Consider the following 126,534-nt stretch of genomic DNA (forward strand, 5'->3'; position numbering starts at 1 on the left):
GGATATAGAGAAACGGCATCACAGTACATACTGATACTTAGGACACATACTACAGGTGGGTGCACCGTGGTGGTTGTATTTATACTTTCAGCTGGCTTTTCTAACTGCAAATTTGCAGATGACTGTTGTTTTCAGGAGTATAGGGATTCAGAGAGTCTGTTTCACAAAGCAGTCTTTCTCCATGTCTCTAAGATCCGTTACAGATTCGCCAATGCAGGGCCCAAAATGATATATGCAACCGCATGCAGATCAAAAATATGTAAGATGAATAATAAAGTGACACAGATTCTTCTGTGACAAGAGAGCAGCAGTACTATCGTAGACCCGTAGCAGCCTTAAAGAGTGTATTAAGTCTATTTCACATAAAGCAATATACAGATTCTCCTTCACTACATTCTGGACCACAAACCCCCATCAATAAAACTCAAAGGTCACGCTGACTGACGTGTGATATGTGCTGTGTGTGTGTGTCTTCTGCCCATTCAGACCAGTCAGTCCTGTAGTTCGTTTGCCACCGTGGCACAGATCCAGTATCCCAGTTTAGACTGTCATTGTATCCTTCAGCCCTCCCCCCACTCCAACACACCCATACAAGCTCCCCCCGCCGCCCCAGAACCCTGCAGCTGCCCCGGGGAAACAGGCACCAAGGACAGTTATGTAACACGGAACACTGTGAATCATTTATAATGATTCAATCTCAATCTCATGAGCAGGCTGCAAACAGAAAAACATCAGATAGCTGAATACTTTTATGGGCTTAGTGCACGCAAAATGACACGATATTGAACGGAGGGCATTTTTAGTGTTTGTTATCTGATGTATGTCTTATGTGTGGAAATGCTTAAAATGTAGTTCTGATCCATATGAGGCAGCAGGTTTGAGGTAGGAAATGATTTGCACAGACCAATCTGTGTTATAGGCGCACACGAGATTGTGGAGTTGGTGAAGTTTGTGTGTGTGTGCAAACACTAGGCAAGGGACGATTTGCAAATGTAATGACGCAATGATGAATTTAATGAATATTGTGGCCAAAAATAATTGCGTGTCACAATTTTATCTGGATAATCATAAAAATATGGTTCAAACTGAAAGTGTCACTTAAACATACTGGAATTGTCTTGTTAAGAAACAAATATTGTTATTGCATCACAGATAGGACACATTTGTGTGAAGCTTGACATAAGACCTAAGGAATCTGCCGTCAGACTGCACTCCAGCTCAAACAAGCTTCATATATATCAAGCTTCTTTGAGCTGGAGTGCAGTCTGATGGCAGATTCCTATTCACAGCAAAGTCCGTAGGGAGCAGTTGAGGGTTACATGCATTCACAAATTCACACATGGCTGTTGCCAGGAACAACTGGCAGTCGGATCACTGTTGGCTTCCAGTGATGCACATTTGGGACGATCCCATCAACATTATACAACTTCTTATAGCGCAGCAATTTGTCTTTGTGGTCCTTGCGCTGAGTGTGAGGAGACTGAAACTTTAGGATATAACAAGAAATTGCTGAACTCAAGGTGTGGGCATTTTCCTGAATTTTAGTTGTGTTTCAAAAGCTTTCCATTTGTGATTTATTCTTAAACTGATCACGTCTTAACAACACATATAAAGACGTAGCTCAAAGGGAAGTGATTCTCTTATGAAAGAATCTCTGGATGCAGCAGCAGCCCTCATGCCTTCTCTGGATTCCTCGTGACCTGGACTAACTGGTTCCGACAGTCCTGAGCCAGAAAAAAATCATGTTAACAGCTTGAGGAGCACCACAAATAGACCCAGGCATTTGTAAGGGGACTCTGTCACTGTGTGCATGTTAAGTCTGCCACACGGTGAAAAGTGCTGAACTGGAATGAGCGGTATTAAAGGAGAGGGAGTGACGGTGCTTCGGCCAATGAGGTGTGAGGCTTTGTTGTAGACGACACTGAATAAGTCCAAGGTGAAGGAAATGTTTCCCTGCTTGCTTTGTTTCATTCCAACTTGATCTCTGACAAAATATGTTACGTAATATTGATTGACTTTACCAAATATGTTATGGAGGAAACATCATTTCTGCTTGGGACATCGGGGGCCTACACTGCTCACATCTTGTATCCTGTATGGAGTGGAGTGTAGGTCACTAAAACCTCCTCTCTACCTCCTTCTGCTGACATGGATCGTGGTTGTCTGGATCGTGGTTCATGTCTACTACTCATTAAATTAAATCATATTCATTGAATGTGCTATAACTCTGTTACATCGTTCATTCTGGGGAGAGGGATCCTCCTCTGTTGCTCTCCTGAAGGTTTCTTCCCTTTTTTCCCTGTGAAAGGGGTTTTTACTATCTTTATTTGGGGAGTTTTCCCTGATCCAATGTGAGGTTACGTGTACAGATTGTAAAGCCCTCTGAGGCAAATTTGTATTTGTGATTTTGGGCGATACAAAATAAACTGAATTGAATTGAACTAAAACACTTGACATCAAAGTCTGGTTACAGATGTTGGGGAGTTTGAGTGCATGTGTAAAAGTAGCATGAAGTGTTTCCAAAGGGAGCTGGGTCAAATCAACCCAGTCGGCAGAATGAAATGGTCGCATTGTTTGTTTTCCTTAAACCACAGAGACGCTGAATCACAACGCTTTTTGAACCAAAAATACATTTCGTAACAGCGGCCTCCCGGGTGAATAGTCCGGTGTTTGTGCCATCCATCCACCCGGTCCCTGTGTGGATTTATACGCAGACTTTGAATTTTTGTGACGCATTAAGTTTAAAACTTCTTTTTTTTTAAGTTTGAAAATGTTCAACCTCACTCTCAAAAAGAAGATAAAGAAAAAGTAGTGTTCTATTTGAATATCTGCCAATGTATTCATTTATCACTCTTCACTGTATTGAATGTAGAGTGTGTGTGCTGGAAGGCCTGAGGGAGTCACTCTATTGATCATTCACCCAACCACAGTGAGCAACATTACACTGTTGGTTACATAAGTCATTTATCTTATTTTTGGTCAATAGTCTGTGATTTTCTTTTGGTGTATTCTGTGAAGGTGACAGTGATGAGCTTGCAATGAAACATGAGCTACCTGGGTAACTCGTGAGGAGGCGGCGTGATGACGGGGGTGGACCGTGGATTTCTATCTTTAGCGCCGCTTCACCAGGTCCTCCCATCTCTGATACCAGTACACCCGATTAAATTGCGTCGACTCAGCTGTCATAATGTCTGTCCCTCCCTCTGTCCCTCTGTCCCTCCGTCCATTCATCTGTCCGTCCACCTTCTCTTGACCAGACTGACACAATTTAGATTTCTTTGCCAAAGCAGCAGGATGAATGAGAAGAGGACAGAGGGATGGACACAGAACAGTCAACAGTTGGGATTTAATCCGGGATTTAAGTGGATTGTATACACATTATACCTGGGATTAACTATATATGTATGCATTTATGTCTCATGCCTTCTGTCACAAGTGAAATGGTCCACAGAGAGATGCACTGGTCAATTTAGAGAATGTTGGGCTACTTTGCTTCTGCAACATGTCTTCTTTGAGACTAAAAAAACATCCAAAATACACATTTAGATTACTACTTTGTAAACTCTCTAGATTGCTAAATTCACCAAAAATTATCATAATTTGCATATTTGAACATAGCATTTCAGAAAACCTGTTATACACAAAAACAATTGCCTTAATGTCAGTGATCAACTGGGGAAGTTATGATCTTCAACATGTATGTAATTTAAAATATAAAACATATCTTGAGTCAAAACTCTCCACTAAAGTAGCACTTACATTCATTAGACTTTCTTTATACCTCTCTATATTCTGAAGGTTTTTACACAGGGGTTTGTTCACACATCAGTCATAACCTGATTAATTTCTTCCTAAAAACATGGTGAAATATGTTTGTTTTTTTTACAGATGTTGACAGTATTTTAAAAATGTATGTGATATCTTAAATATATCCCTCTGTAAAAAACTCAAATGTATCAACAAAATGAAACTATAATTTTGAATGTTCAGATTTTTGTTCTGGAAATGTATCCAAATTAGCTTAAGATAATGCGTCAGAAAACTTGTAATACAAAATTATTATTTTCTTGATGTATCAAATCAACTCTGAAGGTTTATGACATAATTTATTTACCCTGTACACTGTTATTCACTTGGCACAGGTTACTTAAATCAAGTCATCTTTTGTGTGTGTGTGTGTGTGTGTGTGTGTGTGTGTGTGTGTGTGTGTGTGTGTGTGTGTGTGTGTGTGTGTGCGTGTGTGTGCGTGTGCGTGGATGTATTTGTGTGTGTGTGTGTGTGTGTGTGTGTGTGTGTGTGTGTGTGTGTATGTCATTGTTCCCATTCATTTAACTCATTCACTTCTAATTTTACATCAGTGGGAGACATCTGTGACATTTTACAGCTGCCGGTCTCTGATGTGTCTGTGTGTGTCGCATGATTATTTTTTGGGGGATGTGTGTCCGGTTATGTCCCGGTTATGTATATAGATTTACACACACACACACACACACACACACACACACACACACACACACACACACACACACACACACACACACACACACACACACACACATAACTGAAGGCAGAGCGTACCATCATTTCTTCCTGCCGCCGGCTCGTCTGTTGCAGGTCAACAGCGGTGTTGTATTGCCAGTGAGAAGTCCCCCCGCCTGTCTTTCTCAGCATTGATCTCATTTTCTATGCAGACACTCCCTCACGCTCACACACACACACACACGCTCTCCCTCTCTCTCTCTCTCTCTCTCTCTCTCTCTCTCTCTCTCACACACACACACACATACACACACACACACACACACACACAACCTTCTGCCCAGAATCAGTGCGTTGGTGTATTATGTATGAAATAAATGATTGAGGGTGCACAGTTGAGATGCTGTAATATTATTTTTAGTGTTGACATTGAAATGATAGGTGGTGCTGCTAATGTGTCCTCAGAGCAGAGGTGTCAAAAGTATTCACATTCATTACTCAAGTAGAAGTATAGATACTAGGGTTTAAAAATACTTCTGTAAAAGTTGAAGTATCAACTCAAGCTTTTTACTTAAGTAAAAGAGTAAAAGTACTGGTTTAAAAACTACTTAAAAGTATACAAGTAAAAGTAATGTAAGGGGAATGTTTTTTTTCCATTAAGGACAAACTCTTAAGCTCAGGGGCCTATAGTGCACTACCCTACCTCCCCCCAAAACAATCATTTTTATAAAGGCCATAATGACTATAATGTTTTACAATGTTATGTTGAAAAAAGTGGAATGCACTAGGCTACCCGTTTCAGCTGCATATATGCCCATTTAAAATGATCACATTTTATTACAATGCAAATACATTAAAGTACCATATGTGTACTACTGAGCATTAACATGCGTTTCATGGAGCGAAAGACATGATAACTAGTTGCCTATAAGTATTGTAATAGTGCAAAATAGGCGGCGGCGGCGACTCCGACACAAACACTTAAAGCTGTGGTTCTCAAACTTTTTCTGTAAATAACATAATTATGTGACTCATCTGTGCTTTTATAATTAACAGAATAAAGAAAATTGCAATCACGTTCAAGTAAATCAGATTGCCCCATTAGACAATGTTTTGTGCAAGTTCTATCTATGCAAAAAAATACTCATATTTAGTTACTACTAAATAGCTCATTGTGGAAAACAATAAGCTTTTAATTTTTTTTGCCAAACAAAACAGAATGAGTGCAGATATGTGAGCCATCACGTTGTATCAGTATTAGTGGCTGCAGTGACCTGCTTTCCTCTACACATATGTTATAAACGGGGTTGTAGATTTGATACGGCCTCTCTCAATTCATGCTCAATATTGAGCTTAGATCTGTTTTTTTATTTTGAGAAACGCAACAGCAAGAAAAGACGAGCTCACGGAGCTGTCAAATCGCGCATGCGCAAGCGTAACCTGTTAACGGCGTACCGTAACCATTTACCCGAAAGTACAGGCATTTGTCCATGTATTTATTAATGACTTAGTTTTATATCCATGTACTTTGTACTTTTGTAATATGTGAAGCCAGCAGCTCATTGTTGGTAGAAGACACGAGCATCGTGGCTCGTTTCACCTGGAGCAGGAGAGCTGCTCCGGGTTCAGAGAGCTGCTCCGGCGCGAGGAGAACTCCGGTGCTCCTCACATGAGAGCTGCTGTTGCCATCCTCACCCTGGGAACGCTTTAAACGCAGATATAGCGGTCTACTTTTCACGACATATTTTTCTACGCTCCTGTCCGCTGGTGTGTGTGCTCAGCGCTCACCTGTGTGCGCGCGCACGTATCTGTGGGCAACGGGGCGGAGAGGTTTTTTGTGTGTTTTTGAACGATGACAAGCCGGAGTGAAAACAAACCAAAATGAAATAGTAACGAGGCTATTTTTAAAATGTAGGGAGTAGAAAGTACAGATATTTGCGTAAAAATATCAGGAGTAGAAGTAAAAAGTCGTCTGAAAAATAAATACTCCAGTAAAGTATAGATACCCAACATTTCTACTTAAGTAAGGTAACGAAGTATTTTTACTTTGTTACTTGACACCTCTGCCTCAGAGTGGAGCACTGCAGCAGCGAGGTGACAACAAAATGAAATATATATATACGATAACGATTTATTCAGTCGTGATAGTCAGCTGTCTCATTAGTCTGGCGTGTGTGTGTGTGTGTGTGTGTGTGTGTGTGTGTGTGTGTGTGTGTGTGTGTGTGTGTTCTTTCCCCCCTTGGGTGAGATGGATAGCAGGACTCTGGTCTGTCTGTGAAAACGCACACAAACACAGGCGCGTACACACATTCATCGCATCGGGCAACTGTGAAGTTATGTCCCTGTGAAAGTCTTGTAACTTCACCACAACATAGAAAATTCAGATTCTTCTTTTTAAATAAGTTTGATAAACAAGTGAAGCAGAAAGGCGTTTTGTGTGTGTGTGTGTGTGTGTGTGTGTGTGTGTGTGTGTGTGTGTGTGTGTGTGTGTGTGTGTGTGTGTGTGTGTGTGTGTATGTCTATTATAAGAACTTTACAAATAACTTTACAAATACTGTATTTTACAAACATAAATGGAAGAAAAGGAATCAAAACACAACTTTGAATTGAAGTCAGTAGCTAATGAGTCAATAATAGTGGACTTAAGTGGACTTAACGACAGAGACTTAACAATTATTATGAAGGTCAGTGAGGTTTGTGAAGAGATTTAAAAGGCTGAAGTGGTTTATAAAAGGCTGAGCTTTTCACTCAGCTTTTGTCCCCTCTGGTTTTCAGTCTGGACAAACTAAAAAAACACACAATTATTCTAGTATTGTCACCAGTTATTTTCACAAAAGAAACAATAAAAAGCACCAGGACCTAATAAAGTAAGCAAAATAAAATATGTAATTGAGGAGCTAAATTGTTTAGATCAGAGCCTGGTTTCACATGAACACAGACGTTGTGCACTGAAGGGAATTCAAACATATCCACTGCGACAGATGAACAAATAAAGTGCTTTCTATTTTCTGCCCAGGGCTCAGAGGTTGAGCAACATAATCAACTGGGAAGCATGTGGTGACCCTGCATAGTTTAATGACTCTAAGTGAGGAACCCGGATCCCAGTGGAGAGAAAAGTTCACACTGGACTGTCTGCAAGTAGTTTCATTATACACGCGTATAAGTCTTCTAAGTAGCAAATGTGCACACAGTCACTTCCTTTATCTCTTCATATATCTTTGTATGTAGCTATTATGTGTTAATTTAATCTTAAATCTTTCCAAAATCCTATGTCATAAAAAATATGAAATGACGAAATATGAAGCTGCACAAGTAAACTTTGCCTGGAAAAGATTTTGCTGTGTCAGCTTAAATTGATAAACTCACACATGATCAAACGTTAACACCAACATGTGTCTATAGCACCAAGTACTAATAGGTCAAATTGATCATCTTTTGATCTGACAGTTCCTGGTTTAAATATAATATATATATACCAATTTAGAGCTGTATGTTATTACTACTTACTACTACGTTTTAGGCAAAGTGCTGTCACGAAACTTTAGGATTTATTAGAATACACGTTTATAATTCAAAAGTATTGGCATCAAAACTAGTATCATGGCAGTTGTATTTGTATACTCTCTATTCATTGTCATTTTGTACAACTTCCAAGATAAGTATGAGAAATGTGCAGGCACCTCACCTCACCGATATCACGGCGGCTAAATGGGTACCAATGGCATTCCGGTTTATTTCCATTATGGTCCTTGTTAGAAAGTGGAGCATACCGATCTTTAAGTCAGACAATTGGGTTTTTGGGGTATTTTTTCCAGCAGTTAGCACATTGCATACATGGATATGATCAGTATCGACTGTATTCAGTTGATCTATAACAGAGATAAGCAACCTCATGTAGATTAACCAGTGGCATACTAGCAATCATTGTGCAATAGTTTGCTCTTTTGGGGAATTTAAGTGCCCTCTCATCCACATATCAAATTAACTTTCACAGCAATTGGTAGTTGTGGCATATTATCAGTAGTTTGATTCTTCTTTTCTTTTCTTCCCCAACCCATTTGATTCGCTAGTCCTTGTTGCCTTCCTCACAAGATGTGTTAAGTTTATTGCTGATGAACAAGCTTGGTGAGAGCTTGGTAGGTTAATGATGTCAACTCAGATGTGGATGATTTAAAGATGGCAGCCTTCTTGTCAAGTGTAGTTATTATCTCATATATAACTACAATGTCCTGACATTTTGCTTTGCACGTATGGATGGATTAAAATAAGTCATTTGAAGTTTTAAATGTACATGTGGTGCCTTAATAAACTTAGTGTTACTTACATGTTTATGGCACACTGATTAACAAGAACATTTGGAAATGGTACTTCATATCAAAAAGGTTACTGACCCCTGATTGTATACGTTCGTAATCTGAAACAGCTCTCTTCTCAGCAGTTTGTCTGATGTTACGGAGAGAAGAAGCTTCAGAGGGCTCTCTCTTGCTTCCTGCTACCTACCTGATCCCAGTCCTGGTAATTACCAGTGGATATGTGAGCAGCATGTATTGGAGGGTGGTTTGTCGTAGGCGGAGGCCTGGAGGAGTTTCCCCTTGGGACCGGTGACCCTATATGGCCGGGCCCTGCCTAGCCGCCCGCCATAGTCAGTTGCTGGTGCTTCTCTGCCCACCTGACAGCTGAGCCGTTCATCAACCCGCTCGTATAACTGTCACACGCACGCACGTTCTTACGATGGTTCCTGTTTGTTGGGCTATCTCACCTATCTATAGCGCCATCTATAGAAACTCACATTTTTACCAACAGAAAGTCAAAAGCAAAAGAAGTCAAAGCCCAGATGGATAACTGAATGGGCCTACAGGTCGCCAAGGGGACCGGAGGTCTTGGGTCCAGTGGCCCCCTATTTTAAGTTCTTGTGGAAAGTCATAGGAAAGCTCAATTAGAAGTAGTTGATGACCTCAATGTTTATTTTTTTTTTTTAGTGGTTGATCCTGATCAGTCTTTTAATACTTAAAATCTTCCAACAAAAACCCAGTGGCGGAAGAAGTATTCAGATAATTTACTTAAGTAGTGATGCCTTACTGTAAAAAATACTCCATTACAAGTAAACGTTTAGCAAAATGTACAGCATAATGAATCACCTGGGGGCAAAGAATGTAAAATGATAAATTGAGATGTTTGTGGTAATTTCATTATATTTAGCTGACGCTTTTATCCAAAGCAACTTCATTTTTTGCTCTATACACCGTAGACACAGCAACAGGGAGTGAGTAGGGGTTTGAACCACGGATCCTCTGATTGAAATATGGGTATGCTAACCACTGAGCCACAGTTATATATAATTATACTTTCAATCTGGTTCCTATATTTGAGAGACTTTTACCAGCCAGGGGCCCATTGTCTAATAACCTGCCCTCGGGTCACAGCCCTCCTGACACTGTTAGACCCGGGGATCTTTAAGAAGTCATACAAATACTATAAAAATCAATAAATATACAAAATAAAAGCAGGACATTTAGTAAATATTCATCACCACCTTATCTGGGGAAAAATATAGTAATCTCTATTTTGCTAAATAAAAATAAAAAGGGTAATTGTTAATCCCTCCACACACACACACACACACACACACACACACACACACACACACACACACACACACACACACACACACACACACACACACACACACACACACACCTCTGCTTTTTCTTTAGATGCTATTTGTTTGCATTCACTTTAAGCTGCTGAGCTTTGGGTCCACTGACTCCCACTAAAAGCTACTGTAAAGAAGTAGATGTTGCTCAAGTTGGTTGTTCCTCCACAGGCTTAGTTAATGTGACATTAAGACTATTGCGGGTTCCACTCTGTAACCTCTGGGTCACACACAGACCACTCACTTAATCTGACTCAATGACAGCTAATCTGTGACATGGTGGCATCAATACAATATAAGAGCACAAGGTGAATAAGTATTTATATCAGTAATATCTTTTTTTTGTATTTATATTTAGTCTTTCTTTTAACCGAAGTAAAATATACCTGTATTTTAAATATTTTTTCAGTAGATGAACACTAAGTAATTCACTTGTTGAACTCGCCAGTCAGTGATTATACATAAAATTGATTCATGTTCCTCTCTTAATCCTTTAAGAGGGGAACAATAAAAGGGATGGATTATGGATAAATTCAAAATAACATGGAATGCCCAATCTCTTAGAGAGACAGGCAGTTTCATTTCATCAAGGCAACATAATTATCTATATTAGTGCCTTATTATTCTACTCAAGTCTACTTTTAAGGAAGACGGTGAGATTTAAAGAGCCAATAATAATAATACTAATGTGTTTTTCTTTTACATACATTTTTTGTTAAATGTGAAGAAAAACTTTCAATATAGGCCAATCCAATCAATATAGATAATATGTATTCATCACTGGTTGGGTAAAACGTATCAACGTAAATCCCAATAAATAAACCGTTAATTTAATTAATAATCTATTATAAATAATCTTGGCTGTCTCGGCTCACGCACGCAGTTCATCTCTCCGACAGATAGGTGGCCTTGTCAGGACACCATGGCCGGCCCCGGTGCCGCAGTGTATGGTGGGAAATATGGGATCAGGTAAGCTGCTCCTCTGCTGCATGGTCAATTCCCTCACACATATCTGGACAAATGCAGGAAGTCATGATACTTTGACTTCAAAATAAAGCGCTCTGCTTTTATTATAATATATAAAGGCATACACCAGTCGAACTTGACGTAAGTTAAACATATTTGTAAAGTCATTGCACACAACTTAAAACTACTGTCCATGAATTGTAATTATTTTGTTGATATCCGGTACCTTTCATAGTACATAAGTAATACGCAACGCTAAGACTCTTTTACTCTGAAGATGAGAACCGGAAGTTGGAGTGTTGTTATGCTATCTTAATGCTAACGTGTCTGTGATGACAGGAGGAGCTGAGATCAGAGGAGGCAGCAGGTGAATCATTTACAGTTTTTAGTTTCTTTCCGTCCCACCTGTTCAACAGTTAGTATACTGAAAGGTACTGTAAGCGGAAATGTTCCGCTGTGCATGACAAGTTTCACTTTACAATTAAAAACAATAACAACAGGTTAGAGGGGACAAAAAAGACCAAACCACGCCGCCGGAGCCTGGATTTAGCAGGTAGGCTATTAATAACTTTGTGTTCATGTGGATCCGCGATGACGCCTGCGTGTTTGTCTGTGTGTTGACATCGTGTTTCGGAGCATGAATACCATCCTTGTAGAGACGCATGTGTGTGGTCCAGTACAGCCGATGATGTGTTCACAAAATAATTAACCGAAATATCTCGTTATGTGACGCAGTCGTCATTATATCAGCGGGGAGGCTTGTGTTGGCTTTAAATGAGCCTAAAAATACATTATTCCACAGAACCTGAGGCCGGTGGCTCCGCCCACAGTAAACGCAACCTATGGAGACCGTGTGTATTTGTTTTCATATACTTCAACGCTTCATGTTATCTAGTTAAGAAAATAGCATGTTTGTTATTCGTTTTGTATTGTTGTACAGTCGTAAACCGCATGTACTTCTCCTCTCAGAAAAGAGGAAACTAAAACGCATCATAGGTTTGTGTTAAGTAAAGTTCTTCTTGTTATTGTCTACAGCCTGCTGATAATGAATATCAGAAACAAAAGTATTGAATTTAAAATTTGGGCAGAAGCCATGTCTTGATCATCTTTATCCATCTCCATACATTTATATTAATAATGAGCTGTTTCTTGACTGAAGTAAATCAACAATAAATTGCAAGCGTTAAAGCCACGTTCATATAAAAAAATCTGTATACTGACTTTGAAATACTTAAATTAAGTATCATTTGCTGGTATAAGTTAAAGTTGGTTTGCATGTAGAGAATGTGGCAAAAAATAAAATATTCATACTTTGAAAGAGTTTTTCAACATCTTCTGTTCGCTACTACATCTATGAGTACTTACTGCTGCTGCTTTCACTACTCTACTACTGCTGCTATGCCATGACTACCAATACTACAACTGCTTTTACCACTGGCTCCATTACTAATGTATATAAATACAGCTGTTGAATATACCTCTACATGTACTGACACTATTACTGCTACTACTACTGCTACCAATTCTATGAGTAGTACTTGCACTGCTGCGACTAATGCTATTGCTATGCCGCTTCTACTACTACTTCTACGACTACTGTGGTAGTACTTGTACTGCTTCTAATACTGACAGGATGTTGCTACTTCTATGCCACTACTATTGCTGTCCCACACTTTTACTATATTGTATTACTTCTACTACTATTGCTGCCACTGATCTATTTCTACAGATACCACAAGCTTTTACTGCTTACTACTGCTTCTTTGTCTACCATTACTTCAACTGCCACCATAATAACTTCCTCTACTATTAATGTGTCTCTTTGTGCTGTTCCCAGGTCAGTTGCTGTGAGAGGAGGAACCTCAGAACTAGAGCCATGTTGTCGGCAGAGGAGATTCTGTGCAACACTCAGCAGGTGATCGCCGGGCTGGAGGCGCTCAGAGGAGAGAACCGCAGTCTGCTGGAGAACCTGCAGAATGTGATGGAGAGCCGGGCAGCGCCAGAGAACGGCAGCGTGGAGCAGGAGAAGAGCGGCATCGTCCGCCAATCACTGGAGAGGATAGAGCTGGGGCTGAGCGAGGCACAGGTACGGTGTTAGAAAGGTGATCTCTGTGGTCATTAGAATCTGCTATGAGCTCTGTGGCCTCGTTTAGCTCATTCTTTTGGTTTCATGGCCACAACGTAGCTGCTTTTGTTCAGCCCACTGTGCGCTAACCGCTGGGCATCAAATCCCAGACGGACCCAGTTAGTGGCTGGTGAACATAGTGAAGCCTTCAGCCGCTGAAGAGACAGATTTTTCTCAGGAGTTAGAGACCAAAACAGAGCTAAAAGGAGAATAATTACTGGACTTTTTCAGGTACACAAAAAACATAACTCCAGGTGAATGCTAATGTTGCTACATTTCATCTGAATGTGTCAACAGGCAACTTTTTGCTAACAAGTTTGACATATCGACTCTATACAGTGTTTAAACAGCTTGCATCCACTGCCCTAAAAGTTATTAATGTACTCATTATTGTAACTGGCAGGACAAATAGGCGGCTGTAGCTCATGGGGATGAGTGGTCGTCCTGCAACCATAAGGTAGCCGGTTCGATCCCCATTCACCCCATAGCTCGCATGTTGAAGCGTCCTTGAGCAAGACACTTAACCCCGCTTCTCAGCAGCCCACTGCTCCTAAATTGATATGGATGGGCGAATGCAGAGAGCAATTTTCATGTATGTATGTAATATGACAATGTAATAAAGTTTAAATGCGCTGATCAATGTTCAAAGGTGATTATCTAATTACTTTAAGAATGAAACACAATAACAAAATTAGATATAATGAAGGCTGACGTTAATGATACAACACTTCTTTGTCCTGAAGAAAGGTTTTGTCCTAAGGATTGCACAAGCAATTCCAAGTTGAGGGAGATACAAAGAAAACTGTTAAGAGTAAAAGTTGAATTTAGGATTTAAGAATCGTTTGAGAGAGCAGAAATGCCGTCTGGACATCATGTAATGTTTCAGTTGCCTATTGTCCCTCCAGGTGATGATGGCGTTGTCGACTCATCTGGGTTCACTGGAGGCGGAGAAACAGAAGCTGCGTGCTCAGGTGAGTCACTGCTGGACATGTTTGGCAAAAAAGAGAAGAATAACTGAAGAGGTAAAGGGTAGATGGGAGATTCTCTGTTGTCGGTAAATCCTTTTTTCTGACCCTGAAGAAACTGATGATCACTCAAATCCTCCTCCGTCATACTCCTCTCCTCATAACCAACGCCTCCTTATTTTCCTACCTCCATTCACCTTTGTCCTCTTTCCCTCTGCCTCTTCCTTCATATCCAACTCCTCATTTTTCTCTTCCCCTTCTGTGTCTTCGTCTTCTCTGTCCTCCCTTTTGTCATTTTATTATTTCACCATCTTTTTCCTCCCTGTTTCTTTTTTTCTTCCCACATCCATCCTCTTCGTCCTCCTTCATTTCCTTCTCCTCTCCAACCTCTCCTCTCCACCATCTGCTTTCCTTTCCTCGTTCCTTTTTTTTTCTTGCTTTCTCTCCACCACTCCCCTCTCTTATCTTTTCCTCCCCCTACTTTGCCACCTCCTCCTCCCCTTCCGTTGTGTCCTCCTCATCAGGTGCGTCGTCTCTGTCAGGAGAACCAGTGGTTGAGGGACGAGTTGGCAGGAGCTCAGCAGCGGCTGCAGGACCGGGAGCAGGAGGTGGTCACCCTCGAGGAGCAGAACCGACACCTGCAGTTCATGTCCTCCATACGCAAATACGACCTGGAGGAGCCGCAGCTGGTGAGGAAACAAAAAAATACAACTGCATGCAAACACAAATGTATGTTTAGGAAGAGTTGGCTATCCCTACTTCACCAGCCAACTATGGGTTCACAAAGGATCAGATGTGGGAGACAAAAAGGTGTGGACTTCATCTGGATGTCTCTGTATGCATTCAGGGAAACCAGGCGGAAATATGCAAACTACAAGTAGCCTACAGATCAGATCAAATAGGATGTAACTTTTTTTGACTTCCTGTTTATTCTTTGACGGCAGCTGAAAAGTTTTTTTTTCATCGCTCCCTGCTGCTGCCACCTGATCTCGTCCACTTTCCAGGCGAAGAGCAGCTCATCTCGAACGAGCCTCTTGTCTCTTCGGGCCTCGAGCGTCCAGAATAACTCCACAACAGCTGACAGGCACTGACACCTATCACCCCGAGATGATATGGCTGACGTGTACATTTTGAAAATAGTTCCTCATTAAAACAACCTTTGACTTCCTTTTAGCTCTGGTTTTGGTCTCCACCAACTCATGAAGGGAATATCTGTCTCTTTATCTACTAAATGCAGTGATGTTGTCCAGAAGATGAACCCTATTTATTCAAGATATTTAGAAGCAACGGATGGAGGTGTTTTAAAAAGAAAAGAAAAAGTTCTACATATTTTAACATTACAATCAAAGGGAGTCACTACATTGAAAACCAAAATTACTGTAAATCCTCCACTTTGTATACAAAGCTAGTGTCTGCCTGTATCAGTCTGCTGTTGGGTGTTGGTCAGGTATCTTACAGTCTATTTCTTGGTACTTGTTTCCCCAAAACACCTGAAATGGGCTTGATGAGAGCACTGAAACTCAACCATGTAGTCAATGTGTTGGTAAAATATAATCTAGTAGCTAAAAGGGGTAAAAAAAATAAAGCTTGGAGGTAATTTGTTAATGTGACACACCACTTTTAACTATTAGTCCATTAGTTTAAAATAATGATTAACATCCACTGTATATTTTGCTCATTGAGAATATGATGAGATAATTTATCTGCAGTTCCATCGTGGCTGAGTGTGTTTGTGTCTCACTTCAGGAGGACAAAGACACGTCTTCCACCAAAGAGTCTCTGGATGACCTCTTCCCCACCGAGGACGAAGAACAGTCGCAGAGTAAGACTTTAAGTCTCTCCCAGTAATAGGCAGCACGCTTTTCAATCATACCCAGCATAAATGGGACATTCTCATGCTTGTTTAATGAAAGGAAGGTCACATATTAGTGTGTTAGCATCATCCAAAAGAATCTCCGATCACCTTGATTTTGTCAGGATTGTTGAAGAATACTCAGAAGCTCAGAAAATGTGACGGCTAGAAATGTGGTTTTCCCTGTTTAGAATGTCATGAGCTCAACATCACACATATTACTTGTCTAGATTTATTGCAAATCTCTTTGTTAATTAACTTGCTTTTCTCATCCAGCTAAATTTGTTTTTATAAACAGAATAAATTAGTTAATTTTGTCTGAAATCGTCTTGTGTTACAGCAGCTCAGTGGAGAGTCACACCGTCACTAAAGAGATGACTTTTTATTGCAGCTACACAGCGAGAGTTGATTTAAAGCTGCGATGAAGTCAAACTCTGACAAAGCTTTAAAACAAAGATATTTCACAACAATCTCAGTTAAAGCCAGGGTTGTTCATCTTGAGAAACTAGCAAAGCCAAGCTCGATGTTGCCAACTCTTTGCCTATAAGTAGCTCGCAGAAGGCGGTCCAAAAGCTGCAGCTTATTACCATTTCTTCTATCAGATTTTCTTTCTTTTTTGTCAGAGCATTTTATTCATTGATTGCTGTCAGAATGTAAAGACAGTTTCGACAGCTATAACAAAGTGTTTCTGAAGATTACCAACCCGAGCTTCAATGTATCTGATTTAATTAATTTACTTACGTTGATGAAATGTGAAACTCAAACTTGCAATTGATTGTTTTCATCAAGTCCACGCTCGAGTCCAATTCTGTGTATCTGTCCGTTTATTGCTGCTCAGTGTCCCAGCCTCACCAAAGCAGTGCAGCCGCCGCGGCCCAGCAGGGCGGCTACGAGATTCCCGCACGCCTTCGAACGCTCCACAACCTGGTCATCCAGTACGCATCCCAGGGGCGATACGAGGTCGCTGTGCCTCTCTGTAAGCAGGTGAGAGGGTCGTTCACCGCCAACCGGTCGCCTGTAAAGTAGCAGAGAACCGTTTGCCCAACGATGGCATAGGAACGGGGAAATGCAGTCTATTAAGACATGTAAACCATCATGTACAGATCACATGCCAGGAAACACCTTATTTTAATGTCTCAACAGGCTTTGGAAGACCTGGAGAAGTCCTCCGGCCACACCCACCCGGACGTAGCCACCATGCTGAACATACTGGCGCTGGTATACAGGTGAGACCAGTCACCATGGCAACACGTAGGTGCTATTTGTGCCATGCTGGTATTACCAGGGGACCTCGTGGGCTTTAAAGCACCCCTCCCCCACGTCTGTTTCGTACGGCACATTCGCACAGGAAGTCTTTAACCCCAGAGTCCCGCGGCGCCTGTTATCGGCCAGGAAAAGAAAAAATTAGTTAAGTGACGTTTCCTAAAGGATATCCAGAACTACACCGTTGATTAACTTCATTTAAATTGCTTAAATACAGTAAAGCCTCGTGGGAAGAGTTCTATCCGAACAGAAAAAATGTAACTTACCGCTAAGTTCATGTAATTACATAAACCCTGTAACATCGCCGTCATTTTCGGCGTTGGCCGTAACGTTTTACAAAAGCGTTCATGAGTACACTTTACAAAGGATTTCAATAAACAACACTTTGTAACTCTATGAGCTTGTAGGAGACAAAAATGCAAAATATCCATTCATCTTTGTATATTAGTCCCTGAAAAATCTGAGTGCACCCGGACTGTTTTTTTTGTGTCCTACTTCCTTGTTGCTTTTTCGTCTCTGCCTGCTTCTGTGAAGGTGGGAGGTCAGAGCTTTATGCAAATTGTCTTACCCAGCATGCCTCAAACCTATGGTGAGAAGGCATAACGCTTATAACTTTTACACAACACAGTTTTTTGACTAAAACTCCATGGTCTAAAACTCCCCAATGCTTCGTTTTATTGTGATTTTCCTTGTGATTCTTTAGGTCAGGGGTCGGCAACCTGCGGCCCCGGAGCCGCATGCGGCTCTTTAGCCCGTCTGTTGCGGCTCCCTGAGGCTTTGACAAAAAAAAAAAAATGTTTTTATTGCCCATTGGAAAATCTTTCAAAGGGAACTCCTCTTATCTTGGCGTTTGAGGTGATATTGGGTCACTGAAAATAAAAATAAATGTTTAAATATTTCTTTAACTAAAATGTGCATCACATCCTGTCACGTCAAGCAGCTTCCCCTGCAGGTGCTAATATATTCACAGAGCTCCGCCCTCGCTAAACTATCAACAGAGAAAGGTAGTTTAATTCTGCGTGGACGTATTAATTAGCTTTCACTGCCAACGATGCTGCTGACCTGTATGCTTGATATGTGGCGAGGAGTTAGCAAACAACAACACATTTAATGTTGAAAGACTCTTCCAGAACAAGCACACAGCATCTGATGAAAAGTATCAAGCTGCAGAAGAGCGATTTATCAACTGCTGCAGCAAACTGAGCAAAGTAGATATATTTTCAGGAAGTGGATCAAGTCTCCAAACTCCACTCCTGCTGCTGGTTCTGCGTCAGCTCATGAGACAGTGAGGCGTCCGCTCGTAAAAACGGATCCATCCTCCTCCGTTTGCGGTGCTCTAAAAGTCCGTAGTGAGGACGCTCAGTGTAAACGTAGCAAAAGATATGCAATGTAAACCTCACGTGAGGATGACAGGTATTGAACCTGCTACCTTGTGGTTACAGGATGAACACTCTACCACATGAGACACATATATAGATAGGACTCGAGGTCTGCATAGTTGTGTATTTAATGGACCTTAATGTAGCCTACACATGACTATTTTTTCTCCTCTTCATAAGAGTTTGATAGTTATAAACAGGTAAAATAGCAATACAATGTCAACAATTGTCTTTATTGTTGTTCTATAATTTCATAAATACAACAAACTATAGTTTGTTGTACATATAATATAACTTTGATATCAAATAGCTTTTGTGGCTCCACACTTTTTTTTTTGGTGGAAAAAAGGGCAAAATGGCTCTTTGGATAGAAAAGGTTGCTGACCCCTGCTTTAGGTCATTATCTTTACAAAGAGGGGTCTTACAACTCTGCAGGTTGTTGTTTAGGCCTTGAACCATGGAGTTGGAACAACTCGGGGTGGCTCGACAAGGCATTTTTGGGGAATCTTGATAAAATGATGCTCAGATCATGCTGGATGTTCATAGTTATGATCAACAGATGGTATAAAAGTGAGTAATTTCAAAATATATTTTTTTTTCACAACTAAATTCTGAAAAAGGTGATACCCCAAGTATGGGGGATCGGGGGGGCAAGAGGTTAAAAGGATTATACTATATAATATGTATTATACTATGTAGGACTGTTTATGTCTATATGATACTTACTCGGCTACGGTTGTAAATGGGTTTCCGTGCTGTGTAGCAAGATGAGTGCCCCGAATTGGCAAAATACTGTCAAAACTGTCATTCATAATTGCCAACGCAGCCTCCATAACCCTCGGCCGGGAAAGAGGCAGAACCCCCAACCTTTTTTTTGACCCAAAATCACAGGGCTGGGCGAGACCCCTGTGTTTGGCAAAATGTAGTACTTTGTGGTGGAATATCTTTTGGAATGTTTGTGAAAGGCAGAGGTGACAGAAACAAATATATAGTTCTGGTATTGATCGATATTGAGCAAATTAATTCATAAACCTTGTTAGCTTAAGTTTGAGGTTAAATAGTAATTATAATGTATTGTAACTATTACCTTTTATAACCTTAAAGCTCGCCTACTGAATAAAATGAGTGGAAATGAAAAACACGATTCAACAAAGCAGGGATTTTTATATAAAACATTTGATTTGAGGTGACAAACGGTGTGACGTGTTTTTCTCTCCAGAGATCAAAACAAATACAAAGAGGCCGCCAACCTGCTGAATGACGCGTTGGCGATCAGAGAGAAAACTCTAGGAATCGACCATCCGGCTGTAAGTCAGTCTCCTCTGATGGACCTTGATCACCATGGACACACACTAAACTAAAGTCTAGATAATTGAGCCTCTGTTGATATTACCCCCCAAAAAATATAGTATATTTAAGGTTTTTAATGTAGTTTATCAGACTTGGTGTGTAATGTGCATTGTGTGTTTCTGTGTTTGTGCAGGTGGCAGCGACGCTCAACAACCTGGCAGTGCTTTATGGGAAAAGAGGGAAATACAAGGAAGCAGAGCCGCTGTGTAAAAGAGCTCTGGAGATCCGGGAGAAAGTGAGAGAATACACACATTTGTATCACTAAACCTATGAAAATGCTCTGCATTTCTTATGACTATAATATGAATATATCTTTTTATGACTGCCTTTTTATAAGGGCCTAAATCAATCACTTTTAATTATTTTGTTATTGATAGAATAATGTATTTTCCGTCCTCATCGTGTTTTTTGTTTCTGTATGCCCCGCCCCCTCAGGTTCTGGGTACAGACCACCCGGATGTGGCCAAGCAGCTGAACAACCTGGCTCTGCTGTGTCAGAACCAGGGAAAGTACCAGGAGGTGGAGCAGTACTACGAACGCGCGCTGCACATCTACCAGAGCAAACTGGGCCCGGACGACGCCAACGTGGCCAAGACCAAGAACAACTTGGTGAGCGTAAACCTCGATGTCGCGTCTGATTTCTGTCAAATGTGCGTCAATTATGTATTATGTTTAGATTTATTTAGTCGCCGCCTTCATTCAACCATGTGGGTACGACCCCAAAAGTGTAGGAATTATGGAACTACATCAAATACGCTGCACGGCCTCAAATGCTTCCTTTTTAGAGACATTTATTATTTTTAACATTTATTTGATATATGTTATAAATGTAAAGTTTGATATATGTTATAAATCAAATGCTTTGCACTTTCTGTCCTCACTCAAATCTTCTCTTTCATCTCCTTCCCTGTTTCTTGGTTGTTTCTCAGGCGTCATGCTATCTGAAGCAGGGGAAATACAGACAAGCTGAATCCCTCTACAAAGAGATTCTGACCAGAGCGCATGAAAAGGAGTTTGGATCTGTCGAAGGTGCAAAACTTATACAAAAGTATATTCTATGTCTGCCACCACACACACCACACATCCCACGCTGTATTTTACAGTGATTTCAATGAAACTTTTGGGAAATTACGTGCGATACGATCTTATTGAAATGTAATTTTTTTTGAGTATTTCAATAACGTATATATTGCAATTTTATTACCTTTTTTATTAATAGCAAACTACGCAGTTTGTCACAATCTATATCTAATAATATGAAGTCTTTACTGGGTTCATCAGACTTTAATAAATAATTGTATCTGCTAATCCTGCTGACTTTAGCACCATCTAGTGGACTTAAAAAGGAATAGTTACCAAAAGATGTAATTAGTATTTGCAATGTTGAGTGTTGCTATTCATATAATAAAAGATCGATACTCTTCATCCGTGTATTGATACAATATTGCAACGAGGAATATCGCGATACTACTACCACACCCCACCCCTAAAAAAAAAAAAACAGGCCGGTAGTTTGTCTGTAATCAGGCAGAAAATAAACAAATGAGGTAATGAGTACCTGCGGTATGTGCAACCATCCATCTTGACAGACAATAGACAGATCTGATAAAAGAAGTCAAGGCTCAATGGCTTAAAGTTTCACTATTTCACATTTTCCAACAGTGGCCCTCATAGTGATGTGTCCTTTCGTGTCGAGGCTTCGATGCGCGTGTCGAGTAATCCAGGTAGATTTTGGTGAAGCGCGTATCGAGGCTTGTGTCGATGACGTATGTGGAGACGTTCGAAGCCTCGCGAGCCGGCCGCACCACGTGACTGATTCAAGAATGGTTCGTGGGTTTGCCGTGCGATTTGAAATATAAGGGGCAGCGAAACTTAATGGATTTCATCCCTTCTTCTCTGTACCCAGTTTCATCTGTGCCTGTGAAAGGGTATTTTATAAAGCAGGCGAAATAGTCTCAAAAAGCCCAGCACTGTGGAAAAGTTCTTATTTTTACTTTAAAAAAATTGGACACATCAACTAGCGGAGCCGAGGCTCTAAACACCGATCCTCTGACTGAAAGTCGGATATTCTAACCACTGACCCACAGTCACATCACAACCCTCTCCCAATTTGTTTCGAGTTTTGATTTTGACCTCGCCATTATATCATAAAGATAGACACAATAGTAATAAGTTAATAATTGATGTATTGACGTCACAAACATAATTTATTCAATTTAAAGCTTCACACACCAAAGCCATGTTGTCGTTATGATCACTCTGCCTGTTTTACATGTATTGTCCACTAGGTGGCGCAGTAGAGCAAATGAAGCTCCATGAAGCTTCGGCCCATGAGCGAACCAATTGGATGGAAAGCTTCAAAGCTTCAGGAAGCTTCATCTCGCCATCACTAGGCCCTCATGATCAACAACAGGATAATGATGTATTCAGTCATATTATTGGAGCACGAGGAGAGTCCTCAAACTGATTCACAGCATTATCCATCTAAAGTTTAGTCTCAGTGAGCCGCTGCTCATACCAGACCAGCAACAACACCTCTGAACCAAGCAAGAGGAGCTTAATTACTCATGGAGTCAGCTTTTCATTTTTATTAAGAAAAATCTTTTCTCAAAAGGTAAATAAAGCATCAGTGATGGGCAAAAAGTTAGTTTATAATGTTAAAAAAGTGCACAATAATGTAGTGTGGTTCTGAAGGTGATAATCAAAGTTAAGTCTGATACCTGAGTGCTTCCCTAGTTCTGTTGTTGACTCTGCCTGAACCAGCTCTGTACTGGAGACTGTGGGCAGTTCAGATATGCCTTTATGAAAGGTATGATGGAAGAGACCAGCTTGTTTTTGCATTCCGTAGTTCACACCCTGGTTGGTTGCCGTCTGTCCTTCTGTCCGTCCGTACTACAGGCGATGGCCGTCCCAGCTGGTCCGGTGCGGAGGACAGTGGATCCGGACAGGATGGAGTCAGTAGCCTGAAGCGCAGCGGCTCTTTCACCAAACTCAGAGAGTCGATTCGCAGAAGCAGCGAGAAACTGGTCCGCAAGCTGAGAGGGGTTGGTATGGAGGAAACTACCCCGAGGAATGCTGGGTAATATACTCTGTTACAGGGGCGTTAATCCCCTTTGTGACAACTTTTAGTCAGTTGACATTAAACCGTGTTGGCAGCAGTGCCTTTTCCACAACAACCTTTTTTCCAAATCAGTAAAACTGAGATTGTAGAAGTTTTATCTATGATATTCTGTGCTGTTTTCAGAATGAAGAGGGCGAACTCTCTGAATATGTTGAACGTTGGAGCCAGAGAGAGTCAGGACCTAGCCGAGGTGAGCAGACTGTCGATCAGACCAGTTAACAGGGATGACGTGCACATAAATGGGCCTGATTCTTACGGCTTAATTCAGTGATTTATTTGGTGCTAAATGCTTATTGTAGTGATGTTTCTGCTCATCACAATGTAACTTTACTTCCTGTATATACTTTGTATTATCTAATACATCTGCCATTAATATTACCAGTGGTGCAGGAAGTATTCAGTATGTCAAAAAGTAATCGTATAGTGTATCAAAAAAGTAAAAAATCCATAGCATAGCATTTTTTATAGTATGTTTAAAAAAATTCTTAATACAAGATTTTGATACATTTTCCATGTAGAATAAAATTCCTGACACCTAGTAGTATGTCAAAACAAGTCAGTTTATGTTAATGTGTTATTACATTTGTTAACTACAAGAATTGGACTGCCACAACTAAGCCCACAGTAGTTGTATTACAGTTAACCCCAATGCCGCCCTGCACACCTCCTTGTTGTGCGTTAACTTCATCCAGTCAAAGGTCTGTCACTCGTTCACGTCCATTGTGTGTGTTTCTTTTCAGTCGAGCCGCCTGACGGATGTTCGAGGCCTGAGCTCCAGCACACAAAGCCTGACCAGGAGAGGTTCACTCGGTGGTTCCAGCTAACACACACTCACACACTCCTCACTACATTAACTGGAAAGATGTTCACAAATGTATCCCACACCAGTGGATGCCCCACTTTGAGTCCCCTCAAGAAAATGATCTGAGACGATTGCCACAAGGAGCGACATTATCAAAACTCTTAATTTATTTACTCTCCCTCATTTAAAAAAAGTAATAAGAGATGAATGTTTCCTTGGCCATTGAGGAAGTGGCTACACAAAAACAGTCGAACAGTGTGGTCACATCCTGACTCCACTTGGACTTGTCTTCATGCACTAAAACCTTTCCTTCCTGCTCACTTGAAATGTAATATCATTCCTTCCTGGATTTAGGTTACAAACAAGCTCACTTTCCTCAAAGGAAAGAAAAGAATTTTGTTCGATCGCTTTAAAATAACAAACATTCATACTGTTTTACAAACGGTTGTAGCGTGATGCGTCTGTCAATATGTAAATGTTACATTTGGTATAAGACGGAGACGTTAAACTAAACGATGAGTTTTGCCTTCACAATGTGCAGGTCACTCCGACTATGAGGCTGTCAAAGCGATTCATAAAACAAGTGTTTACTTGAGCCGTTACGTTATTCCACATTACGGGAATGGAAAGACCAACTTTAAAAAAAGATTTAAATATTCTTTAAAAACACCAGCTGTACAAAGTGAACGCACATACCCGAGTTGATGGTACGATTTCTAAAAGATGGATATTTTTGCACATATTTTGTTAAGTATCGATAAATAAAATGTATTAAGTTAATATATATTATGATCAATCAAACTAGTCGAATAACCTTTCTTAATTCATAAGAGGTTCTTTGTAGTTCTCTCATGCTGACAGACTTATTTCTAAATAATTTATGAGCCAATCTCTGATAAATACAACATTTAAAGTGCTTTTGTGGGATTATTTGAGGAGAAACTCTCTTTTACAGATCTGTTAATTAAATTGGCGGGTCGAGGTCAGCCCTAAATCAATACTTCAATATTAAAAGATACATTTCAATATTGAATTATGTATATGTTGCATTGTTAGTTAACAGTCGATTCAGAAAATAGTTCTAAGCTATCCGGATATCCCCGAGTTATTGTTGTGTGCCTGAGTCAATGTTGATGACTTTACGATGACATTGAATTCAAAGAGAAACGTTGCAGGTTTTCAATTGGCTTTGCACTGTTTCATTGTGGATGGGATGACGACGTTCAGCTACACATACTCTACAAAAGGTTCCTTAAATGACTCACGGCACAGAGTGGAGACAAGTAAAAAAATATATATATATTTCAGCAAACGAGCCAAAAGCCGACATTCAAAGTTAGTGTGACCTTGTGAAGGTCAAACGAAGAGTTGCAGTCCATCTGGCCTAGAGCGGTGAAAGTAGCAGTTTTGAGCAGAGGTAGTCAACATAACACTATTTGTATTTCATCCATGCTTGTTCACTGAAATGCACAACTCACTATTATACTTTAGTAAACCAGCATTTACTCTGAAATAGATTTTTGTGCTCTTTAATTTGTTCGAGCAAGAATTACTTGAAACTCCTGACGTGAACAGAAAGTCCCTTTAAGTCAATAAGCAGACAAAGCTTCAAATAACTATAATTTTAAAACACTCATCTAATCCTCGAATGTCAAAAGTAAGATACTAATGTAAGCGTGCTGCTAGGAAATCTTAGCTTCCTGAAAATGTTACAACCTGATCCTCGTGGATTTTTTCCCACAAAACTCAATCTTCCTTTTCATTCTGTACTGAAAACATTCTGTACTGATTGTACATTTGCTGTGGTAGAAAATATCACTGCCATTTCATGCAAGGGCTGGAACGCACTTAGTTTACTGCAGGAAGTACAGTGGGTTTACGATACACTTGTAAGAATGTTACATATAAAACTAGGGGGAAATATAGACACATCTCATGATGCTGTGTTTATTCTGATAAATATGAATGTTTCTATTTTATATTTGAAAACTTGAGCTGAAATAAAATACAAAAAGGTGTTAAACTACATTTCTGGTGTTTGCATGGAAATATTACTTTGTTGTTTGTCAAGTATATAGTGTTTTTTTCTTAAGTGCTGCTACTTTAACTTTCTTTTTGCATAGTTACTAAAAAGTAAAATAGTTTATGTATTTGCTTAAGATGTGACAGAATAGAAGAAAAGTCAACTGTTGAATACAAACATTTATATTCCAACTTCCTGGTTGAAAAACAGATACAAATATTCAAATTCAGTATAAAATGTGACTGTAAAGTTGCAGCGGCAAAAGAAAAATAGTCTTGTCTGTATGACAGACGCTACATGGAACAAAAACGGAATTCCCCTTTAATGGTTTTGTTTACGCAACAGTACTCTCACTATATCCTCTCAGTAAGTGATGGATAGTACAGTGGAAACTAATGTAAGACCCATCTCCATAAAACTGCAGCATCTGACATGAAATACACTTCAAGAGCTGAAACCTCTAGATTGTGTGAGATCTGAAACACAGGAAGTGGCTCACACGTTGGTGCCGTGTGATGACGACACACCGGTGGTTATCCAGTCATTACTGTAACCACCAGAGCTCGGCCAGCATGTGTTTTGAATACGTTTCATGGTTTGTTTCCCACAAAGAGAAGGAAGAGGTTATTATGTTGATAATAACCAACAAATCTACTTTAACTGCCCTGATGAACCCCGTACATCCATTTAAATGTGCCTGTTTGACACAGTTCTTCTGATGGCACTGTCACGGGTGTGTTTATCACACCCTCAGGTCTGGTGAGCGATCTGACTGATTTTCTTCAGCATCTCCTCCGACTCCAGCTGCTCGAGAGTCAACAGAGACAGGCCCAGCTGGTCCTCCTGGAGAGAGAGGTGAACATTAGGATACCGAGAAGGTGATCAAAGACTGCCTACGCAACAACTTCCTGGGTCTTGCTCCATCACACTAAAATAGGATACAGTTTGAAGCTCTCATTTGTTCAAAGCAGGCTTTTTACTTGCTCTATACTAGAATCACTGCTGTGCGGCTGCTTGCCTTGGCCAGCCAGTCAAGATGCAGTTGTCCAAAACGAGATCAGAGTGACCTTTGACTATCAAAGTCTAATCACTCGAGTCAATGTGAATGTTTGTGCCAAATTGGAAGAAATTCCCTCGTGGCATTTCTTAGATATCAAATTAAGAAGGAAGGAACGGACATGCGGTCAGTGACCTTGACCTTTGACCACCTAAATCGTATCGATAACAACCCACAATAGCTGCAAAACAATACTCATTTGAAGCCCAGAAGATGTACTTGGCGTTAGTCGTACCTGTCTGAACGGCTGAGCCATCTGTCGCAGGAAGTGCTTGGAGAGCTGGACGGTCTCGTCCACGGTGAGGTTCAGACTGCCGTCGCTGATGTGTTCCTGGATCCAGCGAGGGAGCTTCCCACGTTTGTCTGCTCGGGCGTAGCGCTGCGGATGGGAGAGGGAGTCATCTCACTCAATAAAATCTGCTCCAGTGAAACTACTTTCAAGCTCAAAGCTAAAGACTGTTTATAGGCAGGTTGTCCCGAGGCGCTGCCGTAGGACATCACGTACCTTGTCGGCGAAGATCATGATTCCGTAGTCCGTCTTTCCCCGGATGACTCGGCCCACACACTGGGCGGCGTGACGCATGGCGTCAAACGTTAGAAAGTCGTTCTCTCTGATCTGAAATTGATCGCGAAGGTACTCAAGACGAGCCTGAAACACGAGAGAAGAGGAAGAGAGAGCGTAAAGCTGCGGACAGAGTGACGGTAAAGACTGAGGGAAAACATTTAAATAGAGAATATTCCTGTTTGTCCTATTTTTTTGGGGCAATATTATATAGTGAAGTGAAGACATACTGTACATGTGAAATCATTAATTCAGTTCTCCCTTTCTAATAGACATTATGTTGTGATCAGCAAATTCTGATTTCCTACACAACATTGTGTTTCTCATCTATAAATATGATGTATTGCATTGTGGTGTTGTTGCCGAAAGTCCGTTGTGGACTCCCGTCACTGCAACTGGACTTGAGTCCACTTGTGATTCGACTTAAAGAAGTGGCTTTTGTAAAAAGAGTGAGTGAGCATTCTGACCTTGAGGATGCGGCTCTGCGTGTAAACATAAGGGACTCCAAACATGATGACTGCCCGGCCAAAATGGTGCACTGAACAGGAAACAGAACAACATTGAACGTTATGTTATCATGTAAACTGCCACGCGACTTCAGGTGAAACTTTTACTGAATCTGTATTTCGTCTGGAACCGTGAAGCGATGTGCCGCATACCAAAATCTATCCCTTCAGACACCTTCCCCCGGGCCACAGACAGCAGGATGGCACCTCGGCCGTTCTCACACGCCTGAAGAGCAGAGACAAAAGGTCTGATGAATAAGATGAAATATTACCGTGACTTTGCTTTTATTCCTTTTCTAGAGCTGCAACGATCAACTTTTTGGATAATCAATTAATCATTAAAGCCATTTTTCCACACATGTTTTCAGCCTCTGAAATGTGTAGAGTTTCATATATTGACAAAATAATTTGTTGCAGCCCTAATTCCTTTACTGCTACATTGTATCATCCATTTTCACCTACTTGATACTCATCACCTTGGCAGCTGTTTTTGGATGTTTGTGACACCTGTTTGTGACACCTTTAATAATAATAATATTATATATTTATTATATATATATATATATATATATATATATATATATATATATATATATATATATATACACACACACACACACACACACATACACACACATATATATATAAAGAGATAACGGGTCTCTGACCTCCTGGTATTTCTCCAGGGCCATGCTCGTCTCTGCAGCATCCGGAGTCTCTATGAAGATCAGCTTGTTCCTCTGGATGTTCTCCAGGATACCCTGCAAACACACACAAAGGTGAACACAATGTACACTAAATAGTATTCTGTATTAATGATGTAAACACTTAAATATTATTCATAGTGGTATTATGGTTATAAGTGAGGAGGTGAATCAGTCTTTAAAACACTGACCTGTTCATACCAGGACGCCACAATGTTCTCCATGTACATGTAGCTGGTGAAGAACGCCACGATGCCGTCGGGGACAATCGCTGACATCTCTAGGAGTAAGTTGCCATAGTTACGAATCACAGCTGGAATAAAAGAAAAGACAAATTGATGACGTTATATTTGAACAAAAGAACAAATTGTTTTATTTTTTATAGATTTTGTTCTGAAAAAGACAAAACATGTCACAGCTGCAACTCCCCCCAAATCAATATTTTGTTTCATCTTTCCGGTGATGATGTCATAAATAATGACATTTCTACTCACCAAAGTCTTCTCTGGTCTCAAACTTTGAGCTCAAGGCCACCTGATCGTTTCCCCTGCCGACAATCTATGTGGGACAAACAACTTCACTATTAGCAATTCACTATTAATATATATATATATATATATATATATATATATATATATATATATATATATATATATATATATATATATATATATATAAAAATAAAAGTGTCAAAAGGGTTTGAATGTCGTCAAGGTTTCTGTGTTTTTATGACACAATTAGTTCATTTCAGCCCTCGTCTCGTTCCACAATCCACCAGAGTGAGAGTGTGTCTGAATGTGTGTGTGTGTGTGTGTGTCTGAATGTGTGCGTCTGAGAGTAGTTACACACCAGAGGACAAAGGCAGGTCCGTGCCAGCGTCATGGTGAAGGATGCCATGGTAACAGGGCGGAAGTCGAGGATTCTGGGATAGATGTCCAGAGGAGAGAGAGTCTGAAGAGGCACACAGGAGATCACATGAGAGCAGGAATTCATACCTGAAGTCATTTATCTGAGGAACACGAGCTTCCTGACTGCATGTGAAAAACAAAAACAAATGCAGATAATTCGCTCCCCACTGTGATACTTGAACGTTGTAAAAAAAGCAATTCATCAAAGTACAGGCTGAAAGAAAGACTAATCAAGACCATCTTGATTGGTTCACACCTGCTGCAATGCCTCATTGGGTCGGGGTGTAAAGGGGGGTCAAATGAAACAATGTTAAATTAACCGTAAACAAACTAAAAGGTAGATATAGAGGTTTAAATAGATACTATTAGAAACTAACCAACTTACCCCAGAGGTGATGACGACTGACTGAAATCTTTGAAAAACAGGTTTGATGGCAATAGACGGGTCCATGCAGCTGAGAGAGGAACAGAGACAGAACAGTCACACGTTGACCAGCTTCAGTCCTTCATCAGAAGCCGCAAACATTATGAAAGGATTTTGCGCTCATGAGGCCCAACAAGAAACACTGTCAGTGGACAGCTGTCTCTCAGTGTGGCTGTAGACAAATTGTTGTTCATTGCACTAACATTTTTTTTCATTCATGTACTTTTTTTCTGTGAAATTTTTGTTTTTTTATTATCTGAAGACATTTATTTATTTGTATTTAAATTAAGAGCAGTGCAGAGTGCAGATATACTTAAGAAAAAAGACAATGTTGTAATTTATCAGATGCAAAAAGACATGATATTGCCACTCATTGCTCTCAAATATTGGCCACTGAAAACCCATCTGCTGACCACTAATTTTGAGCATTTACCCAACATTGATATAAGCCGGAGGCGGCGCCAATTCTCCAGTAAAAACCTGTTTACCACTGCAGCAGAAGAGAGCGCAACAAGATTATGTAATTAAAAAGAGCGGCCGTCGAAGCTCAACTGGTGAAAAACAACAAAGAGAACTGGATGTAAATATATGTGTTTCATGTATTAATGGAAGGATGTGACATCAGACCAGAGTGGAGCGATGGAGAAGCAGCATCATTGGACGTTGGAGTAAAATGTTTTCTCATTTAACCGCTTAGTCAGTTAACACTCTCTTTATGGTTATAATCCTACAAAATACTGTAATAATAATTGCTTTGCTTCCATAGCTTTCAAAATAAGACTTCTCAGTCACTGCAACTGAACTATTTGAAAACATTGGTCAGCTGCTCACAGCAAAGTTCACAGAAGTTGAGCAGCTGAACATTTTGACAGAAACCTCTCACACATGAGGCACTAATCTTCATCATAGTCAGTGGATTTGCTCGTGTTGAGGAGCGCCAAAGAGACAATAATCAATGACGCTTCTCAACTTTAAAAACTGTTTCTGTGTATTTGATCCCACCTGAAGTGCAGCACAGGGTTTGCGATGGTTGGAGTTCTGTCTTCAAAGGGCTCAATGATTATGGTAAAACCTTCAGACAGAGAAAAAATGTTTCATGACGTTAAACTATGAAATTAAAGCCAAGAAGATTTCCAAACAGAAACAAACAATGCTTTACTTTAAAAATAAAATTAAAAAAATCTTCTACCACACATCTTACTGCTACTACAGTGTCTGTTAACTAGAGCGGTACGCTCCATAGATTACAGATCTCTGCCAGGCACGTCTTCATGAGACCCTTGAGCATGCAGACATAACCTTACAATATTCTGCAGTTTCCCGCAGCAGAATGCGAGATTAGTCGCGGACAGGAAGAAGGTGCACAGTCACTCAAGGACACAAGCAAGGACGACAAATGGTTCTCCTGGTGGAGATGATGAATAATACTAATAATAAATATACAGAAGTGTTTTAATACCTTGGCTGTAGGTGCTGACCAGGGTAGCAAAGTTAGAGATGAGCGTAATAGCTGAGAAGTCTGCGATGTCGGCAATCTCCAGAGTTCGTAGCAACGACTGCAACCGCTCTGCACAAAACCTGGAGGGACACGGAGGGACGGAGAAAAGGTGAGGGAGAGGAAACATGCCTGCATGAGGACAATGCCCAGCCACTGAGGGACTAAGAGATGGAGAAGTGATTGAGACAATGAGGAAGAGAGTAACGGAGTAAAAAATAAAGCAAGTGTACATGATCACTTGAGGAATCACAAACTTCAGTGAATTCTGTTTAATGTGCGGCTGAAGTCGACACTGACCTGAGCGGCTTGCGGTCGATGCAGACTTTGTCGAAGATGTCTTTGAGGAACTGCGGGGTGCTCTCCTGTACAACATGATGGACTCTCAGACGGGACTTCAGATACTCCAGGAAACGTTTCAGGAAACCAACAAAGTGTTCTGCTGTGCGAATGGTACCAGGGACCGCCTCTGAGAGAGAGAGAGAGAGAGAGAGAGAGAAAGTGTCAGTTTTGTGTTGACTCTGAACCGTCACTCGAAACTCAATGACAGGATGGAAAATAAAAACAAATTCATTTGACGGTCGTACCTTGAAGAATTTCATCCGGTAACACAGGATTTGAGAGGTAGATGTCCGTTTCCCTGGCAACATTGGCTTCCTTCAGCCCCTCTACTAAACGCCTGTACTCCATCTTCAGCTTGTTGGCATCCGTCTCCTTTATCCTATCAGACAGCAGAGAGGACAACAGGAAGTTGATGCACTCCGTGTGGAAATAACGGATACATCCCAATTCCAACGCTTAATCATTCCTCACTTACAAAGGTTATTTGTGTTAGAATAGTTTTCCTTTTGGTGACCTGTCATTTCTCTTTTAACATGAATAGTATAAAGTACAGGATATAAAGCATATTTCATTTGTGGTGTGATTCAGTCCTATGTGATGTGATGCAAAAATGTTCTACAAAACATTTTACAAACTGGTGGGAGCCTGTACACAGTAAAGAGGTAAAGAGGTACAGAACGTTGTTAATAACTGAAGCATCGATAACCTCTTTGTGAGCCATTGTTGTTCAGAACGACCAGTCGCCTCTCTGCGTCGCTCACACACACCTCAACCGCCCTGTGGCTGCCGTAAACTCCTCACAGGACGCTGATTGGTCAGTTCACCGACTTACCGGACACAAACACAGTACTTGAAGCCTGACCAGATGGATTTTCTTGTTACTGGCTTCCCAAAAGTGTGCCAACGGATATGCAAGAACCACATCGTAAACTGGTATCTCAAGTGGGAGTACAAGCAAACAAACAATGCCCATGGGAATAATTTTACCGCTGTCAAATCTCTTTCAATGCAGTAAATGCCTTTTTCCCCTCAACGAAGGAAACCTTTTCAGGGACCCTCACCGAAAAAGAAATTAAACCGTAAGCGTCATTCTTGAGCAGAGACCTGCAGGCATTCTGTGCAGCCGGCCACAGGCTCTTACTTTTGAATGGTGCTCTGCAGAGTGTCCACGTTGGTCTGGCAGCGGTCGAGTGTTCGTCTGGTGATGTTCACGCTCATGGAGTCGATGCACACGTTGTCTGAGGAGACAACGGGGAGCGAGAGGAGAAGAGAAGGCGACACAGAGAGAAAGATTTAAGCTCCTCCCATGAGTCATCTGCACATCGAGTTTGCATAATGGAGTTTAAAAATAAATATTTACATTGTTTTCAATGTCTGTGACATTCTACATATGAAGACATGCTGGTATGACGTGCAAATAGATTAGCTGTCTGAGAAATGTGTGCGCTGTGTTCTACTGCTGTACAATACTAAATTACACTCTATTAATACATTGCACTTAACACCATTTCTTACATTACGTAGTATATTATTACGTGAATATATATCATACTACTTTCTGTAATATATATATATATATATTTTTTTTTATGTTAATACAGACAACACTAAGTGCCATTGCATAATCACATATAATTCTGCTATACGCTGTTCACATATAAAAGAGCAAAGGAGTCTGTTTATATTATTATTCAAACTACTTCTTTATTTATCTCTACCTATCTTTGTGCAGTTGCAACACCTGAATTTCCCTTCTGGGGATCAACAGAGATTTCTCATTTCATTTATTTCGTTGTTTACTTTATCACAATAATTATCTCTAAATTTCAGAATCAGGTTTTTCTTTCACATACAATGAATTTGCCTTGATGTTTTGGTGCAGGAGAACATATAAAATGAAAAAGCAATTAAAAACAAATACAGAAAAGATACATTTACAATTAGAATGTAAAAACAGTTACAATGTATTAAAAGGAAGAGCTGTACAATTTTGAGCAGGACTGTGCAACATATTGTCCAGTTATGTGCAAACCGTCGACAAGCGTCTCCATTCAAGTATTTGTCATGTTGCGTAATACATTTATTTGACTGCACTAAAGCTCATCTCCTCACCGATATTATGAGCCTCGTCAAACACCACCACGGACTTCTTGGACAGCTCTTTGGACACTAGGTCAGCTATCTTGGGGTCCAGCAGGTAGTGGTAACTGTACACCACAATGTTGGCATGCATGAGCTGAGAGGAAATGGAGACAGGGAGAGAAAACGGGACAAAGTGAGCGATACAACGCCAACCTTTGTGAAGCATCTTCAGCTATTAGAACATTATTTCAGTAAAGAGCGACTGCGTCCGAATATTTCCAGATTTGTGCCTGCTACCAAATGTTACTCATGATCATAAACATTGTTCTGAGCTTCACTGGCTGTACATCCATCAGGTAATGTCTTTCCCAAAATACTAAGAAAGCTTCTTCTTTTTTATTATAATAAACATGTTTGCGTTAGTGTGTAGTGCGACGTACTGAGTAGCGTGCCAGATAATACGGACACCAGCCTTTCCTCCTGCCGAAGTCCTTCAGGTCATCGAGGTTGTAGACGCCGGCGGGGAGGGGCACCTGTCGGCCGACTGCATCGAAATCCTGCGGACACGAACCAGAATGACGGGGGACGGAGTGGCAAGAGCGGCTGACGGACACGTGCACGTACAACAAAGCAAAAAGAATTCCAGGACTCTGGTAAGGCTGTAAGGCTAGAAGGTGAAGGTCCTGAACGCATCCAACATGGAACAGTAGAGCAGACTCTGCATCTGTTGGGAACGACTCGAAAAGATAAAGATTTAAGTCTATATGTCCGTTTGGTAACACTACCAAATAATAATAATAATAATAATAATAATACAGAACTGCCATGAGCAAAGGGTAAAAGCCTTTGTAGTCAATCCATAAGACTATAAACTAATTGGCTAAATTACCCATTTAGTGGATGAGTGTTTAACCGGTTAGGCCCACTATAGTAAGTTGTCCATAAATGACTAATAAGACTCCTCAATATTCCAATGTTTGAGCAGTAACAGAACATCCAGTAATGAATAGACTGCATGTGTTGGTCTCCTGGTGCTACAGAATGCTGCAGTGAGCCAATCAGGAGCAACTCCATCACAAACTTAACGCAAAAGAATGTTCAGAAAACACCTTTGTTCAGTAGGAATATTTTGTCAGGTGATGCAAATGCTGAAAACGTAGTGAAAATTAACAATTTTAAACAAAACAACAGTCACTCACATTGTTAGGCATCATCTATGAGGGATGTTATTGTGTCACTTATAATGCTTGTACACAAACCTTTCTTCTACCGGCCTTGACTACTTGCACTTCAGGTGCAAAATACTAGCTGGTCTGAACCGGAAGCATTCCGGTGACTTCTTACCTCATAAAAGCGACACATAGGCAGGTCGGGGTCGCTGTGCCGTTGTGCTCGGATGTACGATGCCGTCAGCGTGTGGCACTTCCCATCAACCTCTTTACCGAAGCGCAGGGCGCTCACCTTGATAGGAGCAGACCAACAAGACATGGAATCCTTTGAGCCAACTAAAGTACCAAGAGGTCCGGTTACTAAGGTTTCCTCCCAGCAGAGGTCTGAACAAAGAGCAACAGAGAGCTTGGTTGTGTGTCTGTAAAAAGACGCTGCAGTCAGCATGTTAGTGTGTTCCTGCCATATGCGATTTGTCCGGCGCGGCGCCTGCTCATACCTCTGGGTGGATGCAGAGGTTTTTTCTGGAGGAGAGGGCGAGAGCCAGGAAGTTGTTGCTCTCTCCAGTTTGCTTGGAATAATACTCCATCAACTTCCGCAGCTCCTCCACAACCTGATCAGACAGCGGATCAAATATATGACACGTCATCTCAAGCATTCTTTAAAATGTGTTTTCTAATGTTTGATTTTAAATTCCTCAGCAGTAGGGGAAAAAAATAATAATTTGTTGTTGGGATTAAATCTCTCTAATTTGTGTGGATTTCACTCACCTTCTCGATCTCTGGAACTGTTCTGGAACAATATATTAGCTTTGTCACTTCCAAAGGAAAGGCCTGTGTGTGAGAGAGAGAGAGAGAGAGAGAGAGAGAGAGAGAGAGAGAGATGTTCACTATCGGCTGTTGGGAAGCAACAAGAAGTGCCATGAATACGCAACTAAACTCACCTTTTGGTAGGCAACGATGAGAGACAGCAGAGAGATGGTCTTCCCGGTTCCCGATGGCATCTCCAGGACTCCATGACCCTGAACATAAACAGTGACACGCGTAAGTTAACGGTGTGTAGCTGTCAAAACAAAAACTGAAAATCATTTTAATTCCATCCTCGATTAATTTGTCCTCCGTTGCTAAGAGACAAACTAAAATGTGTCCCCATCTTTTTAGTAGAGAATCTGCTCTCTACATTTCTCCCAGTTTTGTGACACAGCAGAGGTGGAGGAAGTATTCAGGAGAAGAAGAAAAACACTCAAAGTGAAAGTCCTGCATTCAGAAGTATGCAAGTACCAGCAAAATGTATGTATGAGAAGTACAACTATTTATTGTGCAGTAAAATGTTCCCAGTCAGTTTTTACTATCATATATGATGTTTCTGGATTAATATAATTGCTGCATTAATGTGTATGTTGCATCTTCACGGCTGAAGAGGTTTTAAACTCACTTTTATACAGCTGGTTAGTTTAATCTACAGCAATGCATCATATTCTATAAATTCAGTATATGTTTGCATGTCTGAATATTTCTACACTGTGGTATTTCTACTTTTAATTCAAAGAAAAGTCGCCGGTCAGGCTACAAACCCTCTCTACTCCCACAGACTTGACATAAACACGACCCACCTTGGCATCCAAAGTCCTTTTCAGCTCGAGCATGTAGGAGTACTGCTCCGGGTAGATGTAGTCGTATGGGAAATACACCAGCAGGCCCTCGATGTTGAGCCTAGGATGAATACAAACAACGGACCTCTGACATACTGCAGACTGAGAACAGAGACGTGCTGCATCTTTGCAACTGTGTGTGTTTGCGTGTACGTGTGTTCGTGTAAAAGCACTGCAACGATGCTAGCTTCGTGCAGCAGCGTGAACAACAAAGTGAACACTTGTGTATGAAGCAAAGCTCACGTGGGATCAGGCTCAATCAGTGTCAGGTGTAATGTCCCCTGAGCTAAAGGACGTCAGCTAGTTTAACGAGGTGTGGTTATTATTGATGTAACCAAGCTAGCAACAATGCCTGTAGACTATCGATTGTTTATGCTAGCTTGATTACAGCAATATCAATCGTCTTTCTTCTTCACTGTCGCGATAGAAACACTAACTTCATATTTGCAAAACGTGTTGCAGACGCTCCTCCTCTTCTTCTTCAGTCACTTTCACTGTTTATACATCATCTTTAATAACTTTGGTGTAAGAAAACAACAAACACACTGCAGGTATGAACTGACTTCTTCTTCTGCGTCTATCTCTTCTTCTTCTTCTTCTTCGGTGTTTATTGGGGGTTGGCAAACCAGTTTAGATGCGCGTTACCGCCACCTACTGGACTGGCGCGGGACACCATAACATTCAGCGAAAAGGGAACACAAAGCTCTGGCTTGTTTCTTTAAGGCTCTTAACCCTGAGGAAGTTCGTGTTCTGTCTTTCAGGAGGACAATCCTTCCGTCTGAATGCAACCTCCCTCAGGCCCCGTCGCTCTTGTTCCTCTCTCTCATTGGTGGACCATTCTCCCTCCCTGGCTCACTTTCTCCTCTTGTTTGTCTCTCCTTCCCTTTGAGGAGTTTGGGCTAACTCCTCTCCACTGGGGAGGTACACGCGGATGTAAAACTACCGGTAACAGACTTCTGTTCAGATAAAGATTGTTACTGATTGTTTATTTCCAGGACTGGCTGGTCAATAAGTTTGCAAAGCCAGAACATGATATATTATGGGCTTCATAAAAACATTGAGAAGTCAATGTAAAACTGAAGTGCTCGTTTCCAATGGCACATGATTTGTACGTGTTTTTTTATAGTCCAGTACAACATGACCAGACAATCACTTGATCCAGTTGTTGCAAAGAAGCAAGTTTTTATTAAAACAAAGCACTTCACAGTCGCAGACTACTCCCTGTGTATTTGAGTGGTGTGTCTATGTTTAGAGTAGAAAAGAGGTCAGACTGATGGGAAGACTGATGCAGGTCTGTGAAGAACAAGAGAAAGAGACTGTACCAGTATTGTGTGTGACCAACTTTAAAGTGTCAAATAATTTCTTATTGTGTCTATTTATTGTGAATGCAATACATTTGAGAAGTCCCACAGTTTCACTTGCTATTTATTCAAGAAAATATTATTTTCAAAAAAACAGACAAAGTCAGAAACAGCTAAAAGAATAAATAATAAACATGAGTATAAAAGAGTCAGAGTCAATGTGTGAGTGTGCGTTAAGGCCTTCAGTTGTCCACGCTCATGAGAAGAGCAGTCCCTCTCTTGATCCAGTGGTCCGGGGTCACAGCGCCGGATTTGAGTTCTATACTGACCACAAAAGATGGCCGGTCAGCGTCCCCCGAACGCATCGGGAAGTAGTAGCACGGACACAGGTACATACCTACACACACACACACACACACACACACACACACACACACACACACACACACACACACACACACACACACATCCTATGATGAATCATTCCAAATAGAATAAAACAAAACAAGAGAGGAAGATGGAAAGACAGATGGTGCGATAGAGGAAAGAACAACTCACTCTTGGCTGCCTTCTTGCGGTTTTCCACAGGTTTGAAGTGGATTGTGGGGATGGGACAGACCATCTGCATGGGTTCAGCTTCCACCAGACAGGAGTTGCTCTTGTCCCAACCAGCCCCCTCCAGATACAGACCTCGGACAAATACTCCATCCTAAGGCAGGGAGGAAAGGGAATGAGCAGGGAAACAAGGAAGAAAAGGGAGGGGGCAATCAGGGAAGGGTAATGCGAGAGATATAAACAGGTGACATTTTTGTGATGCCATGCCATAAAGTCAATGAAACTTAGAAAGAAAGAGAGGGGTAGGGGTGAAAACAAGGGAAAGATTAAAAGAAAGAGGAAGGAGGGAGGGATGAGGCAAAGTGGAAGATAGCAAAGATAAGGTAGAAGGAGGGCAAGAAAAAAAGACAGATCAGTTTGGACAGAAGGAAGTGAGGGGAGGCAGAGAGGAGAGTTGATTCAGATAAGAGAGTGATAAAGATGAAGCGAGTGAGAATAAAGAGCTACAATGTCAGACAAAGTGGGAGCAACACAACAAATTAACACATTTCCACATATTTCAAAACTAGAAATGTAAGAGTGCTTTGTAAAAGAATAACAAAAGCAAGAGTAGATTTGAGGAATTCTTTTTTTTTCAGGAAAAAACTGAGTCGATGTAGAAAGTAGAAATAAAAAGATGTGATGTAAAGTGCACATAACAGGTGAAAGATAATGGCTCGAAAAAAAAGCGGTCTGATGTTACATTGATAGACATCTTTTTAAAAATAGAAATGTGTGTAGAGGGCGTCACCTGGGGTGGGTAAATGAGGTTGTTGTCATCTACAGTGGCGACTATGAACTCCCAAGACAGCGTGTCCACTGAAATCTGAAAGAACAGTTGGACACAATGTTAATTGTTGGATGGACAAGATGTTGAGATTAATCTATAGAGCGAAAGAAAAGTGTTCAGCAGGTTGAACTTCAATATTCTACACATTAGTAGCTGTGTTGTAATCTCGATTTAACATTTAACATGTGTTAAAGGCTCCTTTTAAACATTTGCCTGTCAGTTTACTTGTAACTGGAAAAATTGGAAAGGACAAATGAGTAGATTTATGTTTTTGTCACAACAAAAGTATTGCATACATGACACTATGCAAAATAATTTCCAAAACCAATGTGTTTTTATGTCTGTATTATGTGTGTTGATGTAAACATTCACAATAAAAGATTTAATAAAAAACATTTTAGCTGTTGGTATCCTAACAGCTTCTGATTATTTCTTTTCTGTTGAGTCTTCAGTTGTAGAATCAAATAGTTGGGAACCTTTTATGTTATATGGCCACTAAAGACAATACAAGCGGTATTCCCTGATGTAGTGAAACCGTCTTTCTGCCTGTGTGGGTGTGGCTGTGTGAACGCTCACGTTGTACTGTCGAGCAGAGGACTGCAGCACAGCAGTGAGGAACCCGTTGGGAAAGGTGAAGCTGGAGAGCCAGAACAGGATGGGGGGCTGGGCCGTCTCTGCCCAGAGTGCAAACTCATTGACCCGCAGGCAAAGATCCCTGGTCCACGCTGCCAGGGGCTTCAGTGAAGGGTACGCCTGGTGGACACAGAGAGAGTGAGACAGAAATCTGAAATCTACAGTAATTTCATGCTTCCAGCAGTTGGCAGCCATTCATAATGCAGGTGTGGAGGTATAACATTTTCAAGTGAGATGTGGGTCTGGTACCTTCTCCCACAGCGGTGGAACACGGACGTCATGGATGTAACGGAAAGTCTCCTCCAAGCTGGATGACATCACCACCAAGCCTTTGATCCCCTTCTCCAGCTCCACCAGCGAGCAACTAACACACAAAACACACACAGTTACAGCGACAAATCTCTCATTTTCACACCTTTATTGTAGATGTTGAGTCGTCACTGCTTCCTAGTCTGGATCTATTGGGATTACCCTGCATTCTGACATAGAGGTACAAATAAAGGCCAGGTGATTGGGCAATTGTTACTAATTTGCATCTTTGATGCTCGTGCCTCTTTGTGTAGCCGGTTTACATTGAATTTACATACACTTGTTTGATGGGTATAACCACCCAATAGACAATATGCCAATATGGCTAAACACAGTGTTGGTAAATTATTTTGGAAAAGGGGTTTACTCAACCTAATTCTGTAGGAATTGACAATTGCAATTTATTTATCTGGAAAACAGGTTAATGTATTTCCAAGTCACTATAGTTTGATCTCACTGAAGGTCGCCTCAACCCAGGACCGATACACACTCAGATTGCAAATAATATTTGGATTAATGTTTTTGGAATTAAGGGAGAAATTCAGGTTAAGAACCACGACCGATTAGTCTGCTGCCACGGCTGAATTTTAGCAGCACATCTCTATCCCTTTTGACACCGTTAGTTTCGGATGACAGTTCCACACGGAGAGGTACAGTACCCACGGCACACATGGCCAGCTGAGATTCTGACAGTCAAACCCAAAGAAACACGCGCACGCACACACACACACACACACACACACACACACACACACACACACACACACACACACACACACACACACACACACACACACATAGTTCGTACATGATGGTTTCCAGCAGAGAATTGTATCTCTGGATCTCTTGCAGCAGGACCACATTGATGGGGGAGAGGTTGTCCTGGAGGATGGACCTGGTGCCCTCGTAGTCAATCAATGGCGGGATCCTCCCACGGATGTCTGCCAACAGCTCTAATACCTAGAGGCACGTTGCAAACGTCGTACAAAAGCAGATAATTTACAAATGTACGGCACAAGTATTGGCAGTGAAAAAACAGTCAGATCGGATGCCTTGTAATAGTTCAGGCTTCGGCTCTTGATAATCCTTTCTAAAATACACACAAACTCCAACGTCAGTCATGCTCCAACAACCAAAAGAACCATACTTTTCAGCACTATTACTACTACCATAACATTTAAATCATGTTTAAAGCACATAGACAAACTACTTTATTATACAACACCCAGTTTCATCAATGGCAAAAAACAAAATTGGCGGATGGTTTCAGGGAGCCTTCAGAGATATATCTAAGTCTGAATACAAAACAGTCCATGTACAGGTCATTTCAAATGATTATGTTAATATGGCCCCTGAGTGAGAAAGTTCTATTGGAAACTATTTGAGTTTTGTAGTGTGTTGAGTGCTCTGAACTTTTTAAAAGGTCATTAAATTGTTGGTCTCATCTATTAAGTTGTGTATTTCTACTAAACTACGAATTTCTTCCCTGCACTTCTCCCACCTTATCTTCTCCAACGGGCCTGGCCCCCGCAGCAGTAGGACTGGTGACCTGGGGCTGCAGGGAGAGCAGGGTGTCAAACAGCGTCCTGGTCTCTGCGATCTGGCTCGCAATGTCCGCATTAGAGTGTTGGCCAAACACCTCAGGGTGCTCTGTCGACGGCAGCATGCTGATATATTCCGTGTAGGAGGACTGGGGGCCGTCACGGGGGATGTGATAGGATGTTATGGAGGACAGCCTGACAGATAAAAGGAGTTGACAGAATATAAAGTCAGTGATACATGGATATGATGGGATGTGTACAATTCCCAATTTCCTTTGAAAGATTTTTTTTCATCTCATCTGAAGTAAGTGATGTAAAAACATAGCTGAAAAACATAACCCTTTCAATATAAATGACAAAAACACAGAGTTAGTGTATTGAAAATACACAAATATTCTATAGCACAATCTGCCTGAATGTATGGAGTGCTAGAAAGCCTATTCTTTAAATATAGATGTATATGTATGTGTGTAATAATAAATGTCTGTGTGTTAAAGTGTCTTACTTAAAGAAGGGCTGGGTCACGGCTGCGTCACAGAAGTAGTCACTGATGTATGTGGTGAGAAGACGTCTGTCCCAGTCGTCCGTTACATGACCTCCATAGTTGACCTCAGCAATGAGGTACTTCAGCGCATCCCAGGGAATCTCCTCATACATGTCCAGGTACAGACTGAGCAGATTCTCACTCACCTGGGTTAGGGGGGCATCAAGAGATGGATTTTAACAGACTGACTTTGAAAAGCAAGATACAGACCAAGAAGTAAAGGAAGGCAGTCTAATACATTTTTTTAAAGATCTTTTTTTAGGGGCTTTATATGTCTTTGTGGGATAGAACAGCAGGGGTGGGCTGTCAGGGCCTTCTAAGCCTTCTCTGGTGGCCTAAACAGAATCACAAAATTTAGCTATTTTCTAATTTAATTATTATTTAATTATTTTAATCATTAAAAGTTATAGCTATTTTATAATGTGATTGTTTTTCACAAATACACTACATGTATTATAATTATTGTTCCTTATCCATCTGTTCCTCTGCTCCTTCAGGCCTCTGGTACAGCTTGCTTGGGAGCTAGTTAACAGCATCTTTATCAATCACATTTCACCTCTCTTTCTCTGTGAAAGAGTAGCCTCGTTAAACTATATGAAACAGTCTTCAAGAGTGTCTGGACGTCTGATTTGTCATAGGGCCAGCGTGACCAGTAACATGCGCTGTGATTGGTCAGTGTGCCAGCATGACTTCTGTCAACACAACAGAAAGCTATAGGCCCGCCACTGTAGAACAGTGACAGATAGGAAAAGAGAAGAGACATGCAGCAAAAGACCGCAAATCAGGTTCAATCAAGAGTCTCATGCATTTGAATTAGATTGTCATTATCCATTCGTCTAACAAACACTCTGACAGGGTGGCTTTTCTGCCTTCAGCTGTTTTCTTCAGTTTCAGAGAAAGCTCTGACCTCAAAGTCAGAATCGTTGAATCCATAGACAATGTTCCAGCCCAGCTGTAAAAACTTCTTCCTTTCCAGCAGGATGCTGTGAAAAAAGCAGAGGGAGAAAAGCATCTTCCTGTAGAATGCGGGTTTTGAGCAGCGGGTGAATTGAGACTCCGTCACCAGCTGGTACAGCCGCTTCATGTTGGCTTTCACGCCCTGAAAACAACAGGGGGCAGTTTAACACCACTATGAACAGCATGTATGTAAATCTCACTGTGAAATATGTGTAGGCAAATAAAACTGAAAGAACTTCCATGTAGCGTTGTTGACATGTATATCATGTATGATATATAGAAGATATGTAAAGTCTGGGAATCCGTGTGTTTGAGCACATGCACCTTTGGCGGTTCAGTGGTCATCTTGATGCCAGCCTGCAAGATGGTAATGGGAAAGCCGGGATGTGGCGAAGAGCTGAGCCAGAGTCGGAAGTTTGAGTGAGGCTCCTGCACTTGTAGCTGCTCCACCAGCTTGTCCAGCTCGGGCATCCATGAGAGAGAGAGGTGGCAGTTGGCAAGGAACACCCAGTGACCTGGTGCAGAGAACGAAGAGGGCTTCAGATAAGGTGATATAACCTGGATAGATTTTTCCTTATTTCCGGATCACAAGCGAAAGAAAACGCGTAATCTAAGTACTTCGTACACTTTGTCAAGCACAAGGGACTTTTGACACTCAAATAATCAGTTGTGGGAGAACAAAGTACACTTCTTAGCCACTGACTGAATCTGACACAAATGAGCAGGAAGAAAGACAGAGCAATGGCTGTTGTACCCTCCTTGACACCCTCCTCTATCATGCTCTTGGCGATGGGGGCCTGTCCCTGGCCCAGAGAGAGAGCCTGGAAGTGCTGGCTCATACCAGAGGCCTCAGCCAGATGCAGCAGGGCTCCTGTGGGGTCCACCCCGGGAGACAGAATGAAGATCAGAGGAGTCCTGCTGGTGGATTCCTCCACAACCTGGGCAGAGAACAGAGAGAGTAGCAAAGTGGGACAAAGAAAGAAATGAGAATTAGAGCTGAAATCAAACAGAACAACGCAAATGAGATGTTTGAAACATTTGTTTCATTCAAATTCAAAGCTTTACGTCTAATATTTAAGACGGAAGAAGTAACAGGTATTAAAAGCAGACACTCACAGCCTTCATGTCGAGAACAGGCGGCTCCACATATTGATGGCCGAGGCTGTTAACAATGAAGGAGGTGACGCACAGGGAGACACGGTCCGGACGCAGAGAGCGCACTATCAGCATCTTCTGGAACTCATTGCAGTTAATCTCCCAGTTATCTAGAAGGAAAATTAAAAACAGAGTGGAAGGGTAAAGTTGGGGACTTCAGGAGCGAGGGAGGGCAGTTTGGAAGTAATTAAGGAAGACGAATGATTAACATGAAATAAGAAAAGGGTCATGAGCAAAGTACGAAAGTACGCTTCAAAGTTCATAGTGGAGAAAAACCTCCCACAACACACACAGACCTGGTAGTACGATATTCTCTGGCTCAGCACTGCTGAACCAAAGCTTCCAGTCTCGGGGTTGTTCAAAGGAGGTCATGATGCCATGGAACTTGGGCAGCTTATCCAGCTCTGTGATGTTGTCCCAGCTGGAGTCTCCCAGCCAACTGGTACAGGGGTTGTCCATCTGAGCCTCCTTATCAAGTACCTAGAAGCACACCATCAATTAATCAGAAGTCAAACTACTCCTCCATCACTGTTTCAATAAATTGTCCAAACATCCATTAACACATCAATCATACAGCACCAGGCTACCAGGAATCTGCTAATGGCTATGGGAATTTTGGGAAAACATATTTTCGGCTGTCTTTGAGGGGAATAATACATTCTATATGGCTCAACATTTAAATACACAGAGGAAGGGGCACAGAGGCATTAAGTCTTCTGAGAATTTGAGAACAAAAAGTTGCTCCTGTTTGTTTATCCCAAATCAAATAAGCTCAAAACAAGATGTTTGAGTGTGTACTGTGTTTTCTTACAAGTCCTCCTCGGAGAAAGAAGCTGTACTCATCCAGGTTGAGTTTTCCAGCCACCACCAGGACTTTGGCACACATCTGGAAGCTGAAGAGAAGCTTATGGCACTCAAAGAGACCACGACACGTGTACCTGCAGATTATAAAATACGGAGTTAGCTAAAAAAAAAAGGCATAGTGTATGTTTCTGATTGATCATATCAGAAACATTTAAGTCTAATAAGTGAACTGATAAGAAATGAAATAAACATCTTTATCAAGGACACAATTAGTTGCTACAGTAGCATTAATAGCTATGTTGCTATAGTATGTCTCAGCTCACAGCTGTGGCTTAGGAGGTGAAGCACAAGACACTGAAATTGCTGGCTTGCCCATTGGGACATTGTAAAGCTTGGTTGTCAGCACAGTTATACAGCTTATTTCTACATCATGGTCTTTCTCTGTCCATACAAACATGTTCTGATTCACTTGACTCATCAGTACCTGCATGCACATTTATGAAAAGGGCAGACTCACTTGTATACTGCATATGTGTGGTACTCATTAAGGTTGGCGATCCTTTCCTCCAGCTTGTGGCTGCGCTTGCTCTTTTTTATGCTGAAGTCAAACAGGTCAATATAGGCATCCAGGGAGAACTGGTACATTGGGTCAATGCGGCCCATGTCGTTTAGAATGGAGAAGAGGATGGAGGCTCGTTTGGCACATGGGCGATAGGCCTGTTAAGAGAAAGCACTTTAAGTTATATACACATACTGTATTCAAGAACTGACATGCAAATGAGCTCTTTCAATAGTATTATTTTGATAAGCAGACTAAAATTACAACAAATGGTCACAGAAACTTTCCAGAAAATGGAAATGATTGCTTATGATTGCTTACTTTGTCTTCCTAATGCTCCAAAATCCTAAAGATAGTTGATCATAAAACCTAATTCCCCTCATCCCGACACCTGACCATAAACTGGATGTAAGAAGTGACTTATATTTGTAAACAGAAGATCGCCCCCTGATGGCCATTAGGAAGAATGCAAGTTGAAGGCACTTTCCAGACCCGGAGGTTGCTGCCTGCACCTCACCTCTCTAGCAGAGTCGATCTTGATCTCGGTCTGTTCACTGCTCTCAAGCTGCTCTAAAACCTCAGTAGCTGTCAGTTTAGATGTCTGCAGGGTTTTCACCAGCTGCTCATCGTCCAGAAGTGAGCCAGTTGCCTCATTCAGCAGCCTGGTAGAGCAGACACACAAGCATTAAAAAAACAACTAAATACAACAAAACAGTGCCAGAAACCAAGAAAAACACAACCACATTAGGGTTCACATACGTCAAAAATGTAAGTTTGACTTGGAAGGTAAGTCTAGCTGCTTTTATTGCTGCCGGACGTAATGTGCTCAACATTACCAGCACCACAACAAATGGAACTATTATTATTATTATCATTATATACTACTATTATTAATGTTACTAGATAAACAACCTGAGGATCTCATCCTCCAGCTTCTCCAGGCTTCTCTTGCCAGAAGCAATGCTGATCACCAAAGAGTCCTTCTGTTCTTCTAGCTCTGGACGCTCCTTACGCACCACTCTTCCCAGTAGTTGGGCTTCCAGACCCTGCACACACGCACACACACACACACACACACACACACACACACACACACACACACACACACACACACACACACACACACAGATCATTTAACGAAACAAATCACACGCTAAAAATGTATGTGTACACAACTGAGGATACGCATACATATAGAGAATCATACAATAGTGACCTGAAGCCCAAACAGACACACACACACACACACACTCAGACCTGCTCCATGACGGCAAAGTTGACTATGATGGTCTTTGTAGAAATCTCTGGTGTGTAGTTGGGGTTAGACAGCTTGGTGGTGATGTAGAAACGAAACTCTGGATTGTACTCCACCTCCTTATCACCCAGCTTCAACAGCAGCCTGCCGCCTGAGAAAGCAAAGAATTACACCCATACAAACATTGGATTCAGGCACATTCACAAGCATATTTAACTGAAAACTTACTAAAGAAAACGTTCACAATTGGATGTGTGTATGTGTGTGTTTGAGTCTGACCTATCCGTGTCATGGACTTGTTAAGAATTGGGTCGAGAGAAGGGTCCAAATCCTCCAGGACATTCTGCAGCAAAACAGGATTCCCGAACTGAAGGGCATTCTCCAGCACCCGCAGGTAGTCTGGCATTTGAAAGTCTATTACTTTCAAACCCTTCACATGTGGACACACATGTGCGCAGGAGAACAGAAAGAGACACAGAAGAGGAATAAAACATGGGGTTCCAGTTATGTTGTGCAAAGTATTGGGAGGTACAGCACAGTCTTCACAGGTTCAGCATATACTCATGGGCTATCAAGAATCCGCTATTCCGGAAATCTGGTCTGTTGAAATATATTTTTAATTTTAGAAGAGAATTTTAGAAGCGATTTTAGAAGAGACTTTTATGAACAAAAATGTTGATGGTTCTCTTCTTGTTGCAGTCTACTATTTCATAAAGTACAAAAGTGATGAGTGTGATATGTATCTCCTGAAATGCAGGGCACAGTGGCACAATTGCATACAGTTGTTTTAAGGTGGAATAAGCAGTTTGAGAGTACAGGTCAAGTAACACGTGTGGTAAATAATCATGAGAAGAAAAGAAAGCATTTATGCGTAACTCATTTATCGCATGTGTGGAATGTTGTACACAGTTTCTCAGAGTGTGTAACGTAGTGATCTACAACATTTGCATTGGTAGCCGTAAATAATTTGTCAAATTTGAGGGCATCTCTGGACATCTTCCTATGCACATTCATACACTCAATTATCCATGATTGTTCATGAAATGTAAGAGTTAAGACACAATAACAAAGAATATGAATCAGAATAACATTGGCTGAGTCAAGACTTACTCTCTTCATCTCCATATTCTTGACCCATTTCATAGATTGGCCTTGAGGGTCCACCATCAGTGGCCATCTTGAAAGAAGGGAAAGAAATAAAATAAGCCAACTTGTATTTCGCAGTATGAAACACACGTTTTGTACATTGAACACAACAAAATCCAAATCCAACAAAAAAATCATCCAAAAGCATTTTAATTGTGTATGCTTACTGGACAACAGCTAATCTTAGTTAATAAAACCTTTAATAACAGATTGTGTCTCCATGCACTGACCGGTTTCCGCGGGTGACGATAACTCCATTCTCAGTCGAGTATGCGTCAGAGGGCAGGCCCTGAATGTTCCAGTCCCTCACGACTGTCGGCTTGGATAGAAAGACTGCAAAACTGAACCCTGGCGTGCATGGGATCGCTAAGTGCCGTACCTGAGGAAAGGGCAAACAGAGTACAGTAGTAACTGTCGAGGGAGTTCAAGTCTATGTCAAGTTTTTCACTTAACTCCACATGAGGATATATGTTCAGATGAGGAGTGTGTCTGTGGGCCTCACCTCCTTTATCCAGATGGCAAGCAGCTCGTCTCTATAGTTGGAAAGGAAGGGTCCCATGTAGGACAGGAAAGACGCTGCTAGCAAACAGTCTCCCACCAGGTATCCCATGTTTTCCTCAAGACCCTATAGCACACACATAGGTCGGAGTGAGTACTGTATGGTACTGTGTGATCTGTTTGTTTCTACACTGCCCCAAACAACCCTGAAGAAAGAAAAGATGGATTTCCAGACCTGAGTAGGATAAGTGTTATTATTTGTGTGTGTGTGTGTGTGTGTGTGTGTGTGTGTGTGTGTGTGTGTGTGTGTGTGTGTGTGTGTGTGTGTGTGTGTGTGTGTGTGTGTGTGTGGCCTACAGCAACTCTCTCCTCCCAGCGAACCCTTTCTCCAGCCAGTCCAGTCATCAGTTTGTCAGCTAGGTCCAGTTTCATCTCCATCTCATCGGATTTCTTCCTCAAATTCGTCTTCATGATCCTCTTCTCACCAAGCTGCTTTTCCAGCTCGGCTTTCTTCTCCCCCACCTGCTCACAGACGAGCACAGCAATTATATGAATTCATCATAATTGGCCCTATCATTTGTACATTGGACTCACTATAATGCTACTGTTGCACTCATATGTATTTAGCTAAATGTTTAAATGCCTATCAGGCTGTTTGCTAGATGCACTGGGCTCCATACCTCTCGCAGTTTGTCCAGGGCAGCAGCCAGTGAAGCCTGTTTCTCTGCTAAACAGGACATGGCAGCATTCAGTTGAGCCCGCTTGGGCTCCACCACCCTGAAGGAAATCCCATAAACCTGGAGAAACAATGCACACATCCATGGATTTAGTTTTGCCACCTATTTTCTTTTTTATGTATTAATTTCACAAAAAGCTTGAATTGTTTTGTGATAGAACATTTTCAATGCTTACTATAGCAAATGTTTTTGGCTGCTATACGCAGTAATGCACTTAATGGGTACAGCTCATTGTTGAACTGCAAGTTTGTACAATATGCCACAATTAGTGCCATTGTCTGCATGCATTCAGTAACTAACTATTCAAACAATAATGATTATTAATTACAAGCTAGTATGTGTACTAGCAGACACTCTATTACCTCCATTGCTCTGACCCACATGCAGAGGGACTTGGCAGCCAGTGATACTTTGCCGATGATCTCTGCCTGGAAGTCTACCTGTCTGCAGTACTGGCCGATCTTCTTCAACACCCGGTCCGTTATATTGTCCCTGTCAAAGTTAACTAACGTTTTGATGAAATTGGAATCACCTGCCAGAAACAAAGTCACATAGGTCAGAAAACCATTACATTTTCGTACATGTGTCTCACAGTTTAATTAGTTTTCCTTCACCCATTTTGTTGTTATCTTTCATCATGACAACTTTTTCACCAAGAAGAGGGAAATGCAATGCAGTTTCTAAAGGTTGATTATCGTCTCTTGTGTTCCAGTGAAAATTGCAATGTAAATCAAATTTACAAAAATAGTCTTTTGGAAGTTGAATCTACCAAAAAATAGAATTAGAGTTTGCCTCCATCAATCATGTTGCAGTTAACATTCATGTCTGTCCAAAATGTCATCACTTTATCCTATATACACTTGTTTTGTGAGGTCACAGTGACCTTTAATCACCATATTCCAGTTAAACCCTGATACAAGTGGACGTTTGAAGAATTTGAAGAAATTCCTTCCAGTCATTCCTTCGATATTACATTCAAGAGAAAGTACCGGACGGATGGACAACATGAAAACATAATGCCTCTGGTCACGGCGGTTGCCTGTTGGAGGCATGAAACTATATGCAGAACGCTATTAAAATCCTTTGGAATATAATTGCTTTGTGATAGTCTGTTTGATAAATTGTATCTGAGACATGTTAATAAAGGTTGAGTGTGTTAAATCTGCCCTTAGCTCCTAACTTTCTGTGTTCTGTGTTCTTCTATTTGGGTTTTCTGTTTCAGTTTTTCCCAGTGAGCTGGAGACGATTGCACCGTATAAACTGACAGCTCAACAGCAAACTTAATTTTAATCAGTTGGTAGAGTTGCAAAATCCAGGATATCTCTCTCTCTCTCTTTCTCTCTCTTTCTCTCCTTTCTCTCTCTCTCTCTCACCTAGCTGTCTCTTGGCCTCTGCCCAGGTAGGCTCTTTGCCCAGAAGGGTCATGACAGCCTGCATCACTGTCTCCACCAGCGTTGGGGGACAACCATACGACTTTATCTCCGTCATGTCCTTCTTATTCAGAGACTCCAGAGCCTAGGTGGAAAAGGAGTAAGGACAAGTGAATGTGCAGGTATAAGAAGGCAGGGTGCACTGCTCGCTGAGTAATGTGTAATTGTAATTTAGACAGCCAGAAAGCCCACTCTCAAATGACAAGGTGCTTACGTTAGTGCTGAAGAGCAGAGCAGTCAAATATACTGAAAGGTCGAGGATTATTACTCATCAAATATCAAGGAAATAATTCAACCAGACACATTTATGAACAACATAACAACAAAGTGAGCACCTACAGTAAAGACACAGAGAGGGACTGGCAGGATTACAAAAGATAACAGGAAAGAGCTCTACCTTCATTGCCTCATTCAGTGCAGGCAGGGCCTCATCCAGATCTCTCTGTGCATTTTCAGCCATGGCTTTACATTGTATCTCTTCTGCCTCGATTTTCACACTGTTAGCACTCACCACCTCAACACAAACATACATCAATGTGTCACTGACTATTATACGCATGTATTACTATTTGCCAACAACCACAGAGCTTCCCAAACATAAACTCCTAATGGAAGCTTGTGTGTGTGTGTGTGTGTGTGTGTGTGAATCCCATAAATGCCTTAATCAATATTATTACTGAAATCTATTTAATGACTGTGTACGCATGAAATGTTGTGGTGCTTACAGTCTTCTGCTTGTTGGCCTCTTCCCTCTGCTTTACAATGACGGCCAGGTACTGGTCACACTGTATTTGGAACTCTGCCACTTGCTTCGTGGCCTCCTCAAGCTCTACAGACATGGCCTCCACCTTCACCCGTGTGTCATTGAGCTTGAACAGGCCATTCCGCAGCTTGCTCACCTGCTCCCCCAGTTCACTGCGTTTCTCTGCCAACAACCTAGATGTATGGGGAGACACACACACACGCATGCACAAACACATAATTGACATGGGGATTGTTTATAATTAGTCGCTCTATTTTGATGCCTGACCCGAGAGACCCACACCTAATGCATGCATACTCTATAAGCACTGACATTTAGAGCTTACAATGGGACCAGTTCAATGTTAACAATCCGTATGACCCTCAAGACACACATGAAGCATTTAAAGGTGGTGTGAAGAGTGGAGAAAAGAGAAGTAAGAATAAGTAAAGGAGAACGTTTAAAGGTGCCTACTTTCTGTATCCAGACACCAGCTCTAGGTAGTTGGTGGGTGTCACATAATTATGTCTCCTCAGCTCCAACTTCATCCTTTGGGAGACCTGTGCAACCGACTGGTGTGTGGTCATAAAGACACTGGCTACCTTTGTCTGGATCTACAACATCATAATTAGTTTTATTGGCCAAGTAGGAAAATCCATACCAAGGAATTCAGATAATATACAATATACATGAAGCTGAACGAGAGAGCAGATACACATGTAAGAACACATCACAATGTCAAATCGGAATCAGTTTAACAGTGTGAAATCAAGTGCTCACACATAAAAATGTGTATTTATGTGTGTGTGTGCCTCACCCTTTCCAAAGAGCCCAGCTCCAGTCCATCCAGGTACCTCTCAGCTACCTCCAGCAGAGCTTCTTTGGGCCACTCACAGAACCAGTCAATGGTGGTGCAGTTGACAAGCGCTGGGTAATGGAGGATACGGTTCCTGTTGGCAAACAGCAATTTATAAATTGTATTCCGATATCATTTGTTGATATAATGATCTCCATTACAACCTTGTGGAGACGGAGTCTGTATACTGGTGCAGGTACATTTGGCGGTTGGTAAAGTAAAAACTAATCAAGGCAATAATTAAGCCATTATGCACCCTGAATATGCTTCAAAGTCATTCAAACTAATGCTGTATTTTGCTGTAACTTATCATTATGAAGTAAATGTTGATTGTACAAAATAATGGCCATAGAATAATGACACTATCAGCATTTAGATTGGTTTGCCTATAAGTCTCCCTTTCAGTTCTGTCTCCCATTGGATAATCTCTCCAGAAAATGAAGGCTTTACGAGTTTTACGTCACAAGTGCATCAACCACTAGAGGATAGTGCTTTTGATAGCTAGAGCCCTGTTGACGAAAGAGGCAAAGAAGGCGAAGAGGGGGAGTGATAAAAACAGAGGTATAATCCTAATGTGTGGTATGGACAGTAATAGCAGCTTGTGGTCAGAAGGGCCAGGACAAGTTGTCCCCAGTGTACCTTTGTGGAACAGCTGAGGGCTCATGCAGGAAACAGTTTGAACCATTTATTCATTTACAAGTGCTTTGGATGTGTCAGCTTGCACGGATGTTGTCAGGATAAGAATGCATGTACAGCTGCAAGTGAGAAGGTACTGAAGTGCTGGGACTCTTCATGAAATGTGATTAATACTGTGTTCATTTCCATAAACATGTGTGTCGACAGCAGAGAGAGGTGAAAAAAGAGGATGGAGGAACATATTGAGAAACCAGGTGTATTATAGGGCAAGCAACACGATCAGAATCTACCTGAAGGACTCTCCCACTGGGCTCATACAGAGCACTATGTGCAGGTTGTTCCTGACTCGCTCTATCAGGTAGCTGAACAGGGAGTCCGGAGTCTCCGTTACATTGTTGTTCCTGGCAGACTCTGACAGAGCATTGCACACCTAGGTAGATGACAACAATTACAAGTTACGAGAATTGGAAGTGGGATTAAAAAGGTTAAAAATGTGAATGATATATAGATGCCACGATATGTGATTGTTGATTGTCTCGTCTAATGTCTAATGTTATGCACCTTTCGGCAAGAAAAATTCCTCGTTTGTGTAAACATACCTAGCGAATAACTGGTTCTGATTCTGATTCTGTGTCACGGATTCCCCATCATATTAAGTGTTTTCATCCTGTCTGTCAGTTCTAACCACTCTCCTGTCATTCCAGATCCTGCCACTCACACCTGATTACCCCTCATCACCGTCACCTGGCCCTCACGCCCATCTCACCTGCAGCCCGTTCCCTCATTAGCTCACTATTTAGGTCCCCTCACTTGCATGTGTCCTCTGCCAGATTGTCTTGTCCATTGTGCCAAACGCTCCAGCATATCGTTGTACTTTTTGCCTACCTGTTCTGACCCTGTTTTTGCCTGTCTTGCCGACCTTGGATTTTGCCTGCCCCTTATCGGATTTGTTGGCCTGTTTGTTTGATCTCCTGGTTTTGACCCCTGCCTGAATACACGACTGAAGAACTTTGTCTGCCACCTGCCTCTGAGTTGTCCTTGTGAACTCTATTACCCACTGTGCCTCACATTCTGATTAATACATATAGGAGGCTGTATGTTACTTAAGGACTGTTACTCGGCTACTACAGTCAGGTCAGCTTTGCATGACACACATTTTTGTATCTTAAGTTAACCATGTTTTATAGCAAGGATAATTTGTCAAATGTAAAATTAAAACTCAGCAGAGATCATTTTCTTCACTATCTTCTGTACAAATTGCAATGTAATCTGAATACAAACATATAAATGAAAAGTATATAGATGGAAAGACAGGAGGCCAAAAAGACTTGACGACAATACAGACCTCAATAAACTCGTCCTGCTTGTAGAGGTTAGGCACCTCGCCAGAGCTCAGGATATTATTGATGTCCTCTAGGAAGGAGTCGTCTACAATCTGGGTGTCATTGAACAAGAAGACTGTGGGCTTGTTGTCCACACCAGTTAACCGGTACAGCTTCTTGATGTCTGAAAGAAAGGACAGAAAAGAACTCTGATATATATTGTAGCTGACTAAAGATGGGATGAGAGAACAAGACTGTTTTCAAGAATATATGTGAGTACATTGTTTATATCATCTTTATTTTTTTAAATTTAATTTCCAAGCAATGGGCTATATAGTCATGCTTTCCCTGTCTCAAACATTTAGGAATGTACTAGTGTGTTTGATTCCACCTTCTCTGAATTCCTGTTTCCGGTACTGCTTGGTGACTTCCACCTGGAATACCGTGTATTCACAGATGAAGGCAGCCATCTTAGACATGCTCTGTCTTCCAGAGGCCCCAACACCGACCAGCAGCATGTTGCCCCTGAGCTGACTGATCACACGTACTACACGGGTTACTGTGGAGGGAAAACAAAAATATTACCACTACATGTACAATATTATTCTACCTGGCTTGTGTGTGGCGTGTACAAATGACAAAGGTTGTCGACTCATATCAGGTTATGTTGCCTGAACATTACCACTCTGATTTGACCAAAAAACAAATTATTCCAGTACCCATGCACTGTGTGTCCATCTGAATATGTTTATGTGTGTTTGTTTTGTTCTCAGACGCACTGTGATTGATGGCATCTCGGAAGAGCACCAAGCTCATGGGCACTACGCCGGGTGTCAGGTTGTAGTCCTCCAGCTGGGTCTCCATGAACTTCTTGAGACCCTTCATGTCCAGCAGGTCCTCATACACACCAGACTCACTCAGGAAATCACCTGACACACACACAGAAAAAAACACATGTTAACACATTCATATTCATGGTGTAATCAATAGGTTAACAGTTTCATAATGCTTAAAACACCAATCCATTGTGGAGATACAAATGTACCAAATATTGGGGGTTGTTTGTTGGGGCAGATGTTGTGGTAAGTGAGGTCAAAGAGTGAGCCTAGTTTCTCCCCCAGCAAAGCCACAAAGGCTTTCATGTCACTGCCATCTACCAGCCTGTCTGAAACGACCCTGAAATCAACAACAAAACACAGAGAACACATATTATCCAATACATACCCAACAAAAGGATCTGTGTGTTTTGGCCAATGTAAAATAAAGTAGAAAGCCATCCTCAGATAGATATGTCCTCCGCCTCAGCTGAGGGACAATGCCACTAATGACTGTCATAATGAAGCTTGAATGATAGTAAGTATGCTATATGACTGTGTCGAAGATTTGGTGAATTTTTTTTTTACTCGTTACCTGAAGCACTCATGGATCCACAGTCTAGCGATGTTGTTTTTGGTATCATGGAAATCTGGATGAGCTCTTAGCAGGCCTTGAAACACCTAGAATGAGTGGAACATGGAAAACAAATCAGTCATTGTGACATAAGTCACATTGCTAAACAGGTGAGTTATATAAGCTCTCGGTAACTTTCAAGAAAATATATTACCACCCATTCACACACTGATGGCAGGGGCCACCATGTAAGGAGCCACCTGCCCCATCAGGACTCAAACTAATCATTCATGCCCAATCATACACAGCAGGCGGAAGCAATTTGGAGTTAAGTGTCACATCGACCATCTCTATGAATCAATGCTTACCTTGGAGATATCCCTGAGGTTAAAGAGGTAGTGAGTCTTGGCTGGAGTGGGAAGAAAACGAGCTGTCACGGCATCATACAGTTCTAAGGTGGCCTGAGTCAAAACTTCTCCGATGGGCTTCACCTCCTCATTAAAGGCCTCCAGCTTTTGGTTGATCATAGTACTGTAGATCTGCCTGATCTGAGACTCCTGCATGCAGAGAAGACAGGTCTGTTCAAGTTTGGTACATCTTGTCAATGATACAGCTGTGTCAAAATGATTCATAGATTTCAAAGTGGTATTGGCTGAGGGAAGGAGAACAGAATAGGAATATTATAAGAAGTGTGATGATTCCATTTCATGTTGTCCAATTCACACATTCAAGTGTCAAAGAAAGTGTGTACAGGTGCAATATGGCTCCAGTCATTTTCAAAATCAAATGTATTTTGCCCTCTTATGGAAAAACAAGTTAAGGGAGGAACAACAAATATAGTGAAAATAAGATGGACTGGGAAAGAGTGAAAGGAGAACAACAACAACAAAGATTAGAGACATACATCAAATTGAAAAAGACTGTAAAGAGACTAGAGGTGAGGGAGTGAGCGATGAGTGGAGAGAGCAAGGAAAGGAAAACAACCACCATAATCAGGGTAATGAAAGATGATAAAAAAAATGTGGTGTATTATTACCAGGATCAACCTTGAAGAAAAAAATCTTTCTTCGTTAAGTGATAAAAGTCAAAACTACACAATCAAGAAATCCTGGGAATTATTATTTAATTGTTTATCAAATATATTTAAAAAGCCTTTTAATTCAAATTAAATTAGTTACTACAGTGTCCTCAGTGGTAAAGGAGAGGGGACGAGAAAGAGGTCAGCTAAATAGTCAGCGGGACTTACATGAGGGAAAGTCATATTGATGAGATTGAATCGACTCTGTAAGCGGCCAGATATGTGAGTCCTCCCTCCACCAGGGGGCCCCATGGACGCCAACAAGAACATGTCCTAATAAAGCAGACAAAGCAGAGTTTTATGGCCTCAGTAATACACCTGTGAAATAAACATTAGCCATGTAAAGGTCTTGATCCATTTTCTGAGAGAATGGAAAGAGGTGATTATGGGGCGGCACAAAGAAGGCAGAACAAATGATAAGATATTAATTCCACAATCATCTGAAAACTGACCTCACTCCCACTCCGTTCAAAAGGCCTTTCTCACCTTCACAAACTTTAAGGTTTGGTTCTGCCGGTCATACCAGAAGCCATAGTCGATCCAGAGACGCAGCAGTTCCAGCGGTGGCTGGGAGCCAAAGAGGTCATTGGCCGGCATGTTGAGGTCATCCAGGAAACACAGCAGGCGTTTCCCACCTGCTGGCACAAACACCCCCTTGGTTCTCTTCTCTATGCGGCTTTCCACAATGGCCTGGATGTTATTAGTGGTGGTCTGGACAGACACAGAGAGACAAAGATACAGAAAAGATCAAATGGTGTGTTTCATTGGGTACCTTAAATCATAACAATTTGACAATAACATGCAGCAATGAGAGCAATACTGAGAAAATACATCAGTGTAAAAAAATGTGTTTGTGTGGGAATGTGCATACAGTTATGGATGTGATTTCAGCTGATCAACCAAATTAGACAGTGCTGCGGCTTGATAGCTTGAAATGGCACCATCTGAGGAAAATCTGAGTGTGTGATGGCAAGAGAGCATAAATAAGGAACACTTATCCCAAAATGAGTGAGTGAGGGTGGCTTGTCCACAGTCACATGTGCATATGTATTTGTGGCATCTATAGATTAAACCCAATGACAGCATGTGTGTTGCAGCCCAGTGGACATTGAGGACATTCAGATCATAAATCGTGGTAGTCATCTTTTGCTTTAATGAGGCCTGAACCAACCTGTGAAGACATGTTGACAGTGAGGGCAGCCCAATTGTTATCTAAGCCCTGCAGGACGCTCTGGGCCACCGAGGTTTTACCAGTTCCCACAGGCCCAGTGAGCAGCACTGGGTACTGACCCAACACCAGAGCCGTAACCAGGAAGTTGTAGCGAACTGTATCCACTGTAGGAACAATGATCTTATAAAATGGAGCGCTGCAGGAGGGAAACAGATGTATTGTTGATGTTAGTGGGATGTTATACCATATAGTGTTAATTCAAAAATAAAAAATAACTGTATTGGCAGTGTGTAAAGGATAAAAACATCCAACAGCTGATGTCAGATATACAAGAACACATTACTATACTTACTTGGCATTGTAACGCCAGCCCTTTGGCACTTTATCTTCAAAAGAAGCCCAGGTTTTGTTCTTGGTGTCCACATAGTACTCATAAACCGTGTTCTGTAAGAGTTTACATTAAAAGATCAGAGAATAATGGTGCCTGCTCAGATAGATTGTTTTCAGTTTGCTGATGGAAAGTGGGAGTGGACACAGTATTATCTCTTATTAGTAATATGCATGTGGTGCATTTAAGATGCTTACATTAATCGAACCAAAGCGTGCAATTTTAAAACCATCTACACATCATATTGATAAACTGTTAATGATTAGTGTGATGATTGTAGAAAACCAGGTTATTGCAGAAGGTCAAAGACAACTAATGTTTGGACGTCAGAATGTTTTTAACAGTTAACAAATCGGCTCTCACAATAGAAATCCTGTTCATTCAGACAAATCGACCGATATTTGGCAGGGAATATGACAGCAGAAAAATGCTTCTGAGACAAAACAAGACAGCTCGGCTGATGGTAATCAAAAGAAAATGAGACAAAGTAGAGCCTCAATAGCTTGAAGCCTCATTCATAACTTTGACAGTCAAATTACTATCAATCGTTGACAGAAACATTAACTTCCATGATCTCTTCCCCTCACTCTCTTTTAACACACAGACACAGACACACGCACAGACACACGCACACACAAACAGCAACGGACTAAATGATGGCTGTATCCTGAAAACTTCTTCTTTCTGAAAAGGTGGGCACCACTGGGTTATTGTGTTTTTCTTGGGGAAAATTTAAGGCACAACATGGGAATCACTCTCAAAACTGTCGTGGTATCTAGCTGTGTTTGCAGTATCAACTGTTGTAGTTGAATTTCTGTGGTCGTGGATTCACAGAATAAAAACGTCTTTCACATGTCTCTCTGTATCACGATAGCACCCGAGCCGGCCAAAGCCACTAAAACATAATTAGCTCTGGTAGCTCTACTTTTTTTATCTTCAGCCATAGCAGTTCCAACCTGCAGTACTCTTAACACTGCAGAGTGCTGTTTGACTGACTTTGTATGTCATAGGAGTGTAAACAAATGTGCTCTAAAGAAGACCTTAATGGGGAAGGTGCCTTCCATCTCCCGGATGAAGTTGTCCATCCTCTTGCGCCCGTCCTCGTCAACAGAGGCACAGATAGACCAGATAAGGCTGAAGATGAACCAGAGTTCCACCATCGTACCCAAGTTGTCTGTGTCCGAAGTATTCACCTGGAGAAAGGGAGAACATTTGATATTGTCTGGCTTACAGTTTCGTGGATTTACTTTCTAATGCTTTGATAATGTGTTGCTTAATTTCAGTCACAAGTCAGTTAAAATACATCAATATTTAAGCAGTGCTTAAAAATTGTTGTCATTGAGAGGGATTACAATGTGCAGTGGAGGTTACAGATATTCTATCTGTCTTACCCCATTGCTGGGTGTGGCCAGGGTGTCGTAGAGGCGGCAGAGAGAGGTTACTCCATTTAGTTCAGTGATGGGAATCTGCTCTTTACAGTTGCTCCTCTTAAAGTTCAGTGTGCTCGCAATGTATTTCTCAAACAAACGCTTTAAATGAATCACTTCAGTCTGGGGAGAAATGGAGCGATCAATAGATGAAGATGGAACCAAACTGGTTCCAGACAACAAGGGAATGAAACAGGGTTTTCTTATGTTCCTCTAAAAAAAAGACTGACTATTTGTTATTATGAGTGAATGGATTGTACCTTTGGTCGCTTGTCCAGCCAGGACTGAACGAAAGGCTTCCATCCCAGATCAGTGTAATCATTGTAGACCATCCCACAGCGAGACACTGTAGCTGGAGAGGCCATTGCCAGGTTTTCCACTTCAAACAACAAAGACACCTATGACAAAAACAATAGGAATAGTTTTTCTGTTGTGATAGTTTTTACTGTACATGGTGTACTATGATACAGTAATAGATGGTAATTAATTGGATTGTTTTGTTATTAGTTTCTTTTCTTATTAGCTTCTTTTTAAATCTAGGACCATAAACAAGAATAGATTTATGCTCCAAAAATGTGACTTTTGTTTCCACAAAGTACATCAACAAAGACACATTTACATACAAAACAAACAATTGTACAAAATACATACATTAGTGTGTTAATGTGATTTATTACACCAGAATAATGCATGCTTTTCCTGTTATGAAAAGTCCAAAAATGCCCACACGGTTTCTGGTGCTGTTCTCACCTGTTCAGGCATAGAGATTCTCTCTCCATTGATGAGCGTGAGCACCTTGTTGTCATCCATAACAGAGTTCATACTCTCTATCCACAGTGTGTCAGCAGGCCCGTCGAACACAATCCACTTCTCATCTGGTTTCTCATCTAAAGAATGGAGAGCATGCAATGTGATATAAAAAGTGAAGAGACATATAAATATAGTGGTAGAATAATGTTCACTCTGTGACATATATTTTTCTCACAATTTTAAGACAGTAGGATTAACATGTCTATGTAATGATTACCAGTTTACCTTTTGATTTCAGCAATTTGATTAAAAAATACTTTAAATCTTTTGTTTTTTGTTTTAGAAAATCAGTGTCTATACAAAAAGAGTACAAGAGTGTGTGTTGCATGGCAAAGTAAAAACATTTGGAACGACAGTGCTGTGTGCTAGATGACACCCCCCTGGCAAAGAAAGGAAAGCGTAACCTGTAATCAAATTTTTCTGTCTGGACGTTTTGTTTGTTCAGAATTCCAAAAGATGGTTTTTGATTGCAAAAAGTGGGTCTAGTGCCCATATCTGTTTGCAATCAGTAACTCTTAGGTAAGGTTGATAAAAAGGACATTAACGCCAACATAAAGCTTCCCTGTGCTCAATGATGATGAGTCTGCGGATGTGAAACAAAGAAAAAAAAAAGTGCTGTCTGAAGCAACTGCTTCCAAAGTGAAAGGTGGTCATCTCCGGCTTGTAGTAACATTTCAAATGGCAAAGATGCTTCTTTCACACTGCATGTTTCATTGTTTACTAATACTACGTAAAAGGCTAATTGGATTTTTTTCCCTGCCTGAATACTCAATTAGACATGGGACGGGATATGTCCAGAGGAAGAATAATACATCCCTAGAGTGTGTTCACTTATTCACAGCAGTGTGTGTTTAGTGTCAGCACCTGCACAGGCTGATCTCATGAGGGAAGACAGCACTCCGTCAGACCACTCATTGGTGGACAGGTTATTTTCTCCATACAGCTCTCCCAGACTCAATGACTTGGGGTTCAGAGGATAATCCTGTTGTACCACAGGGTCCAAGGCATGGAGGAGAACATGATTGCATTAATAGATGCATTATAAGGACAGATCACAATTACTGTCGTCTTTTTGTCAGATACAAAGCTTAAAGTGATGAGAACACATTAAAACAGTAGCTTTCTGTGGAGCACATGCATTTTTTTGTTAATTGTGTAATCGTTTTTAGCCCCTGATCTGATTAGAGCAAGGAGTTTACAAACGCATAAATAGATTTTAGTAAGTAAAAAATAAGAATACAAATTTATAAATAAGAAGGAAGAAAACGGGATGAGAAGTAATAAGTAAGGACAGAGACAGTAGTAAGAAGAAAACATGACTGGGATTCTGACTGTTTTACTAGAAGAAATAAACTAGTACTCTTTTTTGTGACGCAAGAACATTCTTTTTGTTTAAAGCAACAGTATGAGCTAATATATTTCAGCATTATTTTTCTTCCACACCCACCTGGACCAGGTAGAAGCCAGGCTCTCCCTTGCGGTGCAGGGAACTGAGGACAATCTGCAGAGTCCTCCAGGTAACACTCTTAGCACTGCCTGTCTTGCCCACCAGCATGGTGGAGTGTCGAGAACTTTTGGTCTCATAAAGCTGGATGACTTTGGTAATGGTAAATGGAGTCACCTGCAAACCGCTCTGACAAAGTGCCACCTCTATAGCCACCTTCAACTGCAACAAAATGACAGAAAAGTTCAGTGATGATGGAAATTGTCAAGACACAGACACCTGTGATATATTTGACCATGATGTACTCGGGTCAAGTTGAATTAAGTTGGTCTATTTTGGGTTATAGATGTGGCTGCGCTCAAACAGCAGTTTAACTGCACTGTCAGGCTACACAAGATAAGAAAATAATGGTGCAATAAATTTAGAATCATCCACACATAAACACATGGGTAAAATAACCTTTATGCTCGCCAACATATTCCAGTGCAGTGCTGTGAGCATGCAAACACACATGCACAGGGGAACAGTGAATAATGCAGCATTAAAGCTGCAATCATTTTCATTACTAAAATAATTATCTCCGTCAGGACGCAATGTTCCCAGACGACCCTAATTAAGGGTTGCATTCATTGAATTAAATATTTCGGCAGTGGTCGTAGCAGACACACCTGGCGGAGATCTCTATGAGTGCATCCCTCTAGTTAGGCCAGCATTTGTGCTGTGTGTGTGCTTTGTATGCGATGATTCAATAACTGTATAATGAAATTCCTCTCTATATTTGTTTATCAGCAATCTTTACAAACACATTCAGACTCATGCTCACGGACATTCAGACACACATGTTTGTTAACACAGTCCTCTCCGACAATGTCAAAGAGACAGCCATGCAGACAGAGAAACAGAGTTAGACAGAAGATCCAGAGACAACGGTGGCGTCAATGTTGTTTATCTGCTGAGCATTACAGTTTTAGTATACATTTGATGTATATGTTGATGCTACAATTAATATTAAGAGGAGCTGACAGAGTTCAGTCAGGACAACTTCTAGGGTAAGTGAACTATAGTTGAATTGTTGACCAGATAAGAAATAAAAACTTATACTTAATACTTTTTGGTATTTTTTTATCAAAGAAGAAGGGACAATGTCGTACAGCAAACAAAACACAAGCTCTATGCTGGTTCCAATGAGCTAACTTACCTTGCCATAGTCTATAACGGGTATTTCCACAGCAGGGAACAAGTCCTGGGTGATCCCATTCAACAGTGGCACGTCAGCAGAGGTCAGCTTAGCGATGTTCATGTCCTTCATAGCCATCAGCAGGATCTGAGAACAGAGATCCACTCTTAATTAAATTCTTAATGTAAAGTTTAGTTTATTTGAAAGGAAAGGACAGTAGTTAGTTTAGTTAAAGTTATAGGAGCTTGTCTGGTTCGTGTCCGGCTCCTACTCTCTCAAAACCCAGCTCAGAAATAGAGCCGCACAGTCACACGAACAGTGAGAGATATCCACTTGATTTGACTAACCCAGACTGTTGGGTAGCTTTATAGAAACCTTTGAATTAGGACTATAGATATTATCATCTGTCACTTACACTGGAAGTGCATCAGGAAGGGATCTGTTAAACGCCAGTATGAACAACAGGAATGATTATGCTGAGCAAAACCTGTTCCCAGTCGATTGGTTTGGTATACATATATGAGAGAGAGAGAGAGAGAGAGAGAGAGAGAGAGAGAGAAAAAGAGAGAGAGACTTACTTCTTCATCGGGAACGTTGGGGCAAGAGCGCCGCTTCGTTCCAGCATAGCGGAGCATGGAGGTGAGACTACGCAAGCCAAAATCATAGTGGTCCTGTTTAGACAGCTGCTGCACTGCCAGGGAGTACAGGGTGAACACTTTCTTTGCCAGGAGCTATGAGGGGGAAAACAGACAGAGGTAGAGTGTATTTATGCTATGAGTTACAGAGACAGAAAAGGAAGAAACAAAAGAAGGAGGACAGAGGTAGAAGGGTCAATCTCACCATAAGTAGGATTAAAATGTACAGTATAACCATGAGATGAGTCAGAGTGACTTAACAGTAAATTAATCCATCACTTCCTATGCGTTGCTTTAGTGAGCATCAAAGACGTGTCCCAAAGCATAGCTCAACTATACAGTAGCTTGCATTGCAGCAGGAGGGAGCGTCTGTGGTAAGACTCACTCTTACGAAGATATATCTGCACATACACACATAATTATGCTATCCCACCATGGCCCTTCACTAAACTCTATTCCAACACTGATCCCAGACCAGAGCTTACTGCTTAAAGGAGCTTGAAATCAGTGGGGAAACAGATAGATTAACACCCACGTCTGATCTATATTATATAGTGTAAAATATCCTTGATTTGTAGTACCTTGCAAGTGTTGAAGCCCTCTCCAAACAGTATGATTTCAGCTATTAGAGTAGAGTCTGGCACCACCATGGAGATAGGTCTGAACATGGACTTGAGGTTATCTGGAAGTTCAGTACGACCAGCGTAACCTAGGAAAACAAAGCAAATGGAGAGAAAAAAATATTGAATTATAAACACTGAAAGCATCTATTTTAATGACAAAATAAACATATCAAAACATCCTCTGAAAATATCCCAAACTACTTCCTCAACATAATCTGCATAAAATGCAGTGCATGCATCTGCACATTTGTATCGACCTACCAGGATTCATGGTAATAAAGATGCCACACGACGGGACCAGATTGATGTGTTGTCCGTCAAAATGGAACTTGGATAGTCCAGCTGAGAGGGCGGACAGGATGGACAGGATTTGCTGGGCCACCACCGACAGCACCTCGATGTTGATTCGGTTGAACTCATCGAAGCACCCCCATGCGCCGGTCTGTCCAGGGTGGACACAATGTACAAATCATGCAGTAAATAGAGAATCCACTTCAAGGAAAAAATACATCTTTGTCTGGATATTTTTTTTCCTCAAGCTGAAAAAAGATATCAGTGGTGGACTGTAACTTAGTACATTTAAGTACATTTATGTAAGTGTTTGTACTTTATTCTATGTTATGCTACTTTATACTTCTACTTCAAGTTGGAAGCCAAAACAACCAATGACCTGTTGAGCCTGTTAGCAGCTAAAAACCAGTGAGATGCAGGAAAAGACATCATTCTACAGGAAATTAATTCAGGGCTGACAGAGCAAGAGGAACAATTGTATTTATTGATTTTTAACCTGTGTTAAATAAAGACTGTCAAAGTAGGGCTGGGCGATAATTCAATATGATCATTTATTTGTTATCGCGGTGAAATTGCGGTGAAATCACGATAAGATCTAAATTGATAATAACAAGCACATACTGACTCAAAATTCTCTGAAAATCTGGTAAAACCCAGTTAAAACTATTTACTGATTCTGATTAATCTGTATTTGTGCGAATGCATTCAAACCGTCAGTGTAAAGCTGGATTTCTTTTTTAATGTATATTTTCCTTTGAAACTGTTAGTTCTGCACTTATGTTCTTAATGAAATAACAAAATACTTTTTACTTGTTAATTTTTTTTATTCACAGTGTAGTATACAAAAAGGGCTTTACCAAATGGTTACTTCATATAGTCTAAATTGAGGAGAGGGAATCTAAATTTAAGAAAAAGGTAAAAACATTTACTACCTCTGACCTAGGGCTGGGCGATATGTCATTATATATATATATATATATATATATATATATATATATATATATATATATATATATATATCACACTATAGCATGTTTTCTGGTCATAAATCTGGTCTCTGAACCCTGAACTCTCCAGAGAGACATTAGCTGACATAAAAAATAAAAAAAGACTATTGGTGTAAATTGTTTGTCATTTTTTTGTAATTCACTACATTTATTTGACAAGATTTGTTACTTTACTTTCATGATTGGGCATATGCTAAGTTACCTGGCAGTGTATAAAGAAGTTAAAAACAATGCATCACTAATTATAAATCAGTGGTCTATAATCTTTATCTAAATCGGGACCTTTTGATCCTTTAGGTATATTTTAATGCTAATAGTATATTTGCACTGTAGTTTTGCTACTTGTTTAAATACTTCTTCCACCATTAATCCCCACACACACACACACACACACACACACACACACACACACACACACACACACACACACACACACAGCGAGAGACAGCAATTTTTACTAACCCGATTTGAGTGTTTTTGATCTTGACTAGCATGAGAATAGTGTTTCAATAACTAGTTAGTAAAAAAGTATCTAACATACAGACTCACTCAAAGGTGTTACACCCAGAACCTCTGGGTGGTTCTGTGTTCACTGTCTGCTTCTGTTGTGTTTGTCTGTCACTCACATTGTCTCTCATTTCAGACACCTCCCTCCTCGTGTGCCGCCCTCCTGTGTGATTGCAAGCCCCGCCCTCATTGTTTCCACCTGTGCGTCGTTCCCCTGTGTATGTAGTCTGTGTCAACCCCTTGTTCTGTGCCAGTTTGTCTCTAAATGTTTTGTGAGCAGACCAGTGGTTTTCCTTGTGTTGCTTTCCCGCGTAAGACCCTTTTTGTTCTCTTGTGAGTTTGCCTGCCGATACCTTTGCCTCCCCGATTACCTGTGTACTGAACCCTGACCGGATTAAACATTTTGTTTTCTACACCTAACTACCGAGCTTCAGAGTCTGCTTGTGAGCCCTGCTCACTGTGGTACCAGTTCCTTAACAAAAGGTATAAGAACTACTCTTAACTTTGTTTTATTTACGCTGACATCATCATCATTATGATTGAAACTAGAGTCATTGTCATTGCCATCATCATATTTCCTTATCCTCTAGCAATTACCTGTGCCAGGCCAGAGTACATGCGTCCCATAGATTTGTAGTCTAGCCCTTCGGAGCAGTTGACCACGATCACGTACATGCCGAGAGCTTTGCCCAAGTCCTTCACTGTCTCTGTCTTCCCAGTACCAGCTGGGCCTTTAGGAGAGCCCCCCCGATGGAGATGGAGTGCTGTGGTCAGGGTCATGTAACATCTGGACAGAGTCAAGCATTTACAGACCGGGTATCAATGTTTAAACAAATACTCATAAGCAAGTATCATCCAAATATTTTGGTTGTTCAAGCCACATTAAACCCATTTTAAAAAAAAAACAGAATGAAATGTTGAAAAAAGACAGCGATTGCATGACTTGAATGTAACAGCATTACATTTGTTAGCTTTATCTTCAAGTTGTAAATTTTAAAATGAGTATGTGAGATGGTCTCTAATGTGAACTAATAAACTTTATATTGCAATTATTAATCTACACTCTGGCCCTAGTCTTTTTATCAGTCAATGCACAAAGAGCCGAGTTGTACTCTAGTGACAATACTATAGAAACTATACTAATGGTAGCATCTGTTTGATATCTAATTCTCTTGACATTTAATGACACAAAATACTGACAGCGCAAATCTGTCTTCAGTCTCCAGAACGGGCAGGTAATTCAAAAATACCAAAATAATTAAACCAAAATGTATTTTTTTTAAAAACTTTTAATGAATTACTTAACTGACACGTGACAAATTGATTGTGTTGATGCATTTGTGGCAGAATTGCACTGATTGACTGACCTGTCAGTAAGTGGAGTAATGACGAGCCGTCCAGAGTTGCCCAGGTACTCGTAGCTATACTTGAAATGCGTGTTAGTCTGTCGGATTATGCATTCTCTCTATTTGGAGAACAAACAAATCAGAAAATTGACAAGTTCAGTAGATGTTTTCTTTGTCACCCTCCAACTCATTGAAAACTAATCTCTTGCTGCCATAAAGTGGAGAATGAAAAATGCTGATGACTTGTGAAACAGAGTGAGGGTTTATGTGTCACAGAGGTCTTTTAAAGTGTTCCTTTTAAATGTCACAAACTACGGAATCATTAATAGCTAAATCTATACCGATTTGTTTTAGCTTTTACATTTTAGAGTGAAGTGTATTCTTACAGCCATTAAAAAATGTTGCTGATATTATGGCTTGATAAAAGTTCCCTATTGTGCCATTTTTCTCCATACTGTCCGGTGTTCTTACTAGCATCACTCATAGCATACCATTTCCCAGTATAGTCGCAGCTGGCAGAGCCATTCGAAGGCATTGACGTCGTTGCAGCGCGCCTTGGTCAGCTTATCAATGACATCCCGAGCATGAACCTCCCCCGTCACCAGCGATACAATCTTCAGACGTAGGATTTTGGTCAAGTTGCCACGTATGATCTCTGAATAGCTTTGAAGTTTGGAGACCTGAGAGACAAAGACAGACATAGCAAAAGCTCAAGAGTTTATTTGAAATCTTAACGCCACTATGTTGCCTTCCCATGGTGCCAAAAAAGGCAGATACGCTGAATTTGACATAACAAGGCTAATAAATCACAGACTGCATAAAATATTGAAAATAATAAGAAAATAACAACACACATTTTTCATGATCATCCTACTGGGTACAGAGCTTTCAGCTTGCTTTATGGAAACACACTGGAATGTTACAAAATCATCACAGTGAGTTCACTCAAAAATATTTAGTTTAGTTAAGTAACCAAAACTCAACCTGTTTCCTCTTTATGGACTTAAGAGAGGACTTATCAGCTCGCTCCTTGCTGGAAATAAGAGCTTTCGTGACATCAGTGGTCCACTGGATCTGACTGGCGATGATCAGGATCTAAAATAGGAAGGATACACACTTAGCTTTGTTTATATTCTTTTTTTTACCCAATGACATGGACTGAGTAAATAACCATGGGAGTGGAGAGGGGTTCATCAATAGCGTTCACTTTGCCACCTATCTTTTTGTCTGTCTGCTATACGGCCGATTTGTTTGAACTATTACGGGCATGGAGGGGAGGTCACACGGGGTGTGTGAACCGACCTGCGGAGCTATTTTAACCACTTTGACGAGAAAAAAAAGGCGCTTTATTAATGATTACTTTAATTTTGTTTAAACCATAGGTCTCTTCTCACAAGGGTTGCGGTATTGTAGCAATGTAAATGAAGTTAAACAACCATGTGGTTGCAAAGATAATTAAGATTCCGTTTATTTATTTTTTTAAAAAGCCCGAAAATTATGTCATGGGGACTTGGGGCGCATAACCTCCAACCTGGCCGTTGCTGCGTCATTAATGGACAATGCATGTTGTCCAAATCAACAACCAGTCACATTTAGTTATAACAAAACAATCCAACTAAACCGCGGCACTAAAAAACTGTACACACAAGACATCTCCAGCACAGCTGCTGGCATCTTGGCGAGGGGAGAGGCGTGGGGCCAGCCCCAGTCCCGGCTCGACCACCAGCAGCAACAACAGAGCTGTGGCTTGTTTATGATTAAATACGACTGAAGATGTAAAAACAGCGACACAACCAGTATTTCACTCACCACATGCCCGTAACCCTCTGTGCGACAGGCGCCATCAGTAAATCCACCAGCAAGTCCGTTTCTCAGGCTTTAGCCTGAGATTCTAGGTTCTAGCCTCTTCTTCTCATCTTTCGTTGACAGAAATCACGCTGCCCACTGACCAATCACAGCGCATGTTAATGGTCACGCCAGGCCACTGACCAATCATACATCCACGCCATTTCGCAGGCGCTGCACGTCAAAGAATACACCCAGCTTGTCAAACTAAAGATCTGATTTGTTGAAGTCCATGACAATCAACCACAACGTCCACTCCTAGTGTACTTTAATCTGCAAAGGCCTGCTTAAACTGCTTTGCTTACATAGAGACGCCGGAGAAAAAAATCTGATTGGATGAAACTATCTTTCAAACCAGCTGCAATGGAAGCAGTGCTGCAGGCTGAAGGCAGAGCAACAGAGGAAGACAGGAGCTGTGCAATGAGAAAACAAGCTAATAGGGAAAACATAGTAGTGTAAAAATGTAGTGTATTTGTGAAAAACAATTAAATTATAAAATAGCTATAACTTTGTGATTCTGTTTAGGCCAGCAGAGTAGGCTTAGCAGGCCTTGGCGGCCCACCACTGCCTGTTGATGTAATTGTTACTCCGACTAACCCTGACTGTGCTCAACATGTGCTGCCGATGTTGCCCTATAATGGCGTGCATAATATTACGTCTCTAACATTGTACGTTGATGTTGCTAGTATTTAACAATGTCACTGCCACCTCTTCATGGTTTGGTCTTTGTCATGGAAAGAAAAAAAAACTTGCAAAGGAACATATTTAGTTCACAAAATTAACACTGGTTCAGCAGGAACTGGGATTTGTGCAAAAAGACTGCACCAGTGTCAGTCAGTCTGAATGCCAGATGGGTGAAGATGCGAAACCACAATGATTTTAATTTGGGAAAAGACACAAATGTACCTGTCCCGGCCATTCTTTGACCCATTCTTCGAGCTGGCCTGGCTTCTTCTTCGGAGCTTCAAGGCAGTCTTTCAGAGTGTTCATCAGTTTAACGCGCATCGCCTTCTCAACATTACACAGCCAAACCTACATGCACACAAAACAAAAAGGTGCTCACATTCTTCACCATAACTCTCTGAAAATTGCATATTGATCACAATCATAATCATTGCTGCTGTACCTCCACGGGTTTGTCCAGTTCCACTGCGCTGCTGAAACTAATAAACTCCCCATCAGCAGAGAACATCCCAGTGGCCTGTTGGTTAGTGCCCTAGAAAATACACAATACACACACATCTCACATGTCTGTATTTATTCTGTATAATATGAAAACAGTGTTTTGTGGTTTAAGTTTTGAAGTTTTACTTGCTGAAATGGGGAAATACATGTAGCAAAATGTAACTTAATCAATGTGGCCTTAACGTGCTTTTGCAGATAAATGTTACCATCTAAGCATTTTGGAAAACTGAGAAATATCCATCCCTTAGCACAAGGTTCAGTTTAAAAAGGTGTTTTTGAGGCACGTGATGTGGTTTGATATGCTTAAATCAGGTCCAGTGGAATGCACAACTTATTATGTCTTGTTTGAGGACACTGACTAAAAAGTGATGTAACAAATGAACCTGCACTGAAAACAGTGGCATCATCTTATCTTAGCAATGTGTCTACTTGGTCTGTCTGGATCATGTTGTTTTGCCTCAAATCTTCACTTTGAACAGGGTTTCCACGCTTTTCTACAGTTTTACAGGACTTTTCCAGGACATTTTTACAGATGACCTAGGAAGTATGACAGATGGAAACATAGACTAATATGTTTTCAATGTGGAAGTCCGATTGAAAAGATGTGCAGTCGATGCCTATAACTTATCTATAAAATCATCTCTTACATTCATAGAAACTATGACAAATTAATCCTAAAATAATACCAATAAAAGCGACTGTTGCCAGTGTGTTTCGGCCAATTAAGTTGTGATGTCATCCAACCTGCATGTGCTACCCTCTGGCATGACTTCACACTTCATATAAACTACCATTTGAACGTTAATATGATCCTGAAAATAACTTGGCTCTTTAAGATGGCAGTGTTATCTGCTTTGGGGAGATCTGATAGATAGCGCCATAGTTCATTCTCAGCGAAAAGGAAAATAGTAGAACGTTGAAATAATTTTCCCGAACAAATTGACATTTTATATAACATTTTTGTGTTTTCCATGACAGGAAAATTGGTCAACTGTTTTCCAGGCCGCGTGGGAACCCTGTTTTAATTCATAATTCCTAATATTGCATACTTAGCCAACACTAAGACCACATTGACATTATTAAAACATTTCAAATATGCTGGACAACTAAATAATTTCCACAAAACCAAATATGTATAGCCTGCATGATAGCTTTCCTATATTTTGTGTAGTGTATAATGTTCTCGACTAATTGGCCTGAAATGACTCCTTCATAGTAGTAGTAGTAGTGCAGCACTGGCCACTGATTGCATCTGAGCCTGTGATGGATTACATGATCATTTTTACATTCCATGCCTGTTTAATGCTCAGGCTCCTGATGTTGTCAAAACACTTCTTCAGGTGGGGTTGAATGGCTTTGGGGTTCTGTGACTGCCCCAGGATCTCCAGCACATCATCATTGGACAGGAAGTAAAACCTTGGGAAGATCTGCCTCTTAGTCTCCAGGTACATGTCCAAGGCTTTCTGAATCTCCTCCAGCTTAGCACTCATTAGTGACAGCTCCTCAGGCAAGCCTAATTGACATATATAGACATATATGTATGAGACAATTCTGTACCAGCATGTTCTTTAAAGCAACATGATGTATGTTGCCATACCGGGGTGGTGTGTTCCCTTCAAGGCGTTGCTGTCCTTGTGGAGTTGGCCCATGATGGTCTTCCAACTTGAACTGAAGTCTTCAAACTCTTTGCATTCACGAGGCAGCTGCTCCCTGATGTCCTTCCCTTGGAAAATGTTCTAAAGGGATGAAGGAAATGAAAAAGGGAGAGCGGGAAGAGGTTAACTGTGGCGAGAAAACCAAAACCAGAGAGCTGTGACAGATGGGTTTTACAATGGCGGGATCCTATAACATAGTCAAGTATGTGAGTGTTTCTCGTACCTCCAGATAAATCCACTGACGCTGCACAATGAGGATCATCTCGATGACTTCCAGAACCTGTGACAGCCGCCGTTCCCAGCCGTCCACCTCCCTTTCAAAGGCTTTGACAAACCGAGAAGCCTTCATTGTGGACAGGATGGACATGTTGTCCTCCAGGGACTGGAAAACCTCCTCTGTGCCCCTGAGACGGAGACAGAAAATTAAACTGCTGATGGCTGCTTAAAATGGATTCCAATGGTGATGCATTTTCACAGCGGAAAAATTCAGGAAAGTAAACATTTATGTTATCAGTTTATTAGTACAGTTTAGTGTAATCCAATGCAGTTCTATACATTATTATTACTGTGTAACGGTGGCAGTTTTTGAGTATGTAGTTAATATTACATAATATTGAGAGATATTTATAATATTCACTTCCTATTGAGCATCATGAACTTTGAACTCTCTCTCTCCTTACTTCCTTTATAATGTTAACTGGGCCAGTGGCTGAATGTAACCTGTAAGGGACTTTTTAATGCAGTGAAGTGTCGTTTTTTTGTCGGCTCTGGTTTCAACTTGTTTTGCACTTGTCCCTCCATGTTTTCAGCAGCGTGTGCCAGGTTGGGTCAAACCATCCTGATATGGGGGAGACTCGGGGTTTTTAGGATAATTAAATTAAACAGCCTACTGAATATAACATTCACAACTGATGGCGCTGCCTGCATGAAAGGAAAAAACTCAGGAGTGAGGAGAATTAAGTGCTGCTTAATTTTCTGTAAAGCACAATGTTTTTTTTAGTATTTACCGATGAGCTAATCACACGAAAAGTTAATTTTGTATATATGAATCCTTTTGAATTGCACTTTTTGTTTAATTTATTTTGAATTTGTGGGAAAGCTGCTCCTCAACACAGTGACTTTTTCCATAGTAAAGTGTTTGTCATAGATTCAGTGAGTGTGTATTCTCAGTAAAAGTTAGGTCATTTGAGTCTTTTTGAAACTACTTCTTAGTTGTTGGACTTTTTTGTTTGTGCATGAAAGTTGAATTGTTATGTATGTTGTAATACCTTGTGTTCTGAAGATGCACTTTTTGTTTTTTAATTCAAATGCAGCTAATTGAGTGTAAAAGGGAATAGTTGCCGCTCTAGCATCGCCACCAGCTGGTCATTTTGGTTTATCATTAAACTTGTTTTTGTGTTGGCATACATATTCTGTACTATCTCAGGTTCAAACTGCACCCTCTATTCATTCAATAAATTTGAGAAGTTGAGAATGTTCCTCGATTTGGTTAGCGGCTTGTCATTCAGTGGTGATGGTGGGTCCCGGAGCCAGACCAGTTGAGAACCACTGCTTTAAACAAAGTAATATTAAGACCATCACTGGATGGTATTATTCAATTGTAGTGAGCAGAGGAATCTCGTGACGCAGGTAATAGGACGTAATGAAGACCCAAATCTATGACTATAAATTGGAGTGAGTTTAACCATAGAATGTATAAAAGAAGAGGACAGTTATAACTTCTTGACCCATCCCTGCCATTAAGGCTGGCTTCCTCACCTCAGCCGATAGTGGCTTTTGTAAGCTTCCAAGTCCAGCATCGTTTCCTCCCATGTCTTGGTAATGTCCTCCAGACCCTTGATTATCAAACACAAGAGTAATGTAAACAGACAGAACACTTACAGAGGGAAACATTGTCATGATTAGATTATCAATGACAGAAAACCATTAATCTTAACTTGAATTTACTGCTGATGGAGAACCTTTTAGAATCGAGTGTAATAAAAACATCTGTTTTATCTTTTTCTCCACTTGTTTTCCTATTTTTATATATAAAAAAAAATGTTGACACTTTTCATACATACTATCTTCATGAATCTGGCTCTGAAACTACACTGATGTAACATAGTAAGAAAATAGAGAGGGGATAGAGGCAATATTGAAGTTGACAAAGGTTGTTCCATGAGCTGGCAGTGCTACTCGAGAACAGCAGGCCTGAAAGCAGGGTGGAAAGCAGCCGGTCAACTACACTGCCGGCTTCGCTCACCAATATTTTCGGCGAGATCCTGGCTAGAATTAATATATATCATCAAGATGTGGGAGAAGGTACAGACCTGCCCACTATAGGCATATGTCTAAACAACAAGAAGAGACCGGACCTTTTCTATGAAGAGCTCCTTGCTGGCGGCCCCAGAGATCTCACATATTTTGTCAGTATACTCGTCAAGCTCCAAAGATATGATCTTCTCCAGGGTGAAATCAGTGCTGGTATGATCGAAAGGGCACTGCAGTGCTTCACTGATCTGCTCCCAGTGCCTAAAAGAAAAGTGGCATTAAACGTATGGTTTGTTTTAGGCTTAAATTGTCCAGTGGGTCCGCTGAAGAAAAAAAGCTACATTACAAAGTCATCTAATGCTGCGTTCACACCAAAAGCGTTGCAATTTTTTTGCGCGAGTAGATTGCATGCAAAGTCAATGCACAAACGCGAATGGTTGCGAACAATGCACATTTTCGCCAGACGGCGAAAAATGACGCGAAAAACGCGGCGCGAAACATTTGCCTCATTCGCGCGAGTTGACATTTTCCAACTCTTGCAAAAAATTCACGTGACGCTGAGTTGTGAAAGACAATCCGCGCTGAGATGCGCCGGACGTTATCACTACCGTCCTGCCGTTGCTGAATCAAACTGCTGCTGGTCCGCCTGCAGTAGCGCTGGAAGCGACCATCATTCAGACGCAGTTTCTTGAGGAGTCTGAGCTGTGTGCGGCTACGGATAATATTATGAACCCAGAAACGAGGGCGTCTAATGTCCCGACGTTTGTGGAATTTCCACAATAAGTATAAAGCAGAACTAGTGGTTATTTCAATGGTGGATTGCGGAAATGGTAACTTTTTTTACGGCGATAAGCCGCGCCCCCTTTCCAGAGCAAATTAAGCGAATGAGCGAATTAACTACAAAGTCGAGCGAGTAAACTCACGCAAGACTGAGAGGAAGACCTTTGATGGAAGGTAGCAGAACAAACTAAGACTGAAGAAACCAGAGAAATAAGCTAACACTATGGAACTTAGCGATATGGTATAGGGCTTTAAAGCATTAACTACGTGACTGATATGTTGTAGTTGTGCTCCTGCCATGTCTCCTACATGGTAACTACTGCAAGACAATAGTTCCAAGATATACTGAAATGACAAGTCTTATATGACAAATACATATATTCTCTTTTCACACAATACCTGTCTCTCATGGCTGGGTTCCTCAGATCAGCAATGAGAGGGATGATCCGCTTGAAGTGGTTAATCTTGTTTTTGGAGGAATCTACGATGTCCCACTCCTTATCCTGGAATCAGACAAAGGCCAGGTCCTCACTACTGTGTAATGTAAATGTGAGTGGAGCTGAGGGGGTTCATCTCAGATCTATCTTTTGTGTTATTAGCCAATTATTTTGTGCATCCTAAGGGGAGACCATATTAGCTGTCACTGTTTCAGACTCTTTGGGTCTAAAGGTCAAAATATCTAACGACATCCCTATGAGTTTGCTAACTTTGTATCCATTAAAAACACAAAAAGTAATTCAGTGTTCTTTCGACTGAGACCACGAATAATGTGCAGCTTTTACCGTTCTAATTACATTTATTGTTTTGGCAGTAATTAATAATTGATTTTTATGAAACAAAACCTAAACTTACACTGGTGGTATATCAGAGCTAAACCGTGACTCACTGTAGCACTGCGCCAAAATCTGCAGCTATTTAAAAAGCTTTGTGTGATGGTACTGACCTTTAGTTCTCTGTGGAGTTTGTGGAGTTTTTTTAACAAGTCCTGTGCCGTGTTGCCCATGCTCTCCGTCTGCAGCATAGAAAGTTGACCAACCTTCCAGATGTTCCAGTTGGCATTCCACTCCTGCGTGATCTCCCAGACCTGCTGCAGGTGATCTATGTCCTGTATAAAACATACGGACACAAACAAACATAGAAACAAACGTGAAATCATTCATTCTAAGTCTAAAGTCTAACATTTGCAACAAAAAATATTTATTTTTGAAATGTCTTGCTCTGGGTTTGAATTCCCTAATATTATATACTATCAAGTACATGTAATGTTTACAAACTGCTTGCTTCATTCACACATGTTGAGACAGTTTATCACAAGCACAATTCCAACAACCCTCTCTGCTTTATGTTGGCGCTTATAGCCCATGAGCCCAGTGCTGTGTCAGACCTTCTCCACCATCCGTATGCTTTTGGAGGGGGGCTGCCCTGTTTCGTAGAAGCCCAGCCCGAGAGAGATGGCGTTCTCTTCCTCTTTTAGAGCCTCTAGTTGGCTGCGATACCCCGCTATCTGGTTTAAGGCCAACTCAGTACTCAGTTCGCTGTCAAATGGACCTGGATAAGCAAATAAAAAAATGTATAGATATAGACAAACCCACCACAGTCATACGTCCACACACTAAGACTGTCAAAACGGTCCAAAAATTACATTTGAATATTCGTTCTTAAAAAAACACATTTTAACTGTCGCTGGCACGGTTTTAAACTGAACTTCTTGTCAGACGCCCTGTTTTTATATAATAGCGACCTGTCTGCAATGGACGAGGAACAGCTGATTGGTGACGTTGAAATAAGGAGTTATATATAGTTCTATATCCATAAAACATAATTTCACTACAAAAACCTAAATATGTAAAACAAATGTAAAATTACAAATATTTTTCTGCCAACACACTTGGTGGTATACGCCTTGAGAAACTAGAGATTTGTTAACCCTTAGAACATCAACCAAGATGTATTCACAAGGTATCTATCGGTAATACTCTTATACTCTTATATATCTGTCATGATCTTGGTGTTAGTTAGTTTTTTTTCTGTTCTATTTTGAAGTTCCCTGCCTTGTGTCCTGTGCCTGTTTGACTCCTGGGCTGCGGTTGAATATGCTCCTTTTTAGTTAGGAAGATTCCTAACTGAGTGTCTGACCCGGAAGTATCTATCATAAGTGCTGGTCGAATTCTCTAAATGCAAAGGAAAGGAGCTTCAATGCTTCTTTACTTAGCTCTTTAGCATAGGAAACACTGGACCTTCCTTTACAAAAGGAAAGGAGATAATGCCGCCCCACAATTCCTTGCGGTGTAAACATTTAAAGTGACGCACCAGTCGGCCGTTCAGAGAACAAACGATCATGACCGACAAACGCAGATCATGTAAATAAAGTATTTCATAAACTATTGTCTGCATATTCTTAGGATCAGATTATATTATGCATATAAACCATAACAACAAGAAGGGATATGAGACCTTGTTAGTGGGAGAACATATTAACAATAGTAGTAACAATATCAATAAGTACCTTGTTTGTCAGATTCACTGTATTAGCAAAAAACTGAACTTTCATCTTGTTCTCAAATGTATGAATCATTATTTTAGATTGAATATAATAACACCTATGTGAAGGAGGAGAAACAAGGGAAAGATGGTACTACCCCAACACAAAAGGGAAACATCAGATGAGAGATGATGATGTGGCAGGAAATGGTGTGTTTCCCAGTTAGGAACATCCCTTTTAATGTGGAAAGGTGCGGCTGTGAAGTCAGCAATCATCAGAGGGCAAGAACATATTTAATGCAGGCTATTGGTTCTAAAGAGGCCTCCTATAAATCAGTAATGGCTCATGGACAGAAGGAAACTGAAAGACCGACACGAACGTGCGCACACCATGGTGATAATGTATATAAGTGAGAGAGAGAGGGCATGACCTGTGCTGTTGAACTCCTGCACCATGCTCTTGATCTTCTTTATGACCTCGGGAATCATATTGTTCCTAAACTTCTCTTTCTGCTTCTGCAGCATGATATCACTGTCAATCACCACCTGCTGGAACCACACCCACTCCCCGTTCAGCACATCACGCATTTCTTGCACCTGTTGGTGAACCAAAAAACAAAACGTAGTGTTTGTTGTACGTGTAGATATATACAGTACCCTAACCTGGCCCGCCAGATGTTTTTTGACACAGAACCATCTGAGAAGCCGTCATTGGAAACTGTTTGGAAAAGGGTAGGCACTTCCAAAAGATATACTTGGCAAGTGATTGGATAAAATCATCTGTCAATCAAACTCTTTCAGATGCCAGTAGGGAGGAGAGCGAAAAAATCACAACAAATAGGAGGCACAGCGGTGCAAACACAATGGTAAAGTCACTGTTATACAGTATACATCTTATACACAAACACACATACATTCCTGTATAATTTATGCTGGATATGTGTATACTGAATATTTGTTTATAAATGAGCTTACAGCCTCTTCCACTGGGACCTCATATTTGTCCAGGATAGCAAACTGGTCATGGATGAGAGGAATCTGAGCCTCTGTCTTGGTCAAATTGCCCTGCAGGGCCACCAAGAGCTTCGTGCTCTCACCAAGCTCTGTCAGTGTCTGAGGAGGTCGTCTCAGCCTAAACACACACGCACACACACACAACAAAACCGTTAGCATGCTTTCAAATGTTTAGCGGATCAAAATATGCTCTCTTTCCTTTCTTCCATTCATCGTCATCACCCCTAAAATCCCACCTGTTGCCATTGTCTTTCAGAAAGCCATGGAGTTCTTTTAGGTGGGTGCTAGCCGTGTGGCTGATCAGCTGAGTGATTTTGGTTTGCCACTCACTGTAGAGCTGCGCCAAGAAGGATTTGATTGGTGAACAGTCCAGCGTGACAAGCCAGATGTTCAACACCGTCTCTTCCTGTTGAACGTTGAAGGCTTTTTCCGTGCACCTGGGGACATGACACACAAGAGGGAGATTAATGAGTCTGGATGCTTCATTATGGGAAACAACTTGTAAAGAAGGTCTTATGATGAAATAAAAACAAGCGTGCACTTGGGAAATGGAAACTGATAAAACACACATTACAGGGCTGTTCTGTAGAATGTGAACTGTAAAAAAGAATCAGCTGCCGGGAACAACAGCTGTTGTCAAAAGGTTCATAGAAACTTCCTATGCGGGTCAATTAAAGAATGATGTGAGTATTGTATTGGACAGTGCCTGTGTATATCTGCATCAACAGTAGTGACTGATGGGTTTTTGCTCTGGTATTCTTGTATACAGGAGTCCTGGTTTTTCTCCCAGATATCCTTGTATTTATCCCAGGTCTTCAGATAGGCCTGCAGGTGGTCGTCGTTGGTTTTCATCCCAACAGCAACCGCAGCCTGAAGCTTCCTTATCTCCTTGTCTTGCTCTGAAGGATCAAAGAGGACCAGGGTGACAAAGGGGACAGACAGATAGACATGGTAGAAGTATACATACAACTGCTCAGTAATCACTGTAATATGTGCAATTGCATGTTTACATCAGGACTGCATTTAATCAGCACCCAATAAAAAAAGATTGCATGTGCACAATTGTACAATTCTACGAGGAAAACTTGCTAAATAAAAACATAAATAAATAAAAAGTTCTTACCTATGTTCACGTGTATGGGATTCCCCTGTGACCACTTGCAGGAGAGAATTTCAGGCAGTCGTTTGAATTCTGAGATTGTGTTGATGAGCTGAGGCGTAATGTTCACAATCTGAGCAAGCTTTTCGAGTGGCGGGGAGAACTCGATCTGTTAAAACAGAAATTGCCGATTAATTAAACAAAACTGTGTGTTAGTGTGTTAAAGCAAGTGTGCACCAAAACAGTCATACCATAACTATGTAGCAAAGCTTCACAGCACGAGCACAGTGAATAAGAAAGATGTGTCAATGTGAGCGTACCAGGTGTGAATTTATTGTCACGATCAACGGTAGTAATTTGTCCAACTCATTGATCGCTACATGTGTGCATATGTTCGAGTGGGTGTTTGTGTTCTATAAGGTTTGATCAGGACATGTAGCTATTCTCCTTATATGTAGATGCAGAGCTGCCAACTTTTCAAAAAACCTTGGAGTGAGATTTTGTCGGGGGTGACCAAAATGTTGCCGCGCATGCAGCCACACACGTTGGTGCATTCAGCTCTACCAATTTGCCTGGATGGACACATGAAATAAAATGATACCGGCTATTGTAACACTCCAAGGTAGGTATAGTTTGCTAGATGAATATGCTTAACTCTGGGCTAGTATCAGATGATACGTATAACTACAGAGCCTTAAGGAATAAACATCAGCAGAGAAAGAAACTGGAATCAGAGGGTAGAATTAGTATGAACTGTATTGTAGTACAGAACATATGATGAGGTGTGAACATCAGTGGTATCAGTAGTGTTGCATGCTGTGTGTGTGTGTGTGTGTGTGTGTGTGTGTGTGTGTGTGTGGTGTGTGTGTGTGTGTGTGTGTGCGTGTGTGTGTGTGTGTGTGTGTGTGTGTAGGGGTGTAGGGGTGTAGGGATGTTGAAGGTGCATAAAAAAACAATAAGTTAAGTAACAGAACCTAAACTAACTCTGCCGGCCCAGGTGCAGTCACATGGTAATAAAAACAATATCAGTATACTCCTTTAAAGGATTTACGCGTTGGTGCCATGCTGTCGAATCACACTCAAAAGCGGCTCAAACTCGCGGCCCGCGGGCTAATTGCGGCCCGCAATTTGTGGCCCCCTACTCAGACCCGCCGCTATGGGCGGGCCTTGGGGGGCCGGAAAACTGTTCTTGAAAAAAACGAAACTGAAATATGCACATTGTGTAAACATTGTAAATAGTTAGTTTTTCTATAGAACATATTTTGACTCAAATATATAGTAAATATTTTTGTTTGAAAACAAAAACTGTTGTAATATTAATGTTTCATGTGCACACACCCCATGAAGCTTGATCTGTAGTATGAAGTCATTTCTCATTCCCGAGTCTGTTGCAAATGGAACTTATTGACTTGCAGTGCAACAGTGATCTAAAAGCTAAATTCAGAGAAGCACAAGGAAAACCAGAAATGACTGGACCATTTCTGAGAAAATTGCCTCCATCCTTCCCTGAGCAGACAAAAGTGATCAGTCGGGTAATGTACCTTTTTGGAAGCATATGTCTGTGAGAAACCTTTCTCGACTATGAACTTTAATAAATGCAAGTACAGGTCCAGGCTTAGTGATGCCTATCGTGAAGCTGTACTCAGGGTTTCAACTGTGACCTCGATCAGGGTTTCACTGTGACCTGGATCAGGGTTTCCCGTGTGACCTGGATCAGGGTTTCACTGTGACCTGGATCAGGGTTTCACTGTGACCTGGATCAGGGTTTCACTGTGACCTCGATCAGGGTTTCTACTGTGACCTCCATCAGGGTTTCACTGTGACCTGGATCAGGGTTTCACTGTGACCTCGATCAGGGTTTCTACTGTGACCTCCATCAGGGTTTCACTGTGACCTAGATCAGGGTTTCACTGTGACCTGGATCAGGGTTTCGTCCTTGACCTGGATCAGGGTTTCACTGTGACCTGGATCAGGGTTTCACTGTGACCTGGATCAGGGTCAATGTGGCTCAGCTGTGTGAGCAAAAGTGCTGCCAGGTGTCTGGCAAGAAATAGAATAAAGTGCACATGTATTCAGGTTTTGCATTTGTTGGTTTGGTGCAGTTTCAATAAGTTATTTTAAAAAATGAAATATATTTGCACTGTGAAAAACTATCATAAAAATGTATAGAAACTGCTGGTTGCCTTTTTTATGACGAAAATATGTTATGAATGTAAAAAAAAATATTGCGCTTTCTGTGTGGCCCTCCGATGAGATCACAATACCAGCGGTGGCCCCAAGCTAAATTGAGTTTGAGACCCCTGGTGTAAACGATATGGGTGTCCTGTCTACACCATAATCTCAGTTTGACCCAGATGTGGAGGCAGCACTTAAACTAGCAGCACAACGAGACTAGTTTTATGTTTCCTACATCCATGTGATACACTTTTGCCTTCTGTGTGGGTCAGCACATGGAAACACATCCTAACATATATGGCCAAACATTTTACTCCTAATCACATGACTCAATTGGATTAAGACAGATGAATGGTACCTTTGGTGTGGTTTCGGGGGTTGCCTGACGCAGCGCTACCAGGACTTTGAACAAGGGATTGGGCGGTGTCTTATTGTCTCCATTGATGGCCCTGGATAGCTTCTCCATGGAGCGCTTGATGTTGCTCTTAAGAGCTTGCTCTACCAAATGGTCCACTTTCTCTGTGTAGGTCACCCAGTGCTCCTGGACCTTAAACACCATGAAAAATAACACACATGACATGGAAATGGAAATGTGGGCTGGACCTGTTACCACATAAAAAAAAAAATATATATATATATATACGTATATATATATACGTATATATATATATATATACGTATATATATACGTATATATATACGTATATATATATATATATATATATATATATATATATATATGTATATATATATATATATATATATATATATATATACGTATATATATATATACATGTATATATATATATATATACGTATATATATATATAATATATAATTTCTCAATAAGAAAGGAAAGAGATCCCTGCTAATAGATACAGCTGTAGATTACAATGATTGCTTTGTGTTTTTACAAGTAGGTCCTTGAGGGAATTTGAAAATGTTACTAGCTTAGAGCAGAATTAATACGATTTGTTGGTTGCAGTTTGTAAACACAACATTTAAAGGTTGTCCCTCCTCCACGGCTCAATATCACCAGAAGTTCATGCTCATGCCCCCTGATTGTTGTTTGGCTGCTCACCCGCAGCATAAAGGGTCCCTTCAAAAACAAAGACCTCCACACACTTCTATTAGGTCATGATTGCCTGAGATGATTGAAGTGACGTTTGAGAGGGATTCTTTTTGTGTGATTCTATGCAATGTTTTTTAGGAAAATACAAGTCATTCTGTCTTTAAAAACGTATGTGGGTCAATATTATTGTATCCAGCAATTGTTTAACTGCTTCAGACCTCATCTCCAGAAAAGGTTGCAAGGGGAAAATCTTGCTTCACAATCCTCTAAGCTTCTGCCTTTACATTTTCATATTTACAGTATATGCAAGTAAGCAAACAATAATATTTTAACTAATTAATGTAACTCTTAAAGTGCAGGAACATTTCTGATGAAAGGCTCCCAATACTGAATGAAAAACAAAGCACAAACCTCAGGTCCATCATTAGAGAAGGTGTTGTGGATGCGGGTCATAATGTGAACAATATGCTGGTGGGCTGAGCGCAGTAGCTGGAGATGGCTCTGCTGGTGAGTCTTCTGGTCATCCTCGAACTCCAGGTTTCTAACAATTTCAACAGGAGAAACACCCATGACGCCACCAAAAAAGGAAACATTGTGTATCACTTGGAAGCATATTCGAAATGCTACCAATGTGCATTGATCAATGTCAAAACGTGGAGAGGCTTCCTCAGTGAGTTTTCAGTATAATGGGGTTACACTGGCCTTTTAACATGTCTGTTGGTTTTCTAGACCTTTATCCGAACAGAGATTACATAGAATGACAGCACAGACAAAAAATAAATGTCCACTAAGTAAAAGAATAAATGAATAAGAAGAATATAGTGAATATAATATTAAATGGAAGAACCATGTCATAGGAAGTGAATTAAAACATGGTAAATAATATCTGCACACTTTATCTTCATTATTTTGTCTATTTACTGTGTTAGGCATCCGATGCAATGAAGAAGTAATCAAACATATCTTGGTACCTGTATACAGTCTTTCCCTCCAATTTAATCAGCAATGTTTCACTGATTTGGCAACAGAGGTTGGAGATGGATTGGTTGGATGCTTTGTAACCATCGACTATCTGCTGGACCTGGAGTTTAATGAAAAGGAGAGAAAAACGCCTCCTCAGTACAATGTGGTTTGCTTACTGAACGAGGGCCCCATTCCTCGTACCTTGTTCAACAAAGTCGATCAAATGTCCTATTATCCATCTTAAATTTCCGAGATGATTGACGTCAGGCTATGACGGTTTGTCAAACGCTGATCCGCCCTCAAACAGTCTCGTTAATTCGAACCAGATGTCAGTCATCTGGATAATTGTGCGTGCACGCTCCTCTTCAAAAAGAGAAGGGGGAGATGTTAAGCAAATATTCCATGATCTTCTAACGCTACAATGAGATGATCATGACTACATATGATGAATTTAAGTCCATAATCATGACAAAGTCTAATGTTGCGTTCACATCCAAACAAAGCATTGCGAATATTTGCAACGCTTCTGTTGCGAATGCAGCATAACGCCGCCTCTACTGCGACGGCTAGACATAAGCATCGCAAAATATCAGACAAGTTAAATGTGTCAGTGTTGGGAAAATGCATCGGCTAATTTTAAGTGCCTCATCACCCAAATCAATCAGATTATATTTATTTAAATGTACTGGCAGTAGTATACAAATTAATATATACTTATGAGGATATATGTACTGTATGCGTGTATGTGTCGTATATGTGTATATACACATGTTTGTGTAGATTACCATATAAATAGGAGTTTGAATATGTGTATGGGTGGATCAGTAGGTATGTATTATTCATAATTGTGTGTGATTCTCACTATTCTTATCATGAGTCCACCGTAATAATTTTCTACAATAATGATATGTATGGTGTACTAATAACACTGTCATATAATTATGAATGCTTTCAACACATCCATAAGTTTCTTAAGCGCTAAATAAACGTTACGAACAGCATGGCCTGCAGCAGCTTTCCCGATGTTCTCCACATCGCAGACACTGTACAACAATATGCACTCGCAAAAAAGCTCAAGGCTATGATTAAGTCTGTGAGACCCTCTGTGATCCAGTCTGCATACAGTATGTGATCCAGGCTATGCATACAGTCTGTGAGACGGCCAATGCTCAGCTGGGCGTGTGGTGTCAATGTACGGCTTGAGGAGGTCTCGAAAATAAATGATTCCTTGTCGGCAGAATCGATAGCGCTGGTACAATCTAACTAATATAGCTCCTTCATCAATGAGGAAGGGAGCTGCCTTTTTTGTCTGGTGGGAGTGGCCAGTTTATCCAGTGAATTGAAAGCCTGCGCTGGAGCAGGTTAAGGGATTTGGATATGTTGCTATAGTGATTTTTCCAAACTTGCTTCGTGGAACCGAAAAGCCTGACCTGCGTCACCTTATCCTGAAAAAAATGGTAAGCCTCAGTAAGCCAGGTACGAGGAATGGGGCCAAGGAATAAGTTCCAGATCTTTTGAGGATGCTTTTAGTCACTTTTGTCCTGTTCTCTGGAATGTATTGCCCGACGAAGTAAGAGCCGACAAAAATGGTTTCATGTTTAGAAGTACTGAAAACCACTTTTGGCAAACAAATTTCCCCCAGCTATTTATGGGATTTAATCCACACACTGAAAGCAAATTCTCCATTCACCCACTTCTTTATCTGTACACATGCCCATATCAGAAAGGGAACCTTGTTAACATGCAGGAGACAGTCACGGATGAAGACGTTAGCAGTTCCTTTAGAAGACCACAGGATTTTGGACAGCCCCGGCTGAATCTTCTTATCCATACAACAAATTCGTTCCCGGAACAGACCCAACTCGTCGGGAGACAGCATTCCAAGGATCCTGATCCACGCACACACACACACACACACACACACACACACACACACACACACACACACACACACACATGCGCACGTGTGAGAAACAGGTGAGAAAGGCATTAAGTAATATTTGTGAGTTTTGTACAGCTAGAAGACTGTTGAGAGTTTGTTTTGAGTTTTGAAATACTTAATCTTTGTGTGTGTGTGTGTGTGTGTGTGTGTGTGTGTGTGTGTGTGTGTGTGTGTGTGTGTGTGTGTGTGTGTGTGTGTGTCAGACCTGTTGTAGTCCCTGACCAGCAGCAGTACTCTCTCCCTCAGGACTCTAATGTCCTCCCTGTCCTGGGAAATGTCAGACACACACTGGGGGATCTCATACTTTAGTTGATCCCAGTAGTGGATCTCCGAGAAAATATTCAAGATGTTGCTGGACAAGAAAACACATTAAAGAAAAACACACAACATAAATGATGAGCACATGCATGTGTCATGTATGTGTGCAGGCATTTGTGTAGAACTGTGTAGTTTCTGAATGACTGTATTGTGTAAGAGCATATCTGTGTATCCAGCTAATGAGGAGTGTGTATTTGTACCTCCTGTGTGAGCATGAATGCAAAGTTACCACACAACGCATTGGCTCAGGTTTGTGTGTGTCACAAGTACACAGCAAACACAATGTAAGACTGTGTGAATCTGCACTGTAATGGGAATGCCTTGAGTAATCTTGTGTGCAAGTCTTGATTATGTCACTCACTTATCAAAGTTGATGTCAAGCTTGGCAGTGCTGTCCTTTTGGCGCACCATGAGTGGCTGCTCCAGTTTCTTGAGGTACTGTCCATCCAGCTTCTGGTTCCACTCGCTGAAGATCTTCCTCTCCATCTCTTCCAGAACCTGAACCACCTGGCTGTAGGTGAAGAGCACCTGCTTGCGATTGTATGACTCGGGTAGGAAATGGGCCTTCTGAAGCACCTGCAGGGGAAGGAGAGAGGACAACTAAATGGTAAATGGACCTGTACTTGTATAGCGCTTTTCTAGTCTTCTGACCACTCAAAGCACTTTAACACTACATGACTTCATTCACACACTGATGAGAGGAGCTACCATGCAAGGTGCCACTTCAGCATTATCAACCATTCATACACCGTAGGCGCAGTTACGGGAGCAATTTAGGGTTAAGTGTCTTGCTCAAGGACACAATGACATGAGCTAGCGGAGCCGGGGATCGAACCGCCAATCCTCTGATTGAAGGACGACCCTGCTCACCACTGAGCCACAGTCGCCCATGAAGAAGAAGAAGACGTCAAGGACGGAGCTCCAGAAGGTGGGTTCAGTGAAGACCATGAATGCCATCTGTTTACAGTCACCATATGGTTCTTACTACACTTCTTTACTCTATGTCACTGTGTAGTGATGGACTCACCTCCATAGGTCTCGCTAAGCGTTGTCTGAGGGCTCTCAGCCAGTGGGCCTGGCCTGCCATCTGGGGCATGTGGTCAGGAGGAGACCACGTCCTCCGGTTCAGCTCTTTGTTGACCATTTTGAGCTCATGGTCAAAGATGTTTATCACTTCCTCCACCTTCTCTTCTGTGGTGCGCTTAAAGGCCTGTGACGGAGAAGATTGGACGAAAGTCAGTGTGAAGATGAATTCCATGGTAGTAAGAGAAGAAAGAAGACAGGGGAAAGACAAACGTTGAGCAAAGAAAATACAGAATGAAAATTTGAGAATGAGCATTAGGGTGAATGCAACTTACACTGAGACAAGCTTTGAGAGCTCTAATTACAACATAACAAAGATAAACTATAAACCAAGCCTAATATGGGAAGTCTCTTTTGCTCTCAGAGCATCAAAGTGATAGAAGAGTCAGTTCTCTACGACCTTAGCAGAAGAAAATTAACTTTTGTATGGGTAAACATAGCAAACTGCAGAGACAATCCAGTAATTTATCTATATAGGTGACCTGTAAAGGTTTAATAAATACAGGGAGCAACAAACTGTTTAATTCAGTAATGCAGTAATGCATCATTGATTAGTGTAAAAGCAAATTTCAGACTTGGTGTGTGTGTGTGTGTGTGTGTGTGTGTGTGTGTGTGTGTGTGTGTGTGTGTGTGTGTGTGTGTTTGCGAGAAAGACACCTCTCGAGAACAGATCGGCCTAAAAATGTACAGAAGCCGAACTCCTTCCTCCACTTGGTACACCGTCTTAAACAATGAATTGATCAGGTTCCGCATCATCATTTCCAGATTCTTCACAACTGCACAATACCTGCGTACACACACACACACACACACACACACACACACACAAGAACATATCCACACATGAAAAAATGTATGCGTGATGATCAGCTGATAGATAAATTAGGAGCACACTTAAAAAAGAGCACAGACCCAGCTGCAATGCAATTTTCCTCTGCCATAAGTCTGTTTTTTAGTTTGGTAATTTCCAGGCTCCAAACAAACATGTTCACAGGGTCAGGGTTAGTAGGAAGTGGCACACCCATCTGCCAGGCACGGTTTCGTGCTTACGCAACAGTTATAAATGAGATCCCTGTACTGGTCCAGTTTGCAAACCTGTACCCGCCCTGCACCGGCAAAGCTCATCATGAACTGATTGGTTATATGCAATTATCTCTAAATCAATTTTAAATTAAATTTCAGCTCAGATCTGTTGCTGGACAGTGAGGGCAATAGCAAGAGGTAATAAATGATAAAAATATATAAAAACCCACTGATACATACAAAGGCAGACGCAAACACCATGTTTTCTATTGATTATGTTTCCTTCCACTGAATCCTGAATACTTTATGTCCAGCTGGCACAGCGTGGATACTTTCATTACTTACATCAAATCTTCTGATGAGACACTGCGATGTAATGATAACTTGACTGTTTTTTCTAAATACACTAGATATTGATCAACTGCTGATGTTGATCAAAAAGCTTGGGATAGAATCATTCCGATACAAATGCTGTTTAAATAACTCACTTAAAATTTAGAAATGCTATATCTTTGACTTAACTCCCAGGATACTTTGTTTGTTTACCATCTGCTTCCGGCTGGCTACCCAAGGCAAGCTGAAGCTAAAAAAACTTCTATAGGGTGGAAGCATCTTAGACAGAGACCCAACAACTTGGTGCTCTGTAAACTCTGCAAATTAGAAGTGGCTTATCATTATATTATGATTATTATATTATATTATTTGGAAAAATGAATTGCAACTGAAAGTTCAAGTTTTGGTCTTAAATACAACAATTTATTCAAAATAAAAATAAGTGTAGGAAAAGTTTTTGGGGGTTAAATACAACTTTGATTCAGTTCTGGAATTGTTTTGAATATATAAATCAGACAAATGGAAAACATTAATGATTGTGTTAATCAGGAATAAAAAAATGAATTTAAAGAATAATTAATAAATTAGTTGATACATTAATCGACACATCCCCCCAAAATCGTGATATTAGTTGATGAACAAAAAATACATTAATTGCACCCCCAATGTCAATAAGGTGGTAATGGTGAAACAATTTAGAAATATATATCTGTTATAGTAATTATACACTTATTTTACTTAATTTAACCCTGACCGACGTTATCGCTACAACAGGTTTCCACTGTACTAGCAAATCTCCAAACCCTACTTTGTGTTTATGTTCGCTTGTTTTATTTCCTCCTACTAATAATGTATCAGCCTCTCTTCCACCTTGCATCAACCTTCGCCTGGCTGCACCCAGTTTAAGCAAACGCCACCAAAATGGAAAAGAATGTGATGGTCATGCAAATTCGTGTTTACGCTTTGAGACTTTGCTTGTGTTGTGACGGTCCCTGTTTAATCACGGCAAGTGCTTGTGTCCCTTCGTCCCTAGGGAGCAGACGACCTGATGCGGAGCACCTGGCCCATGAAGGGGGAGTGAATTTAAGCCTTGCTCTCGTGTTGCTCACAGCGCGGGTTCCCTCTCGAACGTATGCGGAGTGGTCGCAGGCCGTTGCTTCCTGTTACCTGGTTTGTGCTTTCGCTGACAACACCTACACTTCATTACACACGCACGTTGACATGACTGATGTTACTGACGGCCACACTCCATAAGGGTAACTATTTCGTTATTTAGTACGAATAAACCTCTTATGTTATCCTCAACTGTTGTCTGTGCCGTATTTGTCATGGCCTAAGAGCCGGGTTATGACAGTGTTTTCTTTACTTTTATATCTAGTCTCAGTTTGAATGTGTTAAAGAGCAATAGACCTACTGGTTGAATTCCTTGCGCCATGTGGTGCTCTCAACATCAAGGATGTCCTTGTCGAGAGAGTGCAGGTGCTTTAGACAACAGTGGAAGTCATCCTCTATCTTCAGGAGGGAGCGGTTGAACTCAGGTGCCTGGACGCTGCCGAAGCATGGCAGGGCCCTCTGCTGACCGTCCTCCCAACGGGCAAACTGATACTGGCACTCACATACCTGAGACAAAGACAAAGACAATATATCCCAAGTAACAAACAATACATCCTGTTTTAAGACATAAGATAAAAAAGTATCAATACTGTAAGGTTTGAAGAGTAAAGATAATGAAGGTCATATTATATTGATTCATAAAGGACTTTAGACTTAAAACACATGAGTACAAAGTGGAAACAAAATTAGAAAATATAGTCACCAAATGCTAAGCTTTGTACTGTATTTGACTCACAAATAAGAACAAAACACATCACATTATTTTGATATTGCAACATCACTCTAACCATTTATATTAATATTTTTCTTACAGCACTTGTTGTAAAGGAGATGTTCAATGACAAAACAGTGATAGTAGACTGCATCGTTGTTTTGGAGGTGAAGTGACCTAACCGTGAAACATTGACAAAAAGTAGCCGTAACATTGTGAAAGAAGCTGAAGTCTCTGATATAGAAAGCAACTACGACTGGATTTGATCCATTTTTTAAGCCACTTGAAGAGTACAATAACACCATGTGGCATCCATTCCATTTGTGAAATTATGCCTGACAATCCTGTGTCCCTTTAGTATTGTCCCTTTAGAATCACTTTAGCATTGTCCCTTCATAATCCCTTCAGTATTGTTCTTTCAACAGCATGAATTTACATGTACGTGGGTTGATGTCTCTGCATGTGTGAGTGAAGAGAAATTCACCTCAAGCAGCTCTTTAAATCTCTGGATGGAAACATCAACCAGTACAAAACAACGGTTTTGGTCCAGGACCAAGCATTTATGAGAATACCTGATGTAAAAAAAACAGAGGGGTGGGAGGGGACCAAGAGGAGCACAGAGAAAGGGGGTAATGGGTGGAGAGTCGCAAACAGAAATGAAGAATGAAATGAGCTATAAGTGAGTATTTTGGAACATTTTGACCAACTTTACCTGAACTCTACATCAATTGAATTTTAAACTAAACCCATATAAATCAGTGAATTGCTATATTTGACATCAAACATGCCCAGATGACAGTGTGTTGAGACCCTACACAGGTGAGATTTCTCCTACTTGTGGGGAATCTTTGAGGCGTGTTCGTAAATTTCCTTCCACTCCTGGCAACACTGGATACAGTCGTTGAGGTTCTGCTTGCTGGATAACACATAGCCCTTAAAGATCCTGTCCAGAGAGATGCTTTGGAAGCAGAGGCGGGTGATCTCATTACTCATCTGCAAGGCGGGAGAAAACAAACACTTGTCACAAATAATGAATAATGAGGAGACCAAGTTACAGACACTTTTATTATTATTATTATTTTTATTATTTATTATACTTTTATTATCTTTTATTCACATTCACTATATGCTCATGTGATGCGGTATAACAAGTCACATTTACTTTGAACCAACATAACTACATTTTAAATGATTTTTGAGTATGCATATAGTTTGTTCTAAGTTTTCTAATGTCCTTTTTGCAGCCAGCAAAAACATCCTCCTAAGGCCACAAGGTTTATTATTCTCCCCCCCCCCCCCCCCCCCCCCCCCCCTTCTCTTACGGTATTAGCTGGAGATAAGACTGGATAAAATATGGGCATATGCTCCTTTAGGTCAGCCAATGGTTTCTACAAATTGGCAAAGAGGTGGATAACAGCGAAGGGCTTCTCTGTTAATGCTCCACTGACTTACCTGAGGAATACATGATTGCTTGTGTAAAAGACGTTGAAGTAGCACATCAAAATAATCCGTAAAAGAGCTGTCAGGAATATGAAGGGTGGATTGCAGCATGCGGCTGCGTACGTGCACTATATCCAAATGGTGTATGTGTGTGGAAGTGAATTCAATTAACAGAGAGACAGAGGGGGTTAATAAAAGAAACCTGGTGTGAGTACATCTCCCCCAATTACTCCGATACAGTAAAATGCAGGAACCTTGCGGAAGAGGCCAGCGATCCTCTCGTTGGTGTTGTAGTGGGGGGAGTTGTCCCAGATGATGCGAATGAGACTGACAATGTGTCGCAGCTTGGGAGCGACTTGGCTGGGCTTTAGCTGGGCAAACTCTTCCAATGGCTCCTTCAGTATGGACAGGAAGGTCATGTTTGATTGGGCCTGCACAGAACATCTCTGCACGACACAGAGGAAAGATAATAATATAAATGTCAGTATGCTTCAGTCATGGCAACAAAAGATCTCATGTCAACATTTTCCAACTTCCTAGCTCGTAATGTTGCTGCAGTAATGAGCGGCACCAGTGAGAAGCCCTCTAGACTTGAGACTCCTGGTACCTGTATTTCCTGGGCGAGTTTGCAGAAGTTCTTTACATAGCGAGACTTGGAGAGCAGCAGGATCTCCTGGATGTGCTTGACCCCAGGCTTTTGCAGTTGCTGGCTGATGTTTGACAGCTCTGCAGAGCGACTCTTCCAGAAGGCAATCTCCTGCAGCGGGCCGCACTTTTCAATCATCTTCATTATTTGTTGGGTACTTAGTAGCTCCTTGACCTGATCCGTCCAGTGGATCACAACAGCTAAAAACAGGAAGAACAAGTGAGTGGAAGAAAAGGGAAAATTGAGGCAGGGTGAAATGAAGAATGGAGGACAGATGGAGGGAGCAGAGAAGGGCAGGAGTTTGAATGTTGTGAAAACCACTAAGTAGGATGAAAGAAATGTTGGAAAAAAATAAATAAAAATGAACAAACTGGACTGATTCAGGTGAAGAGTTATGAGCCCAGTGCCTCATTATATAAAATATAAAAAGAGTCTGAGACACAAAGCCAATGTTTAAAAAAAAAAATCAGAAATGAACAAACCGTCTGATGTTTGAGTGTGCCCTTCTAGACACAGAGACAGAAGGAAAGAGAAAGGCACCACACCCACCCACCCATACATACACATATAAATACAGCTTACTTTCCATTCTCTGTATCAGCTTCTTGTCCTTGCTGGACACCTCAGGGTTGCACTGTAGGGCTTCCATTGGGATGTATAGAACTGTCTTGCCCTTTTTCTTATACACAGCATCTGTTCAAGAACAAACATTTGGTAAAATATTACACTGTAGCACCACATTGGTACGTGAGATAGAGTGAGGGACATCTAAAACACTTCAAAGGCACTTCATAAACACTGGCGGTGTAGATTGCTCTTGAATGAATGTATTGTATAGAGGAGATCTATAAAGAGTCAAATCAGAGGGAGTAAGGCAAAGATAACAACTTTACAGTGGTCCAGAGTTGTTGTTTTTCAGAACTACTACCTTGTGTTGTTTGGTATGATAGTGAATTGTCTCCTCTGAAGTACCCACCTGTGAGGCTAAGAAGAAAGCAGTGCATCTGGTTGGTGTAGTCCTCCTTGATGCTCTTCTCCATGTCGGTGCTTAGGGCGACTGCGGGAGCGTGCAGACAGGTCATTTCATGAAGCAGCGTCTGGATGGGGTTGCCCCGCACCGTGCCAAACTGCACGGTCGCGTCAAACGCCTCCGCTGTGATTATGGCTCCTGGTACGCGGCTAAAATAGGTCAGCTGCTCCACAACCTGCACCCATTAGATAATTATGTAGGTGTGGTGGTATTGAGGAGAGATGAATAATACAGGTAGGGAATCGGATTTTAAACAAACGGAGCAGTGGCTCTCAACCGTATGCCTGTCAAGGACCCCTAAATTAGTCGTTAGGTCACAGGCCCCAATTTGAGTAGATTTCTTTTTGATAACCTCCATCAAAAAATATTTTGGTTGTTAGATAGGATTAATAGCTGAATTCTATAGTTTTCAACTACAGTTAAGGAGATAAACGATCGTATACGATCTGTATAGTCACTCTCTTGACTCCTATATTCACATTGGACTCAATTCCATCATTAATCAAATATTGAAAATAAACCATCCCCCATTTTTCCTGGGACCCCCTGGAACTCCGTCAAGGACCTGTGGGGATCCCCGGACCCTTGATTGAGAACCACTGCTGCATTGGAGAAGAGACTATACATGGGCTATGGTGCTTTTTAGGAATTGTTAAACTATCTCATTTAAAACATGGAGGTTTGAGTGGGGAGGAAAGCACGCTTTACCTGTGAGGGCATGGAATGCTCCACCCTCATCCTGTCCTGAGTGTCTACGTAGACCGCCATGGTTGTGATGGATGTGTCCACAATAAATTGATCCAAAGCCTGCTCATTCTCATCCGTCAATAACCCTCTGTGTACACCAGTAAGAGTCATTAAACGGATAAACAGCTTTTATGGAGAGAGATGAAAGGAGGGGTCCGAGGAGAAACATGGGGAGGGAAAGAGACAGGTGGTTATTTAGTGAGATAATGTCTGTGCACGCAGAGATAGAAGAAGAAAAAGACACATTAATCAATGCCCGAGCTTTACCTGACGAATGGTGTTTAAATATTCCTCATCCATTTCTTTGGAAGCTCTCACCTCGAAGCTTTCTCCTTTCTCTGTGTTTACCAAAGCATGGGGTCATTTTAAACACACTGACACACTGAAATGCACAATATACAGTGAAATCTGTAAATTAGCTGAAAATGTATCATGTTGTACTTTGCGTTAAGGATGAACTCATGAAGACATAGAGTGACCACCCGGCCTAACACTAAGACGGCCGTCACATCGTTTATCTTGCCACTTATTTACAAACTACCGGTATATGACCAGCCTTTGTGTCCAGATTGGGTAAGAGAGGACATAAAGTGTCTCTTTCAGACTAGCTGAGCTTAAAACTATATTAGCTTAGCCGGCTAGCAAGCCAACTTTATCAAGCCGTTTGTCAAGCCGTTTATAAAGCCGTTAAGTCCTCCCGAGGTGAAATAAGTTGCCCGACAACGACAACAGTACAACTATTTACTAACTTTTTACATATCCTTATTTCATGAAAAGCCATTATTTACGATACGGTACTCTTACTTTTTGAGTTCCTTCATTCAGTCTGAACTGTGGTACTGAGTTTGCGTGTCTCCATGGAAACGTTTGGTTGCCGTTACTGTTACTGTTGGACGTTAAGTCAACGGGAGCGGGAGTTGAGTTAACGCGAGACTCTGGGTACATCCCAAGTCTCGGGCTCTCTTTTGTAACACGAGATAACACAGCCCTGTCGCGTCCGCATTTCTGAGACCCAATACCTAAATAGAATATGTGTAGAGAAATGAAAGTATATGCATATGCATGCAGCACGTAAAACTGCACGCTTCCCCTGCGCAGTCTCTGTCTCCATCTAGCGTCAGACTAGAATACTTCAGGAGGCAGGAGGCTCCTGAAGCAGTGGTTGCAACCCCTCCATGTCTTGCCGTATTACATTACTGTGCCTCTTTCCAAAATGAAGTAAGTGCCTTTAATTGCATTACAGGGTATTAAGACAAATGTATGTTGACCAAACTACCAATAAAAAGCTAATTCAGTGAGGACAGAAACACGAGTTTGTTGAAGGGCTTCAAAGTTCAAATGGTTCAAAAGTTTCATGGTTACTAAATTTGTTGAACACGTTGTTGATGTCTTATTACTTTATCCAAGCGACTGGATTATGCTTTAAATGTACGTCCACCGTGCATTTATTTCCTATGTACTGTTAAATGTTATAATAGATTGATCTTCTATTTGTGTTGCTTTTTTGCATTAAATGATTGACTTACCGTGTTTTTAATGATTAAACGTAAAAAAAATTGTCTTGCTTGAATGCACACGTTACTGTAGTATAAAGATAGACGTTATTGCACCTATACTTAATTCTGTGTAAGATGCACATATTGGAAAGTATTACAAATACACTTAAATTAACTGTTCTGTGATGACCAATTGATTTCATATGACTAACTGAAAAGAAAACATTTCGTCAATTTTTGTTTTTCAGCCTCCAGTAACTGTTGAGTTAGCGTCAAGCAGCTACCCCAAATCCAAGCGTCAGGCAGCCTTTTCAGCCACTTAGATTTGACAGATGTTACAGACTCAGTGTTGTATTTTTTAGACAGTCTCAGCTTGGGTCTAAAGTAGTTTCAGCAACCAACTAAATATATGACTTCAAGTTAGTGCTCATGCATACAGAAATATGTCAAGGAAGATGGTGGAAATAAATTATGTATTAAATCTGTTTATTTTATAATGTAATATTAAATATAAATATATATATATATATTATATAAAGAAAATCAGCAAAGCCGCAACAAGACGGAGAAACACATTTTGATTCACTGATGGTCTCCGATGTTGCCTTGTTGCTGCTGTATTATATATTACATATTTGTATAAATGGTTGGTTACAGGGACTTTGCCATTCATTTCTGATCATTATCTCCATCCAGGGCTCACACTGTCAGTGAGCACTGTGGCTACCATCAGCGTGGAGTGGCTCTTACGTGTGCCACAGGGAAAGCCTAGCTGCAAGATGAGTACAGGAGACGGCCACGTTATTTACCTGCATCGTCCAGAGGGGTGAGTAGGAACGTTTACTCAGGGGCTCAGACTTCATGGGTTTCAAATGGATCAGACTCAGCCTGTGAAAACAGTTGTATAATGTCTAGCCCCACATGGAAACTTTAGGGATGTACAAATGTACACAAAATAGTCCATCAAGGACTTGAAAAGGAAACTTAACTATTTACTTTCCAGTCCTAGCCAGAGGTCTTCTTAACAGCTAAAGTCCAAGTATACCAAGCTAACTTAAAGCACTAAACCCTAACAGATGTGCTCTATGTCAGTTTACATTTTTTTCTTCATTTCAGCACTTGGTCATAGTGTTACCAGACCACACTGGTTTTGTTTGTTCATGCAGTTCTGCTGGACAATATAACACATCTCCGAGCTGCATTCATTGTTGCAAGCTGAAAAAGTGTGATGGACCTTAGTATTAACGCTAATGTGAACCCTGGACATATGAGCTTGTTTTTTGTGAGACATTGGGCATATGGTATATGGTATTGGGTATAATGTTCATGCAATGCATCCTTTTGATTTGTTTGCTGTCTTGCAACTATAGTGCTGTTTTTTTATTTTCTAGTAGATAACTAGAAAATGCATTTATCTATATTATTAGGCACAATGATGTCTGTTTAAAGAATTGTCCACACACCCTCAATCTTCTTTATAGGAATGTTTTATTCGTACATTTACAGTGACAGCATAAATGACATTTGAATAGTAGGCTACTGTGATAATGCAGACAGTGAATGTTAGAGAGGCCGACAGTGAGCCACGACATGGAAGAGTGTATTTGCGAAGACGGAAGAAGAAAATAATATTGAAAAATGATCTAATGCAGCACATTTCTGACAGGAACTTTCTTTTAGAACTTTATTTGTTAAACTACAAGAACAAGCTTCTCCAGTTTCCCTGTGATTCAAAAGAAAGACAATGAAATGTTGGAGCTTCTGTTCTCATACGTCAAGACCATTTTACATAATTTCCATCTTCATGTTCAACAGACGGAGAGGAGTTCTTCACATTTCATCTGGCATTGAAGTGTTACAGTAAACCAGTGAAGATATTAATATTCAAGCAGCCAAGATGGATCAGGACAGAATATGGAACAGGACAGCATAAAACTGTTTACATTTGCAGTTTAGACTGAGAATGTGCTGGAACAACATCTTGTTGTGATTAAGTTTTGATAAATGGCTCTTAAGGACCAGCCTCAGTCTCGACACTTAACAACAGCGTCCACCTGTTTCTCACCTTTCTGAAATCCTGCGATGACCTCTAACCTCAGCGTATTTTCCACTCCTCCATTCCTTCTCTCCTCTTTTACTATCTTAACAAAGTCTTTAGGGATTTATTTATTATCCGTATAAAAAAATATGTGTACATCACATTAACGTTTCTTTACAGCTCGCAGCGGTTGTCCTCTGTCTTGTAGCGGTCCATGATGCTCAACACGTCCTCCATGATAGATGGGCCCAGATCCAGGTCTAACCCCGCCAAAGAGTCCGACCGCGAGACCCCGGATGAAACCGTGAGGCCGGCCGGCGGATGGAAGGCGGAGCAGGGCGACTCGCTGCGGTCACTCCTCAGATCCTCATTGCTCAGGCCGGCGTCCGAGTCCAGGCTGAGGCCCCGTCGGACGTCCAGGGGCCCGCAGGTTTCCGACATGGAGTCCTCGGAGGAGACCTCGGAGAAAGAGCCGGAGGAGGGAACAAGCCTGCGGACAGCGGGGGAGAGGGAGATGTCGCGGCAGGGCTCCGACGCCAGGCGGCCCACCACGCCGTTCTCAAAGAGCTGGCTGTGGTTGTCCGTGTGGCCGTTGGCCTGTCTGCGGCCCGTGTCCGCCGACTGCTGATGGCGGTGGAGATGGTTCTGCTGGGAGGCCAGAGAGGCCAGCGAAGGAGGGGAGGGGTCGTCCAGGTGGAGGCGTGGCGGCTTGGGCGGAGCCTGCTCGTGGGCGATGAACACGGGCATGGAGATGGTGGTCTTCAGCAGGCCGGCAGAGGAGTGCTGATAGTGGTAACCATTGTAGGCGTAGCTGTGAGAGTCCTGTCTCGCCGCCAGGCCGTCGTCCAGCCGCCTCTCCACGCTGTGCGAGCGGCCGTCCTGCATCCGACTCAGGGCCGGCAACATGTTCATCTTGCCCTGCAGGAAACCCACATCGCCGAACATGTCGCTCTCACCTTCGGGCCCCACGTGCGCGCTGTGGCGTACGTCGCCCAGCGGCGGACTGATCATATCGCCCGAGAGAATATCGCGTAGCCTCAGCCTCTTCCCCTTCTTTGGGGTTGTCGTCTTTAAGTACATTGGCGTCTTTGCCGGCATTTCTGCTTCTGACAGGTTCGCGCAAGGCGATGTGGAGAAGGTCCTCTCTTTATCTGAGAGTAGAGTGTCCTCAGTTCAACTCACTGGGAAGCACCTCTATGTGTTTGGGGGGCAGTCAGTGTCTCAGGAAATGAAGTTGAAGAAGCTCTTTCCCCCTCCCAACCGAGGGGATCCTTTTGCCCCTCCAAGTGAGAACACAAATATTTAGCTCGGTCAGCGTAGCGATAGAAACCTCACTCTGTCTTGTGACTCCGGAGGGGAGGGGGAAGGGAGGAAGAGGTGGAGAACCGTGACCTCAGATCAGCTCCGTGTGTCTTTCTCTCATACACAGAAAAGCCATATCCAGGCAAACAGCGGCTCCTCTGCCCCCTTCAGAACGCAAACACGCCTTGTCTTTATCCCTCCTCAGACAGAAGGGATGAAGGGATGAAGTGATGAAGGATGGATCTCTGGCGGGCCTTGTCGTCTGCTGCCGGGTGGGTTCTATCAGAAACTTTGGCGCCGTTACATCAGAGGGCTGAAGATCTGTGTGGAGAAACGAGAGAGAAAAAGGCATCAGGAAGCTGTGAAGAAAGAGGAAGGAAAATGGGGAGATGGATGGGGCAAAAAGGGGAAGGAGGCGAGGGGGGAAAGAGAGGAATGAAGGCGGAGGAGGAGATTTACAACTCTTCTTTTCAGTGAGGATATATGAAGGAAAACACTCCTGAGTGTTTGCTGAGAAGGGGTCTGACTGGCCCAAATCGTGAGACTCTTCCAGCGAGTCAGTCCACGAATCAGAGCAGAACATTGGTCACGCATTCCCGAGGGACCCCTCAGCTCAGTTGGTGGAAACACAAATTACTGTATTGGAAACAGTCAGGTTTTAAAAGCCTCTGGCCTCTGCAGCAACTCCCCTGTTATCAGTGGAAAATCTTAAAAGTCTCTTTCCTGAGACAAACACTGTGAATTATGGGACAACAGTTCAGGTCTCGCCTGAGGGCTCTGTCATCTTATGATCCCATCATCTGAAATATTCCTCTGGTATTTAACTCTTGAAACGTTAAAAAGAGTTGCTCTGTTTCATGTTCAGGGCTCAGAGATTATGACATAAAATGTGAAGAATACGATTTCAGGCCTTTACGAAAAGATAGCTCGGCTTCTTTAGATGACGGGGAAATAGAGAGACATTTAAGAAGTGCCATCGCTTTCTTTTTGTAGCCCGAGGAAGCATTTTTGTCTTTAAAAATGTTGATAATAAACTTCATAAATTAAGTATTTTAAGTTTCTACGAAGCGAATCGGACAGTTGTTTGATTCTTATATAACTTTCAGATCTTGCAGCTATAAGTATGCCTGGATGCTGCTCAGATCACTATCTATGAATGCTTGACCATTGTTTGAAAAACGAGAGAAGCAAAAGCTTTCAAACCAGCGTGTAATGATGTTTATCTTAGAGCCTGACTCTTAGTGTTTACTGGGAGGGTGCACGGAGCAATGTGTGGACTGCAGGATCTGTTTCATCTGGGGGGGAAATGTAACCTCTTTGATTACAACTGTATTCTGGTCTTCGCTCCGACATTGTCACATTGGTATCTGACATGGTTCACTTCCAGGTTAATGTGAACGTCATACAACCTGTCCAGTAAAAGGAGCAGCACTACAGTGTACAAATAGCTGATTGTGCAAATAAATTAAATGCATGCATCAAAAATGACTATTTTTGATTACTTTCTCTATTGCTGTTAGCTCGTGAATTTCACTCCTTATCCTATTTTCTGTTATAATAATACATCATCATTTAGTTCTTGATGATATTTTGTATTCTTAATCTGAATAAGCAAAGTAATTTAAGTTATCATATATATGTAGTGGAGTAAAAGGTACAATATTTGCCTCCAAAAGGAAGCGGCGCAGAAGTATAAACTAGCATAAAAAGGAAAACAAGCCATTACTAGATGAGCAACAATGTAGGTAATTACACACAAAAGGTTCAACTAATCACTAGTCAAAAGTCAAATTTTTTATATATGTCTAGGTAACTTCTTGATATTGTTTCAGCAATATTTCAGGTTTCAGTAAAGGCTCAATGTGGATACTAATCAGAGTTAAATCACATATTTGGACTTCATAGAACATCACATCCAAGGGCAGATTAGTCCTTTAACTTTTTAAAGGAGACAGATGATGTTCAATTTCAGGTTCATACTTGTATTTTTGGATCTATTGGAACACGTTAACATGCTTTGATATTTAAAGATATGTATTTATCTCATACTGTCTGTTTGAATATACCTGTATTCACCCTCTGTCTGAAACGCTCGGTTTCAGCACCTGTCGCTTTAAGCCTGTCTAACAACGCCTCGTCTGCCAGTCAACAAAAAAATGAAGCCTAATGAATAGAAGACGTTCACTGTCGGCTCCATTAAAACAACCACACGACAACAGGGCGACTTCAACAATTCCAAATCCACATAAAAGTAACACCAGTGAAGAACTGAACCAGTCAGAACTGGTTCAGACGGGCGGAGCGGGTCCCGCCGGACTGTGGAAGAGACCGTTTCTCATGTATTTTGAAGATATTTCACTGTGTTGGACTCAGTGAGGGAGGATGGGATGTGGGCTACCTGGCCTTCAGCTGTTCCTTCAAAGGAATAGCTCATGCAAACGAGGGAAATTTTGTCATAAATCTGTGTCTGTTGAAGTCTGCAGACAAAACCGCATACTTTCATCACCCTTCCTGCTATGAAAGTACAGTATTTAGTGCACACATCACAACAATAGTTTGTTCCTGAAACGAATGCTACATGCTTATTGAGAGGCCAATTTTCTGCAGCCATTGGTGTTGTCAGATTCAAAATTATTCAGGAGGAAAACCGATCGTATGAGCTGTGGGATTCAGGAGAAGTGAGTCCCATTTTGATTGACAGAAAAATAATTAACCGTTTTGAGGACTGATCGGTTCATTTCAAGTAAAAACGGGGAGAAATGTTTTCTCTTAGCTTCTCAAACATCTCTGATTTTCTGCTTTTTCTTTGTTTTAAACCGAATATCTAACTATTGACAAAAAAATATTTTTGGGGAATTCTGAGAAGTTTCGTTGTCAAAATTATGAATTGACTAATTAAAAGAAAATAACCAGGAGATTAAACAATAATAAAAATGGTTGTTAGTTGCAGCCTAAATACAAACTATGAGGACAAGTTGTAATGCTTGTTTATTTTAGTTTATTATGTGTTTTATTCTGCATACTTCGTTTCAAACGCCTGCAAAAGGTGATAAATTGTGCTATTTCATTTGTATTTATTCTGGTTTCACATTGATGTATGAGTTGTGTTGTAGACAGTCAATGTTATAAAGATTGCATTATGTCAAAATGTAAACACTGCTCTCTGAATCTGGCTATTATGAATTCATGGTGTCTTGTGACACAATAGTAAACAGACAGATGCTAATCCTGCACTTACAGCTCTAATCACCACTTCCATAGCTACACTACTACATGCTACATGCTTCTCCACCATGATAATGCAGCAAATACTTCTCTTAATAGTAGAAAAACATAAACACAACAATGCATTTATTTGTGTAATATTTGGCAGAAGGCTGGAGCTTTTCTTTATTGCCACTAGAGAGGAAATTCAATCAATGGTCAGGCAAGAAGTTACTGTAGTTTTTTGATTACTTTTGGTTTACTTATTTTTTCTATTTTTTTCCTAGAAGAATTAAAGGGGACCTTTGGCCATTTTCAAAATTCATTACCTCTTATTAACTATTATTAACTCCCAAATCAGAAAACTGGAGTGTTTAAACTCAAGACTTGTGGTCACATCTAGTATAAATAGTGGAGCGGCTCCATAATGAATGAAAGATGTTATAGATTACACTGAGAGCACCCAGGGGAATGTTCTGAGTGTCTGGGGACAGTTTCTGTTTCACAACTGAGAACACAACAATAGAATTAAAGCCAAAACCAGTCATTCACTGTCTATGAAGCAGCTCCAGATGTTATCCTTGATGGCAGGTAGAGACTAACCTCTCTGCTTTCTGGCCTTGAGAGGGAAGTTCATGTTCACTGGTATTGACTACACTTCTCCGAGGACATGGAAATAACATCAGAATCTTAATTTAGGCGTGTTGCCCTTCAAGACACAAATAAGTCCAAATCATGTCCAAGGATGTTTCTTCAGGGGCACCGAGAAATGTTCATTAAAAAAGTACGACAAAGTCATTCAATATTTCAACTTACGCACTTAAACATGTATTCAGATACTAACACGCACGCACGCACACACACACACACACACACACGCACGCACGCACACACACTCACACACACACACACACACACACACACACACACACACACACACACACACACACACACACACACACACACAATGAGTAACCATAGCCTCGGTGGAAGCTTTCCAGCATCAATGAAGCATGAGTGAAATGTTTGTTTGTCCTACAGTTCAGACATTAAGTTTCCCGGCTCTTATCGGGCTGACACACACACACAAATTTGAAAAACCATTCAGGATTTTTGTAAATTCAATATATATTTAACCTGGCATTAAACTGGCATTACATTTGGTGTGCAGCAGATTATGACTTGTTTAGGACTCAAAACCCAAAATGTAGGACTTGCCCCGTGGACTTGGGACTTGAGTTCAAAGACTTGAGACGTTCTCGCGACTTGCTAAAACAAATTAAACAATAACTTGGTCCCACGTCTGGAAAATCGCTCAGACAGCTAGTTGGCATTTCTTTCCTCCATGTTTCCCCCTTTTTTTCTGGGACGCTGCTGATGATGCAATCAGCCACGGAGGAGGCTGATCTGACATCTGTTTCTGCTCTCAGGCCCATTTGTTGCCTACAGTGTGTCCTCTGCAGCGGGGCGAGAGACTCAGCGACCAGTGAGCCCTGTGATATATAGACAAACAAATTGCTGCTCCTTTCATTGTTGTTATCCTCCGCAGTCTGTCGCGTGACGCTTAATTGCGCACAGCAGGAGATTGTTGGCAAAAAAAGCCCTTTGCTTGTCTGCTAATCCGTTTGTTTTTACCATAAAAAAATAAAGCTGATTTCATCCTGTTGATATGGCTGTTTTCCACAGTTATGTTTCACTATTTCTTAGGGCCCGAGCACTAAAGTGCCAGATCCTAACAGTCCCTGCACTGAAAGTCCGAAGGTACCTATTGTTTTTGTCAAGATTATTATTCTACTGCGCAATCCCGTTTTAGAGGAGCTTAAAATGCACACGCTTCAGACCTGGTGAAAATTGCAAAAAGTTCTGCAGTGGTCTCAAAAGTTCTACATTGGTCTCAAAAGGTGGACAGGACATATTTCACATTGTAAATTTGGTTGGTATAACCCTCCGACAGATGTGTTGTGTAATTGCAAAGGCATAGTTGATACCTCAAATGATGATGGCAGCTTCAGTATATCTTGTGTCTGCGAGAGTGGAGATAAGTTCCTATACACTGGTAACCAGTAAAGAACAAAACCCCAGTGAGTCACCTGAAGCAGTGATTCACAAGGTGTTGGGAAAATAGGTTTCACTATGTGAACAGGTTTCGTATGATATTTCTCTCTCTCTCTCTCTCTCTCTCTCTACCACTATGTGTGCATATTAACCAGTAGCTAAACAACTCAAACCAAATTATAAGTATAACCCCTGCCAAAGCACAAAGATTAAAGATAAGACAAGGGAGTTCAGGACACCTCTCTCTCTCTCTTTCTCTCTCTCTCTCTCTCTCTCCCTCTCTCTCTCTCTCTCTCCCTCTCTCTCTCCCTCTCTCTCTCTCTCTCATCCCTGTCCTCCTGAAGTCTCTCTCTCTCTCCAAGTGGAACTAACCTGTCTCTTTTATTTTGGCCTAATCCAGTCACAGATATCACAGCACAGCTATTTCCAATCAGGCCAATATAAATGGAAAGCCTCTGATTGGCCGGGATGAGGCGCTCAACACACAACCCCTCCGGTAACTCCACCTTCTGTCAGTTACGGTGTGATAACCGTGAACCGTTACCGTAACAACCTACAGCAGCGGCTGTAACCTCCTGTCTCTGGCAGCGTGAGGAGTTTATTCCAGGTACTCTGAGTCACCGGGGAGCCTGGCACAGTTTGCAAATTATGTAACATTCCCCTCATTACTGATCTCCTTTTGGCGAAGGTCCCGCAGGAACAGCCCCGTCCTGCTTCTGTAACACTACGTCTTAGAAATGAGGTAATCGCAACCCGGATTGTGTGAGATTGTCCGGTAATTCAAGTCACGTCAATGTTATTATCACAAACCACAAATGTACGACCACTCTGTCCTTTAAATCCTCACTCGAGATAAGAGCAAATTTTACAAAAACACTTTAACGTGGGAAAATAAATTAAAGAAAACTAAGCAGCTAAGGAGGAATCCGACAAAAATAGGCTAAACAAAAATAAAAACATTAAAAAACAACAACATAACATTCCGTCTACATATTAAATTATTTAACAGATGATCATACTTAATCAAATCTTGTGCGGTTATCACGTCTGCCTAAAACGCCAAAAACTCGCATATTTATGTTTTTCTCCCGCATGACAAACGGCACAACCCAAAGGGAGTGTCACGCGCGCCGAAGCTGTCTATTATGTTAACAAATAAAATGTTTCTCTGGTCAGTTTTTTCCTCTTGTTATTCACATAATAGGAGACAGGAGGTCTATTCAGTAGGTATTGTAGGTAGCGGCCACCGAGCGACCGCGGACCAGTTTAAAACCCCATAAAGAACCTCCACAAAGCCACCAGAAGACGCTGATATTTACCTCCGGCGTGAAACGTCGCTCCGTCTTCCTCGTAGAAATAAAATCACAGGAGTTTAGTCGTACAATCCACTGACCCGAGCCTCGGCTTCGGCGCAGGTAAACCTCTTACTGGCGGGGTATTAGCCCACTGTCTCTGGAGCGCTCTGGACGGAGAAAAAGTGGGATCAGCTTCTCACACAAGGAGCGCCGTCAAGCCAGCTGGAATGTGCAGGAACAACATCCGGTCAGGAATTTAAAAAATAAAAAAATAAGATTTTGAACATAATTTCTATTTATTGGGAGGGACATTTTATTTTATTTTTGTATAGAACAGGGGAGAAAAAAACCCCACAAGTGACCTAAACCAAATTATTGCCTTGCAGATTGTTGTTTTGTTCCCCCTCCGCCAATTCTTTGATGAATAATGCCACAGCCTTTGGTGAACAAATTAAAGTATTAGAATCAGAATCAGAAACGGTTTATTTGCCAGGAATGTTTACACAAATGAGGAATTTTTCTAGGCGGAAGGTGCATACATTAGACATGAGACGTTAGACGAGACAAACAACAATCAACAATCAAGGCCTACATTACGACAAGAGACGTAATAGCCTTTAGGTCACAGCTGATAAATACATGCTTCACTAGTAGTACCAATACAAAAGTGTAGAAATATACTTTGGAAAGTAAAATCAATCATTCAAAATGTTACTTTAGTAAAAGTAGTATTTTAAATACTGCATAGGCCTCGTACTGAGTATCTTAGTAGAACAGTAGAACTGCATCATGTCATATAAACATATTAAGTTGTTTTATCTAAAAAGTAATTGGTAACTAAATCGGTCAGATAGTGAAGTAGAACATACAATATTTTTCTCTGAGATGTAGTTTAGAGTACAGAAGTATAAAGTAGCATAAAATGGAAATACTCAGCGTAAGGTATAAGTATGTCAAATGGGTATAGTACTTGTAGAAATGTAGTTGCATTCCATGGACATTTGGGAGTTTTCCATTATAAACCAGAAGTGCGTTGTTTTATTTTGAAAGTAAGACATTCTTAGCTTCCGGTGTCTTTGTGGGCTAGAATCAGTGCTTTCTAGCAGCAGGGCCGAGGATAAACAACCAGTTTATACCATTAAACGGGTCTTTAAACCAGTGTGTGCTAATTAAACCATCAGTATTGCTCCGATAAAGATGTCATGGGGGGATATGGCTGTGTTATTGATTACGTCTCTGATCAACAGGTGGGAAGCCTCAAAAGGTGAAAGGGTGAGAAATAACATTTATTAAAATGTTATGCCCAATGCTGCTTCTGCTGTATGACACTATTTCTCTGCTTTGAAAGTGAACCTGATACGTCATGTTTTTTCTGACCACCTTTCCACCTCAGAGAGCCGTCTTACTGCTGACCTGTAACAGACGGCGTGGAGATGATGAAGACTCTGTTCTTTAATTGGATTAGCAGCAGAAACCGCAGTCCAATAGCAAACCAGAAAGCAGAGCATCACCACCAGTATTGTTTTCCAAATTATGAAAGAAGGAATCTTTACTAGTCTGTTTTCATGAAACTCTACTGTGAAGAAAGTGCAGTGTTGCATCACTACTGACTGTGCCAACACTCGGCAAGCCCGGTTTCATTTCATGTAAAGTTTCTGAATATTGACAACTGCAACTTGACTAATATCAATAATCCAATTAAATCCAGTAAATAATAGCATTACCACCTTCTGCACAACCCTCACTTTAAAACAAAAACATTTGTATATGAGTAACTGTACATATTGTTTTATTTAATTTTATTAAATTCTTGAAATATCATCAGAATGATCGTTTTTGTCATTACACTCACGTACAATGGAATTTTGCAGGTTTTTCTTGGTGCAAACAAATAAAAGCAACATTAAACAGTAATAGCAGCATAAAAATGTAATATTTTAGAATAAACATTTGTATATATATTTTACTTTGGAGCGTGAAAGGGGCTACAACTTACATTTCACTGTGCAAGCCTGAAATATGCCAATGAACCCTGCGACCTTGTTTCTATCTCCAATAGGAGTCATATCTGGGTAAATCTAGGATTGGCTTGTTTTTTCCACAGACACAGCAAAGTCTCTGCATTACGAGGAACAATTACACGTTTAAATGGGCCTTCACAAATCTTTTACTGTTGACTCAGTGGAGACCCGCTGGAGCATGGAGAGTTCGGAGGCTCGTTCTGGTGGCCCCAACAGGGTTGGCTCTTCAGCTTCATTACAGCGAGATAATGAGGATGTACCAAACGGAGAACGCAAACGTCTGCTGTTCGCAGGTCGGACTGCAGACACATCTTGTTTACAGCTCCTGCCCACAAAGCAAATTAAACCCATTCCCCTTTGCTACTCATCTGCTGGTGTTTGCGCTTCGTCTTTTTTTTGCTGAAGCAGCATCACACCATAGCATTTTAACATGGGAGACGACATGAGATGTTACTTTTAAGGGGCGTTTCAGAGTTCTGGCACCACTTCACCTTCTTCCAAGGTGCAGTGAGAAGGAAAAAAAGGAGTCTGAAGAGGTAAAAACTGCAGCAACACGCGTCATTTATAGAGCAACTTTATTGTGGGGCCGACGCATTTTGGCTTGTGTCCTTCATCAGGGGTCATCTGAGAACACAGCTTATTGTGTTGCAGAGGTGAAATGTGACCAAGTGCATCTACTCAAGGTTTTAAATTTGAGGTATACTTGTAATCTACTTGAGTATTTCCATTTGATACTGCTATACACTTCTGCTCCACATCAAGACAAACATTCTACTTGTTTTACTCCATTTGTCCGACAGCTTTACTTTACAGATGTCAGTTTTTCACCCCCTTCTTGTGTCTCCAGATGATGTCAATGTTTTATGTTTGTGATAAAATGAACAATGAAGTGTTCCTTTGTGTGTCAATCTAAATTAACTCTTTAAAAAAAACTCTTAGATCAGCTTGAAAATGCATCGTCCCAGAGATACTTGGTTCTCACAGGACACAACCATGTGATTATAGAATATTATGCGTTGATGTAGATTAATTTACCAACAGGATATGCAGAAGTTAAAAACACTTACAACAGTAAAATGTAACATACACATTAATGCATCAGTGATATTAATCCAGAAACATCATACATCATAGTAAAACACTGACAGGAAACATTTTACTGCACACTTTAACTTAAAGTCCTTCATGCACATTTTGCTGAGACATCATTTCCTACGTGAGCCGGGTTTCAAGGTTTAGGGTTCTTCGGCAGTCATAGACTTCCCTAAAACGACACATACATAAATAGAAGCCCTGCATCCCTCTCACTCACAGTATCGCTCTCACCCTATGCGAGTGTTTGAAGACGATCGGAATGTGTACACCAGATAAGCACAGAGCTGCACCGAGTCTCTGAGAGACGTGGTTATATCACACGGCATGGGGACCGATGTGTACACACATGCACACAGAGAGAAATGACGCCACCTAAGTAAATCAAGATGTAATCAGTGCAGTATGGGGTGGGTCCACATGTAGATCCACAAGACCACATGAGCTCTTGCTCTCCAGGCCCCGCAGGTGTCGCCCCCATGCCAAGACCCCCGGAGAGGTTCGGCATTAGTCCAGCTCTGAGAGAAAACCTGTGTGTGTGTGTGTGTGTGTGTGTGTGTGTGTGTGTGAGTGTGTGTGTGTGTGTGTGTGTGTGTGTGCGTGCGTGTGTGCGTGCGTGTGTGTGTGGAAATGAAAAGTGGAGGTCTTGTTTCGTCTAGTTAGATCGTGGAAGGGGGGTAGAAGCAACAGGAATCTCTTTCCTCCATTCTTTGTGACGCAGCGACGTGTTGGTCCTGCAGGCCGACCCTGGCAGACCTCAGAGCCAATCTGTTCTCCTCCGTCTTAGTTTATTACGCAAGAGGCTCCCTCAGCCAGGTGGTGAGATTAGTTCATCCCCATGAGACGCTCTCATAGATTTCACAACAGCAAAAACACTCAAGATTTAACTCCCGCTGTTGAGTCACTCCCTTCCCCGGAAGTTTGTTTATACCTGCTGCTCACGACGTGTAGACAAACTTAATCAGGCCCTTAACTCCCCCCCCCCCCACATACCCCACCCTCCTCCCCTTTTTAACTACTTTTCTCCCGCCCACATTACATGACAACAGGTGTAAATATTCCTCATCTGCTTCTCCCAACACTTCCACGATGCTATACAATAATTTCTGATTTGGGTATATGATGATTGTCCTTAGTGTGTTTTGTGCTCTTGTTATCCCTTGTGTCATTATGCTTTAAAAAAAATCTGGATCAGAGCACTAAAATAAACCCTAAATATGCATGTCTAAATAAACCGGACTTGAAAATCACCTCAAAAATGCTTTGGCCTTGACAGTCCAGACCCACACAGCCCTAACATCCAGCCAGCGGTGGTTCCTGGTGAGCGTGGGGTTTTCATTTCCATTTCCAAGCAGTGTAAGTCAGGAGCGACGCACATACTGAGACACTATAAGTGACCTCATTGCCAGGAATTCTGGGAATCTGTGAGTAAATGAGCCTTCATGTGTTTCCATTTAAGTTTGCTGTGATTGAAGTAAACTGCAGAGCCTCCGGGATGATAGGCTGAAGGAAGATAGAAGGGGGGGGGGGGGGAGAAAAAGAAACACGCAGAATGAGGGACGAGGGGAAACCAGGAAGAGTCAAGAGGAAGAAGTTGAAAACAGTTTTAACACACCTTTTTCTTATGTTTACGGCTTGTATTTGGCCACCGAGATACAAAAAATAACAATGAGAGAGAGCAAGAGAAGAGAAAAAGAGAAAAGAGGCCCTCTGATCGAAGAGATGACCTCAGAGGGGAAGTGGTATCCAGCTGTTTTTCTGCATCAGAGCAACACTGTTACTTGACTCATTCGGAAACAGAGAAGCATCTGTTGACTCTTCACTTATAGTAATCTCTCCTTCCAACAGCTGAAGTAAACTTATTTCGAAGATATTCGTTTTCTGAAGGGTGAAGTTCTATTTTAAAGTGAGGGGTTCACTATTTGGACAAATAAAGAAAAAAAGAAAGTCGTTGAATTAGTGTACTTTGTGATGATCTTTATTTATTTAGTAACAATGGATCAGTGGTATAGTAACAAAGTAGAAATACTTTGTTTCTGTACTTAAGTCATTTTTTTATATCTGTACTTTACTATTTATATTTCTGTTGACTTTCACTTTTACTTCACTACATTTTGCAAAGAAAACTGACACTTTGACTCCGATACATTTCCCCTGAAACCTTCGTTACTCGTTACAAAATCTAATCTATCTTTAGAAAAAAAAGAAATCATGAGACCTACATCGGGGACTGTGGTGGAACGATGACGGATTTCATGATGGAAGAAGAAATGGAAGCACTTGCTACTCCTGCAACAAACGACGGTGGTGACGAAGACAAACACCCGTGGCCATATTTGCGAGAAATGTTTTCTTATGTTAGAGATAAAGATTCTTCGTATCGTATGAGGTGCCTCTTATGCTTACCCAAAGCTTCTGAAATATTGGCATTCAAAAACTCCTCATCCAACCTCAGGAAACACATTGAGGTAAATTAAGATTAATCCCAAGAGCCGCAATGTTAATATTTAGTTATCATAATTAGCATAAACCTGTTAAGATATCTAGCAGTGTTTCCCAGAGGATTGTAGTCTATCTTTGGCTGGGGAGGAGACAGGTGTCTGATCTTCTAATTTAGCCATGGTGTATGTTAGGCTAACGTTCGCTAGCTATCGTAAATCAAATGAGACAATTAGTGTAGTAGACAGATCTCTAGCGAGTTAGTGAGCTGAGGAAGTGTAGACAGTTGTGAGATTTTGTTGATATGAGTCATCTCAGCTATAATCATTGCAGCACTAGTTGGCGAACGTTAGCAAACGTAATGTTAGCTAGCCACCACACCATAGTATTGACAGGAGCCGCGAGAGCGCAGCAATACGATTTGAACCGCGTTGGAGTTGGAGATGCATGCAAGTGTGTGTAGCAAGTGGGGCTAGCTAAAGTTGTTATGCTTCCAAAATGTCTTTCTCTCACTGTTTCAGAGAAAGCTCCTGGATGGATCACAGCCAACCCAATTTCCTTGGTCATGGTGGCCACAGCAAGAATAAACTTCATAATTTACCCTTTGCTTTTTTATTAACAGCATTTACTTGTACTTTTATTTTCAATACTTAAGTACATTTAATATCAGAAAATTACTTTTGATACTTAAGTACTTTTAATATCAGATAATGTAAGACTTTTACTCAAGTAGTATTCTAATAGGTGACTCTTTCTTTACTTTTACTCAAGTATGGCTTTTGGGTACTTCATAGACCACTGCAATGGGTCACATGGATGTGAGAGGGGCTGAATCTGCAGCTCCCCTCGGCTTCAAGGAGCGTTACAGTTTCAGCTCATCGGTTGTCTGTCTGGCCGACATCATCACTGTTCTGGTTCACTCTCGCCACTCTCATTGCGGCGTTTTCTGACACAGCAGCAGCAGTTCTCAGCCAAAAGTCTCTAAAAAAGGAGGACACAGTTATGCCGTGTTCACACCAAAACAGTTGCGAAATATTCGCGCGTCCAGATTACATGTTAAGTCAATGCACAGCTGCGTTAAAGCGAATTTTTCGCCGAGCGTCGCGATAGAAGCGAAACGGCGTCGCAACGCCGCTTTTTCGCTGTTTCGCTGGCGTTCAAATATTTCAACTCCAGCGAATAATTCGCATGACGCGGAGTTGCGAAAGCCAATCAGCGTTGAGAAGCTCCGCTCGTCACCGCCGTCCGGTCGTCTATGTTGCATCAGCAAAATGGAGGACCGACGTTCCGACGTTTGTGGTCTTTCCACAACAAGTACAACGCAGCAACAGTTTTTACTCCTTCCATGGTCGAGTAACGGAAATGAAGAAGGAGATTTTCGCGGCGAAAAGGGACTGAAGCCCCGCCCCCTTTCCCCAGTGATGGTTGCGAAAAACTAAAAAACACCAGCGGCGCGATAGAAGCGAAAAAGCGTTGCGAATTTTCGCAACTGTTTTGGTGTGAACACGGCATTAGAGACTAGCTGGTGAACAAAGCCTTTAGCAGCTAAAGAGACAGGTATTTCGTCAAGGGTAGGTGGAGACCAAAAACAGAGCTGAAAGAGAGTAAATTACTGACATTACTTACGTATTACTTACATTTACCAAGTGCACACAACTGTTCTAGATGAATGCTAATGCTGCCAGATGTGTATACGTAACTGCTTTTCTGTTTTACAGCTAGAGGCGATATTGGGTTAAAATGGTGTCACATGACATGTAGTTTTTACTTTGGCCACTCTCTAGCTTTCCACAAACTAGTCTTTCTTCAAATGATAAAGTATGTTATTGACTGTAAACTGTGGGAAAAGAACTTTGAGAAGTTCTAAACTTGACCAAAGCTGTTTTCTTTAAGCAATTCTTTCCCTGGCAATGATCTCGAGGTACATTGTCGGACAAATTTTTAGGTTGTAAAATAAGTAATTTCATCAGCCCACAAATGGTACTCATTTGTGCCACTTTACTTCAACCAAAGAATATTTATTTTTCTTTTCTTTTTACTATCCTTTGGTGACATGTTTAAAATTAGCCGACCATCCCCGCTGTCACGGTTTTCAACTTGTCAACTAGCCGACCAACGAGGAAAAGCTAAAGGGTTGTGTATGCCACTGGGCTGAGACTGTAAACGTTGTGTAGCTCTCAGTTTTTTTCCAGTGCCGTTTTTTTCCGTAAAGTGAGCGGTGCGGTGGAAAGCAAAACAATGAATGATGTAAGAGCGCCAAGGGCAAAATAACACAGGACGCCATAAATGTGTCATTCCAGCCTCAAAATACGGAGCTATTAACATAAACACTTTGCAAGGCAAAACACACACACACACACACACACACACACACACACACACACACACACACACACACACAAGTAAATACAAGCAGCAGAGCATCACTTCTCCCACAGCGAAGGAAATGCTATGAGATAAGCTCAAGCAGGTACACAAAGGTTTAGACATACACCTACACACACTCAGAGATGCACCATATCAACATGTTAAATAAATGTTACCCTCCAGCATCATCCTCTTCATCCAGGGCCAATCCTCCCGCCTCTCGCCTCCTTCCATTCCCACAATCCTCCCCTCCTCTGGCCTCCCTGCGTGTCTCTCTCGCTCCTCTCTGTCAAGGCTCAGGGGTTGTCCGGAGGGTCAGAATCCCTGCCCGCCTGGACAAAAACACACCGAAATAGACAAAGGCAGAGAAAGAGCGGAAGGGACGTGGCCGGATGATCACCTCTACTTATCGCTGAGTCTGATTCGAGTGGGGACACTCTGTTTTTAAATACTTATAGTGAGGTACAGTTTTGTAAGGTGGGGACACTTTGTATTCACAGGACTGCTTGAGGGCGTGTAGTATTGTGATGGTAGAAAAGGAATGCTATATTCATAGCTATGTTTTCATGAGTGTGTAATTACCTGAAAGAATTGTGTTTCCGTTAGCTTAGAATGAGCTAATAGGGATCGGGTCCTCTTCACGGAGTCCGCCATGTTGCACCACCGTGTTTCTACAGTAGCCTAGAACGGACAAACCAAAAACTGGCTCTAGAGAGGGTCTTTCGCATATATCTGTTACCTGAAAGCCACCATATCGTTCTCTGACATGTTTGGAAAGGGAGCGGTGAGCAGAGGGATTTTTGGTTGGAATTGGTATTTGGTTGGATGCCAGTCACTAAATGCTACACACTGGCTCCTTTAAATTAATTCTGCAAACTTAGCTTAGCATAAACACTGGAAAGAGGGGGAAACAGCTAGCCTGGCTCCGTCCAAAGGAAACAAGAGCCACCCAGAGCACCTTCAAAGCTCATATTTTGTTTAAAACAAATGTAAAGTGGTGTATTGTAAAACACCGTCCCAAGCGATGGCGTCGTAGCGGAAGCGTGGCGCCCGCTCTCCAGTTCCCCCTGGGGTAAACTCTGTTAGCTCTGTCAGCGCTGATGCTTTTGTTTACACTGTTAGCTGTGAGTCGCCGGCAGCCATGTTGAGAGCTATGTGGAGACAACAGGTGTGCTGTGAATCTCGAATTCAGCAACTTTAAAAGGTGCTGCTAGGCAGATTTAGCTAGCTTGGAAAGAGCCAGGCTAGCGGTTTTACCCTGTTTCTGTTTTTTGTGCAAAGCTAAATTAGCTGACAGCTATTGACCGTAATAGCAGGATCAGTCTTCTTATCCAACTCAAGAAAGCTAACAAGTGTGTGTGTTCCCCAAAATGTCGAACCTTTCCTTTAAGACTTGGTTCGAGGGTTGAGGTCACTTAGAGTCTTGTTAATGCGTCATGCCTCTGTGATGCTGGAACGCTTCCAGGGATATAGTATATTTGTGTGTTTGATCAATCCTACTCATTACATTTATATTACATTAATTTGGCTGACATTTTTCTTGTAGCATAGTATTCAAAAACTCATTACATTTCTGAGGCTGTAATTAATAATTTCACTGCAGTCTGTGTGTGTGTGTGTGTGTGTGTGTGTGTGTGTGTGTGTACACATGTGTGCATGTGTGTGTATTTGCAAAAGCAACAAGTTTTCGGCAACAATGGGAAACTTGGCAGATGGACGACTTAAAACTCTCAGTGTTTATCTCAGTGAAGCATCACTGAGGACTGAGGAGTGGACAGTGTTTGTGTGTGTGTGTGTGTGTGTGCGTGTGTACTGAAGTGTGTGCATGCACTAAAATGTTTGTGCGTGTACGACATTGAGAATAAGAAGTGTGCATCTCCGTTCTTAAACAACACCCACGAGAGGGGAGTCCAACATCCGGCGCCAATGTTGACTCCAGTGCTGAAGAGTGTGTGTGTGTGTGTGTTTCTGTTTGAGCGAGCATGTTTGGGAACATGCCAATTTTAGATTTGTCCCATGGATTGGCTCAGTCCACTGCACAACAGGACGTTAAGATGTTGATGTTGGGAGTCTCTGGGAAAAAGAAGGATGACGTTTGCATCGACGTCACATGAAATTGCGCCCCTGAGTTTATGTAAACCGAGTTCTCCAGTGGGTGAATTGAATCTCAGTTTGTAACGGTTCAGTAATAGTAATAGAACAGTGTAGTAATACTACTACAAGTAAAAGTCCGATATAAATATGAGCAAACAAAAGTATTCTTAACTCATAATGGCCCATTTCAAAGAGTGGGAATACTGTACTCTGTTTGGGATTACACATATAACCAGTTGAATTATCCCTGACCCATCAAAACCTAGTGGTGTCAGAGCAGCAGCCGCAGCAGCAGAAATATAGAAAGAATGTGTCATGCAGATGTTTTTTTTCACCACTCGAAAAACACTCAAATGACAACATCAACCCTTCATAAGTGATTATCCTTCAACAGAGGAAAAGTAGAGGCTCAGAGTTTCTCAGCAGACAGACAGACAGAACTACGTTTGGACTGTGAGTATAATGTTTAGTTTCACTTGTTAGCGAAGTGATCCATTGAGGAGGAAAAAGATTGTGCTCGTCCCACTCTGACTAATATGGAGAAATGAAGAGGAAAACAGGAGATATGGGAGGAATTTGTTTTGATGGGAGCGAGAACAGTGACCACTAAGCCATGAGTGGAGCACAGGGATTTGAACTACAGTAACCTCAGTGCTAAATGGGCAGAGAGAGGAAAGGACAAGGGAAGGAAAGGAAAGGAAATTTAAAGAAAGAAAAGGAAAGGAGGAGTCTTCCCAGGATGAGAGCATGGTTTGAATTCTTTTAACGGGGACAGGAAGCAGTGTGTGGTGGGGCTTGAAATGTATGTGTGTGTGTGTGTGTGTGTGTGTGTGCCTCTGCAGAGTCCACATGGGAACTGCAGACTTGGTAATCCCGGACCTTTAGCGTGACACAGTGGTGTCACGCTAAACACACGCTAATTCACAGACATGATGGACCACATGTGCTTCAGCGTTCCCATACATTTCCCTGTCAGTTCTCTGAGAGTCTATGTACACACTGACACAGACAACCAGTTTCTGTGCACATACTTCAGATATTAGGCCTTGTGCAGCAATAATCTCATACATTTCTCTTCTGCAACGAGCAAAAATAAGGGAACTTGATACTCGATCATCAACTGGAGGCGTGTGGCTGATTTGTTTTATTATTGGCAGAGGTAACTCCCCCTGAATACTTTATAAGGGCAGGTGTTGTATCGTCTGCAAATTGTAGTGATGCAGCCATACCAAAATAAAAAATAAATAAAAAAGGCAGTAAAACAAATTTCAGCAGTAATCAAGTTACTTTTAAATAAACATAAACAAAGTAAACATGATTATTTCATAGAGTTACAGGAAATGAAAAAAGCATCAAAGTCACTCAGAAGCTGAATGCGCAAAATTCATTCAAGATTTTTATAGTCCCAATGGCTTCCTTTTGGTCCTCACAGCGCGTCTGCGTCCTCACACATGGCGAAGACAAGTTATTGATTCGTTGCACAACTTCGCTTTACTTTATTATTGACTTCATTTCAACATTTAATTCCGTGACTGAGTTTCATTTTGGTGTGAAATTACACAAACAAATGTTGGTTTGATTGGAAAAAACTGAGCTGTATGTTTACTGTCAGTGAGAGATGAGGACACAAGCAGTAACACAAGTAGTGAATTGTGTGTAAGGTTCAGCACAGACTTAGAGGAACACACACACACACACACACACACACACACAGTGGCCACCACAAAGGCCCCTGTCACATGTTGAGCAGATACATACCAACACTGTGATGTCAGTTTGTTCATCTCAACCTCAGACTGCTGATCTATTCATCAAAAACACTGAAGGCCACGCTGAACACTGTAAAGTCTTTTTTTTCTTCAATCCGAGTCTCTCATGGTCATTAAACTCTGTGTCTCAAACAGCAAACAATCATTTGTTCTCTGGATCTCGGGCTGACATGGGGAGGCACTGTCAACCTGCATTAATGCCAAGCACACGATGTACTTCCAAAATGTTCTTATAGAATCTGTTAAAGACGGAAATGCACCATAAAAATGTATTCGGAGTACTTCGTACATGTGTATTGGTCTGTTTGAAATAATCTGTGCATGTATCATTGTGAATCCAAAAGTTTTTTTGTCACATTTAATACATTTTCAAGCACAAACTTATTTTCCTTGCAATCAAAATATAAATCATGTAAATCACAATCTTTTGGTAAATAAAGTTCTACAGACTTTTAAATGTTGTACCACTTGATCGGTGCCCATGAAGCCATTGTACGGTTATGTGATTGACACCTTGACATGAACTGAATTGTCCCCACCCACCTGGTTTCGCTGGGGTGACAATGTGTTGACGCTTTAACGGTCACATTAAAGTTTTGAATATTTTTCAGCCAAGTAACAGCTGACCCTGTGCTTGAAGCCGCCAGGCTGTTCTGAGGTCAGCAGTCTACCATCCCACCCACACCTGTTTATTGCATACAGAATGACATGAAAACCAGCAGATGTTTGCGCGTCCAATAAGATTAGAGTGTGTACAGCCTTGTCATTAGCTCAGCAGCCATTTATTTTGTATTAACCGGACTGGCTCGCAGGGGATTAAAGTCATCCACCCTGTAATTCTCAAAGGTTTTGTTTCACTGTTATGTTGTTTCATGTGACATAAATACAAGGTTGACTGAAATATATCACTGAGAAATCTGGGTTGTAGATGGAAATAGAAAATTGGTTATTTCTCAGATATGCAGAATCCCAAATATGGACCTGTTCTACTGAAACACATCTTTCTTCTCAGAAGAACTGTCAATAATGTGGAAATGTTAGCGGGTTCCAATGTCTTCTTTTCCGGCAGTGACTAAATGCCTTTAACTATAGTTAAAGGCATTTAGTGAACATATAACTCAGCATGTATCGTTATTTTCAATATGCCGCAAAATCGTTATTCATGTTGTATCCCTCTTTTGCCATTGTATATCTTTATTTTAATTGCTTTGACCCCGCAGTGTTTTTATGATCTCCCTGTTGTTTTGGGGTTTTCTATGTTTATTAGAAAAACATTAAGAAGATTTAAAAAAGATGTTGTTCAAACCACAAAATCATTATCTGTGAGATTAAATTTGAGCCGAGTGGGGCCACACGGTATTAGATCATTGCATTATTAAGGTAAATAGCCAGGGTGTGATTTTTAACCTCCTGAACGCAACACTTCTTGTCCCTTCAAACAATTAAAATAAACGTTACTGTCAGAATGACATGGTTTCTCCATAAAAACCCAATTATTCATTAAAAATACTAATCAGGTCAGATGACACAGCACAGCAGCTGACATGTGAGGTCATCTCCAGCTACACAAGTCTTATTGATAGAACAACTGTAAAGTCATGACACAGCGATGCATGCGGCTACACACAGTTACTAACAAGTAGAGGATGTCGTCTCAGAGAGTTTGGACAGTGTTTCTGCTCAACTGTCTCCCGACAAAGACAAAGGCAGGAATTTACAGTTACACATTTTCTGGCATTGGACAAACGCTCTTATCTGTAGCCGCTTACAACAAGCAACTCACAGAGACACACTCGCAGAGCGGAGACAGCGTGGGCGCCGGGGTGGAGACAGAAAAAAAATTATCACAGGGAAACAATGTGGGCCTTACTTTTCTTTTCAGTTTGACGCAGATGATGGCATGAGCTGAGCTGTTACATGCAGTTCAAGTGTTTATGAGGAAAAAAAATGCCTTCAACAGTAATTGCCGGCCTTCTGGGGTGGAACAAATCTCCTCGTTATTCTCTTTAACCTCTGTGACATTTACGAAGCAGTGAATCCTGGGATGATGAGTCACAGACACGAGCAGAGAGACATAACACACCTTCATGAAGGAGACTGAAGGTTTACCGCGGCGCCCCCGCAAGGGTGGAAGCGGCACTGCAGCCGACGGGAACGCCGATCTCCAAATCCCAGCTGAAGTCCTCCTCTAAGAGGATCACGTCTTCTATATATATGTACACACACACACACTCACACACTCACACACTCACACACTCGCCACAGGTGCCCCGACAGGAAGCTAAGCTGATTACTGATGAAGGATGCTGTAAACACATAACATGTCAGTGTTTCAGGCGACTCCAGGAGGGTAGAAAACATGGGGCTCAGTAACATTTCTATATATTTCCTCCTCGATACTGATTTCGATAACTGAACACACTGCCAATAGGATTCCAGTATGTTAAAGACAAAAACTATGTGATCATTTCTAAACAGCCGTACTAACTCTAATGATTGCTGTCATTGTTGTACAGCACTTCGCCGTTTTACTGGGGGTAACTTCCTGTTTAAATTAAATTGCTGACATTTTTCTAGCTCTGGCTAATGTTACACCCTCCTCCTCTGGCCCCTGCCCGATCGCTACTGAGTATAATGTGCAACTCTCAACAGCGATGAGGAAAAAGAGCGAGATTGCTCATTTGTTAGCTAGATCCAGCACACAGACGCCTTTGTAATACTGCAAAAAAATTTAAAAAGATTAGCTTCGATCCTGTGAGTAGAGGTATGAATATGTATTTCTGTGTGAATCGATGTTTGCCTATGTGACCATGCATTGTATGTGTACCTATGTATGATCATGTACATGTGACGGTTGTCTGTATGTTATAAGCATGTTTCTCATGATTTTAACAAAAGAAAAGTAAACCAACGTTTCAGTCTAACAATGTTCAAGTCAACGCAAAACAGTTCATGTGAGACACCTCCAGAGATGTTCCGGCAGTTGCACAGTACAGGAATCCCCCTCACTAAATTATAAACGTGTCCTGAAATAAGAAGAAAATGATTAGTGTAAGCAGGTACGATGTGTGGTAAGACACGTCCACACTGCTATGACCTCAGCTGGTCTCACCCATTAGCTGTTGTGACTTGCAGTGTTACACTGAGTTTCTGTTCCACGCCCTCCCCTTCAGACAAAATCGACGAGTCATAATGTACAAGTCACATTACTGGGATTTTGGTAAATCAGACCAGCCAGTGTTAAGTTTGAAACAAGCAAAATGAGTGACGTTCGTAAATGTGAGGCGACCTCCGGTTCTGAAAAGTGAAGCCGCTGCGGAAGTGCTTTAAATCTGCATTCTTTCTACTGACCAGCAGGGTGCGACTCCTCTGGTTATAAAAAGAAGTCTGATTGTATAGAAGTCTATGAGAAAATGACTCTACTTATCTCTTGATTAATTCCCTCAGTAAACATGAGTTTATGTCTCAATCTCTAAGTTTCAAGTCTTCTTCAATACAGCATGATGTTCATTTAGTAAATGATGGTCATTTAGAGTCACACATAGACCATAAAGCAGGGTTATACTTTGAGGGCGGGGCTACCTCGGGATTGACAGGTCTGGGAGCAGCTTGAGTTTACGTCTCACAACTTTAACCCTTAACCCGTGTGTGTTTTTAGCTCCACCCTCTCGTGTCACTTCTGGTTCCAAGTATACAAAATGGTGTATGGCGGCTGGAAGCTTCAAAACGGCAGTCCACAAACCAAATGGGTGACATCACTGTGACTATGTCTACTTCTCATATACAGTCTATGAGTATGATGGTTGGCGCTTGCTGTGCTGGTTTGAGCATCTCTGAGGTGGCTGTCTTCAGCTGTTTGGCTGATGGATATTTGATATTAAACAGAATAATGCATTGTGCCACAATTCACACAATAACTGATTTTCTTCAGTGGTCTGCTCAAATTCAACCCCATTAAGCATCTTTGGATCTTAGTTCTGTTAAAGGGCTGATAGTCGCAACGCAGTACGCCCATCTGCAGACACGCAATCTTTGTCTCGTGCAATGATCACGCAATACAATATATTGTAGTGTCCATGATAAGAGGTCAATTAGCTTGTCGCTAACTCTGTTGCAGCTGAAAAGGCTGCGCACTATCCAAGTCAAATAGTTTGTGTGTGTGTGTGAGAGAGTGAGTGAGGAAACCTTTGAGGTACTGGATGAATAGTTTGCCTTCCTGGAGCCAGTGTTGCAGGATGGGAGGGGAGCAGGAAGTGATTCACTGGAGGATCGTAGCTCACTAGGAACAAAATAAAGGCGGCGTGCTGCTGAGATGCTGATCCAAATCCACGGAGGGCGAGCCGCGCAGCTTCAATCGCTGGAGGCCTAAAGATAGAAAGGAACAATGTCGGAAACACTGACGGCATCACGCCTGCATTGTGATAAATGACGGGATTTAGGATTCTGAGTCCGATTTATCTGGAGAGGCAGGACGCGGTGGCGCCGCCAAAGGGGAGAGAAGAGGTTCCATGTAAACTTGAGTTGGCTTGATCCCAGTAAATCAATGTACTGCTTTAGTGTGGCCAGATCAGATTGACAGTTCCCACCCTGATCACAACTGAAAACCAACTCAATAAAAACCAGCGCAGATCATCACCTTGCCAGAAACCTGTGTAAAACATTACATAATCTTACAAAGCTAAACATCTGCATCAAATAACCAAAGATAAAATGTTAGATAAATGAGATATGGCAACTCACAAAGAGTGCAGTCAGACAAGCAACACAAAATCGCTTGACAAAAGCAGTTCATATTCAATCTTTTTAACTGAAAATGTAATCCAAAAAATAGCCCAATTGGTTGAAAAAAAACAGCTCAATCTGGTCAGACTGACTGTTTCGGATTAAAGCTGTATATTTGCCCTTTTAAAAAGGAAGAGGACAACGAGCCTATTGAAGACCAATGGATTGCCTCCTCACACGTAGGTTGAATACAGACAGACTACAGATTAATACAGGATTGTTGTGGAACTCAAAATGTTAACTGTACTTGTGTACTAACAGATGATTAGTAACATGAATTGTAAAATACGAAAGCCAAAGTACCTTGTTATGACATGTCGACACAGTTTGACCGGCCCGCATAGGGCAGCATAATAGGGTTCCTGAAATTCAGCCGTGGCTTTTGGTTCTTGGTGCGCCATCCCAAGACTTTCAGTGAAATTAAACATTTCTGGGAGGCCTATGGCAGAGCAACAACAGAGGGAGGGGTGAGAATTTTAAACAAGTCACAGAAAAGGTCAACTAAGTGAATGGTCCCAATTCACGAAACCTCGCCCGTCTGGCTCTCCAAGTCGCTTAAAATAATCTTTAGTGGTGTATTCATAAAACACAGGAAAAATTAATACAACACGATCCCATTCAAAGTGCATATTTTAGGAGGACAAGGGAACAAAAGTTGTTATTTTTTGCCTGCTATGATGACGGACATGGCCGTTTCTACATGTTTAGCAGTTACTGCTGTCAACAGACTGTAAAAAAAAAAGAAAGAAAAAAAAGAACGGGATTATGAATGTATAGATCCATTAGCATCAACTTCTTAGATCTTGACTGCAAGGGACACATGTTTGCTCATTTAGAGTTAAGCAACAATATGGCTTCAGCTTCCTCACAGACGGCCTGACGTTTTCTGCTAGGATTTCCTGACTTGCGTCCATCTTGCTGCAGGCTTCCAGTGCCAGAAGAAGCCAAGCTGCCCCAGAGCTTCACCGAGCCACCGCCATGCTTCACTGTAGGCCGGGTGTTCTTCTGAGCGCACGGCTCGTTCTTCCTCCTCCAGACATACTACGGTTCCAGAGGCCCGAAAAGTTCCAGCTTGGTTTCATCGCTCCACAACTTCTGCAGCTTATTAATATGGTTTTCAGCATATTGGAGCCAACTTTTCCTGTGCTCTTGGGTCAGTAGAGGCGCAGGTCTTGGAATTCGGGCAGAGACATTTATGTTTTGTTTATGTTAGATGCCTTACTGTGGAAACTGAAACCCCAGAGCCTGCTGCCACCGTGTCTTGCTGCAGGTCTTTTGCAGTCACTCGAGGGTTTCTCAGACATCGGGTGGCAGCCATTGATAGCTTCCTCTTTCTGCCACGTCCAGGAAAAGCAGCCAGTGTTCCTTTAACTTGCAAACTATCCTTCCAACGTTATCTCTAGGAACATTCGGTGCCTTTGCTATCTTTTTGTATTCGTTTCCTTGTTTGTGCAAGGCAATGATCTGTTCACTTTTTGGACAATTCCCAGGTATTTGATGTGTTCTATCTCAAGCACACCTGATGCAAATAACGGGGGCCTTGATTAGTCACATCAGGGGTGCTTGAGACAACACCTGATTTGCAATTGTGTGCTCTTATGAGTATTGAGAATTTGAGGAACCACTTGTAACATTAGTTGTGTTGAGCTATTTCAATTGTCCTTGTTTGAGTTGTTTATTGAAAAAAGCTGAAGGTTTGTACATTTTAACAAATAAACCTCATTTGCAATAAGGGTTGAATCATTTTGATAATAGGAATAGAAGAGAGAAAATACTGTTTGAAGTGTTTGATCATGTATCAACTTTATTTAAATACTTTAACAACCTCACCTACAGTGTACAGTTAGAAAACTCCACTCCTCCACAGACAAGTCAAATGTACATAGCAGGGGAAAAAACAAACCTGAAAACAAACGTACAAAATCTAAGCCGTAAAGGAAAGATCAAATCAACAAGGATTTCTTACGCTTGCTATAGCTGACACTGAGCAACCAAACAGGCTTTTTCATGACCTGTCAGGAGGCAACAATAGAGAATATTTTGTTAGTTTGTATCTTTACGCACTAGACCAAAATTAAAAAAACACGTCTGTCTCCTCTCTTCACGGTTACGGGCTGTCCTACATCCCACTGAGGTTAGCGGCCATCACATATTCCTGTCTCATAAAATTATTCGGTTCAAAAACTGTCAAGTGAGGGATTATATTTCCCGAAGTATAAAAAAATAAATTAAAATGATCAACATTTATACACAAGACGGTCGAGACCCCGACTACCTCCTGGAACTTCTAGAAGCTCCTCGACGCGTTTATAAAGATTTTGAAACAAGCCCTGGCATTGAAATCAACTGTTTGTGCTGAGGGGTGTAAAACTATATGAAGGGAGAATCTGGGGGGTAAATAATTCAAACGCTCCATCACCATCCAAAAATTAGCATTTCCACCATCAAGTGTGCTTCTTCGGCTGAAAGCATGGAAGAGAAAACCATGTTGGATCATTCTGTTGTTTTTATAAACACAGGTCACACTTGTGCTACAATCAACCACGTGGTTCTCTTCATGCATGAGCTCAGGCTGACTGACAGCGCCTGCAAAAGATCAATGCAGGATTCATGCATGAATTTACTTTTAGGTCCAAAGTCTCATTTCTGATTGTCATCCTGTCGACGGCCACGGAAGCTTCTGAACTGATGCTGAGGCCGCACACGATTCCCTCCCACCACGCACTCGCAGAAACCTGCAGACCCTGTCCTTTAACGCCACTCGCAACAAAACGGTTAATACAAGCAAAGTAACTAAAAGGTAAAGGCGGAATGGAGACTTCTTAATCTTAGTAAAGGGAGGGAGGTGGAATAAAAGAAAAATAAATAAAAAAACAACAGATTACAGACTGAAGCTATGAAATGTCCTTGTTTAATGTCCTTGTTTAACAAAAACTTGTTTAATGTTCCATTCTTAAGTTGTGGCTTTTGGAGGAGGGAACTTGACAAAATCAAAACAAAAAAATTGCTCTATAAATTAATATGCCATTAAACACACCGAAAATATATTAAAACAAATGTAGGCATTCGTTGAACAATTTGAACAAAATAAAAAAATCTGTTTTAATTTGCTTCTTAATCAATTTACCTTTGTATCAACCCTTTTATTAGTTTTTTATTTACTATTATAAAAAATAAAAACGTATCCGTCCTCCAGAACGACTAACCATCATCCAACTAACATGGGACGCAGGGAACTTTTCCATCTCTTCCACCTCCATTCATTAATTTACGAACTCTCCATTCTCACAGAAAGATAAAACAAAAGGTTGACGAGAAAGCACCAGGACGGCTGAAAGGGGGCCGAACACGCAGCAGAAGGAACAACAGTGGCTCAGTGGTGAAAGAGGCAGAACCGAGAGTCACTTCAGCAGAGTTACCTGCTTCAGGTAAGAGCTAAATATCTGAAATGAAATGGTACATGAACAGCTGGAGGAGTTACAGACATTAAAAACATGAATACATAGACAGAAAAATAAATACTACCCCAAAAAAAGGATAGAATAGAGATTTTAAGTTTACGTATTTGCAATTGTTTCTGCGGAAATTCATAATTAAAAAAAAGGTATGCTAATGTTTGACAAAACTTGCACTGCTTCCGTGCCATTCATTTAGTCACAAAAAACACCACAAATAAGCAAAATCTTTGATGGG

At 41.3% G+C, this 126,534-nt stretch overlaps 4 protein-coding genes across 4 annotated transcripts; 1 reads left to right on the forward strand and 3 right to left on the reverse strand.

Annotated features, from left to right (window-relative positions):
* The first annotated feature begins 11,557 nt into the window (after positions 1 to 11,557).
* On the forward strand, positions 11,558 to 24,245 carry klc3 (kinesin light chain 3). Its single transcript, XM_079225357.1, has 14 exons — positions 11,558 to 11,651; positions 12,936 to 13,184; positions 14,129 to 14,194; positions 14,713 to 14,877; positions 15,935 to 16,010; positions 16,879 to 17,024; positions 17,184 to 17,266; positions 19,902 to 19,989; positions 20,166 to 20,267; positions 20,468 to 20,641; positions 20,962 to 21,061; positions 22,931 to 23,111; positions 23,277 to 23,343; positions 23,894 to 24,245. The coding sequence occupies exons 2-14, from the start codon at positions 12,975 to 12,977 to the stop codon at positions 23,975 to 23,977; spliced, it is 1,542 nt and encodes a 513-aa protein (XP_079081483.1). The 5' UTR covers positions 11,558 to 11,651; positions 12,936 to 12,974; the 3' UTR covers positions 23,978 to 24,245.
* Positions 24,246 to 26,223: 1,978 nt separating this feature from the next.
* On the reverse strand, positions 26,224 to 36,885 carry ercc2 (excision repair cross-complementation group 2). The gene is made up of 22 exons (XM_079224744.1): positions 36,838 to 36,885; positions 36,169 to 36,246; positions 35,996 to 36,058; positions 35,725 to 35,838; positions 35,403 to 35,519; positions 34,499 to 34,615; positions 34,089 to 34,212; positions 33,118 to 33,214; positions 32,222 to 32,355; positions 31,935 to 32,103; positions 31,599 to 31,717; positions 31,142 to 31,211; positions 30,101 to 30,170; positions 29,657 to 29,758; positions 29,302 to 29,365; positions 28,999 to 29,120; positions 28,772 to 28,864; positions 28,257 to 28,329; positions 28,065 to 28,135; positions 27,541 to 27,684; positions 27,271 to 27,414; positions 26,224 to 26,821 (listed from the first exon to the last, which is right to left on the reverse strand). Exons 1-22 carry the CDS (start codon positions 36,868 to 36,870, stop codon positions 26,729 to 26,731), a joined length of 2,211 nt encoding a protein of 736 aa, XP_079080870.1. The 5' UTR covers positions 36,871 to 36,885; the 3' UTR covers positions 26,224 to 26,728.
* Positions 36,886 to 38,419: 1,534 nt separating this feature from the next.
* On the reverse strand, positions 38,420 to 94,998 carry dnah2 (dynein, axonemal, heavy chain 2; the record flags this gene model as incomplete). Its single annotated transcript, XM_079224510.1, has 86 exons — positions 38,420 to 38,574; positions 38,736 to 38,886; positions 39,523 to 39,597; positions 40,138 to 40,314; positions 40,444 to 40,558; positions 41,312 to 41,463; positions 42,005 to 42,239; positions 42,550 to 42,734; positions 43,496 to 43,687; positions 43,870 to 44,060; positions 44,300 to 44,483; positions 44,662 to 44,810; positions 44,997 to 45,180; positions 45,512 to 45,638; positions 46,022 to 46,221; positions 46,581 to 46,725; positions 46,976 to 47,109; positions 47,321 to 47,469; positions 47,598 to 47,748; positions 48,429 to 48,495; positions 48,695 to 48,843; positions 48,967 to 49,089; positions 49,320 to 49,484; positions 49,643 to 49,759; positions 50,062 to 50,231; positions 51,073 to 51,214; positions 51,527 to 51,643; positions 51,855 to 52,065; positions 52,346 to 52,485; positions 52,689 to 52,821; positions 53,654 to 53,793; positions 54,709 to 54,869; positions 55,077 to 55,244; positions 55,465 to 55,614; positions 55,731 to 55,861; positions 56,096 to 56,181; positions 56,443 to 56,631; positions 57,321 to 57,425; positions 57,639 to 57,863; positions 58,324 to 58,519; positions 58,676 to 58,767; positions 59,752 to 59,904; positions 60,103 to 60,261; positions 60,399 to 60,536; positions 60,889 to 61,025; positions 61,813 to 61,930; positions 62,396 to 62,614; positions 63,591 to 63,716; positions 64,148 to 64,300; positions 64,786 to 64,913; positions 65,089 to 65,269; positions 67,230 to 67,419; positions 68,000 to 68,097; positions 68,470 to 68,658; positions 68,963 to 69,073; positions 70,730 to 70,855; positions 70,950 to 71,039; positions 72,301 to 72,521; positions 72,606 to 72,744; positions 72,887 to 73,067; positions 74,422 to 74,498; positions 75,021 to 75,177; positions 76,096 to 76,199; positions 76,640 to 76,801; positions 77,081 to 77,244; positions 78,609 to 78,774; positions 79,153 to 79,309; positions 79,428 to 79,628; positions 79,898 to 80,090; positions 80,315 to 80,459; positions 82,824 to 83,012; positions 83,949 to 84,078; positions 84,509 to 84,618; positions 86,233 to 86,389; positions 86,648 to 86,794; positions 87,122 to 87,336; positions 87,788 to 87,970; positions 88,501 to 88,630; positions 90,614 to 90,819; positions 91,509 to 91,596; positions 91,860 to 92,017; positions 92,719 to 92,910; positions 93,072 to 93,310; positions 93,693 to 93,803; positions 94,087 to 94,315; positions 94,849 to 94,998. The coding sequence occupies 86 exons, from the start codon at positions 94,996 to 94,998 to the stop codon at positions 38,420 to 38,422; spliced, it is 13,245 nt and encodes a 4,414-aa protein (XP_079080636.1).
* A 2,885-nt stretch (positions 94,999 to 97,883) lies between these two features.
* Positions 97,884 to 99,519, reverse strand: LOC306742637 (cdc42 effector protein 3; the record flags this gene model as incomplete). The annotated part of the gene is made up of 1 exon (XM_079225033.1): positions 97,884 to 99,519. The coding sequence occupies one exon, from the start codon at positions 99,517 to 99,519 to the stop codon at positions 98,596 to 98,598; it is 924 nt and encodes a 307-aa protein (XP_079081159.1). The 3' UTR covers positions 97,884 to 98,595.
* Positions 99,520 to 126,534: the final 27,015 nt, after the last annotated feature.

Source organism: Taurulus bubalis, assembly GCF_910589615.1.
Source record: "Taurulus bubalis genome assembly, chromosome: 10".
NCBI classification, from domain to species: domain Eukaryota; kingdom Metazoa; phylum Chordata; class Actinopteri; order Perciformes; family Cottidae; genus Taurulus; species Taurulus bubalis.

Excerpts from the sequence above, each read along its gene's own strand:
- klc3 (XM_079225357.1), top strand. The coding sequence starts at position 12,975 with ATGTTGTCGGCAGAGGAGATTCTGTGCAACACTCAGCAGGTGATCGCC. Across the intron at positions 14,195-14,712 it reads AACAGAAGCTGCGTGCTCAG|GTGCGTCGTCTCTGTCAGGA; the intron begins GTGAGTCACTGC and ends CCTCCTCATCAG. Across the intron at positions 19,990-20,165 it reads TAGGAATCGACCATCCGGCT|GTGGCAGCGACGCTCAACAA; the intron begins GTAAGTCAGTCT and ends GTGTTTGTGCAG.
- ercc2 (XM_079224744.1), bottom strand. The coding sequence starts at position 36,870 with ATGCTCGAGCTGAAAAGGACTTTGGATGCCAAG. Across the intron at positions 36,059-36,168 it reads TCATCGTTGCCTACCAAAAG|GCCTTTCCTTTGGAAGTGAC; the intron begins GTGAGTTTAGTT and ends TCTCACACACAG. Across the intron at positions 33,215-34,088 it reads TGACGAGGCTCATAATATCG|ACAACGTGTGCATCGACTCC; the intron begins GTGAGGAGATGA and ends TTGTCTCCTCAG.